At 41.7% G+C, this 144179-nt stretch overlaps 2 protein-coding genes across 3 annotated transcripts; one reads left to right on the forward strand and one right to left on the reverse strand.

Annotated features, from left to right (window-relative positions):
• The first annotated feature begins 55052 nt into the window (after window positions 1-55052).
• racgap1 (Rac GTPase activating protein 1) lies at window positions 55053-117155 on the forward strand. Of its 2 annotated transcripts, XM_072249252.1 has the most exons (18): window positions 55053-55116; window positions 59196-59284; window positions 60312-60514; window positions 74292-74431; window positions 76015-76084; window positions 77305-77358; window positions 78000-78065; window positions 82172-82289; window positions 82869-82991; window positions 83838-83974; window positions 86428-86592; window positions 87204-87299; window positions 87864-88062; window positions 91100-91205; window positions 92312-92444; window positions 92924-93050; window positions 96113-96224; window positions 115311-117155. In XM_072249252.1, exons 2-18 carry the CDS (start codon window positions 59212-59214, stop codon window positions 115384-115386), a joined length of 1998 nt encoding a protein of 665 aa, XP_072105353.1. In that variant the 5' UTR covers window positions 55053-55116; window positions 59196-59211; the 3' UTR covers window positions 115387-117155. The 2 variants fall into 2 exon arrangements, with proteins under 2 accessions (XP_072105353.1, XP_072105354.1); XM_072249253.1 differs by lacking the exon at window positions 82869-82991 and having other exon boundaries at window positions 115311-117153.
• Window positions 117156-120705: 3550 nt separating this feature from the next.
• Window positions 120706-125636, reverse strand: LOC140191526 (uncharacterized). The gene is made up of 5 exons (XM_072248975.1): window positions 125531-125636; window positions 123326-123422; window positions 122463-122569; window positions 121498-121670; window positions 120706-120981 (listed from the first exon to the last, which is right to left on the reverse strand). Exons 1-5 carry the CDS (start codon window positions 125634-125636, stop codon window positions 120706-120708), a joined length of 759 nt encoding a protein of 252 aa, XP_072105076.1.
• Between the last annotated feature and the right edge of the window lie 18543 nt (window positions 125637-144179).

The raw sequence follows: 144179 nt of genomic DNA on the forward strand, positions 1-144179 counted from the left end.
CAGCGGAGGCTTCTTCTTTGTGCATTGACTTTAGAGGGCTGAATCACATAGAATCATTACTGACTTCCACTCATTAACACCACCTACAGCGGTTCACAACAGTTTCCATTGTGGTTTCACCTAACCCAGACCTTCCTTTCATTGTGGAAGTGGACACCTCAGACATTGGAGTGGGTGCAGTGTTGTCTCAATGGACACCTTTAGACAATAATCTGCAGCCATATGCATTCTTCTCCAGGTGGCTATCCCCGGCAGAGGTGAACTATGACATCAGAAATAGAGAGCTGCTCACGGTCAAGTAGGCAGTGAAGGAATGGCAACACTGGCTTGAGGAACCAAGAACTCTTTTATTGTAAGGACAGCCCACAAAAGCCTGGCTTATATTCAGGAGGCCAAAAGACTAAATTCCAGGCAGGCCAGGTAGTCTCTCTTTTTTAACAGTTCAGTTTTGTTCTGACCTATCGACTAAGGGTCAATGAATCAAAAACCCGATGCCTTGCTTGTCGGTTCAGTGAACCTGAAAGAGAGGAGCACCCAGCCACCATTTTGTCCCAAGCCGAGGTGATAGCACCCGTTCATTGGGGAATCAATGCACTTCTTCACAAGGCCCAAGGCACAAGGGGAGATTCCTGAGAATGGCCCTCTGGATCATCTGTTCATCCCAAGTTCTGTCAGGTCTAGGGTACCTCAATGGGGACACGCATCTGGAATGACCACTCATCCAGGGGTTGTCAGAACCCTCAGGTTCGTTAAGAGAAGATACTGATGGCCTGGAATGGCTAAAGAGGTTGAACAATACAGGCAGGCATGCGAGGTGTGCACCCAGAACAGGGAGACTCACACCCAACCTTAAGGGCCCCTTTACCCTCTACCTGATCCAGACAGACCATGGGCGCACATCTCCATGGACTTTGTCACGGGTCTTCCACCTTCCAAGTGGAAGACTATCATCATGGTAATTGTAGATCTTTTTTCAAAGGCCAGAAAATTCATTGCATTGGACAAACTACCTTCAGCGGCGGAGACGTTTGAAATTGTCCTGCATCAAGTCTTCAGGTTTCACAGATTTCCGGTGGACATTGGGTTGGATCGGGGTCCACAATTCGCATCATGCTTTTGGAGGGCATTTTGTACATTGATTAGGGCTATAGTGAGCCTTTCCTCTGGGTTTCACCTGCAGTCCAATGGCCAGACAGAGCAGATGAACTAAGATATGGAGCAAACTCTGAGATGCCTGGCCTCAGAAAGACCAGACAAGTGGTACGACCATTCAATGTGGGCAGAGGTCACCCACAACACTTTACAGCATTCTGGGCATGGGATGTTCACGTTCGAATGCCAATTTGGGTATTTACTGCCACTCTTCCCTGAGCAGGAGGCCGAGGCAGGGGTTCCTGTGGCCGAAGATCTTGCTCAACACTGCAAGAGAAAATGGACTGGGGCAAGGGGGATTTTGTTGGCATCAATCTGGAAGACTGAAAATGAAGGCTAACTGCAGGTAAAGACAGTGACCAGTTTTGCAGCCTGGGTAACAGGTCTGGCTGTCCATTCAGGATTTGCCGCTGCGGTTGGAGTCCAGGAAATTGGTGCCCAATTTTATTGGACCCTTCAAGGTTCTCAAGGAAGTAAACCCAGTGGCTTACACCTTGCAGCTCCCCAAGACCCTCAAGATCAATCCCACTTTCCACATTTCCAAATTAAAACCTGTAAGCACCAGTTCTTCAGTCCCACTGCCATCAACCCCGCTACCAACCAGGTTTGTGAATGGGGGGACAGGTCTTCACCATGAAAAGAATTCTGGATTCACGAACTGTTCAGGGTGTTCGGCAGTTCCTCGTGGACTGGGAAAGATATGGACCCGAGGAACGGTGTTGGGTTCCTGAAAGGGACTTCTTGGATCCGGCTCTCATCCATAACTACCATCATCGCCCCCCTGAGTAGCCAGGACTGTCAGGAGTTGGCCGTAGGGCAGGGAGTCCTGTTACGATATGCACCCATATGTGCCAGCTTCTGGGATTTAAACGCTCTGACTCTCCAAAATATGGATAGCTGGAGTGGCTCTTTCAAAGACACAGGCCCACCCCGCTAATTGGCGGCCATGTTTTGGCACCAGGATTTTAATATTTAAAGTGCACCTGAACTGAGGGTGGTAGTAGATGTTTCCCTCTCTGACTGGAGGTCTGTGACTGGTGGAGTGCCGCAGAGATCAGTGCTGGGTCTGTTGTTGTTTGTCATCTATATCAATGATCTGGATGATAATGTGGTTAACAGGATCATCAAATTTGTGAATGGCACCAAGGTTGAGGCTGTTATGGACAGTGAGGAAGACTATCAGAGCTTGCAGTGGAATTAGGACCAGCTGGAAAAATGGGCTGAAAAATGGCAGATGGAATTTAATGCAGACAAGTGTGAGGTGCTGCAGTTCAGTAGGCCCAACCAGGGTAGGTCTCACACAGTTTACAGTTGGGCATTGAGGAGTGCTGTAGAACAAAGAGATCAGGGAATACAGGTCCATACTTCATTGAAAGTGGTGTCACAGGTAGACAGGGCCATAAAAAAAGCTTTTGGCACATTGGCCTTCATAGATCAAAATATTAAGTCAAGGAGATGGGATGCTACGTTGACATTGTATATGACAGTGAGGCCTAATTTGGAGTATTGTGTGCAGTTTTGGTCACCTACCTACAGGAAAGATGGAAGTAAGGTTGAAAGAGTACAGAGAACATTTACAAAGATGTATCCAGGTCTGGAGGACCTGAGTTATAAGGAAAGATTGAATAGGTTCGGAACTTATTCCTTAGAACGTGGAAGATTGAGGGGAGATTTGATAAAAGTATGCAACATTATGAGGGGTATAGATAGGTTAAATACAAGGTTTTTTTCAGTGAGGTTGGGTGAGTCTACAACTAGAGGTCTTTGTTTAAGGGTGAAAGGTAAAAAGCTTAAGGGGAACATGAGGGGAAACTTCTTCACTCGGAGGGTCGTGGGATTGTGGAATAAGCTGCCAGCGCAAGTGGTGCATGTGAGCTCAATTTCACTTGTTTAAGAGAAGTTTGGATAGGTACATGGATGGTAGGGGTATGGAGGGCTATGGCCCCTATGAAGGTTAATGGAAGTAGGCAGTTTAAATGGTTTCAGCATGGACTCGTTGGGCTAAAGGGCCTGGTTCAGTGATGTACTTTTCTATGACTCTAAATCCTGTGCATTAGGTTTAGATAAGTTGTTTATTTACAGATAAATTCCTGTGACCAAATACTACCTCCTTTATCTCATATGTTCCTCTTTAACAGAGCAACACACCTAAAGCTAACAACAGAGTGAAATTTTGATATTTAAAGTGTGCAATTTCAAATGGAAGATGGCTTGCTGTGTGCAAGCAAAGGCTTAGAAAGATGAAGATGACTTCAGCCCACAGTATCATTGAATAGATAAACAGGAATTCTAAATTTGAAAGATTAATATTTTTATACAGTTGACAATAGTAAATTGTTGTTGGTTTGAACTTGGAATAGAAGTGAATGCCAGGGATAATTAAACATTCATTTACTTGGAGGAAGGAGACTTGTTCAGCAGTACCAGTTACATCACTGGCATCTGAGAATCCTGTATCCTTTACAAAAAGGAAATGTTTTCCCTGACTGAAGGTATTTCCATTGCAATACCCTAATTCTCTTGCTAAGCCTCTCTGCCTAGACAACTCTCCCTCATCTTTTATTTAGTTTTGGGTGTGGATCCTGCCTTGCCAAGTATTTTCTGTTTTTGTTTAAGAATGCTGACATATGAATTATTTGCTTTATGCTTGAGGGAGGTTTTACATTTGGGAGGGAGATCTACATTTCAATTATGGTAAGTCCTCCTGGTTGTGAAAGCTAACAGTGCTCCCACATTGAAAGGGTCAGTTTTCTACATCATTATTTGAAAGACAACTGTTGACTGACAAGGATACAAATGGTTTAACCAGTATAACTGTTTGATCTCAGCTTCGTATCTTCGTATCTTCACCTCTATCAGGTCACAACATTTTCACTCAGCGCAGGCTAGAGGCACAGGTGACCCCATCATGCAAAATGATTGACTCATTGTTTGGGAGATCCGACTGACATAGATTTGGTGAGAGAATGTAGTGTTTTTTGTAAATAGTACACACTTTGCTGGTGATAGAAGGAACAAATGTTTAAGTTGATGGAAATTGTGCCTACTAGCAGGTTACTTTTTCCTGTATGGTGTTGGGCTTCTTGAGTGTTCTTGGAAATGCACTCGTCCACATAAATATTCCATCATGCTCCTGAATTGTGTCTTGAAGATGTGGAAGTCTTTAGGATGTCAGAAGGTGACTTCGTCAGAAATACCCAGTCACTTATGGCCACAGTATTTATGTGGCTGAATCATTTGAGTTTCTGGACAATGATAACCTCACCAGAGTAATAGGAAAGAATAATGTTGAGTCCCCGCGTTTTAAACATGACATTTATAAGTCTTTTTTATCTGCTCTTCTGTGAGATCACAAACTACAGCCATTTCTGTTACCGGTGAGTACAAAAGAAACGACATCAGCCATATTGCATGCATATTGTGCTTTCTTTTGCTGAAAATGGGATTGCTTCAAAAGGGAGATAAAATATAAGTCTGAAGAAAAAGGAGAAACATAGGCTGTTACCGGCGAGACAGGAATTGGCTTTCAAGCACCAGCCAGCCTCCCAGAGAAGTCAGCAATGTTGAAGGCCTCCCACAACAAGCTGCTGGCTAGATCTATCCTCTAGTCTGGTCCTTTATGCCACCATCATCTCAGTCCTCCTTCACCTTTCTCCATCATTGGCAAGTTTATGCAACTTTCCAGGTAGAGTGACAGAAAATGTTTCTTCGACAGGGGTTATGTGTCCTATGAAAATATCAGTGCACTCTCTAAGCACTCTACGGTTGCTCACTCAAAGCCCCAGTTTTTTGTGTATTTGAATAAAGACCAGGGTCCTCTTATCAGCAGTTACACATTTCATTGTCCCTTCAAACAACTGGATTACAAAACAAAAGCATCACCTTGGGTGGAGTGTGGTGAGGTGTGTGACGTATTGTATTTGCTCCTCAGATTGCAGCTCATGATGAATTCAATGTGCTTTTACTCTGATCACACAGATCTCTGGCTCCTCAGGATTCACTGCTGTTTGATGGGAACGTGGACCTTGCAGAGAAGACATTTGGTAGGGTCAGGACTGAATCTCGAGCACCTTCAAAATCTCTGAGCAGACAGAACCCAACATCTCTTCTTCCACAACTGATGAGCGTGTAGAGGTGATCAACGACAGCAAAAAAAAATACACTAAATACTCAGCATCGAGGGGAAAAGACTCCCATTGAATTACCTTCAGCAGTGCTCCTTGATGCCACATTGGGCCAAGTGGTGGATTGATATCAAGGGCACCCACTGCCACCTTACCTCTGGAATTCAGTTCTTTGGTCCATGTTTAATGAGTTCAGGAGCAGAGTGGCCCTGCTGAAACCCTAACTGGACACCGGTGAGCAGATCATTGGAGAACAGGTGCCCTGTAGATAATCATTTCCATCATTTTGCTGCTGATTGAGAGGAGAGTTTATTTAGCCATATGAGCATTGTCCTGCCTTTTGTGAACAGAATATACGTACCTAGGTAATTTTAACATTGTTGAGCGATGTGACTACTGGATCAGTTTGGCTCAAGACGTAGTTTATGCTCAAGTGCAGGTCTTCAGTATTGCGGCTGGGATGGTTTCTGGACCGAGAGCCTTTGTTGTATCCAGTGCTCTCGGCTGCTTCTTGATACCTCATGGAGTGCATAAATTGGCCGCAGACAGGCTTCTGTGGGAATCGCAGGAGGAAGCCGAGACAGATCATACACGCGACACTGACTGTATATGACTGTGAATGCTGCAGTCTCTAGTACTGACATACTAGGCCCCACCATTGCTGAGGATTGGGGTGCTTTTGGAGCCTCCTTTTTATTGGCTCTTTAGTTGTCTTTGTACAAAAATGTAATTTGTTGGTTGAGTAACAGGCATTATACACACGGAAGCTTTTCCCATTGGAGCCTGTGAGTACCCAACTCACAAAGTCCACTCTTCTTCAATAATGAGTGCCCTACATTATAAGAGGTTGCTTGCTTAAGGAGCAGCAGTTTGGGTAACATTTTGCTAGACTTATTGCAGAATCGGCAAAGTTTGTTTCCGACTGATAGTGTGTTGCAATTGGCATTCTTGAGATCATGGAATACTTGCTGTAAAGCACACTCAAGCAAGGTGTGATGTACCAAAGGACCCTTAGGGAAAGGTTACTGTGGAACTCTAGCCCCTCCAAATCTCCTTGACATGCAACCTATCCGGAGGTTGATCAATTCTTTTTTAGTCGGGGCATGAAGTGATATGGGGAGAAGGCAGGAGATTTGGGCTGAGAGGAAAAAATTGGATCAGCCATGATGAAATGGTGGAGCAGACTCAATGGGCCAAATGGCCTAATTCTGCTCCTATATCTTATTGTCTTTCCAGATTATATTTTTTCAAAAGTCCCATTGTACTACTGTATGTACAACCAAAAATTTAATTACATCTATAAATGTAAAAATGTTGTGTCTCCTTGCATGAATATGGAGTCATAGAGAGCCACAACTTGGAAACAGGCCCTTTGGCCGACTGTCTGTGCCAATCATCATCCACCCATTTGCACTTTTCCTGTACTAATCCCATTATCTCTTCTCCTCACCTTCTCATCAACTCCAAAGATATAGTAGCAAATAATTTACCAATCTGCACACCTTTGGGACGTGGGAGCGAAATGCAGCACCCAGAAGAAACCCAAATTTTATGAGAAATAGAGAATTTAATTTTAGGAACAACAAATAGATGTGAACTCCTTGCAAACTTGCACCATCGGTGCCTCGATTCTGCTCGATTCATTCTGCTACAAGAATGCATCTCCATTTTAGGTACTTAATCGTAATCTGTCTCCAGCATCCAGATGAAGTTCCAAAACAGACTGGCCGCAGGGAATTTAGATGAATGCAGGATGAAGATGTCTCTTCCTCAGACAATTATCACCCTGCTTCTATTAGTGTTTCCCTGACCACATATACATAAGGACAAATACATGCAACAACCAGTTCTAAAATAAAGTTCAAATTGAATGATTTGTAAAGTCTAAATGGCCTGGAGCAGGAGCTGTTAAGACTACAAATGGAGACTGTCGAAACTGTGGATTTAGATTCTCACTGAAGCGTGATATATTTTTATTCAACCCTAAAACTGATGCATTATTAAAAAGGCTAACAGAAACATTTTCTTCATTACAAGTTGTACACACTCTTGTAACCATTTCGGTGCCCTTTAATAATCCTGCAAACACATCAGCTGTACACTAAAGCTCTAGGCTATTGTGAGGCACTTACTCATTCAGTTACCTTTTCACATACATGCTTTCCTGCCTAGTGCTGGAAGATTGCTGGCCAAGATATTTGCTTATTGCTGCTGACGCTGAACACTTGTGTAAATATTGGCTAATGGTTGTACTGAAGAAAACAGATCGATCTGAGTGGGGCTGAGCACAAAGACTGGCCAATATCAGACACCCAGACACATATTTAGTACCAGCAACTAAATACGTATTTCACCCCTGTGCCTCCCTCTCAACTACAGGTCAGTTCAGCACACCACAGAAAAAAGTCTATTTCTTCTGGGTGCAACAAGGACAGAACCACATAAAACACTGAATACTATGAGGACCATTATGTGATAGTCACCAGATATCCAATAAGGAATTCTGAAGAACGGACGGAGGAGAGTAGTGGTGGAGGGGAACTGGTTGGGTCTGGTGTCCAGAGGGAAACAGAGAGCTTTGGGGCCACCCTGGTGGGGGGATGGAGGTGTATAGGGATTGGACATCCATAGTGAGACCCTCTCACTGCTCCTCTCCTGCGATCTCTGAAGCCCTTTGAAATCTACTCATCCTTTTTTCTCCAGTCCTGCTGAACAGCCTAGGCCTGAAGCGTCGACTGTACTCTTTTCCATTGGTGCTGCCTGGCCTGCTGAGTTCCTCCAGCTTTCTGTGTGTGTTGCTTGGACTTCCAGAATCTGCAGATTTTCTCTTGTTTGTGATAGGAATTCTGAAGAAGCGTCTTTACCCAAACATTAGAATGTGGAACACTCTCACAGGAAGTAATTTAAGAGAATAAAATTGGTGTAGAAGAGGAGAGATTTGGCACTAGTTGATTAAAATGAAGAAAGATTGGAGGAAAATCTGTCTGTGGCAATGAATTTCACAGATTCACCACCCGCTACTAAAGAAATTCCTCCTTATCTCTGTTCTAAATGAACATCCCTTTATTCTAAGTTGATGCCCTCTGGTCCTAGACTCCCCGGCTATAGGAAAAATCCTCTCCACATCCGCCCTACCTAAGCTTTTCAATGTTTGATAGGTTTCAATAAGATCACCTCCTCATTCTTCGAAACTCCAGTGAGTACAGACCCAGAGCCATTAAGTGTTCCCCATATGTTAACCCTTTCATTCTCAAATAATTTTTATGAACATCCTCTGGACCCTCTCCAATGCCAGCACATTTTTTCTTAGATAAGAGGCTCAAAACTGTTCATAGTACTGTTACATGCCCACGGTTTGATCAGGGGACAGTGGAATTATGTAATGGTCTTGTGAGTGGGATGATGTAATTGTCTCATGACTATGGGGTGATGTTATGTCACGTGATGGCATGTTCCCTACAGTACTTAAGGAAGCCCACCAAAGTGTGACGCAGTTTTTACTTTCTATTTTAAGGTGCAAACACATTGTTGCTGGCAGTTTCGCCAGTCGCTGCCAGTTTTTGTTTGTTGCACATTTGTTTTACTTTTACAGTCTAGTATTGGAGAGTGAAGACCTTACCAAAGTACGGGAACCCAAAGGATTGGGTAAGGTTAATGACGTTCAGTGTTTTGGAAGTGATCGACTGTTTGGAATCGGAATTGTCCAGGAAATTGTGGCACGCATGTTTGAGTTAAACCCCTGCAAGGTCAGGACAGTTTGTGCAGTGTCCACCCTCCCGAGGGAAAAGGTCAGTTCCTTTATTTCTTCGTGATTGCTTCGACAAGGCATCAGGTGACTGTGATCGGCAGATATGTCATTTTCTTAGGAGGAATTGTTGCTGCAGTAAAGTCTCTCCTTAAAGACTGTAAAAATCACTAGGCCTTTTCAACTGACTACTTTAAGACTGTGTTCGAATTTACCACCTTAAGACCTATTTCTAAGTCCGATTGTTTGTTCGATATAGCCGCATAATGGTTAACTTCCGGTTAAGCTAGTTTGTTTACTTTTCTATGCTTCTGAGTAGAGGTTAATAAATATTGTTGTTTGTTTATAAAACCTGACTCAATTTCATATCCGTTGTTGCTGGATATGTGACAGTACTCCAAGTGCAATCGAACCAATGCCTTATAAAACCTCAGCATTACAACCTTGCTTTTATATTCTAGTCCTCTCAAAATGAATGCTAACATTACATTTGCCTTCCTTATCACCAACTCAACCTGCAAGTTAACCTTTATGGAATTCTGCACAAGGACTCCATGTCCTTTTGCACCTCATATTTTTGAATTTCCTCCATTTAGAAAATAGTCTACACCTTTATTCCTTCTACCAAAATGCATGACTATACACTTCCCTACACTGTATTCCATCTGCCACTTCTTTACCCATTCTCCCAATTCTAAGTCCTTCTATGGACTCCTGCTTTCTCAACACTACATGCCAGTCTTCATATCATCCACAATCTTGCTCACAAAGCCATCAATTTTGTCATCCAAATCATTGATGTGTAACAGGAAAAGAAATGGTCCCAACACTGACCCTTGCAAAACATCATTCGTCAATGGCAGCCAACTAGAAAAGGCCCCCCCTTTATTCCCACTCTTTGCCTCCTGCCAATCAGCCAATGCTTTATCCATGCTAGTATCTTTCCTGTAATGCCATAGGTTCTTATCTTGTTAAGTAGCCTCATGTGTGGCACCTTGTCAAAGGCCTTCTGAAAGTATAAGTAAACAACATTCACTGACTTGCCTTTGTCTATCCTGCCTGTCATTTCCTCAAAGATTTCCAACAGATTTGTCAGGCAAGATTTCCACTTGAGGAAATCATGCTAACTTTGACCTACTTTATCATGTGCCTCCAAGTATCCCAAAACCTCACCCTAAATAATGCATTCCAATGTCTTTCCTACCACTGAAGTCAGGCTAGCCAGCTCAGAATTTCCTTTCTTCTGCCTCCCTCCCTCCTTAAAGAGTGGAGTGATTCTTGAAAAATCATTACTAATGCCTCCTCAATCTCTTCAGCTACCTCTCTTAGAACCCTGGGGTGTAGTTCATCTGGTCCAGGTGACTTACCTACTTTCAGGCCTTTCAGCTTCCCAAGCACCTTCTCCTTTGTAATAACAAGTACACTCACTTCTGCCCCTGACATTCTCGAATTACCGGCAAGCTGCTTGTGTCTTCCATAGTGAAGACTGATGTAAAATACATTTTAAGTTCATCCACCATTTCTGTGACCCCATCACTACCTCTCCAGCAGTATTTTCCAACAGTCCACTATCCACCCTTAGCTCTCTTGTATACCTGAAAACTTTTGGTATCCTCTTTTATATTATTGGCTAGCTAACTTTTGTATTACATCTTTTCTCTCCTTATGGCTTTTTTAGTTGCCTACTATGACAACTTCCCACTATTTTTTGCTATATTGTATGCCTTCTTTTTTGCTCTTATGCTGCCGTTGACTTCCCTTGTCAGCCACTGTTGCCTCGTCCGTCATTTAGAATACTTCTTCATCTTTGGGCTGTATCTGTCCTACACCTTCTGAATTGTCCCCCAGAAACTCCAGCCATTGCTGCTTTGCTGACAACCCTGCCAGTGTCCCCTTCCAATCAAGTTTGGACAGCTCCTATCTCATGCCTCCGTAATTCCCTTTAATCCACTGGAATAAAGATACACCTGACTTTATCTTCTTCCTCTCAAACTGCAGAGCGAATTCTATCATATTCTGATCACAATCACCTGAAGGTTCCTTCACCTTAAGCTCCCTAATTAAATCTGGTTCATTACACAACACCCAATCCAGAATTGCCCTTCTCCTAGTAGGTTCAACAACAGGCTGATCCAGAAAGTCATCTTGTAGCCATTCTATAAATTCCCTCTCTTGGAATCCAGCACCAGCCTGATTTTCCCAATCCACCAGCATATAGAAACCCCCCATGATTATTATAACATTACCTTTTCTATCTCCCATTGTAATTTATATCCCACATCCTGGCGACTGTTTGGAGACCTGTATATAACGCCCATCGGGGTCTTTTTACCCTTGTAGCTTCTTAACTCTACCCACAAGGATTCTACACCTTCTGATCCTATGTCACCTCTTTCTAAGGATTTTTTACTAACAGAGCCATGCCATCCCCTCTGCCTACCTGCCTGTCCTTTTAATACAATGTGTATCCATGGATGTTAAGCTCCCATCTATGATCTTCTTTCAGCCACAACTCAGAGATCCCCACATCATACCTACCAATCTTGAACTGCGTTACAAGATCATCGACCTTATTCTGTGTACTGTGTGCATTCAAATATAACATCTTCAGTCCGTATTCGTCACCCTTTTTGCAATTTTGCCTGTCCTCCAAAAACAATTAGATTATGAGAACACTCAGTCCTTGTTTATTGTCATTTAGAAATGCATGCATGCATTAAGAAATGATACAATGTTCCTCCGGAGTGATATCACAGAAAAACAGGACAGACCAAAGACTAACACTGACAGAACCACATTAATTATAACATATAGTTAGAGTAGTGCAAAGCAATACCATAATTTGATGAAGAGCAGACCATGGGCACGGTAAAAAAAATTAGTTTGTCATTTACTTGGAGAGCAGAATTCTTAACTGCCAGCTTGTTGTCCATTGCTCATTTGAGATATGAAAATATTAAAATTTACCTTAAGGAGCACTGATCCACCCCGCTTGATGCCATGACAGTTGTAGGTTTCATACCTGACTTCTGAATGTGTGGCATTTTTTTTCAATGGCAGCTTCATGGAATGGACCATTTTGAGTGTGACAGAGAAGCAAGTATATTGATCGACCACATATTTCATATCTTGATTTAGCAGAGTCTGATTAGCAGTGATAAGAAATGAGAAAGTGATCTGCAGCAATTCATCACCCACTCTCCATCAACCCCATCTTCATGGCCTGATTCCTTCCTTTATCCTTTATTTGTAGTTTGCATTTTGATCTTTCTACTTCCTAAGTAGGAATAACATGGAGAGATGTGGACATTGTGTAGGCACAAGGAATTCGTTTAGTTGGCTATTTGATGACTAATTTATTTGGTTCGGCATAACATTGTGGGCCGAAGGGCCAATTCCTGTGCTGTACTGTCCGATGATCTATGTTTTAAATGTGCCTACTCTTTGAACTTACATTAAAATATTGATATTTTTCTACTGATGTTTTTATCTTCCTTAAAAATCCAGAATACTATCACTTCATCCTGAATATATTTCTTTGCTTTTCTGTTTATCAAGTTTGGTTCATCTTTCTGTTCAGCCCCATACTCACTTCAGAGTAAAATTCATTCATTGAAATTTCATTTTTTTTTGTCACACCCATTACTTTATTGTTCAATCAAGCAGCTAGTTTGCATCGGATAAATCATCTAAACAATTTTCCATTTCACCTTCAAACCTTATTTTTATCTTAAGGTTGACAACATTGGGAAGATGGGACCTGAAGACATCCTCCATCACTCCACAGTACTCTTTTGGTGTCTTATCCATGTTTCTGTTTCCCTTTAATCTTAAATTCCTTTTCTTGACTCCATTTGCCTTTCCAAGTCAATTTAAAGAGTGAGCTCACATTTATATTACACCCTTCATGTCTTCAGGATGTCCCAAGGAAATTCATAGCCAATGAGTTATGTCTGATTGTGATCAGGTTTTTATGTCAAAATAGAGCAACCAGGACTGAAAAGGAGTGAAAAAGACATGAGGTGACAGCAGCTTACTTTATTTGTGGATGACTGACTAGATCTGTGAAGAAAAATAACTCATTTGCAATCCGCTGTCTGTGGATCAGTTAGATTCTTACCCATGCATTTTTTGCTTCAGAAGTTTAGCAAATGACATGACCTCTCGGGCTGAGTATCCTTGCTGTGGACACATGCGTAATTGCATAAACTGTCTTAAATACTAACATCTAAAAAATCTGCCAAGCATATTAGAAAGAGAGACTGTGACAATGAAAAATAAACAGGAATAACCTAAAAGAATCCAATTAATGAATGAAGGGTATCAATTAATATTTCACCTTGCAGGATTCCTGCAAATTGCTTCCCCCTCTATTACTTATTAATGTTTCCGGAGAACAGAATCCTTGTGATTAAAGCCTTTGTTTAGATTCTTGATGGTTAATGATTTTGCAAAGTAGTGAGACTTGAAGTTGCTCACTTCTTAACATTTCTAGTTGCTTTTTTTCAATAAATTACAGTGAGATCTGTAATAATACAGGGCGAGGAGGGTGAGATTGATTTGCGTCTGAAGTCAGTTGGGGTTAAGGTAACATTGAAGCAGCAATTGGATTTAGGCTGCTGCATTACTTGACATTTGCATGTGAGACAGGAATTAAGGCAAATCATGAATATGAATGACATGGAGGTGTCCCACACCCATCGCTGTTTCCTGAAAACTGTTAAATAATTAAACACTGCCTCTTTTCAACTAAGGGGGATTCAGCAAAACAAGTAAGGTATGAAATATGAAAACAACTTCATTATTGGACAATATCAAAACTTCAAAGACTGTGAAGTGGAAGCCTAGGAGCATTTGCTTGACGAATAAACTATTGCCTCTATTTTATTGTTCCTATAAATAATGTATTTGCATTAGAGTTCTGACTATAAACACAATGCTCCCAGCATAGCTGGTGGCATGAATTCCCCATCAGGAGAAATACAGACTCTCTGCACTTCTCGAGGTGCTGTGTTGTTGTTGACAAGGACAGAGGCTCAATGCCACTTCCCCAAAATCGCATCAGATCATGAAATTGTTATGGCTCTGAAGGAGGCCATTCAGACCATCAAGTTCATGTCAGCTTCCAGTTGAGCAATCCTGTCCACCCCTTTGCCCTGCTCTTTACCTTGGACCATGCAAATTACTCTCTCTTAAGAGTCTGTTCAGTTCCCTTCAAAAGCCCTGATTGATTCAGGGCTTAACAGAGTCAGTGAGTACCAGATCACTAACACTCTCTGCATTGAAGCATTTTTTTCTCACATTCCTCACTCTTCTTATATTGTCTGCTTAAAATTGGAATTGGAATTGGAAGTAGAACTGGTTTATTATTGTCACATGTACCGAGATACAGTGAACAGCTTGTCTTGTATACTGTTCGTACAGATCAAATCATTACACAGTGCAGGATAAAGTCAGACATCCCACCTCTCCCGGAAGTTCCAGGAGTCTCCCACATATGAATAGTGGCTCCCTGATGCCGGCAAATTATATACAATATCACGGAAATCAATTTTTTGAGAGTGAGCGAGCAAGAGAAAGCGAGAGAGCGCGCGAGCAACCACGAAAGAGAGAGAGCACGAGCGCGCCATGGCAGAGTGTTCCAAAAAAAAAGAAAATATAAAACATACGTCACCCCAGAATACACTAAGGTGTACCCCTGCCTAATAGGGGTCAAAAATAATGACAGTGTTGCTCACTGTCCTGTTTGCAACAGTGACTTTCCTATTGCCCATGGTGGGTTAAGAATGTAAAAGACATGTTGAGGTGAGATTAACAAGTGTCATTCATTCATTAGCATAGCTAATGTTATTTAAACTAGCTGACTAGCTGCTAAGGAGCTACTCTATTGCAGACATCCCACCTCTCCCTGAAGTTCCGGGAGTCTCCTGCAAAGTGACAGTGCTACCTTCCTGAAATGAGTTTTTGCAGGGTGGGATGTCTGTAAAGTGTTACGGTTACAGAGAAAGTGCAGTGCAGGTAAACAACAAGGTGCAAGATCATAACAAGGTAGGTTGTGAGGCCAAGGGTCCATCTCATAGTACTAGGGGACCATTCGATAGCCTTATAATGGTGGGATGGAAGCTGTCCTCAAACTGGTGACTCTACTTTCAGATTTTTGTATCTTCTGCCTGATGGAAGAGGGGAGAAGAGAAGACGAGCAGGGTGGGAAGGGGCTTTTGATTATGCTGGCTGCTTAAATGGGATAGTGAGAAGTTTAGATGGCATCCATAGAGGGAGGCTGGTTTCCTGTGATGTGCTGAACTGTGTGCACAACACTCTATAGTTCCTTGCAGTCACGTGCAGGGCAGTTGCCATACCAAAGAGTTATGCATTCAGATAGGATGCTTTCTATGGTGCTCCGCCAAAGATTGGTGAGGATCAACAGTGACATGCCAAATCTTTTTACCTCCCTGAGGAAATAGAGGTGTCGGTGAGCATATATTCTGGTCCTTGAATCATCCACTAATGGGAAGTGTTTTCCTCTATCTGACCACAGCATGATTTTAAATCTCGTCTTAAGAAGAAAGAATGAACAAATTTAAATATATTGCCCTTTTCATGACCACAGGATATTTCAAAGTTCTTTACACTCAGTAAAGTAATTTTGCAATGTGGACAACAATTAGGTTTAAAAATACTTGTACCTTTCATAAATGTTCCCTTACATAACAGCTTCTGCAAACAAAACAGACTATGTTTGCTATCCAGATACATCTCCACTTAGAATAGCAATGACTCTGCCCAAGTTTGCAAGAAATTGCAGAGTTATGAATACAGCTCTGTCTACAATGAAAATCACCATTGATTTCCATTGGCCTCAGGAAAGCAACTAACATAATCAAAGACTTCTCCTGCTCTCATCATTCTCTCTTCTCCACCCTCCCATTGGGAAGAAGATACAAATGTTTGAAAATATGCACCATCAGACTCAAAAACAGCTTCTATCCAGCTGTTATAAGACTACTGAATTGCCCTCTTGTATGATAAAGATGAAGTCCTGATCTCTTAATCTACTTTATTGAGGTCCTTGCACCTTATTCTCTACCTGCACTGCACTTTCTCTGTAACTACAGTATAACATTATATTCTGCATTCTGTCATTTCTTTTCCATTTGTACTTCCTCGATATACTTATTGTTGGAATGATCTGTCTGCATAGCAGGCAAACGAAAGCTTTTCACCGTACCTTGGTACTTTTGCAATAATAAACCAATCACCAAGTGCTTTCCGGTGCTTTGTTTGATGATAAGCACTTCATTTCATTTTAAATATCCAGAAGAATTCATACAAACAAGTAATTCATGCAAAAAGCACATTCTTACATCCAAGGTATAGTGCCATCTCATTCCTCTCTGAGGATTGTCAGCTTGTCATGATGGAAAGGCTTGCGAGTGCCCGAGATCCAGAAAGCAATGCCATCTGGAGTTTAGCCACCTGGCCCTTTTTATTCCTGGTAGGGTCACCCATGCTGGTAAGGGCAAGGGGAAGGTTCCAGATGAGGACACATCACAGTGGTAGTGAAGGTGAGGAAGGCTGTAGGAGTGAAGTGACTCTGATCCCAATCTGTCAAAGGTCGCATCAATGCAACAGCCTCCCCACATTAAACAAAGTCACGCACAGTGTTCTCCATTGAGGGAATCCACTGCAACATCCCAGATTATGTGAATCCTGGATCGGCCTCTACAGCCACCTGAGGACCCACCAATAGCCAACATCACACTCGACTCAAGTGATCGCACTATAACAATCTTATTTCACAAGCTAAGTTCTCTTCATAAGCAAAGGAAGTTCGAGTGGATGGTGTTACACAGAACTCTTCTCTCACTGGTCTCTCTGTGGATCATACTTTGCTTGAATGTGTGCTCTGTAGCATTTAATGCTGCACCGGCCTGAAGCACTCATTCATGGATAGTTCCGCTGGCAGCCCGGCAGGTTCTGCGTGGCCATACTGGAAGATCAACAACATTTCCTCCACAATCTCCATCAACGCAAGTGCACCACAAGGCTACGTGCTCAGCCCCCTGCTCTATTAGCCTTACGCGTATGACTGTCTGGCTAAGCACAGCCACAATGCCATATTCAAGTTTGCTGATGACACCACTGTCATAGATTGAATCAAAGGTGGTGATGAATCAGCATACAGGAGGGAGAGTGAAAATCTGACTGAGTGGTACCGTAACAACAACCTCTCACTCAATATCAGCAAGTCCATGGAGCTGATTATTGACTTCAGGAGAAGGAAACCAAAGGTCCATGAGCCAGTCCTTATCTGAGGATCAGCACTTTAAATTCCTTGGTGTTATGATTTCGGAGGACCTTTCCTGGGCCCAGCATGTAAGTGCAATTACGAAGAAAGCACAGCAGCACCTCTACTTCCTTTGGAATTTGCAGAGATATAGAACAACATCTAAATCTTTAAAAAAACTTCTATAGATATGTCGTGGAGAGTATGATGACTGGCTGCATTACAGCCTGGTATGGAAACACCAATGCCATTGAATGGAAAATCCTACAAAAAGTAGTGGCTAGAGTCCAGTCTATCACAAGTAAAACACTTCCCGCTATTGAGCACATCAACATGAAATACTGTCACAGGAAAGCAGCATCCATCATCAGGGATCCCACCACCCAGGACATGCTCTCTTCTCACTGCTGCCATCAGGAAGAAGGTACAGGAGAGTCAGGACCCACACCACCAGGTTCAGGAAACTACTACCTCTCAACCATCAGGTTCTTGAACCAGAAGGGATAACTTACACTCAACTTCAACTGCCCCATCATTGAAATGTTCTCATAGTAAATGGACTCATTTTCAAGGACTCTTTATCTCGTGTTCTCAACATTTATTGCTTATTTATTTATTATTATTATTATTATTATTTCTTCTTCGTTTTATGCTTGCACAGCTTGTTGCCTTCTGCATTCTGGTTAGACGCCCTAGTTGGGTGGTCTTTCATTGCTTCTGTTATAGTTATTATTCTATAGATTTATTGAGTATGCCCACAAGGGGAAGAACCTCAGGGTTGAATATGATGATATATATGTACTTTGAAAATAACTTTCCTTTGAACTTTGAACTTTATTGATGGTGTTTCTGTTATATCAATATGATTGGCCTTTATGAGGAAGGTGGCTCTGGCAGGTTCAAACGCCTCCCCTAAACACTGGCACTCTCTCCTGGTGACCATCGTGGATGATCATATTCTCAGCAGGTTTGTGTTGCAACGGTTACCAAAGGTCAACAGCCCAGTAAATGGCACCAATAGGACCCATTTACACCAACATAAAAAATGAATGCAAGGATTTATATCTTTTAGTAAAGACTTAATTCTCTCACAATATGCATGTTACATCAGAGATAATGTCACAGTGAGGAGAATGTTAAGAGTAGCTTTCCTGTCAAGATTTCCACATAAAACGTGGGTTATATGGGAGAGAGGGAATATTCTAACTTATCTTTGCGGACACGACAATTTATTACTTTTTTTTCAGTTTTCAGATATTACATCTTGCCTTTCGCAACCTTTCAATAGGAGGAAATTAAAGTTAATTGACGGCAAATTATCAGCTCTCTTGAGTTCTATTTTACAAGGTCTCTCCAGTGGACTAGTTACGTCACTCTTAATTATCTAATGAATACAGTATTTCACCTCCCAGCTCAAATTAGCATAGAAAATAAAGACTGTTTATTACCATAATTAATCTGTATTACTCCAAAATTCCAAATACCAAAGCCTTTCCTATTCATAGTTATTTCCCAAGTCATTTGGTCAGAATAAAAGGTTCTTTGTCCTACAATATCTCTATATTGCAGTGCCTCATTCAGTTTTGAATGTAACCTTGAAAACATATTTTTGAACTATGAGTCAGTCTTTTAATCCATTCCAGTCTATGAACATCTAAACCACATTTGTGGTTAATTCTGCCCAGTCTAATGTCTCTTGGTAATTTCAAACCCTCTTCAACAGCTGTGCCACATCTATACTGTAGATCATTCAGTCCCTTTCCATGTCTCTTCGCTGTCGAGAATGAGTTTGATAAAGAGCCATAGGCAGAAATTATTTGGGTAAATTTTAAAATGAAATTATCCCTCCTAACACTAAAATGCTTACCACCTGTCCCATTCCCCACTTCATACACTGGCATTTGTTCTTCCAGTATTGGATGAGGAAAGTTGGTTTTATCTGTTTTGTTTCTGTAAAATCTTAAAGTTTGGCAAACTGAGATCGCCATTGGAACTTAGCAGAAACATTTTGTGGTTGAGTTTTGTCCTTCTAGCACTTGACCTGAGGGTGTCAACAGCCCTGGCAGGAGTCTTGGCTCATTTCAAGGGCATCTGGCATCAACAGATAACAGGCAGGATACAAGTGCCCTCAGGACAGCCTGCCAATCTGTGCTGTCACGGTACTGAACAACCTGACTGGACTCCAACGTCCATGCAGAATTGATAAAACAGGTGCAGTGCAATGCCATTTCTGGGCCAAGCGATTGCCACCAGTCGGTATTACACAACCGCAAACTACAAAAGGACAGAAACACACTCTACTGTTGGTGCACAACAGGCAAATAAATTAATACTGGAAGCTGGGGATAATTGTACTATTCAATCCAACTAACCACTGATTTCTGCATAATATCCCAGTTGATACAAGGCAGTCATTTTCTGGATCACTATTACTACATTAAAAGGCCGAAAGGAACTTTGAAATACCGACTTGTAACATTTCAGCATAACAGATGCAGAGACTGCATGTCCAAGATACAGCTAAGCCTTTAACAAATCAGCCTTTGCGGATTGCTGTCATCAGTCAATCGAAGGTAAGCCATGCCAGGTCCTTCAGTTATTTTGTTGTTCCTTCAATTCATTGACCTGCATGGACTCAACGATGTAACTGCGATGCTTTTCTCATAGTGTGTCAGTGGCTCCTGTGCATCTCCTCTGTATTACAGGAGCCTTTTCTTTGAAGGTGGTGTGCAGTGATACACTGGGACTGCTGTGCTATGCTCCACATTGCTCATCCCCAGAGCCAGGGTCGACAGGTGAAGCTTTGCACATCCATTGTGAAAAGTCACTCAGGTTGATTTCGCTCCCAGCAGCTATGGATATTCTGCAGAAGGGCTGAGAAATGCAATCGCATGTCGGATCATGAACTTAAGTGATGTTGCGTAAGAACCTTCCCTAATTTACCTCTGGATCATTTTCACATGTGTATCTCATGCAAAAGTCTGTGTATTTAAGAGGTGTCATTTGCGATCTTCTTCACACTTGTACGAACAGTCACAAGTAATTTCAAGTCCATATCTTCCTCCTCAGTTGGTGAATAAGTACGGCCCAGGTCAGCTCTGCCCATATGTCACTTTTAATTTAATACTTAGTTTCTAATATTTTCGCATGGAGGCCATTTGGCTCATCAAATCAATGCTGACTCTTAGAGCATTTCACATACACACACAAAATTTATTTCCCAGTAACCTACTCTCCCCACATTCCCAACAACTTCCCCCAGATTCTACCACTTGCCAAGACTCTGAGCAATTTACAACAGCCAATTAACCATCTTTGGGATGTGGGAGGAAATTGGAGCATGCAGGAAGACACAGGGAGAACCTGCAAACTCTACATGGACAGCATCAGCGCTCTGGAAAGAACCTGGGTCACTGGAGCTGTGTACTAATCACCACCTTATTCCCAAAATTGAGGAAACACCACCAATTACGTCACTCATTCACCATCTATTTTATCAGATCACACTTATCATTGGGCACATTTCAGAATTTCTTGCCTATTTAATTGGCCAGCTACTTCATCACTCCATTACATAGAACTACGACACAATAAACAACTTGCTCCTTTGAAAGATTATCCTGCCCTTATGATGAAGCTGCTCCCACAAAGCCATTAAGTAGGCTGTTCCTTTTCACCCAGAGAGGGCCTCTGTCGGTCAAAGTTGACCATGGATATTGTGTCCTAACTGTTTAGATACGCAAGCCTGGACAGTACAATATGGAGAGCAAGCTGTTGCGCATGTAGCAAGCTCTCCCTCTCCGTGCATCTGACGAACCGAAAGGAAGAGCAGAGACCGATACAGGTTGGTACCAGCGGTGTCGCAGGAGTTGTCAGTCAGTATTGAACTCAGTGGAGGACTGCCTTCGGGTAGGTGCATTTTCCCTCGGGTTTACTTCCGAAGCTTTCCTCATGAGTGGGTATAGCCGCAAGGCAGCAGAAGTTTGAGATCAGAGTTTTCCTTCTCCAAGATAAGCTGCTACCCATGGCTGATGAGCCCCATAAACTCTTTCATCCAGTGACAGAGAGGGTAATATATCCTGGATATATAGTCAGGTCAGGATATTTGAGAGACGACATGTGATGAAATGTTACCCCGTTTGCCTATGAGGTTCAGGAAGACAATCTGAAGGCTTGAAGGCCTTCATTTACGTAACATTGTTACGTAAAAATATTTTCTGCCACCCGACCCCAACAATGCAACATTGTTAGGACAAAGCACACAAGAAATAATGGAAACTTCCTGATGGGAATGCATTGTGCATAAAGCACATGATGAGAAAGCACATGGCTTACCAGCTATCTGTACTGTCCCTGAAATTGTGGCAACTATCACACATCCACACAAGATAGATGTAACGTGCTTTTCACTAAATATCACCTTATTATAGAAAGCAGTTAGCCACTGAAATGAGCCCCGCAATAAACAACATATATAACCATGAGATCTGTCTTGAGAAACAAAGTGTGACACTGACGCCTACATCAATTAGATTAAAGGCAGAACAAAACAGAAATTGCTTTTACACATACCTGGGAAAAAATTGCTTCTGCTTTCATGTCCTTTTAACATTTCCGGTGGGTGCCAGACCACTTAATGCTATCAGCGTTCACTATCCAGATTTTTATTGAGGACAAAATCATAGATCTGGCTCATTGCATTTGCCATGCAGAACTCTGACCACAGATTTTAAAGATCCCATATTTCCATGGCTCTGTGATACCGTATAGCATGTTAGTTACTCTGAGCGGTGCCACCAACTTCATGTGCCATAAATGAAGAGCATAGAATCCTTGAGGGGAACTTTAACCCAATCTGGCCATCAGGAAGCTGACCTGATTGGCCCCTTTTCCACCCATTTTTACTCTCTGTTGAAGTATATAGTGGTGCAATCGCCCAGGATGGAGTATGATGTTCTTACTTACTGAATTACTTTGGGCCCTTAGCTCCCAGCGGGGCATAGGCCATCAATGATCTCCTGTCTCCATTGTCCTCTGAAGTCAATGGTATGGTTGGAGTTCATCAACGCTTCTGCAATCCACTGTACATGGGATTGGCCTATACAGCTGTGTGATGTTCTCCTTAGAGAATGCCTGTGCGTGACTTTGTTTAATGCTGATACACAGGCAGTCACCACACAGTTCTTGACAAATTGGGGTCAGGGTCCAGTGGCGTGGAGTCCAAGACGACTGGGGACCCTTCAGTGCTGCAGCCTTCCTCTGCCTTCATTGCCGTTGTGGCATGTCAGCATCTTCTTCCAACTCCACCGCTGAGGTCTTGGTTTGTTCACTCTTTATCTGGAACTTCCCTCTTGACCTTACTGCGATGGGTGACCCTATCAGGAGCTAAGCTCCAGACAGTGTCATTCTCGGAATATCAGGGACTCACAAACCTCTCCACCATGACAAGGCGACGATCCTTGAAGTCCATGAAGAGCAATATTAAGATATATATAATGAACAGGATGTAAAATTGGTATCCTGCCCCCATCCTGTGGGTCTCCAGCCAGGTTAGTTAGGTTAAAGTTGTCAGCCTTGTGTGGATACGTTTAATGTCTAACTGGAATGTGGATACAATTTACTTGTAGTAGGACATTGCAAGGTGCTTATTCATAGGACTTGCAGAAATTTGTTTCTCCAGATTTCTCTTATCCTCTCCAGAAGTCATTTGTCTCAGCTGATGCACAGTATACATCCAAGGCTCAGCCTTCATGAGCAATTCTTGATTGGGTATGCCTGCAGACCTCCAGTTGGTGCAGGAGATCAGAGAGCTGTCCAGTCCCATCCATGCCTAATATCTGCTTCCAGCAAAGCAGTCGGCAGCTGAAAGGTGCTTTGAATTGAACTGAATTGACTTTATTACGTACATCCTTCATATACATGAGGAGTAAAAATCTTTACATTACGTCTCTGTCTAAATATGCAATGTGCAATTTATAGTAATTTATAATAAATATTATGTACATCAGGATAGTCAATACAACATAGAAATACAGTTGTGTCAGCATGATTTAAGCAGTCCGGTGGCTTGGTGGAAGAAGCTGTCCCGGAGCCTGTTGGTCCTGGCTTTTATGCTGCGGTACCGTTTCCTGGATGGTAGCAGCTGGAACAGTTTGTGGTTGGGGTGACTCAGGTCCCCAATGATCCTTCAGGTCCTTTTTACACGCCTGTCTTTGTAAATGTCCTGAATAATGGGAAGTTCACATCTACAGATGCGCTGGGTTGTCTGCACCACTTTCTGCAGAATCCAGGCAGTGATGCAGCCAGTCAGGATGCTCTCAGTTGTACCCCTGTAGAAAGTTCTTAGGATTTGGGAGCCCATACCAAACTTCCTCAACTGTCTGAGGTGAAAGAGGTGCTGTTGTGCCTTTTTCACCACACAGCCAGTATGTACAGACCACGTGAGGTCCTCGGTGATGTGGATGCCGAGGAACTTAAAGCTGTTCACTCTCTCAACCCCAGATCCATTGATGTCAAGAGGGGTTAGCCTGTCTCCATTCCTCCTGTAGCCCACAACCAGCTCCTTTGTTTTTGCAACACTGAGGGAGAGGTTGTTTTCTTGACACCACTGTGTCAGGGTGATGACTTCTTTCCTGAAGGCCACCTCATTGTTGTTTGAGATAAGGCCAATCAATGTAGTGTTGTCAACAAATTTAATTATCAGATTGGAGCTGTGGGTGGCGACACAGTCATGGGTACACAGGGTGTAAGGGAGGGGCCTTAGCACATAGCCCTGAGGGGCACCTGTGTTGAGGGTCAGAGGGGCAGAGGTGAGGGAGCCCACTCTTACAACCTGCTGGCAATCTGACAGGAAATCCAGGATCCAGCTGCACAAGACAGGGTGAAGGCCGAGGTCTCTGAGCTTCTTGTCGAGCCTGGATGGAAATGACTGACTGTAGTGGTTACGTGCTGAGCTGAAGGCACTGTAACTAATGCAAATATACTTGGGTCAAGAATAACACGGAATGTCCAAAAGTCTAAAGCTTTCTCTGTTCCTCCACTACAATGTAGCTAAATCCAAAATTTAATCAAACAACTACCATCTTTCCTCTGCTTGCTCCAAATCTTGTGTCAAATTGATAATCCTATTTTCTACACCTCCACATGTATCCAATCTGAATAAGACTGTCCACTTGTGCTTAACTTGCAGCAATACAGTGATAGAGACTGAACACAACAGCACCAGTCGAGAGGACCAAGAAGGTCTGGTCAAGAGAGGTGGAGGGACGCTTACAGGACTGCTTTGAGTCAGTGGACTGGACAATATTCAGGGATTCATCTTTGAGTCTGAATGAATATCCCTTAGTTATCACCGACTTCATCAAGACCTGTGCGGATGAGTGTGTGCCTTCGAAAACATACTGGACATACCCAAACCAAAAGCCGTGGACAAACCAGGAGATTTATGTTTTGCTAGATCTGTGGCATTTAAGACCAGTGATCCAGAACTATACAAGAAACCCAGGTACGACCAACAGAGGGCTATTTTAAGGGCGGGAGAGCAACTCTGATTGATGTTAGATACAGAATCGGATGCACGTCAGCTCTGGCAGTGGTTGCAGGCCATTACTCCCTACAAAGTGAAACTTAACATCATGAATGGCTGTGATACTTCACTCCCAGATGAGCCCAATGCCTCTTACGCACGCTTTGAAAGGGAGAATAAAACCGCACCTGTGCAAATCCCTGCAGCATCTGGTGACCCCGTGATCTCTGTCTCAGAGGCCGATGTCAGAACTTCTTACATGACGGTGAACCCTCGCAAGGTGTCAGGCCCTGATGCTGTACCTGGTGAGATCTGAAAGCCTGTGCCAACCAAGTGGCAGGAGTGTTCAAGGACATCTTCAATCTCTCACTGCTGCGGTCGGAGGTTCCCACCTGCTTCAAAAGGATGACAATCATACCAGTGCCCAAGAAGAGCAGAGAGAACTGCCTCAATGACTATCACTCAGTGGCACTCACAACCGCTGTGATGAAGTGTCTGAGTGATTGGTCATGGCTAGAATCAGCTCCTGCCTAAGCAAGAACCTGGACCCACTGCAATTTACCTACCACTGCAACAGGTAAACAGTGGATGCGATCTTACTGGCTCTCCACTTGGCCTTGGATCACCTGGACAATAGTAATACCTATGTCAGGCAGCTGTTTAATGATTACAGCTCAGCCTTCAACACAATCATACCCTCAGTTCTAATCACCAACCTCCAACATCTGGGCCTCTGTACCTCCCTCTGCAACTGGATCCTCAGCTTCCTCACCAGGAGATTATAGTCAGTGCAGATGGGAAATAACATCTCTTCCTCAGGGATGCGTGTTTAGCCCACTGCTCTACCCTACAACACAACTATTGTTGGAAGAATTACAGATGGTGATGAGGAGACATAGAGGAGCAAGATCGATGATCTGGTTGAGTGATGTCACAGCGACAACTTTGGACCCAACATCAGTAAGACCAAGGAATCGATTGCAGACTTCAGGAAGGGGAAGTCGAGGGAACACATACCAGTCCTCAGTGAGGGATCAGTAGTGAAAAGGGTGAATGGTTTCAAATTCCTGTGTGTCAACATCTCTGAGGATCTATCCTGGGCCCAACACATTGATGCAATTACAAAGGAGGCATGACAGCGGCTATAATTCATTAGGAGTCTGAGGAGAATTGGTTTGTCACCAAAGATTCTCACAAATTTCTACAGATGTACTGTGGAGAATGTTTGAACTGGTTGCATCACCATCTGGTATGGAGGGGCCACTGCACAGGATCAGAAAAAGCTGCAGAAAGTTGTAAATTCTGCCAGCTCCATCATTGGTACTAGCTTCTCAGCACCCAGAACACCTTCAAAAGGCGATGCCTCAAAAAGGTGGTATCCATCATTAAAGACCTCCATCACCCAGGACGTGCCCTCTTCTCATTGCTGTCATCAAAGAGGAGGTACAGGAGCCTGAAGCTACACACACAATGTTTTAGGAACAGCTAATTCCCCTCTGTCATCATACTTCTGAATGGACAATGAACCCATGAACACTTCCTCACTATTTTCTCCACTTTTTCACTACTTATTGAAATTAATTTTCTTTTTTACACATATACATACATCTTATTATAATTTACAATTTGTATGATAAGACCATAAGAAAATAAGACATAGGAGTAGAATTAGGCCATTCGGCTCATCCAGTCCACTCCACCATTTCACCATGGCTGATCCAGTTCCCTCTCAACCCCGTTCTCCTGCCTTCTCCCTGTAACCTTTCACACCCTGACTGATCAATAATCCATCAAACTCCATCTTAAATACACCCGTGACTTGGCCTCCACAGCCACCCGTGGCCATGAATTCCACCAATTCACCACTCTCTGGTTAAAGAATTTCCTCCTTATCTCCATTCTAAATGGACGTCCCCCTATTCTGAGGCTGTGTCCTCTCATCCTAGACTCCCCCACCGTAGAAAACATCCTCTCCATACCCACTCTACCCAGATATTTCAACATCAAATAGGTTTCAACAAGATCCCCCGTCATTCTTCTAAATTTCAGCAAGTACAGGCCCAGAGCCATCAATTGCTCCTCATATGATAAACCTTATATACCTGAAATCATTCTCGTGAACCTCCTCTGAAGCCTCTCCAATGTCAGCACATCCTTTCTTAAATAAAGGGCCCAAAACTGCTCACAATGCTCCAAGAAAGGACTCACCAGTGCCTTATAAAGCCTCAGCATTACATCCTTGCTTTTATATTCTTGTCCTCTTCCTGCAGTCCCAGAGTCAACTCTTACAACCACCACGGAGGGGGCCCCAGAACCTGAGATGGTTTCACAGTCACAAGTCTCACCTGCCAAGCAAAGTGACCCCCCCCCCCCGCTTGTCAGGAAAGACGTTACCCCCAATAGTAAGAAATCCTCCACAGTGAATAAATCTTTAGGCCTGAATGGGACGATTTAAAAATTTACTATGCTGTGGATGTCTATATAGTACATGGTATACTGTGTATATAAGATGACTAGAGAGCAATGCGTTAAATATTTGAGCTGAGATATATTCTATATTAAGTTGTTTATAGCTAAGCAGGGAGGAGTGTAATGTATTTAATATTTCAGTAATATTTGAGAATTATTGTCAATATATTGTTTGAAAGCAAAGGTGGAGGAGTATGCTTCATGATCAACTCTTCTTGGTGCACAAACACATCATGGAGTCCCAATTCTGCTCACCAGACCTGGAATATCTAGCAATAAAGTGCTGTCCTTTTTACCTACCATGGGAGTTCTCTGGGGTCATTTTGGTAGCAGTTTACATTACACCTGTGCTCACAAAGACTTACTGCACATTCCCAAACCAAAAGCCGTGGATGAACCAGGAGCTACGTCATCTGCTGAAGGCTAGATCTGTGGCATTCAAGTCTGGTGACCCAGGCCTGTACCAGAAAACCAGGTATGATTTGCAGAGGGCTATTTCAAGGGCGAAGAGACAATTTCAAACGAGGTTGGAGGCGACATCGGATGCACGGCAACTCTGGCAGGGACTGCAAGACATTACTTCCTACAAAGTGAAACCCAATAGCATGAATGGCAGCAATGCTTCACTACCAGGTGAACTCAATGCCTTCTATGCACGCTTTGAAAGGGAGAACACATCTACAGCTGTGAAGATCCCTGCTGCACCTGATGACCCTGTGATCTCTGTCTCAGAGGCCGATGTTAGGCTGTCCTTAAAGAGTGAACCCTCGCAAGGCAGAAGGTCCTGATGGAGTACCTGGTAAGGCTCTGAAAACCTGTGCCAACCAGCTAGCAGGAGTATTCAAGGACATTTTCAACCTCTCACTGCTACGGGCGGAAGTTCCCACTTGCTTCAAAAAGGCAACAATTATACCAGTGCCTAAGAAGAATAATGTGGGCTACCTTAATGACTATCGCCCGGTAGCACTCACATCGACAGTGATGAAATGCTTTGAGAGGTTGGTTATGACTAGACTGAACTTCTGCCTCAGCAAGGACCTGGACCCATTGCAATTTGCCTATCGCCACAATAGGTCAACGGCAGACACAATCTCCATGGCTCTCCACACGGCTTTAGACCACCTGGACAACACAAACACCCATGTCAGGATGCTGTTCATCGACTATAGCTCAGCATTTAATACCATCATTCCCACAATCCTGATTGAGAAGTTGCAGAACCTGGGCCTCTGTACCTCCCTCTGCAATTGGATCCTCGACTTCCTAACCGGAAGACCACAATCTGTGTGGGTTGGTGATAACATATCCTCCTCGCTGACGATCAACACTGGCGCACCTCAGGGGTGTGTGCTTAGCCAACTGCTCTACCCTCTGTATACACATGACTGTGTGGTTAGGCAGAGCTCAATACCATCTATAAATTTGGTGACAATAAAACCATTGTTGGTAGAATCTCAGGTGGTGACGAGAGGGCATACAGGAGTGAGATATGCCAACTAGTGGAGTGGTGCCACAACAACAACCTGGCACTCAACCTCATTAAGACGAAAGAGCTGATTGTGGACTTCGGGAAGGGTAAGATGAAGGAACACATACCAATCCTCATAGAGGGATCAGAAGTGGAGAGAGTGAGCAGCTTCAAGTTCCTGTGTGTCAAGATCTCTGAGGATCTAACCTGGTCCCAACATATCGATGTAGTTATAAAGAAGGCAAGACAGCGGCTATACTTTATTAGGAGTCTGAAGCGATTTGGCATGTCAACAAATACACTCAAAAACTTCTATAGATGTACCGTGGAGAGTATTCTGACAGGCTGCATCACTGTCTGGTATGGAGGGGCTACTGCACAGGACCGAAAGAAGCTGCAGAAGGTTATAAATCTAGTCAGCTCCATATTGGGCACTAGCCTACAAAGTACCCAGGACATCTTCAGGGAGCAGTGTCTCAGAAAGGCAGCATCCATTATTAAGGACCTCCAGCACCCAGGGCATGCCCTTTTCTCACTGTTACCATCAGGTAGGAGGTACAGAAGCCTGAAGGCACACACTCAGTGATTCAGGAACAGCTTCTTCCCCTCTGCCATCTGATTCCTAAATGGACATTGAATCTTTGGACACTACCTCACTTTTTTTTAATATACAGTATTTCTGTTTTTGCATGTTTTTAAAATCTATTCAATATATGCATACTGTAATTGATTTACTTATTCATTTTTTAATTTAATTTAATTTTTTTTCTCTCTCTGCTGGATTATGTATTGCATTGAACTGCTGCTGCTAAGTTAAGAAATTTCACGTCACATGCCGGTGAAAATAAACCTGATTCTGATTAAGCATTCTTTATTCGTTTATGTAAATCATTATGGGTTATATGCAAGAAGTACATGAATGGCATACCGTATGTCATTACGTCACCACATTGTATGCTTGCGCCTTGCTAAAGAACAGGCTAAGTTGACACGCTATCCCGGCTCCTGTGTTTTTCTTTCGATTAGTTTCCGGAATTACAAAACATAACAGTTAAGAGGGAGGGGGGCAGGAGAGGTTGGTGTGGAGCACAATCCCCAGCATGGACAAAACGGGATGACTGGTCTGTTTCTGTTGCATAAATACGATGTCATTTCCTTTTGGATGTTAATTAACCTTATCTGAACTTTCTTCTCGATTCGTTTATCAGATTTGGAAATAACTGGCAAATCCAGCATTTATTACCATTTCTAATTTCCATTGAGAAGGTGGTTTGAAATGCTGCTGGGGAGGGAGTTCCAAGAGTCACACTCAGTGACAAAGAAGTAACGGTGATGCACGTCAAGGTCAGAATAGTGTGCAGCTTGGAGAAAAGAAAATCTGCAAGCACTGGTTTTCCCCGCGCCTGCTACACTTGCCCTCCTTGGAGGTAGAGGCTGAGGTTTTGGAATGAGCCAGTAGTGTAGCCCCGGCAAGTAAACCTTCTTTCCCCGCCACCACCGCCCGCCCCTCCCCAATGATTATTGGTTCTGTTAAGCTCTGTGAGACCTCTCCTGGAATATCATGTACAGGTCTGGTCTCTCCACTTGTGACTGAGGGAGTGAAATGGCCATTTACTTGATTGATTCTTGGGGTGGTCTTGAAGTGTGAAAGCAGGAAGACGTGGAGGCTCCCTGCCGATTCTATGGAAGGGACAGCTCCGAGGGATACAATTAAATATGCATTAATTTTGGTTTATTGAAGTGCTTTTATTAAATATCCTGAAAGTTTTTTTAAAGTTTCTTAATATTTTAATATTTCATATTTGATTTTTAATATTTTCCAAAACAGCAAATTTCTGGCTAACTTGCTGGGGTAGAGTGGAGTCGTGGTAAGCGTGGCCTGCTTCAATAAGATGCCAGTGCTTCTTCATCTACTTGGCAGCCAGTCCTTGCTTTGACCCCATGCATGTACCTCATTAGAGCATGCAAGACCTTGCCCCTCACACAGAACCTCACCTTAAAGAATAGAGCAGCTCGCTCCCATAAGCTCATCCTGAAGCGAACCACTTGATCAAAGGGCTGATGAATTTTTAAAAGTTGGGAATGGGAGCATCAGTGTTTTCCCACTGGCTGTGAATTCTGTCCCATTGTTTTGGTCTCAAACGTGTATAATTTGAGGAAGCTACTTCAAAGGCATTATTCAACACTTCAGCAAAAGACAAATAACCTTCCATTTTTTTTGTTCAGTAGCTGTGTTAACAATGTAACCCTTTGAGCTGAAATCTAAAATGAGTCCCACAGGATTCTGAGTACAAGAGCAAAGGCTTCTTGCTCCAATTATACAAAGCGTTGGTGAGGCTGCACCGAAAATATTACATACGTGGTCTCCCTACCTAAGGAAGGATACCATTGTGATAGAGGGAAGTTTTCCAGATTAATTCTTGGTTTGTGGGGAATGGTGGGGAGTCATTGTACAAGGAGAAGGTGCCTATACACTTGACATTTGAAGAATTTGAAGGTGGTCACATTTCAAGGTCCAAAACAAGCTGATGGACTTGGTGGCCTAGATGCAGAGTTGATGCTCCTCTTACTGATGTATCCTGACCCAGGAGCCACAGTCTCAGAGGAGAAGAAGAAATGTCTTCACCCAAAGGGTGGTAAATCCCTGGATTCTCTACCCAAGAGGACTGTAGATGATCAGTCACTGAGTTCATTCAAAAAAGGAATTAATGGCTTTCAAAGTTCAAAGTACATTTATCGTCAAAGTATGTATGCAGTATAATACCTTGAGATTTGTCTTCCCACGGACAGCCATGAAACAAAGAAACACCATGGAACCCATTCAAAGAAACCATCAAACACCCAACCTGCAAAAAAAAACACACAGAATATAAGGCATCAAACCACAGAGTCCTTGAAACAGCCTAGTTCAGCTCAGTTCAATTTAGCGCTGTGTCAGGATGTAAAAGGAAAATAAGGGAAAGTGGTGTTGAAATAAAAGACCAGCTGTGATCTTATTGAATAGCAGAGCAGGCAGAAGAGACTAAAAAGCCTTTTCCTTCTTCTGTTTCTAATGCCCAGATTCATTTATTTTATTTATCACATGTACATCGACACCTACAGTGAATGCATTGTTTGCAACCATCATACGGGAGCGATGGGGGAAGAGGGGGGTCAGTCCATAAGTTTTGCCACACATTCTGGCACCAACACAGCATGCCCACAATGTTCAGAACAACACGAGCAACAACAAGAACAGCAAAAGGAGCCTCCTTCCTCCCTCCCACTCAAGATTCCAAGATGGCATCGAGCTGCGACCTCGGTTGATTTTTTTAATTGTTTAATTTTTAACTGTTTCTTTTAGGTTCCTAAGGATGGTTTTGGGGACAGAGAGGGAGTTAGGGGTCAGCTCACGGATTAGGGACAGGGATGTGAGGGAATTGAGGAAATGTGAGGAAATGTCTAAGTCTCCACTCCATGTTTGAAAACCAGAGATGCAGATTTACGACATCCTTGGTCAGACATTGGATGTCGCATGTCAGACCGGCAGAGAGTGGACGAGGGATCGCCCCCAAACCCCGCCAGACATCAGCGAGTTGTCGGCGGGTTCCGGAGTCACAGTTCCTTGCAGGCAGGAGGAGCGCGTTCCAAAGACCCCATGAATTCGTGAATTGCTGAGACTGGAGTTCGAGGCCTACTGCTCAGTGATCGATGCCGAGGATCGAGGCCCAGGGCTTGGATCGGAAGACCAGAAGTTGAGACCCGCTGGCCAAAGCCGAGTCTGCAAATCTCTGCAAGTCCATTGGAGAGGTCGGCACCTGGTGCCTGCAGGCTCAGGTCCGTGACCACTGGAGGCAGGTGGCTTGTCCTGGGATTAGAGACTGTGTATGTGCGCAGGTGGGACGGAGGAATGGGGCTTAATGGTGCTATTGGTCTTGTTGTGTTCTATGTTGTTCTGCTGAGCATTGTGGGTATGCTATGTAGGCACTGCAATGTGTGGTGACACAGCGTACCATTGGATGCATTGATTGTTAAGGGAAACAACACATTTCATGGTATGTTTTGATGTATGTGTGACAAGTACACTTGAATCTTGAATCCACCCACTCACTCTCACACACAGGCCTCTGGGCCACCAAGACTCGCACACGTTGGGTCTCTGATGTCTAGGCTCATATCAGAGTCTGAGAAAAGACCATCTTGCCTTTCTATAATAGCCTAATTCACCTCAGGAGGCACAGTTGGCATATCTGGTAGAGACACTGCCTCACAGCACCAGAGATTTGGGTTCAATCTTGACTTCCAGGGCTGTCTATGTGGAGTTTGCATACTCTTGCTCTCATTGTGCTTATTTCCTCCTGGTGCTCCAGTTTCGTCCCACATCTCAAACGTGTGTGAGTTGGTGGGTTAGTTGGCTGCTATAAGACATACCTAGTTTGTAGATGGGTTGGTGAATTGATGGGAGTGTGGGAAGAACAAAATGGGATCAATGTGAAATGGGTGGCTGAATGTCAGCATGGATTTGGAGGGCTGAATGGCCTGATTGTGTGCTATATCACTTTATGACTGATACGGCAATCTCCTATGTATCTGGACACAGTGCTCTCCTGTGTGTGTGGACACGGTGATCTCCTGTGTGTGTGTGGACATGGTGATCTCCTGTGTGTGTGTGTGTGTGTGTGTGTGTGTGTGTGTGTGTGTGTGTGTGTGTGTGTGTGTGTGTGTCTGTGTGTGTGTGTGTGTGCATGGTGATCTCCTGTGTGTATGTGTGGACATGGTGATCCCCTGTGTGTGTGGACACGGTGATCTCCTGTGTGTGTGGACACGGTGATCCCCTGTGTGTGTGGACACGGTGATCTCCTGTGTGTGTGTGTGTGTGGACACGGTGATCTCCTGTGTGTGCGGACATGGTGATCTCCTGTGTGTGTGTAGACACAGTGATCTCCTGTGTGTGTGGACATGGTGATCTCCTGTGTGTGTGTGGACATGGTGATCTCCTGTGTGTATGTGGACACGGTGACCTCGTGTGTGTGTGGACATGGTGATCTCCTGTGTGTGTGACCATGGTGATCTCCAGTGTGTGTGGACATGGTGATCTCCTGTGTGTGTGGACATGGTGATCTCCTGTGTGTATGTGGACACGGTGACCTCGTGTGTGTGTGGACACGGTGATCTCCTGTGTGTGTGGACAAGCTGTATGACACTATGTTATTTACTGAAGTGATTCGCTATTCATTATCACATTGTTTGTGGGAGCTTGCTGTGAACAAATTGGCTGTCACATTTCCTGGATTACTGCACTTCAAATGTACAGTGTTTAGCAGTAACACACTTTGGAATAGCCTGAAAAGGATGTGGAAGACACTATAGAAATGTAAGTATTTTATAAAACCTCGCCAGCATCTTTGTTCTGTGAAATAACAATGCAGCAAATGAGAAGCTGGTCGTATGAATAGAGCTCAATGTGTTTTCTGCAACTATTATATTGTGAAGCCAGATGGAAAATCTATAAGGCTTGACCTGGTAAACACTGCTCCAGATAGCGATCAGCTTGTTATCCATAGTCAGTAAAGAGCAATAGAAATTACCACTTGTTTGAGGAAGTCCTTCAATTAATTTGGCCTGCACCTGAAGTAAATGGAGGTTTTACTTAATGCAACAACATAAGTTAAGCACTGTGTTACTGCTTACAGTTTACTTCAGTATAAATATATTTCTCACCTTAAATCCTATACTATGTGTTGAGAATATACTGTGTGTTTTTCCACCAATCGTGGAGACAGGTGGGCATCCTGTAAGAATGCATAGGGTGAATCCTTCGGTGCAACCTGCTCCCGAAAGCAATGTTCCTGCGGATTTCCAAGCTGCAGGTCCACTTGAAATTAATGATGGATGTCTCCTTCACTTATGGATGCTTTGGAATTAGACTGGGCAAACTGTAATTTTCTGCTGATCACAAATGGAGTTGGGAGAGAGCTTGGGTCGTTGATCAACGATTCTGCTTTATGCAATATAACTTCTGAATAAATGACCAAGCAGAGAGTCCAAATATAAAACTTTGTCTTGCTCATCATTTACCCCTTCATTATACAGAATTCCTGTAACAGTTTAGCCCTGACTCAAGCATAAATCATTTTAAGTTAATAATTTTCATTGCACAGCACAATAGAATCCGTCAATCTGCTGCCTAATTTTATCCAAAGGCAGGGAAATGCAGAGCAAGTCTTATCTTTTCTACATTAATAGTGTAGTAAAAGACTGCATTTTTATGAATGGCTTTTTGTCACAGCAAAGCTTTTATGGTGTTAAATCATTTTGACTGGCTAAAGAGACTTTAAACAAAAGAGAAGGAAAGAGGTTAAGAGGCCAAGTAAAATTGGCTATTTCTATGCAGAGCAGTGGAAATCCCATTCGCAACGTGACGCCTGGTTTTGCATGTATTAGATTATACCTGGATATAAAGGCCTGCTCTTTGTGCAGATAAGGAAATGAACTGTGCACTTCCCAGAAGATTCTGTTTACAGAGCTCAGGACCAAGGATTATAAGTGCAAGGTGCTCACTTAGCATATCAATTATCTGCAAGGCACGTAATTCATATGCTAAGTGTACCTTTTTCCTTCATTTCACTAACAGTCTAAATGTTCGTTTGAGCCAGACTCTGTGTCCATGAAATGCACAAGAAGCAGCCAAGGTTCAAAAATGATAGTTCAACTTGACGCATCTCTCCAGCCTTTCTGCAGCACCTTCTCAACAGATGGTGCTTTTTCGTTCACTTATGGGATTTGGACATTTTATTATCCATCTTTAACTGCCCTTGAGCAGGTGATGGTGGTGAGCTGACCTAAACCACCACAGTCCTACAGTGCTACCCAGGACAGTATTGCAGCCACTGCGATTGCACATGAGGCTTATGGTGGCTGGCGGAACCACTTCAGATGATAATTAAGAGTGCACTATATTGCATGGTAAACCACACGCTTTCATAATCACTATGCAGCCTTTGCTCCTTCGTGAATGTGGTGCTGCACGACCCTAAATGCAGTATAAACGTCAGGAGTGGGCCACCTCACAAACTGCACATCCGGCTCGTCACCACACCGGCCTCGCCTGTCACCTCAGAACTCACAGAACTGCAGTAGAAGCCAGCCACCTTCGATCCTGATGGACTGGCTCTGCTTCTGCAGCTTTTAACCTCCAATGCCGCCTAAGGAGACGAATAAAAGGCATGGGGTGTCACTGCGGAGTGTCGGGAAGCTGTAATGCTGGGCTCGCAGCGCTGGATGGCGATGTGAGCCCGCAGTGCGGTCCACGCGCGCCGCCCAGTGGCTAACAGGCCGTCATTACAGCGAGCTGCTGCATCCAGAAAACTAAAGTTGTCTTGAATGAACTGCTGGAAATGCCCTGCAAACCTCTAAGCACCTGGGATCAGAAGCAAGAGAGTCCAGGCTCTTCAGTCAACGAATAGCTGAAGGTTCCTGCATGGGTTGTGGTTATACTACTTTCTCCCCCTCAGGTAAACATGAAAGAGAAGAAACGTGTTCAGGATATCAAGCAACAAAGGAGAAATATAAGGAGCAGTTTGAAAACAACATTTCTGATCTTATTTCAGAATCCAGACATCACTGACAAGGCCAGCATTTACTGCTCATCCCTAACTGTTCCAGGAAATGGTAGGGAGCACCTGCTGTGGAGGGAGTTCTGAGACTTACACCCGGTGATAATGAAGGAATAGCAGAAGGAACTCAGCAGGTCGGGCAGCATCCGTGGAAACGATCAGTCAACGTTTCGGGCCGGAACCCTTCATCAGGACTGAAGAGGGAGGGCAGGGGCCCTATAAAGAAGGTGGGGGGAGGGTGGGAAGGAGAAGGCTGGTAGGTTCCAGGTGAAAAACCAGTCAGGGGAAAGATAAAGGGGTGGGGGAGGGGAGCAGGGAGGGGATAGGCAGGAAAGGTGAAGAAGGAATAGGGGAAAACACAATGGGTAGTAGAAGGAGGTGGAACCATGAGGGAGGTGATAGGCAGCTGGGGGAGGGGGCAGAGTGAAATAGGGATAGGGGAAGGGAGGGGGAGGGAATTACCAGAAGTTGGAAAATTCTATGTTTATAGCGGGTCTGAGTCAGGATGTGGTTGAAGAGTCGGAGAGAGGCGGAGATCACAGAGGGGGAGCAGTGAGAGGGGGCCTCACTGAACTCCCGTCAAAGAGAAGATTTAAACCTCTCAAAGCACTTTATCACCGTAGATGTAAGTGCTACTGGACGATAGTCATTAAGGTAGTTCACACTACTCTTCTTGGGCACTGGTATAACTGCTGTCCTTTTGAAGCAAGTGGTAATTTCCAACTGCAGCAGTGAGGGATTGAAAGTGTCCTTCAGCATTCCTGCCAGTTGGTTGGCACAAGTTTTCAGAGCCCTACCAGATTCTCCATCAGCGCCTAAGCAACACTCACAACACGCTGGAGGAACTCTGCCTCCTCCCTCTTCAGCCCTGACGAAGGGTTCTGGCCCGAAACATTGACTGATCTTTTCCACGGATGCTGCCCGATCTACTGAGTTCCTCCAGCGTGTTGTGAGTGTTGCCTTGACCCCAGCATCTGCAGAGTATTTTGTGAAGGAATAGCAGTGTATTTCCCAGTCAGGATGAGGTGTGACTTGGATGGGGACCTAAAGGGGTGGTGTTCCCAAGAACCTTCCTGCTTATTGCTGGGATGTTATTCAGCTCTATTGCCCTTTACTGGAGCAGGAGTTGTGAGACTCCACTATAAACCAGGGTCCTGCTCAGCTAAGGGAAGTAGTGTGGTAGCTCAGTCTTGGGGCATCCTGTAATCTAGCCTTTACCAGGGATGAAAGTAATGTAAATATTTTACTGATCTGATCATATTGCTAACATTGTCAATTTAACCCCGTTGTATCAGTGGCATTGGCAACCTTGTTTTACCTCAATGCACTGTGTAATGATTTGATTTGTATGAACCATATCCAAGCTTTTCACTGTATCTCAGCAAATGTGATAATAATAAACAAATTCCAATTCACCGATGCCAACAGTGACATCTTTCCATTCTACTCCCATTTGCCCACATGAGGTCCAAATCCTTTCCAAGACAAATACTTGTTCCAATGCCTTTTAAATATTGTATCTGTCACTTCATCTGGCGGATCCTTTCAGATACTTCCCACCCTCTATATGAATAACTTATCCCTCAGATCTCCTGCAAATTTCTCCCCTCTCAATTTAAATCTGTGCCTCTCCACATCAATCCTAAATTGGAATCTGTTCTGGACTCTCCCACCTGTGCTATCCACCCTATTTATGCCCCTCATGATTTTATGAACTTCAATAAAGTCACCCCTCAGCCTTCTACATTATGAGTATAAAGCCAAAATAATCTGCAGATGCTGGGGTCAAAGCAACACTCACAACACGCTGGAGGAACTCAGCAGGTCGGGCAGCATCCGTGGAAAAGATCGGTCGACGTTTTGGGCCAGAACCCTCCTGACGAAGGGTTCCGGCCCGAAACATCGACCGATCTTTTCCACAGCTGCTGCCCGACCTGCTGAGTTCCTCCAGCGTGTTATGAGTATAAAGCCAATCTATCCAATCACTCCTCATAACTACAGCCCTCCACTCCAAGCATCGTCCTCCTTGCAGTATGTTGACCAGAACTGTATACACTACTCCAAGTGCGGCCTGACAACCGCAATATGACATACACTCAGTGCCTCAGCCTATGACAGCAAGCATGCCAAGTGCCTTCCCCATTGCCCTATCCATCTAGGTCACCATTGTCAGGGAGCTATGGACTTACACCCAAAGATCCCTCTGTAATCAACACTCTGGAGTCTGTAATACCATTAGTTACAGGATCAGAATTAGGCCATTTGGCCCATCAAATCTGCTCCGCTATTTCATCATGGCTAATTCATTTTTCTTCAGTCCCAATCTCCTGTCTTCGCCCCATATCCCTTCATGCCCTGACTAATCAAGAATTTATTAATCTCTGCCTTAAATATACCCAACGACTTAGCCTCCACAGCCACCTGTGGCAACGAATTCCACAGATTTACTGCCATTTGCTTTATATGCCCTGTTAGTATTTGAAATCCCAAAACATAGTGCCTCACACTTGTCTGGATTGAATTCTACCTGCCACCACTCCGCTCTTCTGTATCCTTTGACAGCCTTCTTCCCTGTCCACAATTCTGCCACTTTTTGGGTCATCTGCAAACTTACTAATCAGCCACCTACATTTTCATTCAAGTTATTTACAGTATATATATATGACAAACAAGAAAAGTGCCTGCATTGATACCTATAGTACTCTGCCAGTTACAAATTTCCAGCTAGCAAATCATGACCACAACTCTCTGACTTCTATCACCAAGCCAATTTTGTATCCAGTTTGCAACACACCTTGGATCCCATGTACCGTAGCCATCTGGATCAGCTTACTCCACAGGACTTTATCATAAGCCTTGGTAGAGTCTATGTAAGCCATGTCTACTGGCCTGCATTCATCAATTTTCTTAGTTACTTAACTAAAAAGCTCAATCAAATTTATGAGACATTATCTCCCCTGCACAAAACCATGTTGAATCACCTTAATTGAACATAAAACCTGTCCTTTTGAATTTTTCCTATAATTTCCCTATTATTGATGTTGAGCTCTCCAGCCTGTAATTAGCTGGCTTATTGTTGAATAATGGAACAACGTTAGCTATCCTCCAGATATCTGTACCTCATCTATGGCTAATGAAGATGTAAACTTCTCCAGCAATCTAGCAATCTCTACACTTGCTTCCCATAGCATCCTGAAAGACACATCCAATCATTCTCCGCAATTACCACCATCTCCAAAGAGATCCTGCTACCAAACATATCTTTACCTCCCTCCCCCCCCCCACTCTCCACTTTCCACAGGGATTGCTCCGTCCATGATTCCCTTGTCCCCTCCCCACTAATCTCCCTCCCGGCACTTATCCCTGCAAGAGGCCTGAGTGCTACACCTGCCCATTCACCTCCTCCCTCGCCTCCATTCAGGGCCCCAAACAGTCCTTCCAGGTGGGGGATCACTTCACCTATGAATCTGTTGGGGTTGTCTATTGTGTCCAGTGCTCCTGATGCGGCCTCCTACATTGGTGAGGCCTGTCGTAAATTGGGGGAATCACTTATTGAGAACCTCCACTCCAGCCGCCAAAAGCGGAACTTCCCGGAGGCCAAACATTTTAATTCCAATTCGCATTCCCGTTCTCGTGTGCCAAGATTAGGCTACCCTCAGGGTGGAAGAGCAACGCCTTATATTCCGTCTGGGTATCCTCCAACCTGATGGCATGAACATTGATTTCTCCTTCTGGTAAAAGAAAATCCATCTTGTTCTATTCCCCACTCTGACCCCTCACCTGTCAACTACCTTTCCCCTGGGTTTCCTCCTCCTTCCCTTTCTCCTATGGTCCACTGTCCTCTCCTGTCAGATTTCTCCCTCTCCAGCCCTTTACCTTTCACACCCACCTGGCTTCACCTCTCACCTGCCAGCTGTCCTCCTTCCCCTTCCCCACTTTTTTATTCTGGCATCTTCCCCCTTCTTCTCCAGTCCTGAAGAAGGGTCTCAGCCAGAAACATCGACTGTTTATTCGTTTCCATAGATGCTGAGTTCCTCCAGCATTTTGTGTGTGTCATTTCAATAGCCCTGACTATGTTTCTTTATCAAATTCTCTTTTGAAAAGCGGGTTAGGAACGAGAGGAGACACATAGTGAAGACAATTGGAGACAGAAGTGGGAATGAGCTGAGGATAGTTTGTTCTTACACAGCACATTCTCACAAGCTGAAGAAAATAGAAATAGATTCAACAGGAACTTTCAGTGGGGATTTGGGCAAAGGACTTATCTGAAGGCCTAAATTGGTCATGAGATGCTAGAGATTGGGACTGATTGGAGAGTTCTTTCAGAGATCCCAGCACAAATAAGAAGGGTCAAATGGCCACTGCCCATTGAAACATTTTATGAAGCCTGATGACATCTCTTTGCATGCAAGTGTACCAAAACCCCAGGGCACTTTTCAAAACATCCATGCTGCAGATTGTAAATCTGTCCACGTGTATCAGCAGGCGATAGCTGCCAGTCATCAGCGTACTTGAGCATACAGCTGACACTGCGCGTCTTTCATCTGCTGTTCCCTTCTTCACTGTGGCTGTACCCTTCAGCAGCTTTCTGAATAAATTAACAGAACAGGTGTACAGGACTAATTATAGCCCATTATTCCTGAATCATTACTGCTGCTGAGACCTTCACAAAATTAATTTGACATTTGGTTTTAAACCATAACACCACAAGACACATGTTATGAGGTTTCAGTCAGTTTAAAATAACGCAACGGGCTTCATTCACTTCTGATGGGAATTCTTAATGAGAATTGTTAAGAAGGTAAGCCGTAATAAGATAGTGTGAAGCCAAACACATGGTATAACCCCCACCCTGTACACACCCACCATTGGTAGGGATTGCTTTCCCGTGCACTCCTGGTTAGCTTGCTTCATTCCATCTAAGCCTTTGCTTCTTCTGGGCTTGAAAATTGCAGCGTTCTCCTGGCTGGCCCCCCTCACTCTCCCCTCCATATAGCTCCTGCCAGTGTCCTAACTCAGACTCACTTCCGTTCTCTCACCACTGCTGTGCTTGTTGCGCTCAAGATTCACTGGTCCTTCCTTGAACAACCTCCCCATTGTTCGAGCAAGGGCCATAGCATCATTCCCTGCATGTGGACTATTTTAAGTTTAAGGTCAGTTGTTCCAGTCCTCCTACCATCCCAGATAACTCAGAACAGACCAGGAATCCACTTGGCAATCTGGCTGATCTGCATACCTACCAGGATGTTCCTCTACTCACTGAGAACTTGCCAATGGGTAACACTGCTGTGTTAATGTCGCAACGTGATACCATGAAAAATTGTGGCTCTTCATCCTGAAGATTTAGCACATTGCCGGTTACAATATCACCCATACCAAAGGCCAAACAGTTGGGCCCTACTAATTCAACCAGGAATCGGGAAGCTGCAGTCCTTAAACATAGCGTAGGAACAGCCTCCAAAGGGTACAGCTTCCCTTTGCTTCCACTTTAATGTAGTTACCTAACTTCTTGAATGCATCTGTTCCATCTGAGCAAGAGTCACATCCTTTCAATCTTTCCTGGTAGCTCCACGAACAGCCCTGTGAATCTTTCTTTTTGCCTCAATCACAAGTGCCTCAAAATCATTTGGACTTCACAGAGGCAAGAACTGTGCCCAGATGTATTGGTTGGGTCACACTTGGCAATATTTCCAGCAACTAAAAACTGTCTCAATTTACCATTTAGGTGAGTTTTGCATTGGACTTTATCTGAGCCAGGTTGAATTATGACCAAAGAAAGTTGAGTCTCAACAGCTTTATTCTGACAAATGCTTCAGAATTCAGATTATCTAGAATGCTGTCACCTCTCACCTCTCCCCCACTGCATGCATTGTACTCAAGCGTGATGCTGGAACTAACCAAAGTGAAAAGCTTGAAATAGACTTTCAAACACAGTTTATAATGCAGTTTGAATGTCAATCATTTTAAGAAGTCTATTATTATAAAAGAAGAGTTAAGAATTTTGCCTAAAAATGATCATACCTGGCCACAAAATGAAAAATGTAATATTTCTTCATCACTGTGGACTCAGAGCTTTTTATGGCCAATACTAAAGAAAGAGAAGGAGAAAGCAAAGAAGAGGAGAAAGGAAGAGAGGGAAGAGGAGCGCATGAGGGAGATGTAGATACTGACAGGCAGAAAGGTTTCGATAGAGAAGGAGACAGAGAAACAAAGGGGCAAGGGATGAGCAAATCTAAGCACCACCATGGGACATAAATTCATGTAACAAAGGACAAGTTGCAGCACCATAGCGAAGGACCTTTCATCAGGACCAGTCTCGGACTGAAACGTTGACTCTTTATTCCTTTCCATAGATGTTGCCTGACCTGCTGAGTTCCTCCAGCATCTTGTGTGTGTGTTCCTCAGGATTTCCAGCAGCTGCAGAATCTCTTGTGCTTTTAAAGATTAAAAAAAGATTGGCTTTACTTCTCACACGTACATTGAGACATCAAAACATACAGTGAAATGTGTTATTTGCGTCAACAAACAAAATAAAAGATAACCGCTTAAAGTGTTGCCCTCGTCTCTTTTTGAGTCTCCCACTCATTCCTTGTTCCTCCTTCTCTCTTCTGTCCTATCCTCAGATTTAACCCTACAGACACGCTCACTCTGTTCTGCTCTGCAAGGTTGGACGTCCACAATGTTTTCAACAGGACACTTCATAAGTCTCCATCAAAGAGGCTGTGGCTTTTGTAATCAGTGGCTTGTAGGTTATCCCCTTTGCTGCTCTATCAGAAGCTTGTGGGTTCAAATCCCACTCTGGAGACTTCATATTGCAATGTAGCTGGCAATGACAACATCAGATGTTGAACCAAGGTCCTTTCTGTTCTGTCAGGCGGATGGAAAAGAACCCACAGCCCTATTTCTGAGAAAAAAAGCCACATAGTTCTCCCTGAGGTCTTGGCCAACATTTATCTATCAATGAACACTTTTAAAGATAGGTTAATATTTCATTGCTGTTTGTGGGAGCCTTCTGTGCACAAATTGGCTGGAATATTTTCTACATAACAATAGTGACTGTGCTACATTGGTTGTAAAGTACTTTAACTTGTCATGAAAAACACTGTAGAAATGCAATTTTATTAAAACTATCTATTTGAAAGAAAAATCATGTCACTTTTAAAGATTTTGCTTTGCTCATTGCTGACAGTATAATGTAAAAGTCACCAACTTGTAAATTGCTAAAATAAAATTCACTGTCTCACTACATGTGGTGTGCAACTGATTTGTGTGACCTACCTACCACCTACTGGCCAACAGAGATATTGCAAGTGGATTCTTTGTTTACAAGACCAAATTGCTTTTCCAGCATCCTCACTATAAGCCATGAAGCCATTTTGTTTCAGACAACTAAGTGCCATTTTAAAGAACTAAGCAAATGTTCAAGACCTGGGTCACAATGTGCTGGGACAAACACAAGAAAATCTGCAGATGCTGGAAATCCAAGTGACACACACAAAATGCTGGATGAACTCAGCAGGCCAGGCAACATCTATGGAAAAAAAATACAGTCAACGTTTTAGGCCGAGACCCTTCGGCAGAACTGGAGCAAAAGATGAGAAGTCAGAGTAAGAAAGTTGGGGGAGGGGAGGAAAAAGTACAAGGTGGTAGGTGATATGTGAAACCGGGAGGGGGAAGGGGTGAAGTTAAGAGCTGGGAAGTCGATAGGTGAAAGAGATAAGGGGCTGGAGAAGTGGGATTCTGAGAGGAGAGGACAGAATACCAAGGAAGAAAGGGAAGGGGGAGGAGCACCAGAGGGAGGTGATGAGCAGGTAAGGAGATAAGGTGAGAGAGGGAATTGGGAATGGGAATGGTAAAGGAGAAGCAGGGACAATTACTGGAAATTTGAGAAATCAGTGTTCATGCCATCAGGTTGGAGGCTACCTAGATGGAATATAAGGTGTTGCTCCCCCAACCTGAGTGTGGCCCTCATTGCGACAGTAGAGGAGGCCATGGACTGATACGTTGGAATGGGAATGGGAAGTTGAAATGGGTGGCCACCGGGAGATCCCACTTTTTCAGGTGGATGGAGCGTAGGTGCTCGGCAAAACAGTCTCCCAATCTACGTTGGGTCTCACTGATATACAGGAAGCCACACTGGGAGCACCAGATGCAGTAGACGACCCCAACAAACTCACAGGTGAAGGACTTTTTGATAGTGAGGGAAGAGATGTAGGGGTAGGAATGGCAATAGTTTCACTTGCAAGGATAAGTACCAGGAGGGAGATCAGTGGGGAGGGATAAATGGAGAAGGGTGTTGCTTAGGAAGCAATCCCTGCAGAGAGCGGAATGTGAGGGGGTGCAAGGGAAAGATGTGCTTGATGATGGGATCTCGTTGGAGATGGTGGAAGTTACAGAGAATTACCTGCTGGACGCAGAGGCTGGTGGGGTGGTTGGTGAGGACAAGAGGAATCCTATCCCTGGTAGGGTGGCAGGATGACGGGGTGAGGGCAGACATGCGTGAAATAAAAGAGATGTGGGTGAGGGCAGCGTTGATGGTGGAGGAAGGAAAGCCCCTTTTTTTGACGAAGGAGGACATCTCATTAGTTCTGGAATGAAAAGCCTCATCCTGAGAGCAGATGCGGCGGAGACGGAGGAATTGCGAGAAGGGGACGGCATTTTTGCAAGTGACAGGGTGGGAAGAGGTATAGTCCAGGTAGCTATAAGAATCAATGGGTTTATAAAAGATATCAGTAGATAAACTGTAGCATAGGAAAAGTTGGGGAGTGATACCAGTGTAGGCTTGGAACATAAGACTGCTCCATGTAGCTGACAGAAAGGCAGGCATAGCCATGCCCATGGCTACACATTTGGTTTTAAGGAAGAGAGAGGAGCCGAAGGAGAAATTATTGAGAGTGAGGACCAGTTCTTTGATGTCCAATCCCTATACACCTCCATCCCCCCATCGGGAGGTCCTTAATGCTCTCTGCTTCTTTCTAGGCAACGGACCCAACCTGTTCCCCTCCACCACCGCTCTCTCTCTCTGAACTGATCCTCACTCTCAATAATTTCTCCTGCAGCTCCTCCCACTTCCTTCAAACCAAAGGTGTAGTCATGGGCACTCACATAGGTCCTAGCTACGACTGCCTTTTGTCAGCACTGGTCCTGCCTTTTTGCAGAGATCAGTGTGCACAACATCACCATGCTGCTTCTAGAGGGGTTTTGCCCAATGTTACGTATTGCTGTTAGTGATCCCAGTGGGTGTGAGTGTCACAGGCAGCAGGTGTTCACCAATGGGGTGAAGACCAATTTGTTGGCATGACTGAGGAAGTTTCCTCAGCTTCTATGGGACAGAACAGCATGAATTCAGCAGCATTCAACAATTTTTCCCAAATTTCAAAGGAATAAATGTATAGTCCTTGAGTATTCGTTCTTCTGCTTAGTTATACAATTGTCACCATGAAACACAGGGTTAGATAGAAAATTACAATTATTTGAGTTTTAAACTGCTCATTACATGTCACCGCTAATTGCAATAACTAAAAGCCTGAGCATTTCAGGGGGCAGTTACAATTTAGCTACCTGGAGTCTAGAGTCATATGTAAGCTCCTGCGAGGTCCTTTCCTACACAATATTCATGAGACAGAAGGTCTCCTAATGACACTTTTGTGGCTTCACAGTCTTAATTCCTGATGGTAAGATATTATATAGGTCGCTTAAAATTTATTAATTTAAATTCCTCAGTTGTTGTGCTGGGACACAGAAACCCAGAAGCATCTGGACATCTTCACTCAACCATGGAACATCAGCACAGCAAAGATGCATACATCAGGATGCTCTTTATCATCTATAGCTCGGCATTCAATACCATTATCCTCTCAGAACTAACCAATACGCATCAAGTTCTTGAGTTCAATGCCTCTTTGTGCAATTGAATCCTCGATTTCCTCACTTGCAGATCCCAGTCAATTCAGATTGGCAACATCATCTCATCCCCCACGATCTCCATCAGCACAGGTGCACCACAAGACCGTGTGCTTAGCCCCCTGCTCTACTCACTCTATACTGTACTATGACTGTGAGGCCAAGCACAGCTCCAATGCCATATTTATGTTTGCTGACGACACCACTGTCATAGGCTGAACCAAAGTGGTGATGAATCAGTACATGTGAGGGAGATTAAAAATCTGGCTGAATGGTGCCACAACAGCAACCTCTCACTCAATGTCAGCAAGACCAAGGAACTGATTATTGACTTCAGGAAGTTTATTGAAATCGGAGGTCATTGAGCCAGCCCTCATCAGGGGATCAGAGGTGGAGAGGGTCAGCAACATTAACTTCCTTGGTGTTATCATTTCAGAGGACCTGTCCTGGGCCCAGCACACAAGTGCAATTATGAAGAAAGCATGGCAGTGCATTTGCTTCCTTAGGAGTTTGCGAAGATTCGGCGTGACAGCTAAAACTTTGACAAACTTCTAAAGATGTGTGATAGAGAGTATATTGACTGGTCGCATCACGACCTGCTATGAAAACACTAATGTCCTTGAAGGGAAAATTCTACAAAAAATAGTGAATACAGCCCAGTCCATCACAGGTAAAGCTCCCCTCACCATCGAGCACATCTACAAGGAGCACTGTCACAGGAAAGCAGCATCCATCATCAAGGGCCCCCACCACCCAGGCCATGCTCTCTTCTCGCTGCTGCCATCAGGAAGAAGGTATAAGAGCTTCAGGACCCATACCACCAGGTTCATGAACAGTTATTACCCCTCAACCATCAGGCTCTTGAGCCAGTGGGCATAACTTCACTCAACTTCACTCACCCCATTACTGAACAGTTCCAACAACTTATGGACTCACTTTCAAGAGCTCTTCATCTCATGTTTTCGATATTTATTGCTCATTTATTATTATTATCATTATTATTTCTTTTTTCCTTTATGTATTTGCACAGTTTGTTGTCTTTTGCACACTGGTTGTTCGTCCGTCATGTTGGGTGTGATCTTTCATTTATTTAATTATGTTTCGTGGACTTACTGTATATGCCCGTGTAGCCCCCCTGGCCAGCCTCAGGGTCGCTCGGCTCGCTGTCGTCTAGGGAAACGGCTCTTGGCCCCGCCAAACTGGGTAATTAGTTTGTGTGGATGCTGTGTGATGTACCCCACCCCGCCCAAATAACAGACAATACACCAGATACGATCAAATGATTTACAGTTTATAGATATTACTGGAACTATATAATTAATAGAAAATAAAATATAAAAGGAAAATAAAAGGCGCCACACTTATCAAAGTTCAATCTCTTCGTGCACAAACAGTTGGAGCTCAGGACCCCCCTTCTTCACCCTGCGACCCCTCGGACCACCTTGACCGGCCGCCTGGGACCAACAACGGTGGTCGACCAGACACTCCACACGAGTCCGTCTCCGTCTCCTCTCCTCGCCGAACACCCTGCTCGGGGTCCAACCCCGTTAGCGGACTCACAGCACCTGGCCCATCATGTCTCTCTCTCTTGCCTTCTCCCCCAAAACCCCGCACATACAATATCTTCAAATACACCAAAAACATAACAACTATCCCAATTGGTACATAACATATTCTTATCACACTCTAACCCAAAACAAGCTGCTAGCGCAAGAACTTTCTCAGCGTTTAACATAACAAAGAAGCATTCCCAAGTATAACATAACAAAAAAGCCATTTTAGCCTATGCAGTAACATAAAAGACGAAACCCCCGCCAAACAAAGTCATGTCCTCATGACTTCTAAATAATTCGCCAACCAGTCCTGCAGACACATAACACACACATACACAGATACACACAGTGACAGTGCTCCCCAAACAGAGGACCTTACGCCCGTCCCACAGGCATTACATAGGCCAACCTATCTGAGAGCTTCCTAATCCACTGAGATCTCTGTACCCCCTCAGCTAAACCCAAAAGGCTCAGACACTACTAGGGATACCATGGGCCTGCCTGCCAACTCCTCTCTCACTCAGGCCACCATTACAACTCAGAGCCCCCGTCCCGTGCCCGGGGCCCCGCTTCTTTTCCTTCCTGATTCTGCCGTAACCCAGACTGCCCACAGCTAACCCTCCCCACTACACCTGACTCAGTGGGAGAAGGGCCAAAGGTCTCTTCCTCAATCACGGGGAAGTTAGCGAAAGGCAGCATGTACCACATGTCCAGCACATCATCCTTCAAATCCGTATTCTTCCTCATTCCCTCAATCGGTAGCCGCTGTTTAAGTTTCTCCAAACTGAAACATTTAGCCGGGGCTACCCCTTCAGCCTCCTGCAGTCGAGACGTCAGCTTCTTCGGGGACTTCTTCAACTCTCCCCACAGCCTCAGCAGTTCTGAATCAGGGTTCTTGGCCATCTCAATCTGGGATGCAGTTACCCCACCAGCTTCTTCCACCCTGACCTGAAAAGCAGCAGTTAAAGGATGTTCAGCCTCCAGTTTTTTCTTCCTGATGATGTCTTCCAGGTCAACTTTCAGTTTTTTCACTTCATTTAAACTGTCGATAGTCACCTTCAGGTTCCTTTCAAGTGTCTGCCTCCCTTTTCTGAGATTTGTCCTCCATTTCTTCACCTCCTCGGGAGTGTAGTCAAACTCCCCTCCCTGGGCTCTCGGTTTTCTGTCGGCCTTAGTCAGAACACTTCCTTGATCTTCCCCAACTTGTAAGTCTTCCAATCTTTTCTGAATCGACGTCTTGAGTTTCTGCTGATCCCTTCGAAGGTGGGTCATTGTTTCTTCTCGCTGGATTAATTCATCAGTACATGACCACAGTGTTGGCTCGGAATTCCGTTGCTCCTTCTCCACGTTGACGAGCGTGAATTCCAAGTCTGCAATGGTCGTCCCACAAGCATGGCACTCAGTCTCCAACCGGCATTTCTGAGCACTCAGTTCAGCGGTGCAAATCCCCTCTCTCCCCTGTGTCTCATTCAGATTGACGACCTGGGTTTCCATCGCCCGGTCCACCACCGTCTGTCCCAACACCAGGAAGTTCAACTGGTATGTCGGGTCAATTTTCTCACATTGCACCAGACTCCTCCGGCCAAAAACTCCTCCACATGTGACACTTCGCTTCGGTCGCCCGGGCTCAGCCACTGGCCTCGCCTCATAGTCCCCCCAGCCCCCAGGCGAATCCAAGCTCTAGGCGGTCATCCACATACGCCGAAACTCCACACACCTTCACTTCTCCCATAGTCTTCCTCATGCCCCGCAGGAAAGATGCAGGGGCTCCGGATATGCCCTTGGGCATCTTTTCGGATCGGAAGAATCCTAGGGAACTAGTAACGGCCGTCTTCGGCTCAACAGCCGCACTCCTCAGGATCTGGCAACATCCACTCCTCAGATCCAGCACACTGAACCACATCGCATAATCCACACACACGCTGCCTTCATCTTCCACGGCGCCAGGATCCAGTTGCCGTGACCTCTCTCTCACTGAGGTGTCTTCAGCGGTCAACTCCCCTCCCTCGTGGTAGTTCGGAGCATCTACTAAGAGGGTCTCACCCTCAGCTACTTCCCCAGGCCGTACCACCGCTGGGTCTCATTTAAATTCGGTACCGCCTCAAGGCTGCTACACACGTCCTCAGAAGCAACTCGACACGCTGGGTGCCCAGACAATGCCCCCATGAACTCCAGGGTCATTAACCAATCATCGTCTTCTGGATAACTACTGCCACTAGTACCCAAAGTCTCCAGTGCCCTTGCAGTTGTTAAGGGTAAATGCTTCAGACACCGTTTGTAAAATGAACTGTACAACCTGACCTGCGCCCCAGGGTCGAGGATGGCTTTAGCATCGCTTCCCTCTATCCGTAACGACACCCTGGGGCATGATCCCTCTAAGCCTTCAGGAATAGGGTCTTTTCCTTTCGGAAGTTCATTGTTACATTGCTGGGAACGTGCTTCCCCAGAGACCCCAAGCCGTTCCCCCACTGGGCCTCCACTAAGTTTCCCGACACCTCTCTGATTAGCTGAACAACTGAAGGAGGGGCTGATCCTCTGAAATGATCCCCTTGGCACTGCAAGCAATTCAGCCACCCTCCTAGCCAGAGAAGACACACTGAAAACTTTCCCTCGTCTTTCAAATAACTGACAGCTGTCACTACGGTGTAAGTGAACCTGACAGCTTTAACACCGTCACCAGCCTGCCTACTTAAACTTTTAACCAATCCCTGTCGCTCTCACTCAACCGAGCACTGCCACTCATCTAACAACTGAGAGATCCGCTCCACCCACGTCTCGCACGCCTCTGCCTCTCTTGGGGTGGACACGATCCCAAACGCCAGGCAGAGCCTGCCATTGCTAGAACATTTATTCCCACACACTACCTCCAAATCAGACCACTCTTTCCTCTCTCTCCCAACAGCATGGACAGCCCCGAATTCCACCTCCAACTCGTCAATGCTAGCCTGAACTCGAACAAAGACCTCACCCACCACGCATGCAGCAATAACCAGCAAATAACCCACAGAGACACACATTACTGATTTAAACAGGGCCACCACACAGCATACCAGTAGATTCAATCCTGGACAAAAGCCCACACAATGTAGCCCCCCTGGCCACCCTCAGGGTCGCTTGGCTCACTGTCATCTAGGGAAACAGTCCTCGGCCCCGCCAAACTGGGTAATTCGTTTGTGTAGATGCTGTGTGAGGTACCCCACCCCGCCCAAATAACAGACAATACACCAGATGCAATTAAATGATTTACAGTTTATAGATATTACTGGAACTATATAATTAATAGAGAATAAAATATAAAAGGAAAATAAAAGGCGCCACACTTATCAAAGTTCAGTCTCTTCATGCACAAACAGTTGGAGTTCAGGACCTTTCTTCTTCACCCTGCGACCCCTCGGACCACCTCGACCGGCCGCCTGGGACCAACAACGGTGGTCGACCAGACACTCCACACGAGTCCGTCTCCGTCTCCTCTCCTCGCCGAACACCCTGCTCGGGGTCCGATCCCGTTAGCAGACATCACAGCACCTGGTCCATCCTCTGTCCCTCTCTCCCGCCTTCTCCCCCAAAACCCCGCACATACAATATCTTCAAATACACCAAAAACATAACAGCTATCCCAATTGGCACATAACATATTCTTATCACACTCTAACCCAAAACAAGCTGCTAGCGCAAGAACTTTCTCAGCGTTTAACATAACAAAGAAGCCATTTTAATTAGCCTACGCAGTAACATAAAAGACGAAACCCCCTTACACCCGCAATGAAATGAATCCCAGGGGTTGTATATGGTGATGTATATGTATTTTGATAATAAATTTACTTTGAATTTTGGGATATGAACTTACCTCCTCAGACCTCCAGTGTAGGCTTCTGGTCACAAGTACAGGAAGTTAACCATTTTAATCATGTTCCTTAAAAGGAAGCCATTGATGTTACAATACTGTATCTCCTCCGTTCACTCATTATGTGCTGTGTCATAAGACATGGGCGATCATGGTCTTTTCATGATCATGATTGCTCTTGGCAAATTTCCAACAGAAGTGGTTTGGCATTGCCTTTTCTGGGCAGTGTCTTTACAAAACGAGTGACTCCGGTCATTATCAATACTCCTCAGAGATTGTCTGCTTGGCGTCAGTGGTCGCATAACTAGGACTTGTGATATGCATCAGCTCCCATGGTTTTACATGACCCTGATCGGGGGGCTAAGCAGGTACGATACCTTGCCCAAGGATGACCTGCAGGCTGGCGGGGTAAAGGATTGGCTTACACCTCCTTTGGTAGCAATGTATCTCCACCCCACCACCCATCTATCATGTTACCTATTGTAAAAACAGAAAATGTTAGAAGTACTCAGCGGGTCAGGCAGCATCAGAGTTGATGTTTTGGATCATCATGAGATGCCGACCCTTGATGCTGTCTGACCCACTGAGCATTTCCCGCATTTTGTTTTTATTTTGGAATTCCAGCAGCTGCAGCATTTGGCTTTATCTTTATCCTGACAGATTTAGCAAAAGACAGATCTGGAAAATTTACAGTTGGCCTTATAAATTCTATTAAGGGAAATGTAAAAAACTACAGGATTTTCCTGGTTTCTGTACAGTGTCAATATATGGATGGGAACGTCCAACCCAGAGGAGCCAAATTAAAAGGTTAAGTTATTTTGTGATGAGCTGTTACAAGCTGCTCAACTGTTTACGGTGTTTCATTTGGGAGAACTTGTTTGTGATATATATGTACAAATGACTTGGATAGAAATATAGATGGATTAATAAGTTTGCAAATGACGCAGAAATCGGTGGAGTTGCAGATAGTGAAGAGGGTCATCGAAGGATAAGGTGGAAATAGGCCAGTTACAGTTACGGATGAAGAAGTGGTAGATGGAGTTTAATTGGAGCAAGTGTGAGGTGTTGCACTTTGGGAGGTCAAAAGTAAGAGGAGAGTATACAGTTAGTGGCAATCCCTTTGCAGCATTGATATGCAGAGGGATTTTGGGGCCTCAGGTCCATACCTCCCTGAAAGTGGTAATGCAAGTAGATAAAATATTAAAGAAGGCATATGGCATGCTTGCTCTCATTGCTAGGAGTCTAGAGTATCAGAGTCAGGAAGTCATGTATAAAACTAGGGTTAGGCTACACTTTGAGTTTTGCTGCTTGCCCCAATACAGGAAGGTTTGGAGGCTTTGGAGAGGATTCAGAAGGGGTTTACCAGGATGCTGCTGGATTAGCTATAAGAAGGGGTTGGACAAACTTGGATTATTTTCCCTGGAGCATCAGAGGCGGAGGGGAGACCTGATACAAGTTTGTAACATTACGAGAGGCATAGATTGGATAGATAGCTAAAATCCTTTTCCTAGGGTAGAAATGTCAAATACTGGAGCGCATAGCTTCAAGGTAAGAAGAGAAAAGTTGAAAGGGGATACATGGGACAAGTTTTTAAACACAGAGAGTGGTAGGTAACTGGAATGCATTGCCAGGGGTGGTGGGGGAAGCAGATACAATAGTGGCATTTAAGAGGCTGTTAGACAGACACATCAATAGGCAGGGAATGGGGGCAGATGGGTTATGTACAGACAGAAGAGATTAGTTTAATTTGGCAACATGCCCAGCAGACATCATGGGATGAAGGGCCTGTACCTGTGCTCTACTGTTATATGTTCTATCAATAATCTCACCCAAAGTCAGACATATTGCCCAGAACCTGCCACCCACTGCCATTTGAAATTGTATCCTGGTATTGTTTGATCAAGGTGAATTCTGGATGTACTATAATAAGGAATTGAAATGTAACAGAGGTCATGCTCCACACACTTCAGCACAAAGATCTTTGGCTGACACCACTGCAGTTTTGAGAGAGGGCCATAATGTCAGAGGTGCTGCTGTTTGGATCACAGAACTGTAATGACACAGGAGGAGTCCATTTTGATATTCAAATCCATCGGTCCTATTCACCTGCTCTCTCCATATAAACCAAGACAGTATCTCTGCTTTTTCAGGTGGATCTAAATCCCAGTTTTACTTTATACAGGAGTAGGAAGTTATCCTCAATGTCCTGGCCAAAGTTTCTGCCTCAATTTACATTCCTAAAGTAGGTGATCAAGTTATTGTCACATTGAGATCTTGAGTGTAAATTGGAAGCTGTATTTCAATAATGCACTGATTTGTTATGTCAGTGACATTCCCCCTGCCCTTTCGCTATCATTCTGCAAATTATCCTCTCAGATGCCTATGCATTTTTGTTGAGGACAATGATTGAGTCTGCTTGCACCACCTTTTCACACGGTGAATTCCAGATCATAACCAGTCCGATCACGTATCTTTTAGCCAGTATTTTAAATTTGTCCCCCCTAGTCTTTGAACCAGTGGGAACATTTCCCTCTCTTTTACCCTTTTCAGCATCAATTCCGGATGGGTAATAAATGAAGGTGTTGCTAGGAACATTAACACCCAATGAATTTAAAAAAAGCCTTGTAAAATTCCCCCTCAACTTTCCTTGCTCCAAGAACAAACCCAGCAGCCAAAGTAGTATATAATTTCTGCACCCCCCCCCCAAAGTCCTTTACATCCTTGCAAAGGTGTGGCAACCAGAAGTGGATATAATATTGTGCTCTAACATCCAGGATTATGCTGCAGATATACAAACCCATATCCCTTTTCTTGTTGCTCTGTTGCCCCAATGTGTTTGGGGATGAGGCTGGTGGTGGGGCTGGGTGGGGGGGGGGTGCTGGAGAGCAGCAGATAATGGCATGGCATAATGTTTACAGAGAAAGGCCATTTGCCCATCAAGTTGCCTCCAGCACTGTGTAAGACCCAGTTAGTCCCACTCACCCTCCTTCTCCCCATATCCCTGAATACTTTTCTTTCAGATACTTATCCAGCTTCCTTTTGAATCCCCTTCCATTAATATCTCAGCAGTGCACTTAGAGCCTGACCATTTGTTTTGTGAATAAGTTTTTCTTCTTGCTGCTTTTGGTTCTTTTATTTTGGTCACTTTTACTTCACATTCCCTCCACCAACGGAAGCAATTTAGCTCTCTTTCCATAACCTTAATTAATTTAAATAGCTGCCAGAATATTTTATCCACAAAACTAAAATCGCTCACCCCATCGCAGCCAATTTCGCGCCCTCTAGCGGACGTCGCCTGGGAAGTGTGCGATTACGTCATGCACTGCGCAAAGGAACAACATCGCCCTGATTGGCCATTGGAGAGATTTCAAATCGTGCCGCGAAAAAATATTGGCGGTGCATTAGAAGTGAGTGGACGGAGAGTAGCAGGCGGCGGAGTCCGAGACGGGTCGTGAGTATGGAAGGAAATTGTGTTATCTCTTCGTTAGATCGGGTGCAAAGAGGGAAAAAAAATCCTTTTATAAATTATCCGATTGCTGCTAGTCTTCCGGCGGTACCTTGTCCCTCTACTGGGGCTGTTGTCCCAAGGCGGGAGATGTAGCTGGTATATTGGCCTTTTACTTTCTCGGTTGGTGATTGCTTTCACACCACCGGCAAGGCCAACAGGTCCGCGGTCTTCGCCAGGCTCCCCGTTCCCTCCCTTCCATCATCCCGTTGTAGCGATAACTTGGCGGCTCCTCGTTATCGACCGTTGTTAAGCCACACCAGCGCGACTGCAGGGTTAGTCCTCTCTGCTAGCTAAATCCAGCATAATTTACCTTCTTAACCTGGTTGACAGATAGGTCTTTGATTCGGGCTCGAGTTATTGTGAATATCAGGTGGCAGGGCTTGTTGTTTGAGGGGGGGGACAGAGGAAGGAAGGTGGGTAAGGTGGTGAAAAGATATACCATCAAAGTGATCGTAAATTGGCAATTTCTTGCTGTCGCGTTGGGGAAATTTCAGTTTATACTTATTTTTAGTTTTGATACAAACGTATCCCACTGGATGCAGTACTTAATACTTTTTTGGATTTGCTGACCACTTTAGTTTCTGTGTCCGTTGCAGACTTGAATCTTTCTTCCACGTGACGTATTCAGTAAGGGACACCAGTTCTTAGTTTCTCATCAGTTAGCAATTTAATTTGGGCATCAGTCCAAATGTCTTTCAGCGCCGTTGTATATTTGAGCAGTTGACAGTTGCTTCATACAGTTTGAAAGTTTTGGCAGCATTTTTTTTTATTAAACTAGAGTTGTCTGTTAAGAAATGTAAGATGCTATTTTTTAAAAACAAATTAATCATACACTGAGCACATTATTTTGTGCTGCTGGTAGAGTTGTAACCGATCCAGTTCATATGGAGTTTTTGTTACTTTTGGGAGTTATTTCTCAAAGCTTGATTATTTATAATCATGCAAAAGTTTATCTTAACGTATTTGTTACGATCTCGTCAAATTTGTGTTATCTAGTTGTTTGCTGAAATTGTGCGGGAAATAACCTGAAATAACTTTTTTACAAAAAACTGTCATGTTCTTGTCATTCCTGCCCCTCAGCTTGATTTCCTGCATCTGAGGATGTTGATGTTGAACAGCTGTGATCTTCAACTTTTAGAAGTCAGCCATATTACAATATTTTTTCCGGGGAAGATCTGCAGTTATTTTATTCAGTTAAAAATATATTTACAGACTATCTTGAGTTTGTGATTTCTAGCTAATTGTTGATTTCCAGCAGATGAGGGAGGTAGCAGGAAGCAAGAATTTCATTTTATTGACGGTTTTGTATAATTGTTTGAAAATGAATTCTTTTGAAGAATAGAGATTAGGTACAGCAGCAAGCACTTTAACACTGCCCCACCATTGACTGGTCTGGTTGTAATCTTAACTCTGCATTTCCACTTAACTGTGGTAAACTTTCAATCCTTGTCAAGTATCTAGGTATTTACACCTGCTATAAAAATATTCAAAACTTTCCTTGCACTGACCTTTTAAAGAAGAGTTAAAAGACACTATCTGAAAGAAAAAGGTCTTAAATCGAAGCCACATCTGTACATAGTACTCCAGCAATGGCCTCATCAATATTCTTTCCAATTAAAGCCTAACACCTGGTGTGCAATTCCCCTCTCAAACATTCTTTCAGCTTTCCCGCTTTACCTGCATTCTTGCATGAGAACACACTGATCCCTCTGCAGTCTGTCACCATTTCTTATTTTTTTCCCTACCAAGCTGGGCATTCTACAGTTTCCCACATTAGCCCTTCATGTGCAAGATTTTTGCCCACTTATTTAACCTAACTATGAAAATGGATATGGGAAAGCCAGTGGATGTAGTGTACCTGGACTTCCAGAAAGCCTTTGATAAAGTCCCACATAGGAGATTAGTGGGCAAAATTAGAGCACATGGTATTGGGGGTAGGGTACTGACATGGATAGAAAATTGGTTGGCAGACAGGAAATGGTAGTGATTAACGGGTCCCTTTCAGAATGGCAGGCAGTGACTAGTGGGGTACCGCAAGGCTCAGTGCTGGGACCGCAGCTATTTACAATATACATTAATGATTTAGATGAGGATGCAGTTTAGTGTGGATAAATGTGAGGTTATCCACTTTGGTGGCAAGAACAGGAAGGCAGATTACTATCTGAATGGTGTCAAGTTAGGAAAAGGGGAAGTACAATGAGATCTGGGTGTCCTTGTTCGTCAGTCACTGAAAGTAAGCATACAGGTACAGCAGGCAGTGAAGAAAGCTAATGGCATATTGGCCTTTATAACAAGGGGAGTTGAGTATAGGAGCAAAGAGGTCCTTCTGCAGTTGTACAAGGCCCTGGTGAGACCACACCTGGAGTATTGTGTGCAGTTTTGGTCTCCAAATTTGAGGAAGGACATTCTAGCTATTGAGGGAGTGCAGCGTAGGTTCACGAGGTTCATTCCTAGGATGGCGGGACTGTCATATGTTGAAAGATTGGAGCGACTGGGCTTGTATACACTGGAATTTAGAAGGATGAGAGGGGATCTGATTGAAACATATAAGATTATTAAAGGATTGGACACGCTAGAGGCAGGAAACATGTTCCCGATGTTGGGGGAGTCCAGAACCAGAGGCCACAGTTTAAGAATAAGGGGTAGGCCATTTAGAACGGAGTTGAGGAAAAACTTTTTCACCCAGGGAGTTGTGGATCTGTGGAATGCTCTGCCTCAGAAGGCAGAGGAGGCTAATTCTCTGGATGCTTTCAAGAAAGAGTTAAAGATAGCGGGGTCAAGGGATATGGGGAGAAGGCAGGAACGGGGTACTGATTGTGGATGATCAGCCATGATCACAGTGAATGGCGGTGCTGGCTCAAAGGGCTGAATGGCCTACTCCTGCAACTATTGTCTAATCTTGCCCTCTGAAGCCCCTATGTCTTCACAGCTTGCATTGTGGGCTATCCTAATGTTAGTGGGAGGGAAATGATGGAATAACAGTACTGAGTGGAGTTGGTATCCATTTACAGCAAAATAAATTGAAATCCTGTTATGATCTACTGGAGTTCTTTGAGGATGTAGAATAAATAAAACTAATGGATGTAGTATTTTTGCATTTTCGATTGGCCAACCTCCTGTGGAGCAGTCAAGTTGAATAATATAGTGATGGGCTGAAAATCAGTTATCAGAGAAGAAAACAATCATTCCTTGGACTTTAACTAGTGGGATACTGCCAGGATAATTGGTTGGGCCTCAGCTATTCACAATCTATATTAATTCAGCTGTGGGAACCAAATGCCATATTTCTGAGTTTGTAGTCAATGCAAAACTAGGTGAGGTTATTAGTAAATGTAATGAGAGGCAACCTCATTGAATCTTGTAAAATTCCTACAGACTGGACATAGGGAGAATGTTTCCTTTGGCTGAGGTCTAAAATGCAGTGTCAGCCCACTTAGGGCTAAGATGAGAAATTTATTTTTGCAGATACTAGTGAACCTGTAGGATTCTCGATCCAGAGTGTTATTCAGTTAATTCAACATGGGCTGATAGGTTTCTGGGTGTTAAGGGAATTCAGAGATATACTGTGAATGATGGAGACTTGACCTACTCTTCCTTTTTATATAAAAAAATTGTCATATTCTATTGTGTCATCAGAAAGTTTAGCAGCCATGCCTTATATAAATCGTAAAATTTGAGGCCCCAGCATTTATCCCACCCACTCATTGTAGCTTGCCGATCAAAAAAAGAAATGCCATTTGTTTCCAGTTTGCCAGCCAATCTTCTATGCATGTCATTGTCTCCAACACTGAGAATTACAAAGAATGTTTTGTAATTCTTTGTGGCACCTTATCAAATGCCTTCTGGGAAACTTAAATATATTGCATCCACTTCCCCATTAACCACAGTAAATATTATTTCTAAGACCTGACCCTTTGTTTGCTTTCCTTATGATCCTAATATGTGTGTGAAGGTATTTCATAGTGAAAGCTGCATCATTGTTGTGGTTGTATTGCTTTGTAACGTGAATGTTTTAATTTCAGGATAATCGAATCCACAATGGTGACTCTGCGTGACATATTCGAACAGATGCTCAGACAGGTGGAAGTATTAAATGAAGGAATTGAACCCCGTAAGCATGTTTTCCTTTGGTCATAATGAAATATGGTAGTGACCAGTGTAATTGTGTATCTTTAAGTGGAAAATATGTTGTGTCATTCAGTGAGATGGATTCCATTCTGGTTTAGTGCACTGTGAAACCCTGTAATCCCTTTAAGATATAGTAATTTGTTATTTTGAAAATGTAATTGTTAATATTTCTCATGTCTCGTCTCATTGTTTTTGTTCATGGCAGGTAAATATGTTTGCAACGTCTATTAAATTGTTTATCAATATATCAGTAACTTTCTCGTGTCTGAAGAACAGAAGCAGTATGACCAAAAATAAGCTGTAAGGTTCCTTGAGAATGACTGCCTTCAGCAAATTCATGGCTGATTCTCTGTCTGACATACACATTCCTGCTTGATTCAGAGATTTCTCTTCTACTTGGTCCTTCATGTCTGATCAACAGTGGAATGCAGTTAATAAACACACATTTCTCTGACTATTGCTGGACTTCGCATTTGTCTAAACTAAATGACTCCCATTGTTCCAGTGTGCTTGTGTAGTGCTCCGACTTGATGTGCTCGCATTCATCAATGTATTGGTTTTCAAGCCAGCTATAAATTTTGTTTCAATAATCATTCCCCAGCCCACCTGAAAAAAACTTTTTTCTACTGTGTACATGGCAGGGTTTCTCCTCGAAATTTTTGGACCCTGGTGACTTGAATATATCAGTTCATGGCTCTACTCACTTTGGATCTGTGAACTGGAACGACCCCACGTGTAGACCTTTTTGAGTAGCTAGGTTTGAAAAGTTCAAGGAATAGAATTGGCGTTATAAACTTGAGTCAAATGCAGAAAGACAAAGGATGATTTGTACAGTATACCATCCAAGTGATGTATGTACGGTTAGATTTCAGATGGCTTTGATGCCAGATTTCCATCAACACATCATTGTACTAAGTTTCTTATTTATAGAAGGTAATTTTGAATTTGGCAAAACCTTTTTCTTTTTTCAAAAAAAGATAACAGTTATATCTGTGGTTGTTTCCTTGCAGAATTCATTCAGTTAGCTAAAAGCTTTGAAGAGTGTCGACGACTGTGGCAAAAGTCTCAGCTGGAACTGTCATGTGCTACAGAGCGCCTAACGAAATCTGAAACAGAGCGGAGTGCCCTTGATGTCAAGCTGAAGCATGCTCGTAACCAGGTTGACACGGAGATGAAACGTCGTCAGAAGGCAGAAACAGAGTGTGAGCGGCTGGTATGCGCGATTATAAATTTTGTTTTTAAACTATCAGTTCAAACGGCTATGGGCTTCTTCCTTTGTACACAATTAGCAATTAGATGCATAGGCGCGTGTAACATTGAAGCAGCTTTGCACTTAGTGTTTTACTGTGACGATTTGAGATTTTTAAAAATTTGCTCTTACCTTTGTCCACCACCTTGCACCAAAACGCTTACACTCAGTGGCCACTTTATTAGGTACACCAGTACACCTGCTCGTTAATGCAATAATCTAATCAATCATGTGGCAGCAACTCAATGCACAACTGCATGCAGACATGATCAAGAGGTTCATTTGTTCAGACGAAATATCAGAATGGGGAAGAAATGTGATCTAAGTGACTGACCATGGAATGACTGTTGGTGCCAGACAGGGTGGTTTGAGTATCTCAGAAATTGCTGATTTCCTGGGATATTCACATACAGCAGTCTCTAGAGTTTACAGAGAATGGTGTGAAAACAAAAAGCAAGCCCAGTGAACAGTGAAAAACTTGTTAATGAGAGAGATCAGAAGAGAATAGCCAGGCTGGTTTAAGCCGAAAGGAAGCTGGCAGTAACTCAAATAACCACACACTACAACAATGTTGTGCAGAAGAACACATCATACCTTGAAGTGTATGGGTAACTGCAGCAGAAGACCATGAACATACACTGAGTGTATACCTTCGTGAGAGGTAGGTGTAATTGGCAAGGTCAGCATTGATGTCCATACTGCATTGCCTTTGAATTTAGTGGTGAGCTTATACCACTGTAATTCCTTGACGGTTGCTTCCATTGTGTTTTTGAGAATGGAGTTCTAAGATGTAGACCCAGCTATGAACAAGGATCAGCAATATACTTCCAGTTCCGGGTGGTATGTGTCATGGAGCTGGCAGAATTCTCGTGCTTCTTCTATCCTTGTCTTTGGTATTAGAAGTCGCAATTTTGGAATGCAGCATTGAAGAAACCTTGGCAAGTCGCTGCAGTGCATCTTCTAGATACTGTTGGGAGGGTGGATGTGGTTTCACTGAAGTAGGCTGCTTTATCCTGGGTGGTAATGGACTGGCACTTATCCAGTAAAGTGGTGTGGATTCCATTAGATTCCTATTGTGCCTTGTGGATGGTGAAAAGACTGAGGTTTCAGGACATTTACTGTGGAACGTCCAACTTCTTTCTCCCATTAAAGTTGCACACAATAAAACCACATGGTCAATATGTCCACAGTAACATTACTGGACCCAAGTCTAATTGTAGACTATGGAGTATGAATGAGCTTCACAAAGTGTTAATATATTCTGCAGTATGTCAGCAAGTCACATTTTGCTGGATTCTTTGCGTGCACAGTCTGGTTATCTAGCACATACCTCTTGAATGTTTGTGCATGGATAATGCAAGTTTCAATTTGCTCAAAGGCCAAAAGTCTTGCATCATGGGCCTTGTTTTGTCACATGTTAGTGTAATTCTATCTGGCTGAGGTTTTAAGCATTGGAGCAGCATTCTTTGCATAGTTCCCTGACCCATTTCACAACTTCTACACACTTGACTTGCTTGATAACACTCCAACCTGATTGAAACGGAAGCCTTGATATTGGATGGCACTGCAATGCAGTACTGCGTACTAAGCATAACTTTGTTTCCCTTAAGTAAAACGTGAATATGCTTGTTCAGCTTTCATTGTATTGTTCAAAGACCAAGGAACCATAGGTAGTACAGTACTGACGTGGTTAACGTGCTGCTGTTAAAGTGGCAGTGACCCGGGTTCATTTCCGCCGCTGTAAGGAGTTTGTACATTTTTCCAATAAGCACATGGGCTTCCTCTGTGTTCTCCAGTTTCTTCTGGTATTCCAGATATATACAGGTTGGTAGGTTAATTGGTCACGTGGGTATAATTGACCAGCGTGGGTTCGTTTGGGCCAGAAGGACCTGTTACCATGCTGTATCTCCAAAATAAATAAGTTCTAACATCCAGACTATATTCAACGTTCATTCAATGATTGCTTCGCATTGACAATTGCATTTGCTGAATGCAAATGGCTCTTGTATTTACCAAAGCAATATTGCTTTGACCACTTTAAGATGGCCTGAAGACATGATGATTGTTAAAATGAATGCAATTTCTATCTTAATTTTCCCATTAACTTCATAATTGGAGAGACGAAGGCTGTTATTGCTACATGCTGTTGCTATTGTCACCTCACTTTGTCTGCCTCAGAAAAATTGAAAGGAAACACAACCTACAATTACTGGAAATAAAACTTAAAAAGTCAACTTCTCTAACTATTAAGCAGTCAACAGCAATCATGCTGATGATTGTAAAGTTAGTGTTTTGGATTTGAATTTTTTGTATTTGGCTATTGACAGCAAATTAGACCTTCTGTCCTTTCTACAGATGATTTCTGTTGAGATTTATGTAGCTATACTTGCACAAACAATTTTAAAAAATCAAAATGTTTTAATGCTATTGACATCCCTTCTGCTTCCCTGTACACAAAATTGATGCTTTACAGTGTGAATATAGATAGATGCTTCTACTCTAATAGACACCATTTCCCTGTGATATATTTGCTAGGAAATTTCCATTACTGTTCTGGAGATGTATCTTAATGGGTTACAGAAAGAGAAATCACTAAGTAATGATGTAGGTTAATAAAGTCTCACTTTTTTAAAATAAACTATTTAGGTGCAGTGTGGTGTGGGTTCTATGGAACTAATCTGGAGCTGAGTATCACCTTGGATGTGGTGTCAAGTAAGCACAGCTATTTATTCCAGTAGTCTGATCAGTATTAAAGCTGTAAGTATCATAGAATAGATGAGCACATGATGTGCTTTCTTTAGTTAATGGCAAAGTACCAACCCCAAAAGCTGCATTTTCCTTGAAAGTGAATAGGCATCACATAAAGCTCTAGGTTTATGTTCCTTGATGTTTGAAATATTTATTTCCACCTTAAATCTGTCTGGTATGGTATGCCTCTATTGCCCCTGGGAGATCAGAAAATTCTGGGAATTCACCACTCACTCTGAAGCTCCTTCAGTAATTCCAAAAGACTGAAGTAGGGTAAATAGTGAAAGGCTTTTATTCGCAGTAAGACGTGACCTCCATGCTGAGTGTCTGCCCCTGGTCTGAGGGGGAGGAGCAGGGTGAAATCACCGGGAGGAGCCACAGGGGTAGTCAGCAGAGGGGTGTGTCCAGACAGGTAATCCAGTTACTATATATATATATATAGTTTACCACACACTCAAGAGAAAATTTCAATGCTCCTCACTTTTAAATGACTGGCCTCTTTTTTTTCTCACTTATGCCCCTCTAATGCTACTATTTTTTTTAAGCCAAGGGGAACATTTAGTGCATGATATTCCAAGTATGGCTTCACCAGCACTCCAGAAAATGGTAACAAAACCTCCCCCATTGTTAAACTCCAATCCCTTTGCATTAAAGGCCAACATATTGTTTGTTGCCCTGACTTTTTGTGATTCATGCACTTGAGCATTAGATCCATCCGAACTTATTTACAATCTCTCTCTATTTAGATGGTAACCTGGCCTTTGATTCCTCTTATCCATGTGCATGCCTTCACATTTCCACATATTCAAGTTAATTTGCCAGCTTTTACCCAGTCACTCAATCTATCTCTATGCCTTTGTGATCCTGCAAATGTCCTCATTTCCCTCCTCTGGGTCATTAATTAGCCAAGGACCAATCCCTGGGATACTCTACTAGTTAAATCCCTCAAGGTTGAACAGGACACATTTATTCTTAAACTGTTTTTCTGTATAACAGCCAGTTTTCAATCCATGCTAATACATTTTCTCTAATACCTTGGCTTTTAATGAATGCACCAGCCTCCTATATAGCACCTTGTCAAATGTCTTTTGGAAATCTAAATCTACTGCATCTGCAAGTTCCCCTCTCAACTGTCCCTGTTACATCCTCAAAAGAGTTTGAGCAAATTTGTCAAAAGAAGTTTACCTTTCATAATACCCTAGCTTTGATTATATTCAGTTTTCCTAAATGTTTCCTCTTGAATATTTAACTCTTGCCTCGTGCCAACAATAGATGTTAAACAAACTAACCTCTAGTTGCTTGTCTTCTGTCTTCCTTACTTTTTAAAGCAAGAAAGTCACATTGCCTGTTTTCAATCTTCTGGTGCTTTCCTAGAATTTAGTTTTGAAAATTTCAAACAATGGGTCTGCAGGCATTTATGTTTTCCCTTGGGATTTTTGCAAGTTTTTGATTGTTATTTGATATTTAAGGAATATCTGCAGTGGGAGAAAGTTTGTAGAGCATAAATATCAGCATGTTTCTGTTGGGTCAAGTGTATTATGAAAACTATGTGAACTTCTCAAATGATAAAAAAAAATATTTTTAGAGCTCTAGTCTGAAAGTCAGATTTTGTTTAATATAAGTGAAATGCTTTTCTTTACAGTGGAATATCTAATGAAAGATACTCTGAAGTGCTACATTTTTTTAAGCTGGCTGCAGCAAGAATCCAGTCTAAATAATGCCAAGGTTTATTGGACCCAGGGTGTTCTTTGACTACATAGGTGGCACTTAGAAAATATTGCAACAGTGCATGCAAAACTTGAGGTACAATGTTGATGCTGGGCCTTGCCCAATTTTATAATACAGCTTGCTTTCTCTCTTTCTCTTTCAATCTTACTTTATTGATTTAAAAGAATAAGGATAAATACAAACCAAAGGAGAGGTTATCTCAAATATATATTTCAATAATAGTACAAACAAAGAAAGGAATACACACTGTCAAAATCATATATAGTATTAAGCTAATATAAAGAGAGAAAAGAACCACTTCTCCTCTTAACAGTTCATAGAAAAAAAAGGCTTAAGATTTCCTGTTACTGAGGGGGAAGAAAAACCACTAAACTAACCTAAAACCAAAAAAAAAAGGGGGGGGGACTAGGCAGTCCATTTTGAGGATACAGTTTTTAAAAAAGGGAAAATCCTTCTGATCAAATCGAAAACTTCATGGAGAAAAAAAAAATTAACTGGAAAAGTAAGAAGAATTAAATCATATGAAAATATTGAATAAAAGGTCGCCAAATTTGCTCAAGTTTAAAAGATGTATCAAACATCCGACTCCTTATTTTCTCCAAACTTAAACAAGACATAACGGAGGAGAGCCAAAAAAAACAGTAGATGGATTGGGATCTTTCCAGTACAATAGAATAGCTCTTCTAGCCAATAAAGTTGAGAAAGCTATCATACGTTGAGCAGAAGCAGGAATGTTTCCTGCTTCAGTTGGAATAATCCCAAAGATTGCCGTAAGATAAACCTATGACTTCTGATAACGTTCTAAAAACATCTCTCCGAAAATTATTTAACTTTATGCAGGACCAAAACATGTGAGTTAAAGTGGCCACCTCAGTGTTGCATCTATCACAAGCAGGATTTGTATTAGAAAAAATATGCGCTAGTTTATCTTTTGACATTTGTGCCCTGTGCACTACCTTGAACTGAATCAAGGAGTGACGGGCACAAATAGGTGAATTATTAACTAAATGACAAATTTTATTCTATTGATTATCTGAAAGTGACTCTTAAGTTCCAATTACCAAGCACATTTAACCTTATCATTAGACATCATTTGTAAATTCAATAGCCGTTTATATATGATGGCTATCAATCCTTTTTGAAATGGTTTAAGCTGAAAGATAACATCTATCATATTTGGTAAATGAGCAAATGGGTAATTCGGTAACAAATCGCGTTTTTAAAAAAAAAAAAATCCCTAACTTGTAAATATCTAAAAAATTGTGCATTAGATAAATCATATTTGTCCACTAGCTGAGAAAAAGACATTAAACAATCCTCTAAAAACAATAATTCCCTTAGTATTCCATGTTAAAAAGGCCTTATCTAAAATTGATGGTTTAAAAAAAAGTTAACATGGATATTAATAGAAAGAACAAAGTTATTTAAGTCAAAAGATCTGCGAAACTGAAACTAAATTTTTAATATATATGTCTAATAATGGGACTAAGATCCTGTCTACCCATCTTGGAAAACAAAAAGGGAAGAGGAGCTCCCAGTAAAGAAGCCAAAGAGAACCCCTTTACTGAGTTCTCCTCCAAGTCCAACCATGAAGGACAGTCCTGGTTATCTATACAGTAAATCCAAAAAGTAATATAATGAATATTAATTGCCCGGTAACAGAATCTAAAGTTTGGTAAAGCCAAGCTACCATCTTTTTTTAAATCTTTACAGTAAAGGCTTACTCAATCTAGAGCTTTTATTATTCCAGATATATGATAAGATTATAGAATCTATCAAAAAACGTTTTCGGGACAAAGGATGGAACAGCTTGAAACGTGTATAAAAATTTCGGTAGAATTGTCATTTTTATAGCATTTATTCGACCAATTAATGACATCGTCATAGACGACCATTTGGAAAGCGTTTGTTGTGTATATTCAATTAAAGGAAGAAAATTATATTTATGAGTCTTTAAAATTTTTAGTAATTTTAATACCAAGATAGGTAAAATAATTTGATATTAAAAGGTATTTGATCATATTGATCTGAATAATTATTAATAGGAAATAATTCACTTTTATGTAAATTTAACTTGTATCCAGAGAAAGTACTAAATTCAGTAAATATGGATAACATAGAAGGAATAGATTTCCTGGGGTCTGAAATGTGAGCTAATAAGTCATCTGCATACAATGAAACCTTATGTACTTTATCCCCTTTCTTAATACCCTGAACAAAGTTGGAATCCCTAAGAGCGATAGCAAGTGGTTCTAAAGCCAAATTAAATAATAAAGGACTAAGAGGGCAACCCTAATGGGTTCCTCTACATAGTCTAAAATAAGGAGATTTTTGATTGTTAGTTATAACCGCAGCCTTCGGGGCTTGATAGATCAGTTTGATCCAGGAAATAAATCCCGGACCAAAATTAAATCTCTCCAAAACCTGCAATAAATAAGGCCATTCCACCCTATCAAAGGCTTTCTCTGCATCAAGAGAGACAATACATTCAGATTCTTCAAACGAGGGAGAATAAATGATATTTAACAATCTTCGAATATTAAAATGTGAATACCTATTTTTAATAAATCCAGTTTGATCATTTGAAATAACAGTAGGCAAAATATTCTCAAGCCTATTAGCAGAAACTTAGAGAGAATTTTAAAGTCCCACATTCAGTAAGGAAATCAGTCGGTAGGAGACGCATTCAGATAGATCTTTTCCTTTTTTTAGGAATCAATGAGATTGATGCCTCAAGAAGTTTTCGGGAGATTCCCAGAGGATATAGAATCAGTGAAAGTTTGACATAGATGTGATGTAAGCATTTCAGTAAAAGTCTTATAAAGTTCCACTGTATATCCATCTGGTCCCGGAGCTTTCCCTAGTTGCATAGAGGATACAGCCCTAGCTATTTCCTCTTGTTTAATAGGCACATCTAATGTGTTAATATCTTGAATAGAAATTTTAGGTATATTTAATTTTTGCAAAAATCTATTCATAAAGATATTATCAGAAAATTCAGATTTATAAAGATTAGAATAGAAATCCATAAATATCTTATTAACTTCATGAGGATCTAATGTTTCAGTTCTACCCGGTCTACGTATTTTCAAAATCTGTGTTCTGACCATATTTGCCTTCAACTGACCAGCCAGCAATTTACCTGATTTATCGCCACATATATAAAATTGACTTTTGGATTTAAAAAGTTGCTGCTCAATGGGGAAGGTCAAAACCAGATCATGCTGTGTTTGGAGTTCATCCCGTTCCTTATATAGATCTTCACTAGGTCTTACTGAATACGCTTTATCTATCTCTTTAATTTTATTAGTAATCACTAAAAGTTCCGCTTTGGTTTTCCTTCTTAAGCCTGCTGAATATGAAATTATCTGTCCCCTAAGAAAGGATTTAATGTATTAAATTCAAAAAATGAAGAAATTTGCTCCTTGATAAAACTAACAAAAGTTGGATCTTGTAACAATATGGGATTCAGTCTCCACTGTGACATTTTCAAAATATTATCAGAAAGCCTCAAAGTTAATTTCAAAGGTGTGTGATCGACAGCGCAGTGACATTGTATGCACTATCAGCAACGGAAGACAGCAATCGTGTATCGAGGGGAAAAAATCAATTCTTGAATATTTATGATATACATGTGGGGGGGGAGGGAAGAAAAATCTTTATCATTAAGGTGCTTATATCTCCAAATGTCAACCAAACCATATTCTAATAGAAAAGAATTAATGCAAGTCACCGCTTTATTAGGAAGCAACGGATTGGTTGACGACCTGTCAATCAACGGGTTAAGACAACAGTTAAAGTCACCGCCCATAATCAACTTATATTCATTTAGATTCGGGAGTGCGGAAAATAGCTTCTTAAAAAATTCAGGACTGTCTAGATTAGGTGCATAGACACACACCAAAGCCACCTTTTGACCACATAGCAAACCAGTGACAATTAAATATCTTCCAGTCAAATCAGTAACATGTACAAAAGGGATTTTAGAGTTAACAAAAATAGTTACCCCTCTAATTTTATTTATTGATAAAGAATGATATAAAGGTCTCTTCCAGGATTTAAAAAAGCAGTTTTCATCCTGTCTCCGTACGAGTTTCTTGCGTGAAAATAATATCCGCATGAAGTGTTTTTAATTTCTTAAAAATCTTTTTACACTTAATGGGATGATTCATGCCGTTCAAATTCCAAGAAATTATATTAATTTATTAGCATCCACATTTAAGGTTTAATTTAAAATTTTATAAAGAAAGCTATTGTGCAAGCGCAAACTAGATCCAAAGGAAAAAACAGCACTGACTTGACCAGAAGAGACGACATGATTGATACAAGGTGTAACCTCTCAGAACTGCCCAGTCGAGGAAAAAAAACTATTCTAATGGTCCCACCACTCTTCCCCCAAAGACCGAAAAGCCATCCAATAGAAGGATAGCATGCTAACCTGTGACCCTAACCCCAATCTCCAGTTTGCAGCTATATTAACAAAGTTATATGTTTACACCACTGATTGTAGACATAATAAAAGGGATGAACAAATTTCAAATATTGTAATGTTATGTCTAACAATAGTTAAAATGTAGTTGGCGACGGCCATCTTAAATTCATCTAAAGTACATTAATCATATATTCAGAAAAGGATAAATCCAAGCAAATAATATTATAACTGAAGTTTTTAAAAAAAACTTGCAAATCATAGGGAAAAAAGTAAAAAAAAAAGTGTGTGTGTGTGTATATATATCTCAAGCCCAGAGCTATATTAATATTAAGGCAAGTAAGAAAAAAATTAAATCAACCAGGTCCTGTGCAGACATCCATAAAATGTGGAACAGACTTTCTTCAAAGCAACTATAGATATATATTAACTATTAACAAATTAAAAAAAATTAAATCAAGCAAGTCCTGTACGGACATTCATAAAACGTAGAACAGACTTTCCTCAAAGCATCTATAAACATCTCCCAGCTCGGGATTGCCTATTCAAGTTGCATTCAACATAGACTTAAACCCCTTAATAAATTCCCAACCTTCATCTGAAGAGTTAATCTTTTGTGGCTGAGAGTCAGGCGAAGAAGTTATCAAACGTGCCGGATAACGGAGCGACAGGTCACATTTTATTTTATATAATTCAACCATCACTTCCCGGTATTTCCTTCTTTCGGCAAAAATCTCAGGAGCAAAGTCCTCCACTGCATGAATTTCTGTTGCATTGTAGATTAGCTTACCCCTTTTTCTTGCCTCTCAGAGTGTAGCTTCTTTGGTTGTAAAATAGTGTAGGCATAATATCAGTGGTCGTGGACGTAGTTCGGGTGAGGGCTCAGATCGTGGGATTCAATGAACTCTATCAAGTACAGGGTTCACTTCAAGAATCTAGCTAAAAAGTGAATATAGCATTTCTGAAAAGAACTTTAACAAGTCACCAGTTTCAGTATTTTCAGGCAAGCCCAATATACGTAAATTCCTCCTGCACATTCTGTTATCTAAATCAATCGTTTTTTTCTTCGTTCTTGATAATTCCAAAGTAACTTCATTAATTTTCTTTTCCATAGATGACATCTTCAATTCTTGCTCATTAATAGTTTGCCTGAATAACTCCTGTTCCCTCTCAATTCGATGAGTAGTCTGCTTGAGCGTCTAAAATTGAAATTCCAAATTCTTCAAAGATTCTTAAACAGTAGAGATAGATTTTTCAAGCTTTCCGTTAGCATCCATCAGTTTATCAATCTTAGTGTTAAGCGAACTGAATTCCAGTTTCATATCTTTTATTGAAGAGAGTATTCTTTCTAAAGCAGAAAGTTCCTCCGATTTGTTTGTTCCATTTCGGGAAGGATCTTGCCACCTCTCAACTCAATACCGGATTGACTTCCTGCCATTGTAGTTAAGTCATATCCTTCAACAAAAATAGTGAATTTTCAAACTTAAAACGGATCTATCAGTGGAATGTAAGATATAAAAAGTAGAGCCGTGGTGAAAAATGTGTCTCACTCCATTCGCTGCAAAATGGAGTCTTCTATTTCTTTTTCAACATCCAACTTGATGAGGCTGTACACAGAGGAAAGGCTTTCTTAGTGAGAGTGACCTACAGAATATATAGTTATTGTTCAATCGAATGGACTGCTTGCTGAAAATGTAGAGGTGGTGAATGGGGAGATGGGGAATGTAATTACTTTCTACAGAGTTAGGAGACTTGCCAAAGTGTCCTGAATTGTACAGCAAATGTCAAGTGTCAATATGGAGGGATTTCCTTTGGCTTCCTTGTATCTGGAGACCAAATTAAATAGGATTATGCCGTCACAAAGGCGGTAAACATGGTCACTTTTTCCAACATCTGACAAACTTCATCTTGGGCTTGCTATGTATCCTTTAGCAGGTTTTATTGGAAGAACTCTGCAATTCCATTGAGATTTTGCAAGTGTTATATTTGAGCTGTTTGCCTCACTACTAGGTGCCGAAGACAGGTGAATTGTGCCTCTGCTGTCAAACATTTCTTCTATATACCCAGCAACAATGGTTCTGGAGGGTAGACCTGTTACATCATCCACCCAGTTTCCGATAAAGAAACACCGTGGAGTGAGGCATAACAAGGTGACCTCTTCATGAGTAACAGTCACTGCTGTGATGTGTATGCTCAACGGCCACCTGCCAATTGTGACCAAGGCCTTGCTATTCATTGAATGTCATGGTGCTAATACACTGGGAACCCTGCCATTTCATGGAAACTATGCAGTTAATATTTCTTTTCTGCAGAAATGCTAAAAATGTTACCCCTTTCAAAAATGACAGTGACAAGGAGACATGCAAGAGTAAGATATACCAGCCAGTTGAGTGGTGTTGCAGCAACAACCTTGCACTGAACATCAGTAAGACCAAAAAGATAATTGTGGGCTTCAGAAAGGGTGAGATGAGGGAACACAAACCAATCCTCGTAGAGGGATCAGAAGTGGAGAGTGAGCAATTTCAAGTTCCTGGGTGTCAATATATCTGAGGATCTAACCTGGTCCCAACCTATCGATGCAGCTATAAAGAAGGCAAGTCAGCAGCTATATTTCATCAAGAGGCAGAGGAGGTTTGGTTTGTCATCTAAGATACTCAAACTTCTTCAGATGTACTGTGGAGAGCATTCTGAGATGCTGTATCACCGTCTGGTATGGGGGGGTGGGGCCAGGGTCAAAGGAAACTGCAGAGTTATAAAATTAGTCAGCTCCATCATGAGTAGTAGCCTCTGCAGTAAGATATCTTCAAGGAGTGGTGCCTCAGAAAAGCGGCTCTCATCATCGAGGATGCTGACGCCACCACCACCCAGGACATGTTGCCTTTTCGTTGTTACTGTAAGGAAGGAGGAACAGAAGCCTGAAGGCACACATCACACTCAGTCATTCAGGAAGAGCTTCTTCCCCTTTGCAATCAGATTAATAAATGGGCATTGAACCCATGAACACTACCTCACAATTTTCTGTATTTTCTTCTGTTTTTGCACTACTTGTCTTAATTTGTGTGTGTGTATATGTGTGTGTGTGTGTATGTGTGTATGTATATATATATATATATATATACAGTGTATATATATTATACACATTAATTCAGTTCTTTTCTGTATTTATCATGTATTGCATTGTACTGCTGCTACAAAGTTAACAAATTTCACAACATATGCTGGTGATATTAAACCCAGGGGTGGCCAACCTTTTACGTTCCATGCGTCAATTTTTTCACACAGGAGTTCAGATGTGCCATACAACTCTTGTACCCCCATTCAATTCTTGTAAAAATATGTTAACATAGACATATTTAGCATTTTTACGTTTTATATTGATTTAATATAAAAACAAAATAAACATTACTTACCTTAATGAGACTTTTAACAAAAATAGTCTTCTTTTGATTTCTTCCTTTTTCTTAATCACATATGCTTTCCATAACTCAGACCCAAGCACTAGCTTCAGTTTTCCTTCTATTTCAGTCTGATGTTGTGTTTTATAGTGTCTATTAAGATCACGTCTTCTATTATGTGAGAAAGTGTGATGGACCTGCTATAAATAAGAACTCATTTTCCCACTGTTCATTGAACTCACGCTTACTATCACTTTCTGCTTTTCTTTTGCACTGTGATGGGTAACTGAATGTAAAAACGAGGCTTAATTTTCGAAAAAAGTACAAAACTGCAAATGTTCACAAAAGGCGAACAAAGCACAACTCCATAGCACACGAGTGTCAATTGTAATCTGATGGGCAAAATCCTGCGACGCACCGCTGGTGCAGATGCCTGGCGCCTCAGGATCAAACAAGGATCAAACACGTATTGAACAGTTATGGAACGACTGCAGAACAAAAGTCCTTTCCTTGTTTGAGTCATTGGGCATTTTTTAAATTGAAAACAGATTAATGTGAAAGAAGATAACTTTCGCCAAAAGATGTGCACGAAATAGTAAAATCGCTAAACATAATTGCTAAGTTTTAGATTTATTCTCGGTAAAACCCATTTCTAGCTCTGAGCTACTTGAATTCCTATTATAGATTTTTTCTACAGATCGGTTTTTGGTTAATACTTTTTGCATGAGTAGGCTTACTTTTTTATTATTATCACTGGGGTGCAATGTGCCACTTCTAATCATCCAATGCGCCACAGGTTGCCCATCCCTGTATTAAACCTGATTCTGATGTGATGTCACAAAAGGGGGCACTGAAGCACAAATGTCTTGATTGAAACTTAGCTTTGCGATTTGGATGAGCAGGTGAGCTCTCCAGCCTTAGCAAGCCTTTCACCATGGGCAATACTTGTTATTTTTTTTAATGAATTTGGGAACAGAAGTGTTTCACATACTGTTGTCACAGGCTGATTTACTATTCTACTTGTAGAATTAGACATCTTTTTCTTGGTGTTAGCTTAGAACTTGAATTTTGTTATCTGCTGCCTGCATATCTTACTTGGGATGCTATGAATTGAAGCTACGATATTATCTTCGGTCCAAGGGCAATTAGGGGTAGTGATCGAATTCGAATGCTGAGCATGTTTCAAGTGGCTGAATTTCTATAAAAGATCTTTGTATAGTTTAAAACAAAATCTTAAAATCAAAACCATGGTGGTCATTTTCAAGTATTTCTCTCCCCATTTAGTCTCCCGTTTCTCCAATATAATTGTTTCCCAGTATCATGCAATGTTGTCCTCACCAGCCTTTGTGAATGAATGATTATGATCTGTGACCTCATTGACAGTTAATTTAATAAGCCAGTGCCTCTTTCCATTTGTAGTAATTGCTTTCTTTCATTTAAGGAACGACAGATTCAGCTAATTCGAGAGCTCCTCATAACAGAAGGCTCGACCAGCATTCAGTTAAATGAAGAACAGAAGTCTGCTCTTGCTTTTCTCAACCCCAAATGCTCAAATTCTAATGGATATACATCCAACAGACGGTAGTACTCTTAAGTCACCCAACAGTTGTTTGCTCTGTTGGTTTTAGGATAAATCATCTAAATGGGGAAAGTAATGGTGCAATGCTTCAGTGTTCTAAACAAGCATCCTTGCGTAAAATTTTCCGAAAGAACATTAAATTTTCTGAATGACCACTCTCCTTTCTCTCCCTGCTTTTCTTTAGCTGCTTCAGCTACAATTATGAAAAGCAAAGGCTGCCCAATCCTGCATTCCAGTCTCCCTCTACCCTGTACTTGATAAAACTAGAGGCACCATTTAAGGCCATCTTAAATGGAAGTTGTCCACTCCCAGGAAGCCATGAAATGGGACAGATAAATTTCTGTCTGTTTTTGAGATTAATCCTTCAGAGCAGTGCTCCTGCTTGGCTTGAAGTTTTATCTCAACTGTGTCAGACTTGGATCCTTGTTACAGTGATATTGGTCACAGCAACCCTGTCAAGGTAGAGACTTTGTTCCAATATCTTAATAAAGATAATTTATCTGAACGCATTCTTTCTTTTAGAAAGACATGCTCAAAAGACTATTCCCCCTTCCCCTCCCTCTTCTACTGACCTCTCCCTCAAGTTTTGCTTTTTCTTCAATGGTTCATGGAACATTAAGTGTTGAGTTAGTTTTCAGTACTTTTTGAGTTCACTAGCTTAATGGGTTTTGATGTTAAGTTGGAAATCCTCAAGATGTATTGGTGGGCTTCCTCAGATTACTTAGTGTTTGTGCTAAAGACATTAGTAATAATATGTATCTGCAAGGTTTTTTTTGCTTGCTGTATGAATGGTTCCAAGGCAAATTTAGTGTTCTAAATAAGGCACTCGCAACCCAGAATTGAGTAAAGCATGATCAGTAAATTTTGCAAATTGGTGTTAAAGGACCTAAAGTGTGGATTTTATTTACTATTGCCCATGATGCATATTTTGTGTGAACATGTTTAACCCCCATTCCGGATCTTCAGCATGTACCCAGGTTGATAGAATTCTGAGGGAGTGCTGCAGTATTCAAGATGCAAGCTTTAAAATGAAGCTCTTTGCTTCTTGCACTGGATATTGAACATCCCTTGGCTCTGTTCAGCGGGGAGACTCTGTCAAAGCAATATTTCTTCAACCAGAACAAATTGACTGATTATTCGTCTCATCTTTCATTTGGGACTTTGCTGCGCGCAAATTAACTGCGGCAATTATCTTTCAACTAACTGTGGTGATTTAAAATGTCCAGTGCTTTCCTGTCATTTGGCATAACTTGTCTCCTGGCTATGAGTTGCCACACCCTTTTGCAGTTAACTTCAATCCTAAGGCTTGAAGTGAAAGCGCAAATAAGTAAGAGATTTTCTGTACTAGTCTGTAAAAAGTGCCATTTACTTTCAGTGCAGAATGAGACCAAATAATCAAGTCTACCTGCTTTGCTTTTAATCGTTCTATGTGGGACAAAGGGGTGGTGTTTTGGATACTTTGGGGAGATGAGCATATGTAGTTTTGGATGTATTGCCAGTGTAGAAGCTTGGAACTAGGTAAAACAATAAGTCAAACGTTTAGTGAAAGTTGATTGTTACTACATATCTTTCCTCTTTTTAATAGACTGTCTACAATTGATGAGTCTGGATCATTTCACTCCGACATTAGTTACGACAAGACTGATGACTCAATGGTAATCTCTTTTTATCAGTTGTTTCTTTTTAAAGTAATCTTGGGACCACGTTAGTGGGATTTGATTGAAGAATATGTAACACAGGTGAATCTGAAGTGATTTGATACCTTGTTCAGTTCTTATTTGCATTGCAAAATTATGAATGATTCAGCAAAGCAAATTGTAAATGTATGAAATGGCTTAGGAAAAAAATAGTCCTGTTAAAAATGTGATTGCCAAGTGACTTGGATTAATAGATTTTGCATTTAGAAGCAGTTGAATAATGGGCTCTTGTATCGTCTGGGGGAGGGTGCTAATGCTGATGTTGGATAACCTTGCAAAATACTCATCCAAAAGCATTGGTGGCCAGAATTTTGTTGTCTGTTCAAAAGCATAAATGGCTTAAAGTTCTGCAGGAAATTGTTTTTAAATAAGCTGGTGACTGGTTTCATTGGAGCATCACACTTTTTAAGTGGAAGCTTGTTCTTTTCTGATTATTTCTACTGTGGAGATTTCTTTTTGCATGCTTCTGAACATTAATCCTTTCGTTTTTAGATGATATTCTGCACATAGTGTTGAATAGATATTATTAAAATCATGATTAAATTGCTGCTTTGAATCTAAATATTGAAACAAGCTGCGGAATTTATTGAGGGCTGTCATTAGTACCAATAAAAGATGGTGCCATGACCTGATTAATGTGCTTGCAGTATGCTAACGTTGCTTGTGTCATAACTCATAATAAAGACATGGCATGTCAGAGATCTAACGTGCACTGCTGCAGGCTGGTAGAATACGAAATCTGGCTGAATTTCCACATTGAATTATTCTCCAGTGTTGGTAGGCAGCAAATTTATGCTTATCACTGTCCACCAAGAAAGTAGGAAAATCAGAACAATCTGACTTGGCTTAACAATCATCAGCTGGCTTAATACATCAGGGTATGTAGCATGGGCGGCCTATATTTAAAGAGGATATGAATGTCTAATATAACTGGGTTTGAGTCCATTCTGAGGTAAAGGGCACTTACACTTGACCTTGTGTGAACATTGTTCTGGTGCTCTTATGCCAATCATGCAATCTGTGATGCATGATTGGCATTGAAGCATGAGAACTAATTTACTAGCTTGGTATTTGTATTTTGTTTTGAAAAACATAATTGGCAAGCCTTTCATAAATGTGTTAAGATGGATTTTTTTTCAGCTTTTTGACGAGATAAAATTATTTTCTTTTTAATGCAGGACTGGGATTCCTCCATTGTTAAGACTGTCAAGTTAAAGAAAAGAGAGAAAAGAGTAAGCTTCACACTTTCTTTCACCTTGTTATGCTCAGCTCTGTAGAATTAGTAATCGTCTATAAACAATGGGTACAGAGGCATCAACAGAAGAATATCAGTCTAATTAAATTTAAGTTAAAAGTATGGTAAGTCCTCTCATGCATTCCTTCTGTTTAAATAAATTAAAGACTTCACCTTACACATCATGTAATTGTTTAAATGCTGCACATTTCTTTAGAAATTAGTATCATAAGCACATCAGTTTAAAAATAATATGAACTCATAACTTGTGAAGTTCTTGATTGAGGCTCTTCAGAGTCGTGTTATCTGTCATGTTGAATCTAATGAATTTCACTTTCATTCCATTCTTTTGCATTTTCTCTGTGATATTTTGTTATAAGCTGGTTTTGCCTTAGGTAATGGATTTCTGGTTAACACTAAATTGAGACTTTGTTTATATCTGAATTAAAAACTAATCTGGCATTTACGTTCACTCAAAGCTGTAAAACATTATGCCATTTTAATTTATCTGAAAAGGCTTCTTCATATTATGCTAAAGTAAAGCAGTGTTGCAGTGTACCAGGTTATTTACTGGTTAATCAATCAAGTGTGGCTATGTATAAAGAACATTGTACCTGCTTACCATTGTATTCTTTCCAGCGTTCTTCCAGAGTTCTTGTTGATGGCCAGCCAGGACCAGCTAAACGGTCACGATCAACTGAAAAGGTGGGCGTTAATGACCAAGACGATATGTGACAATTGTCAATATCAAAATAGAAGTTATCCAACTGCTTGATTGAAAGGAGGGAGGGGATTAATAATGGAGTTTGACAGAGAAAGGTGTCAAATTTGTAAGGATACAAGGATTGATTTTCATTGTTGCTTGTCAGTAACAAAAGCAGCATGAAAAACATGACGAAAGGATAATATTTATTAGAGAAATCAATTTGGAAATCTTGGGTTTTAGCCTGGACATTTATAATTGCATTCACTGCAGATGGAGTCTTAGAGCAATACAGCATGGATACAATGAATCCATGTTGACCTCAGTGATAACCCAGCTCGTCCCATATCAGCCCATATTCTTCTAAGCCTCACCACTCCATGCACCTGTCCAGGTTTTCTGAATGATAATATCAACCACTTCCTCTGACAGCACTTTTCATAAGTCATCACCCTCTGCAATGAAAAAGTTGCACCTCAGGTCCCTTTTTAAATCTTGCCTCGGTCACCCTAAATCAATGCCCCATCATTTTGTACTCGTTGACCCTGGGGAAAAGACTTTCCATCCACCTTATCTGTACCCCTCATAATTTTATAAACATCTCTATAAGATTGTCCATCATTCTCCTACATTCTAAGGGAGAAAGACTTAGCCAGGCCAATCTCTCCCTATAACTCAAGCCCTCTAGTCCTAGCAACATCCTTGTAAATCTTTTCTGCACTCTTTCCAATTTAACTGCATCTTTCCTATAACAAGTTGACCAAAACTACACAATACTCCAAGTGCATCCTCGCCAATGACTTGTACAACTGAAACATAATGTCCCAATTTCTATACTCAATACTGACTGAAGTCCGGTGTGCTACATGTTTCTCACTGCTGTCTACCTGTGACACTGCTTTCAACAAACTAAACTTGTATACCTATGTTCCTCTGTTCCATTACACTCCCTAGTGTATTCATGGTATTACTTCTACTCTGGTTTAATTTTGCAAAGTGCATCACCTCTCACTTATCTCTATTGCAATCCATTTGCCCCTCTTTAGCCCACTTTACAAACTGATCTAGATCCCCCTGTAATTTACAATAACCACCTTCACTATCAATAGCATCTCCTATATTCATGTCATCTGGAAGCTTGCTGATCAAGACTTGTATCCAAATCATTTATATTAATGATTACTGTGGGTCCAAACACTGCACACCACTAGTCACTGGCCTCCATTCAGAGAAATAGCCTTCAACCATCAGCCTCTGCTTCCTGCCTTTAAGCCAATTTTGAATTCACCTAACCAGCTCTCCTGAGTTCCATGCGACCTTGCTTTCCTGACCAGCCAATCGTATGGGAACTTGTCTAAGGCCTTGCTAAAGTCCAAATAGAAAACATCCACAGCTTTGCGCTCTTCTATCATTATTGTTACTTCCTTAAAGATCCTCAAGTTGGATAAGTCGCTGGGACTGTGCGAGATGTACCCCAGGCTACTGTGGGAGGTGAGGGGAGGAGATTGCTGAACATCTGGTGATGATCTTTGCATCATCAATGGGGACGGGAAAGGTTTTGGAGGATTAGAGGGTTGCAGATATTGTTCCCTTATTCAAGAATGGGAGTAGAGATAGCCCAGGAAATTATAGACCAGTGAGTCTTACTTCAGTGGTCGGTAAGTTGATGGAGAAGATCCTGAGAGGCAGGATTTATGAACATTTGGGGAGGCACAATATGATTAAGAATAATCAGCATGGCTTTGTCAAAGGCAGGCAGTGCCTTACAAGCCTGATTGAATTTTTTGAAGATGTGAGTAAACACATTGGTGAAGGTAGAGCAGTAGATGTAGTGTATATGGATTTCAGCAAGGCATTTGACAAGGTACCCCATGCAAGGCTTATTGAAAAAATAAGGAGGCATGGGATCTAAGGGGACATTGCTTTGTTTTTCCAGAATTGGCTGGCCCACAGAAGGCAAAGATTGGTTGTAGACAGGTCATATTCTGCATGGAGGTCAGTGACCAGTGGTGTGCTTCAGGGATCTGTTCTAGGACCCCCTGCTCTTCGTGATTTTTATAAATGACCTGGATGAGGAAGTGGAGGGATGGGTTAGTAAGTTTGCTGATGACACAAAGGTTGGGGGTGTTGTGGATAGTGTGGAGGGCTGAAGTTACAGTGGGACATTGATAGGATGCAAAACTGGGCTAAGAGGTGGCAGATGGAGCTCAACCCAGATAACTGTGAGGTGGTTTGTTTTGGTAGGTCAAGTATGATGGCAGAATATAGTATTAATGGTAAGACTCTTGGCAGTGTGGAGGATCAGAGGGATCTTGGGGTACGAGTCCATAGGACACTCAAAGCTGCTGCACAGATTGACTCTGGTTAAGAAAGCATACAGTGCATTGACCTTCATCAATCATGGGATTGAGTTTAGGAGCCGAGAGGTAATGTTGCAGCTATATAGGACCGTGGCCAGACCCCACTTGGAGTACTGTGCTCAGTTCTGGTCGCCTCACTATAGGAAGGATGTGGAAACCATAGAAAGGGTGCAGAGGAGATTTACAAGGATGTTGCCTGGATTGGGGAGCATGCCTTATGAGGATAGGTTGAGTGAACTCAGCCTTTTCTCCTTGGAGCGACGGAGGATGAGAGGTGACCTGATAGAGGTGTATAAGATGATGAGAGGCATTAATTGTGTGGATAGTCAGAGGCTTTTTCCCAGGGCTGGAGTGGTTAGCACGAGAGGGCACAGTTTTAAGGTGCTTGGCAGTAGGTACAGAGGAGATGTCAGGGGTAAGTTTTTTACATAGAGAGTAGTGAGTGCATGGAATGGACTGCCGGCAATGGTGGTGGAGGCGAATACGATAGGGTCTTTTAAGAGACTCCTGGACCGGTACATGAAGCTCAGAAAAATAGAGGGCTATGGGTAACTGTAGGTAATTTCTAAGGTAAGGGCATGTTTGGCACAGCTTTGTAGGCCAAAGGGCCTGTATCGTACTGTAGGTTTTCTATGTTTCTATGAACTCTACAACTTTTGTCAAGCATGACTTCCCATGCACAAAGCAATGCTGACTCCTTTGAATCAGACAAAGTCTAGTTAAATTATTTTAGTTATCATTGATTAATGTGGGCCCTGTTTTAAAAGCTTGCTTGACCGTAACTGAAGGATTATGCAAATTCAACTCTTATGTTCACTTAAGGCAATATATTGATTTCCATCAGTTGTCCAGAAAGCATAAATGTAGAGCATCACCTTAAATTTTTGTAATAAGCTAAGTTAAATGTTGCTAACAATCACTTTAAAAGATTAATTATACAGTCTATTATTAGTTTTGCTGAATAAATTGGGTGTTCAATTTTCCTGTCACTGAAGTGGTTTCATCACTGACTGGTCAATGGTTGTTCATTTTCACTTGGATGATTGGCCATCAGAATTGATTTTGGTCTATGGGCAAGACAGATGTTCACCATAACCTTGTGCAGTCTACATTAAAAAAAAAAAAGTTCCAGACTCCATAAATTACCACACTTGGGACTTGTTTCAGTGCTTTAACCTACTGTTGAGAAGTCTGTCCAGCTCCCTGCACCACCAAGTTCTAAGTTTTTTTAAATCTGAGCATTGCATTGTTCTGAACTGCAAATAAACTTTGGTGAAAAATTTTGTTTTCATTTTCACAACTTGCATTTTTATTGCTGTTCCTTTTACTGTAAAATGATTGTTTTTCTGCAATTGGGTTTTTGAAAGAAAAATTGAAAAGAGAGATTATTTTTCACATAATATCCCACCCTACCCCCAATGGGCATGTCATCTTGAAGCTGCAGTTTAAATTTTTTATTCTTTTGCATGCCAATGAGAACTTGGCCATTTCTGTTTCTAGCTAACTGTAAGGATTCGAATGAATGACTGCCCTAACAAGTTTAATTAAATCTAAACCTCAGAATCAAGTTCTTGAAACACTGTTTGTTTAAAAAATGGAGTGAATCCCAAAAGCTTACTAAAGTAAAGTGCTTTGCTGTTTCCAAAATGGGTAATGTGGGTAGGAAGAGGACCGAGGATAAAGAAAGATGATATTTTTGTAGGTAAAAATATCTGTCAAGAAGGTGATTGGTTTGGTGATCTTTTCAGGCAAACGATTCTATTGTGGCTAGAACAACCCTGACATTGCCTAATAATGGCGGACCAATTGAGGCAGTTTCCACAATTGAGACTGTGCCATACTGGACGAGAAGTAGACGTCGAACAGGTAAATCCCATTAACAAAATGCTTGAGGCACAGCTTTATGCTTACAACTGGAAAACTATGTTCCTGAGAACAATTTTTAGTTGTGAGGGTGTGAAGTGTTTCATAGTTTTATTTCTTGCAGGTATTTTGGGAGCTTAGCATTGTTGGATAAGCTGGATGCTTTCTATAATTGTGTCTTGGCCTTTTCTGATTTCATATTACTATTAGAAACCCTGTTCTCCACCTTCTAAGCATGATATGGATATGGCTTGAACTGGATTTAACCAGGTGGCTGCTTTTCTTTTTAGAATAACCTTGGATAGGGCAAGATCACAATGAAAATAAGAAAGCATTGTTTTTGCCCAATTCTCCTGAAGTGTGTACCCTCCCAATTGTAAGTGATGGTTGAGGCATGGTGGTCAGTAGGTTGGTGCAATGTACATCAGAAAAGGGAATAATAGACACTTTTTACCCCTTAATTTAGGATATGTGCTGCTTCGGACAATCGGAACCATTGCTTTGTCCCAATGAACCCAGCAAACTCTGCACAGGCCAGTTGTTAGATTTGAGTGTTTTCACTACCTTTGAATCAAATTACAGGTCGACCTTCACTGATTCGGCACCATTGGGACCTGAGGAGTGCCGGATTAGTGAAAATGCCGAATTACAGAAGGATCACATCAAGCATAATCGGTGCTGGATTATTGAAGGACCAGATTACAGGTAGTCAGATTAATGAAGGTCGACCTGTACCACATTTTTAATCGGTTGAACTTTTGGGGAAGCCGAAATCCTTGGTTTTAGTCGTGGATTGATTTTTTTTTTACATTACAAGTAATTTTAAAAAGTGGTTCAATAAATCTGGTCAGAATTGTCCTTTAATTGAAAGGTTGCCATGTAAATTGATAAAATTAATCCCATTCAGTAGGTTTCAGTTTAATTTGATGGAGCCAGTCGAACATGGGAGTGCATCAGCTGTGTTGGATCTGCTTGCTGCTCGCTTGCACAAAACACTCATTTCCTTTCTGTTGCATTCCATTTTCATGTGAGTTTGACACACCTAGAAATATTCCACTGATGTGAATTGTCATACTTGAGAAAGATCAGTGTTTCCCGTTTGCTGTTTTTCAGTATGCCTTTATATAGGTTTGGTAATTGTACCACGCTTACCTATTATTTCTCTTCTTGCCACACTCCCCAAAGCTCTGCACAATAACAGATAATTTTGCCATGTTGCTGCTTACTGTTATGTTTGTAGGAACAACTGAATACTGGAACAATGACATGTTCTTGCTCCCAGCTGGGAATTTGTTAGAATGACTTCTTGATGACATAGGGTAATTAATATTAGAGTCAAAATTGGCATTGTGTGTGTTATGATTTTGCGGAACTTTATTAGTTGCTTAAAATTGAATTATCAAGTGGTCTATAAAATCACCTGGAAATTTTGATATCTGTAGGTAGGTATTAGAATCTTAATAGGGTATGATTGTAAGCTTTAGTTCTACTCCTTTTCCAGATGTACAGTGATGGTGAATTTGCATTACCTGTCCAATTTCTTTCCCACAGCAAATCTGAAGGGACAGGAACTTGATGCCATTTCAGACACTCCTTCTACCACGCCATCAACTACCAGCGGATATGATCAGTGTGGTACACCTCAGACTAATGGAGGAACAAGAACTCATGAGTTTGTTTCCAAGACGGTATTTCTAATTTCTACTTCATTTTTATGTATTGACATTTTTGGTTAATTTTCTTTGCTGTGCAGGAACTGTTGACTTCAGTTTATTTTTTTACACAAGGATGTTTTTATTGAGATCTTAAAATTATAGATACTTTATTGATCACAAAGGAGATTAGTGTCACAGTAGCATTACAAGTGCACAGATATACAAATATTAGAAGAGAAGTAAGAAAGAATAAAAAAAAATAAATTACCACAAACAGCCTAACAGGAGGGGGTCATCACTTTCCCAGCTATAGCTTGACTCATTATAGAGCTGCTCTTTTCACCCAAGGTGGCATGCAGAGGGTGAGAAACATTGTCCAGAATTGCCAGGATTTTCCGTAGGGTCCTTTGTTGTACCACAGCCTCCAGTGTCTCTAGTTTGACTCTGATAACAGAGCAAGCCTTTCTGATCAGTTTATTGAGCCTGTTGGCATCACCCGTGTTGATGCCATTGCCCCAACACACCACCACATAGAAGATTGTACTGGTGACGACAGGCTGGTAGAACATGTGAAGGAGAAGCCTGCATACTCTAAAGGACCTCAGTCTCCTCATGAAATAGAGGTGACTGGCCCTTGTACACAGCCTCTGTGTTGGTGCTCCACTCAAATTCGTCATCCAGGTGCATCCCCGGGTACTTGTAGGTCCTCACCATCAACAGTTACAGGGAACATTGCAGGCTTAGTCTTCCTAAAGTCCATCACCATCTCCTTTGTCTTACTGATGTTGAGCTGCAGATGATTCAGCTTGTACCATTTGACAAAGTCCTCCACCAGGACCCTGTATTCAACCTCCCATCCTCCCTTTATGTACCCGACTGTTGCTGAGTCATCAGAGAATTTCTGCAGATGAACTGACTCAGTGTTGTACCTAAAATCTGAGGTATACAGAGTAAAAAAGAACGGAGCCAATGCAGTCTCTTGTTGCCCAGTGCTGTTTATAGCTATGTCTGACACAGAGCTCTGAAGCCACACATACTGTGGTCTGCCAGTTAGTTAGTCCATTATCCAGGATACAATGGAAGTGTCAATCTGTATTGAACAGAGACAATGGAAATGCCAATCTATATTGAACAGAGCTTTTCCCCCAACAATGAGGGCTGTATGGTATTGAAGGCACTTTAGAAATTAAAAAAACATAATCCTCACAGTACTTCCCTGCTTATCCAAATGGAAGTAGGTACTGTTCAGCTGGTAGATGACAGCATAGTAGACTCCAATGTGCTCCTGTTTGGCAAACTGTAAGGGATCGAGGGCTGATCTGACCAGGGGTCAGAGGTGAGCCAGGGCCAGCGCCTCTATGGTCTTCATGATGTGTGAGGTCAGGGCCACTGGACTGTGGTCATTCAAGACTTTTGGTTGGCCCTTCTTGGGTACTGGGACCACGCATGATTTCCACACAGTCGGGACCCTTTCCAGACTGAGCTTCAGATTGAAGGTGTGCTGGAGAACTCCAAACAACTGCTCAGCACACTCCTTTAGGACCTTTGGGTTCACACCAACCGGTCCCAATGCTTTGCCACGTCTGAATTTCTCCAGAGCCCTTCTCACCTGCTCAGTAGTGAAGGAGAGTCCATGATGACTGGGAAGCTGATGGGAGGTGAAGATCAGGGTGATAGCAGTTCGTATGTGCAGGGCAAGGAAGGGATGTAGACAGTGGTAGCCTGTTTTGTTCATTCATATGTTGAATTGGAGGGGAGAGGAGGGGTGGCATTGGTGCTGGGGGAGCACTGAGTACCTCTGCATCTGGACTGGTGTGCTGAAGGGAGTACGAACAGGAGGGCAATTGTCAAACCTATTGAAGAATTGGTTTAACTCACTAGCCCATTCACAGCTGCATTCTGAGGCTCTACAGCTGGGCTGATTGAAGCTAGTGATGTTCTTCATGCCTCACCACACCTCCCGTGTGCTACTCTGCCCAAGCTTGTCCTCCAGCTCTCTCCTGTATTCCTCTCTAGCCACCTTGATCTTCTCCTTTAGCTCCTGCACACTTTTCAGTTCCTCCCTGTCTCCTGATCTAAAGGCTATTTTTGTGGTTGAGAAGAGCCTTTAGATCACTGGTGACCCATGGTGTGTTGTTCGGGAAGCAGTGAAAAGTCCTTGATGGTGTTACAGTGTCCACACAAGTTGAAGAAAGTATCTATCCTTAAGTAACTTCCTAGATGAGAGCAGTGTTTCCATTTCCAATCTCTTTAAGCCTCATTTAAAGTAGCACAGGTTCTTCATTATCACAGGCCTTTACCCATGTTTCTTTGGCGAGGTCACTGGGAGGCATTTGTGCTCAGTCTGGGTTAAGTCTCCCATGATATAGCAATACAGATGAAAATGGGCATGCACTTATGTGGTACAGTGACCTTAAATATAGTGTCCCATGCCCTTTCCAGCACTGCAGTGTTCTAAGTACCAACCTGTTTCTCTATTTCTGTAGGTGATCAAGCCTGAGTCGTGTGTTCCTTGTGGAAAAAGGGTCAAGTTTGGGAAGTTGGCCCTGAAATGTCGAGACTGCAGAGTTGTATCTCACCCAGAGTGCAGAGATCGCTGTCCACTCCCCTGCATCCCAACCATGTCAGGAACACCTGTAAGAATTGGAGAGGTGAGATTTATGATAATCTAGGTTTCAACCAAAATGCACAATTTGAAGTCAAAATGTCCAATAGGATAAAGTTGTATAGAACCCATTTTGTCCAACTTAGTCTCAATACAAAGGTGAACAGCAATTTGCAATATAGTGGTCTAATTAACAATTAAGTGTACTCCAACATCACTGGTGCTTTAATTGACGGTTGTAAATTACTCCGTGTTGACAAACAGGTGAGTTGGTGGTCACATGAGGGAAGTGGTGTGTAAAAGAATGGAGGATGGGGCTGATGGGATTGCTCTGCTGGGAACCACTCGATGAGCTGAATGGCCTTATTTTTGCATCACGGTAACATGGTTAGTGCGACGCTATCACAGGTCAGGGCGTTGGAGTTCAATTCCGGCACTACCTGTAAGGAGGTTGTATGTTCTCTCTGTGACTGCATGTGTTTCTTTTGGGTGCTCTGGTCTCCTCCTGTGTCCAAAGACGTACTAGATAGTGGAACAATTAAGTGTTCCGTTCTGTTTCAATTATGGTAAATGTGGCTCAATAGTACAAATAACCTAGCTTATCTAAATTTTCAGGCCATTTTGAAAGATTATGCATTGAATTTGTGTTGCTTTTAGGGAGTGTTGGCTGATTACATCTCTCAAACATCACCTATGATCCCTTCTATTGTGGTACTTTGTGTCAATGAAATTGAGCAGAGAGGCTTGTCTGAGGTAAGATTACTTTTTATCTGCAAAGATTTCTGTATTTCTCTAGCTTAATTTTATTACACAGGTATTAAATTTCCAAAGCACTTGTGTGCAAGACTTGTTTATAAGATTGAAGAATTCAAGCTCTGAGTGATGTACAAATCAGAGCAGCAAAAGACCAGGTTATTTTGTTAGGTCTGGAGAAGCTCTTCTGCTACTTGAGCCCTTTCAGCAAATTGTCTCACGTCTTGCATTGATCGGACTTTGGAAATTGGGTTAAGCTGCAAGCCAAACCCATGGACACCATGTTGTAATGGGTTGCCACCTTGAAGGGGCATACTGCTTGACTAATGAGCAGTTGGCACTTTTCAAAACTACATTGCCTGCATCACAGGCTTGTAGGATGCCAGGGCTCCTCACTCCATTTGAGACTATTGACAATCTGTTACATCTGACTGTTAGTTGGGCCATATGTCAGATCATTACATCATTTGAAAGGTGTGTTAATGACTTCCAAGAAATATTTAGTTTGAAATTATGATGCATTAAGTTTCAATACAAAGTACGTCTAATTGTTGTCTCCTTCAGACTGGTCTATACAGAATCTCTGGGTGTGATCGCACAGTGAAAGAGCTGAAGGAGAAGTTCCTGAGAGGGAAGAATTTGCCCCTACTCAGTAAAGTGGATGACATTCATGCTGTCTGTGGGCTTCTGAAGGACTTTCTAAGGAATTTGAAGGAGCCCCTTATCACTTTCAAACTGTATTCGGCATTTGTGAAGGCAGCAGGTTAGTAGATCTTTAGTTATATTGTTGAGAATTGAACAGCCTTGTGTTGAATACTGTATAGATTTACCTCGGTATAGATAGTGAACAATCCGACTATTGTGAATTTCAAAGATGTGTACTGGATGTTCCAATAGAAGCTTTTTCTTGTTATCGCTGTTAGTGAGGTCTGGCCCCTTATTGGTTCCTTAATAATTATAGTTATATAAACTGAGGGAAACAAATCAGTAAATCCAAAGAAATGAGACTTCTGTTCCAAACAACTTCCTGGGTTGGAAGTCAGGTCGATAGTGTCAAATCTTGCTTATGGTAACTTGCATGGCTCAAATTAGTCTTGACCCTTTTGGATTAACATAGGGATACCAACCAGTTGAGTTCCTGATGTTGCTGCGAAGCATCTCTATGTGTGGTGCCTTCTGTGTGTCAGATGGCTAGATCATGTTTTGTCATGGGGGAGAGGTGTGTTGAACAGCCTTTTATCAGGCTACCCAAAGTTTAGCTTCCGCTTCTGAGATCACACTCCAGAAGAGGAGATAAGACATAACTGACAGTGATGACTGATTGGAGTGGGATGGATGAGAGAATGAATGTAAAACTTCCATTTCTAGTTTTTAAAAAGTCAAATTAGGTTTCTGTTTAGTTGAAATCATGCCAATAAAACAACACCTTTTGTGATTTAACATTGGGTATGAGAATGTTAGATTAGAAAGTAGTTGATCATTTTCTTGAAGCTCATCTCTGACACTTTTTCCTGCTATCTAGGCATTTGTTTCAAATATCTTCAAGTACGCTTTTAAAGCAACCTTGCTCATTATATTCAGGGAAACACATGATTATTAGGTTGAGTCAATGTAGTGTGTCCTCTGAATGCATGGCCTTTATATACTTTTCAATCAGCTGATTGGTTGTCATTTCAGAAACTCAGTTGTGATGTGGGGAGGAAATGTCATTGCTGGTTGGCTGTGTGGTGAACTGTGTGCGCTGTCATCTGGACTTTTCAGAATCAGGTTTATTATCACTGGCATGTGACGTGAAATTTATTAACTTAGCAGCAGCAGTTCAATGCAATGTGTAATCTAGCAGAGAATAAATAAATAATAAGTAAATCAATTACGTATATTGAATAGATTATTATAAAATGTGCAAAACCAGAAATACTGTATATTTTTTTTAAAAAGTGAGGTAGTGTCCAAAGCTTCAATGTCCATTTAGGAATCGGATGGCAGAGGAGAAGAAGCTGTTCCTGAATCGCTGAGTGTGTGCCTTCAGGCTTCTGTACCTCTTACCTGATGGTAACAGTGTGAAAAGGGCATGACCTGGGTGCTGGAGGTCCTTAATAATGGACGCTGCCTTTCTGAGACACCACTCCCTAAAGATGTCCTGGGTACTTTGTAGGCTACTACCCACAATAGAGCTGACTAGATTTACAACCTTCTGCAGCTTCTTTCGGTCCTGTGCAGTAGCCCTCCATACCAGACAGTGATGCAGCCTGTCAGAATGCTCTCCACGGTACATCTATAGGAAGTTTTTGAGTGTATTTGTTGACATGCCAAACCGCTTCAAACTCCTAATAAAGTATAGCCGCTGTCTTGCCTTCTTTATAACTACATTGATATGTTGGGACCAGGTTAGATCCTCAGAGATCTTGATACCCAGGAACTTGAAGCTGCTCGCTCTCTCCACTTCTGATCCCTCAATGAGGATTGGTATCTGTTCCTTCGTCTTACCCTTCCTGAAATCCACAATCAGCTCTTATGTCTCACTGATGTTGAATGCCAGGTTGTTGCTGCGGCACCATTCCACTAGTTGTCATATCTCACTCCTGTACACCCTCTCGTCACCATTGGCTTTTGCCCGCATTGGCTCATAAATAGGATTGAGGTTTATGTGTTTACAGAATTGTTCGTGGAAATGTGGAAGTCGAATCTGGATAAAGTCACTCAGAGACCATATAAGTACAAACTCTTTATTCAAAACCTCCGGGGCACTTCAGTTAGTCGCTCAAACAGGAACAGTTAGTGACTGTTCCTGCTCGGTCCACCAACTAACTGCCAGTTCCTCTTACAGAATAGATATAGTCATTCAGATACCCCCACCCCCCCACCCCCACAAAACAGGCTGGAGCCAGACTTACCTATGTGCATGACAGTACCAAGAAACAAATTACAGAATAGGTAGAATGGCTCACATACACAGAACAGGCTGGAGCGGTCTTATCTATGTGCATGACTGCACAAGGAGACAGGGACTTTGAAACACTGTCTAACTCCAAGAAGAAATATGGCTCAGCATGGCTTAGCACATCTGTTGATCGTCAGCAGTTTCTTACAGGAAAAACAGGCTGCTATCGTTCAACTGACCGTGTTAACCTTTTACATATTTTATCAGAAAACCACACTTCCAGGAATTATCTTTGCATGCTGCGTGTTCACTTGCATCATAACTTTCACTGATACCCAGTCAAATTTGTGCCCCTCTTGATCTTCGTGGGTAGAGACTAGGGAGAGTTGGTCCTGCCGCTTTACATCCAGTTGATGTTCATGGATCCTTGTGGATAGTTTTCTTACAGTTTGGCCGGTGTAATAGTTGCTGCAGTCCCTGCATTGGATTTTGTAGACCACATTGGACTTGTTTAATATAGTAGTGTATTAAGAACACATTCAGAGGATACACTACATTCAACAGTGCACTAATGGTGTCTCCTCACATAGTGATGAAACATTTGCAAGTAAATTGCTAAGATCGTAGAACAACTCAATGCAACTAACAGCCACCTGAGTTACACGTTTTCTGAACTATTTCCAAATACGTGATTATTTGGCCCACCTAAAATTGAACATTTTATCCTAAATGGTGATGTACATCATTGCGCTTCTCTTCTTTTGAAGGGGTGATGGGTTGAAATTATGCAATACAGATTGAAACTGCATGTGTTCTGTCTTGGGAGTTGTAAATGTAATTCATTTTTCTAACCGAAGTTTGATAGCTTTGACTGACCTATGCCCAAAAGTTATTTCACGAATGTTATCTCATCCTACAGAAATCCCTGATGAAGATAATAGCATTGCCGCAATGTACCAGACAATTAGTGAGCTGCCACAGCCCAACAGGGATACTTTGGCATTTCTGATAATCCACCTGCAAAGGTATGTTTGGGCTTTAGGTCTGTTCAGGATATTGACTCTGGCTTTTTGCCTTAGCCTGCCAGTGAGTGGGTGGATTACTAAAGTGTTGTAGGTCAGAATCCTGATCAGCTGTGTCTAATTCTCATTTTGGCTATATATATTTTTTCCTCTTTGTTCCTGTTTTGCTGTGGTAAATGGTGCCATCTGTTTGGGAGCAAGTCTAGTTTCCAAGTGTTCTGGTTTCTTGCTTTCATGGACTTGAAGTTAAGTGCATAGCCAATCTGCTTTTAGTATTAAGTAAACAAGAGCTAGCCAAGCTCACTTAAATGTAGCCAGCACTTATAATCTAAAATCCACAAAGTAAATCAATTGAACTCCTGGTGTCCTTTTTCAGTTGGGTATTGTGATTCTGGATGGAGGTAGGTAGTTATAAACCTACTTGTTTCATAGTTCTGGGCAACTTGTCCAAGTAGTTTGTAATTTTGATTTTTTTTTTGCATATTAGAACTTCAGTTGTGCTTGTTTAGATTAAGATTTGCATTTCTTTATCATATATACATTGAAACGTAGTGAAAGGCATCATTTGCATTAACAATCAACACACCTAAGGATGTGCTGGGAGCAGCCCACAAGTGTTACCCCACATTCTGATGCCAACATAGCATGCCCACAATGTTGGGCAGAACAACACAGAACACAACAGCCATCAAAACAAGTCCCTTTCCTCTTTCTCATCTTCCTCCCATCCACACACATGGGCAGGCCTCTGGGCCTCCTGGCTTCAGTCATGGGGCTATGACTTCAACTACCAATGGGGCTTCAATCTTCGGTATCAACCCCCAGACCAGCCAACGGACTGGCCCTCATGCCTCCTCCTCACAGACATGCACTGATCTTAGACAGCCCGACAACTACAGAGAGCTTCAAAGTGCTTTGAATTGTGGGTTTGATGTATTTTTAAAGCACTTTATAACTTTTTCTTTAATGGCTACTTAATTTTAAGGTGGTTTCATTTTTTTAAAAAAAGGCTGAATTTCATTAGATCATAATTAGCTAAGCGTTTCTAGAAAGTAGCCAAACTTTAAGTTCACGCATGATTGAAGACCCAATCTCTTTTTCTCTTTTAGAGTAGCTCATAGTCCAAACTGCAAGATGGACATAGCCAACCTTGCCAAGGTCTTTGGCCCAACAATTGTTGGTTTCTCGACACCTGATCCATCTCCTATGTCAATGCTGCAAGAAACCAAGCAACAACCAAAGGTACCGTAAATTGTCACGAATTTTAACAAAAGTTGAGAAAGAGTGAAATAAATGGGTTATTTCGTCTTTGAACTTGGTTCTTGCCCAAAGCTGCTTGTGAGCTGAATTTGAAATTCTTTCTGTCTACTGCAATCTCTCCAATACCTTATAACTTAATCACCGAAAGCACAGACTGTAAGGGATTCTGGTTCTTCCTGTTGGAAATCTATTTGACATTGCCACTTTGTATATTGTGTTACACGCAACATTTTTGGGAGTAATACTGATCTTTATCACCCTTGTTGGGAACGTTAGCCATTTTGCAGTGGGCTAATTGAGTATTACTCAAACTCAATCTTTTGACCAGGATGCAGTTTTATGTTAATGATAATTATTCATTGCCACAAAGTTTGCAAGTAAAATTATACCAAGCAGACGCTGTTGTGCGTCTTTTTAAGAACTTGGCTAATCAAAAACATTTTCTTTTCCCCCATGGTTAGGTGGTTGAGCGTTTGCTATCTTTGCCAATGGAGTACTGGAGCCAGTTTACAATGGTGGAACAGGGGAATGTGCATCCAAATCACATAATTGAAAATTCCAATGCTTATAGCACCCCTGAAGTGAAAGGTACCACTTAATGTTTACTTTGATTGATAGAATGGTTTTCTACTCTGTCTGTGTATCTTATGGTTGAAATTATTTACTGAATATTTAACTGGATATAAATGATCTGGCGTAATTCAAAGAACATACCATGGCCAATGTAGTTTGAAGATGTTGTTACACTCTCAAAAATGAACTGGGCTGTTCACCAATATTGGGGACTTACAAAGTGACAAGTCTGACAAGCTTAACATGTTGCCATGTTAACCTGAGGTTTTCCTGTTATGATTGGCATCTGGCAGCAAGTTACAAGTCAAAATCTTTTAAATGCATTTTTGTTTACTGTCAATTAAGTGATCATTAGTTACTTGGTAAATTGATTTCTTCAGTATTAAAGAAAAATCTATAGATTTTGCATTGCTTCTCTTTTAAAGATAAGGTCCAGAGATGCACTGGTTTATTTTAATAATTAGAAGAGCCAAGACATCTCTGGGGACAAACTATCTACTGATATTGTTTATAAACCTACTGACTCAGTTATCTTAACTATATCTCTCCTCACCCTGTCATTGTAAAACTGCTATTTGTTTTTTTTCTCTGTTTGTCCATTTCCACTGTATCCGTTCTCAGGATAAGGCTTTCCATTCTGGAACATCTGAGGTGTTCTCCTTCAAAGATCGGGGTTTCCCTTTCATCACCATCAATGCTGCCCTCACCCACATCTCTTCCACTTCCCGCTTCTCTGCCCTCGTCCCATCCTCCTCCTGCCATAACAAGGATGGGATGAGGGCAGATATGCGGGAAACGGAAGATATGTGGGTGAGGGCCTTATCTACCACCCCACAAGCTTCCGTAACCAGCATATCGTTCACTGTAACTTCTGTTCACTGTAACTTCTGCCATCTCCAACAGGATTCTGCCACTAAACACGTTTTTCCCTTCTCCCTCCTCCCCATTTTCACTTTCTGTAAAAGAGCACTGTGACTCACTTGTCCACTCATCCTTCCCCACTGATCTCCCTCCTGACACTTATCCCTGTAAGCATGACAGGTGATACTCTTTCCTCTCTTTCTCCTCTCTCCTCCCCCCCCCCCCCCCCCACTTCACCACCATTCAGGGCCCCAAACAATCCTTCCAGGTGAGGCAACACTTCAACAGGTTCATTTACTGATTTACTGTATCTTGTGCAGCTTGCTCTACATTGGTGAGACCTGACATAGATTGAGGGACTGCCTCGTCAAGCACTTTCGCTCTGTCTGCCGCAAAAGGTGGGATTTCCTGGCAGCCACCCATTTCAATTTGACCTGCCACTCCTATTCTGACATGTTGGTTCATGGCCTCCTCCACTGCCATGATGAATCCGCACTCAGGTTGGAAGAGCGACACTTCATATTCTGTCTGGGTAGCCTCTAACATGATGGCATGAACAACAATTTCTCTAACTTTCAACATTCATCCTTCCTTCTTATTCCATTACCCATTCTGGTTTCCTCTTAATCCTACTCCTCTCTTCACCTGCTGATCACCTCCTGTTGGTGCCCCTCCCCCTTCCCTTTCTAACATAGTCCAACGTCCTCTCCTATCAGATTCCTTCTATTGCCCTTATCTCTTCCACTTATCTCTCTCAGCTTAATTCATCTTCCTTTGCCCTCACTTGGTCTCCCCTATCACCTGCCATCTTGTAGTCCTTCCCCTCCCCCTGCCACCTTCTTCTGACTTCTGCCCACTGTCTTTCCAGTCTTTATGAAGGGTCTTGACCTTGAATGTCAACTGTTTATTCCTCTTCATTATGCTGCCTGACCTGCTGAGTTCCACCAGCTTCTGCAGAATCTTCTGTGTTTATAAAGTGGAAAACTTTGGCAGAAAAAACAAGGAGCGCTACTGAAGAGTATGTTGGGACAGCAGGGGTATGTGTACATAAATCCTTCAAAGTACAAGATCCAGTTAAGGAAGTGATTAGTAAAGCAAATAGAATTGTTGGATTTGTAAATGAAAGCTTTTGGAGTGGTTTATGGTCTGGTATTCACTACCTGGGATCCTGAGGAGAATGGTGTAATGGAATGGACAGGATAGATTGACCAGTAGCATAGACACAATATGTGTATGTTTTTATGCTGTATTTAATATGGATACTTTTATTTTGTGATAGGATTGTAAATACATTGTGGGGTGTATCATATTCTAATTTGTATGTAATCTTAAGTTAATTGTGTTGGTAATTAAAGATGGTATGTCCTAGTGCCGAGTAAAAAGGAGCTCATTGCCATCATTGAGGGAGAGATGGGGGCTGTCAGGAATTCACGCTGGATGAGAATAAGTACAGAGATAATGTTTACTTGTAGATATTTTGAGTAGCTGTGAATTCTTAACTACGAGAGGCCACTGCAGAATTTTAACATGGAGAACAAGTCTTGGTTATCACTCCTAAATTTTGCCCTCTGCCTACTTCAGTTGAACTATTCTGGCTCATTTTGTCATATAAAGTCAATAGTTACATGGGTAAATGAACTAATGAAACCATCGCAATAGATGTAAAGATACAAGTTGGCAAGCACTTTAACATCAGAATCAAGTTTGTTATAACTGTCTTATGTGAAATTTGTTTTCTGGCAGCAGTATATTGCAAAGACATAAATTATAAATTCCAAAATAGTGCAAGAAAAAAGGAATAACAGTCATGGACTATTCAGAAATCTGATGATGGAGAGGAAGAAGCTGTTCCTAAATCATTTTGGATCTTCAGGCTCTTGTACTACCTCCCCAATGATAATAACTAGAAATGGGCATGTCCAGTGATGAAGCTAGCTTAGTCTGTAGTGTTACGTACCCCATAACAGGTTAAAGAACCAGCAGAAATAGAACATACCTGGAGTCTGGTTTTGCTGTTAACTAATTTTATTTATAAAGGGTATAAAGGTTACTTCTGAGCAGATCTTGGTTTTAATGAAACCCAAGATGATCAAAATTCCAAGGAAAGGTAATTTAACAAAAAAAACTCCTAAATTCAATTCAAGCTTCTGCTGACAGTTATCACATTGGGGTGTCATTTTTGCTTGAATCTCCTAATTTAGATTTTTCTTCCTTAGTAAGCATGCTTGGACCACTAACCACCCCCGAGCACCAAATGATTGGCAAGACTCCTTCATCCAGCTCTTTATCAGCACGAGTCAAATCCAGTCTGACCAAGACCACTCCCAAGTAAGTACATTCTACACTCCTACATTTTGGAATCCACTGTGAGAAGTGATAATTGGAATATGCTATTTTTTTTTATGTGCCAGCTTTTATTTCGGTCACTTCTGGGATTGTCGTTGACTTACAATCAAGTATCAGTGCATCCTAATGATTTGCAATGCCCTGATATAGCATGTTCTTCCTTGAGTGCTTGGCATGTATTTGCACATGAGCTTCTCCCTTGAACTATTTTCCACTGCTTCTCATCTGATCTTCTGAGTGACATTTGGTTACACTTGGTGAACTGAAATTGGGAATATTGTGAGCACAAAACTGCCCCTTTCTCTTTATGAAGAATATAATATGCATCTGCAGAACACCATTCATAGGTCAAACATGGCACATTCTGAATGGTAGACTAATTAAAATTTAGTTGATTGGTTCATGCAAGTACCTAACAATGCATGTCTTGCCATAAGTAAAGTGGTGCAATCTTGTGCTTCAGTTTCTCAAATTACAATGATGGTTGTTTTTCTGGTATCTCCTATTAAACAGCGACAATTTTGTTCACTACCCCAACCCAAAAAGTGTGACAGGATAGGTGACTAGTTCTGGCAAACTGGCAGGATGTGATCAACCTTCATAATTTATCCATTTCTTCCCCCTCCCCCTCACCTTTTGGATAAAGTTCCTTACTCTGCAAGCGAGTCTGTCTTCTCAATTAGTACAGCAAATTCAAGCATTGCTCCAGAAATTTATCTGCTAAAAGCAAAAGATGAGTAAAGGATCCTGATAAGTCATAACATTTTTTTAGAAGAATGTTAAAAATTAATTCCATGTTCTGAATTGCTGACTTAGAGCATCTACAGGCGGTCCCCAGGTTACAGAACGATTCTGTTCCTGAGAAATGTCCATAAGCCGATTTCTTTAAAATCAGATACATCTATATTGCTATCCATATTGTATAGCGCTACATATGCTTGCAATAATTTCATTTTGTTGAATAACCACTGGCCATAATGAACAAGTACTGGACCCAGTTATTATATCACTAGTTTGAAGATAAGGAAATCTGAATTTATATACACTTTAAAACATAAGTAGGCGAGCCCTGTTGGCAGCTGGTGGAGTAACATCGTTTTAGATTGCTCCTACCCTATTTACTTTATTGTCTCCTACCAGTTTTTTTGTGTTTTTTTTTTTTTTTTTTTTTTTTGAAACCTTATTATAATACTTTAATACTGCCCTACTATGGGTGGGGGGAAAGCTTCTGCAAAAGAAAGGGCAACAGAAGATGAATCCTCAATCACTTAGGGTTCAATCAGTGACTTCCTTAGACGGCAAAAATCGGAATTTTCTGAGGAGTTTCAACGACTTAATGGCAAATTGGATACAATCCAACAAACTGAGCATGAGAATCGAATTCAGGAAAATACTGCAAAGCTCTTGACACTTGAAGAGGATGTTGAAGATACAATTAAACTCTGCAAGGAGTTATCTTTATCCAATGAAAAATTGATGAAAAGGATTATCAATCTAGAAAATAGTAACAGGAGAAATAATTTGCGAATTCTGGGCCTTGAAGAATCAATTGAAGGTGCTGACCCTACGAAGTTCTTTGCAAACTTTCTGAAGCAGCAACTCCCTGTTTTATTCACTTCTGAGCCTAAGCTTGGTCGAGCATATCACTCACCGACTTCAAAGCCACTGCAAAGTACTCGATCCTGAAATGAGACGTATTGAAACCAAAACTAAATATGATCTTTTAACGTATCCAATTGAAAGCCAGCTTTTAAAAGATAGATGTCAATTTTATATTCACGGAGATAAAACTGGTAAGCTACTGGCTATTCAATTGAAGCCATTTATAGCCAAGCGGCAAATTAAAGAAATATGTAAAATTAATGGGGGCATGACAACTGACCACTTTGAAATTAATGACACTTTTAGCGAATTTTATTCCAAATTGTATAGCTCTGACTCTTAATGATAATATTGCAATGAATGATTTTTTTAGATCAATTAAGTATTAATAATCTTTCGATGGATGATCATAGGCAACTGGATTAACCTATTTCCCAGGAGGAAATGGCTCAGGCTATTCGAGAATTGCATTCTGGGAAATCCCCAGGACCTGATGGATTCTCTGGAGTAGGGGTCACCAACCGGTTGATCTTTGAGACTTTCCCAGTAAATCCCAAAGAAAAATCAAAAATAAATACACAAATACTGTTGTAATGTGAGCATTATAAAAGTAAGTAATACTAATTAGGATAATGGTAATATAGCAATATTTTCGCTAAAAAGCTGTTTGTAAAGAGAGATTGTTTCCGGGTTGCGGAGGTTTAGTTCCATTCTTTCTGCCCAGTGCGTATGTGTGTAGTTCCCCCGCCATGCACCGAATTTTCAGCGTAGCCTGTGCTGCATCAAAGTGACGAATCAGATTAGATAAGAGTACAGACTGTCGCAAACATCAATATACAGCAGTGGTCCCCAACCTCCGGGCCGCGAAGCGTGTAGTGGTGCAGCGGTAGTCAGGATGCACACAGCACATCTTTAAGAGAAAAGGCCGAAATAAACAAGCTAATTAATTAGGTGCCGCCTGGCACGTAAATGTTGGCTCAGATCAGAGGTGACGCAATCGCTCATGATAGCATAGCGGAGGCTCCACGAAAGAAGGTGAAAACATACAAGTTCCATCCAGAATGGGAAGAGGAATTTCTATTTACCTTAGTGAAAGATAACTGTGTATGTATAGTCATAGTCATACTTTATTAATCCCGGGGGAAATTGGTTTTCATTACAGTTGCTCATAAATAATAAATAGTAATAGAACCATAAATAGTTAAATAGTAATATGTAAATTATGCCAGTAAATAATGAAATAAGTCCAGGATCAGTCTATTGGCTCAGGGTGTCTGACCCTCCAAGGGAGGAGTTGTAAAGTTTGATGGCCACAGGCAGGAATGACTTCCTATGACGCTCTGTGTTGCATCTCGGTGGAATGAGTCTCTGGCTGAATGTACTCCTGTGCCCACCCAGTACATTATGTAGTGGATGGGCGACATTGACCAAGATGGCATGCAACTTAGACAGCATCCTCTTTTCAGACACCACAGTGAGAGAGTCCAGTTTCGTCCCCACAACATCACTGGACTTACGAATGAGTTTGTTGATTCTGTTGGTGTCTGTCTGTATGTTGTGCCACCAAACACAAGCACTGACTAAAAGAGGGAATCTGGAGCGGCACCGCAACACCAACCACCAGGAATTTAAAGACACCTACCCCGCAAAGAGCGCAATTCGTGCCTGGAAAGTTGAGCTGAAATCAGGGTGAAAGGCCCAGCAATCGTTTTCCACAAAACATGCTGCTCAAAATAAGGCTGCTATTGAAGCATCATTTCGTGTAAGTCACCGTTTGGCTGAACACAAGAAGCCTTTTACAGATGGCGATTTATTCAAGGAAGCAATAGCCATTACCGCAGAGACTGTTTTAATGACTTTAAAAACAAAAACGGCATCACAACCGCAATACGTAATGTACTGCTTGGCCCTGCAACAGTGACAAGGAAGGTAGAGTCACAGTCAGAGGAGATGAATATTTTTCACTACAGTTCGATGAATCCCTGGATGTAATGCAAACAGCTCAGCTTGTTGTATTTGTCAGAATGGCTTTCCGAGATTTTACAACAAAGGAGGACTTCCTCACTCTTTTTGCAATTAAAGGAAAGAACGAGAGGTGAGGATATTTACAATGAGTTTTTAAAAAATGTCCGTGAAAATGCCATCCCCATTCATAAACTGGTGGCAATTACTACTGATGGGGCCGAGCAATGCACGGTGTGCGCTTGTTTTTATACCACTAAAAGTCAGTGCCTACTTTGGGTCAACTTATCTATGTGGAATTGCATTTTCACAGATGAAAATTATTAAATCTAAGTACAGGAGCTGACTTACTGACAGACACCTCACTAGGATTGCCAACTTTCTCACTCCAAAATAACAGACAAAAGTGGCAGTCAAATCCTGGGACATTTGTGTTTACCCTGAGAAGGACGACCATGACCATGAAGTCTTGCGCAGGCACCTGTATGCACGTACGTGCTGATTTTTTTTTTTTTTTTTTTTTTTTTTTAAACCCCACAAATCGGTTTTGGCTTAATTTTCATTATTTCTACTTTATATAGGCTGTGTATTTATCATATCATTCCTGTTTTTACTATATGTTAAGTGTTATTTTAGGTTTTATGTGTTATTTGGTAGGTTATTTTTTTTGGGTCTGGGAACACTCAAAATTTTTTTCCATATAAATTAATGGTAATTGCTTCGGCGTAAAGCATTTCGGCACGAACGGTTTCATAGGAACGTTCTACCTTAGCGGGGGGAATACGGGATAGTTGGCAACCCTGTACCTCACAGACTGTCTCAGACTGGCTGTCTGTAGTTCTGAGCCAAATTTCAGGGAACTAGCAGAAAGTATTCAGCCCCAGTCATCACACTGAGTGCAACAGTCAATTTTTATTCATTTATTTTTCATATCCTGGCAGGGAGATTTGCAAGGGCGACTGAGGTGACTTTAAACTAGAATGGTTGGGGGGGTGGGAATCAAATTAAAGAGACTAGGAGAGAGGAGATTAGTTCACAACAGGGGGATGGGAACAAGTGCAGAGAGACAGAGGGGTATAAAATGAGGGTAGAAGCAAGAAGTAGTAAGGTGAAAAGTAAAAGTGGCAGGCCGGCAAATCCAGGGCAAAAATCAAAAAGGGCCACTTTTCAACATAATTGTATAAGGGCTAAGAGTGTTGTAAAAGCGAGCCTGAAGGCTTTGTGTGTCAATGCAAGGAGCATTCGTAACAAGGTGGATGAATTAAAAGTGCAGATTGTTATTAATGAATATGATATAGTTGGGATCACAGAGACATGGCTCCAGGATGACCAAGGATGGGAGCTCAATATTCAGGGATATTCAATATTCAGGAGGGATAGACATGAAAGAAAAGGAGGTGGGGTAGCATTGCTGGTTAGAGAGGAGATTAACGCAATAGAAAGGAAGGACATTAGCCGGGAGGATGTAGAATCAATATGGGTAGAGCTGCATAACACTGAAGGGCAGAAAAACACTAAAGGGCTGGTGGGAGTTGTGTACAGGCCACCTAACAGTAGTGGTGAGGTTGGGGATGGTATTAAACAGGAAATTAGAAATGCGTGCGATAAAGGAACAGCAGTTATAATGGGTGACTTCAATCTACATATAGATTGGGTGAACCAAATTGGTAAAGGTGCTGAGGAAGAGGATTTCTTGGAATGTATGCGGGATAGTTTTCTGAACAAACATGTCGAAGAACCAACTAGAGAGCAGGCTATTCTAGACTGGGTATTGAGCAATGAGGAAGGGTTAATTAGCAATCTTGTCGTGAGAGGCCCCTTGGGTAAGAGTGACCATAATATGGTGGAATTCTTCATTAAGATGGAGAGTGATATAGTTAATTCAGTAACAAAGGTTCTGAACTTAAAGAGGGGTAACTTTGAAGGTATGAGACGTGAATTAGCTGAGATAGACTGGCAAATGACACTTAAAGGGTTGACGGTGGATATACAATAGCAAGCATTTAAAGATCGCATGGATGAACTGCAACAATTGTTCACCCCAGTTTGGCAAAAGAATAAATCAGGGAAGGTAGTGCACCTGTGGCTGACAAGAGAAATTAGGGATCGTATCAATTCCAAAGAAGAAGCATACAAATTAGCCAGAAAAAGTGGCTCACCTAAGGACTAGGAGAAATTCAGAGTCCAGCAGAGGAGGACAAAGGGCTTAATTAGGAAAAGGAACATAAAAACTGACTGTAAAAGCTTTTATAGATATGTGAAAAGAAAAAGATTGGTTAAGACAAATGTAGGTCCCCTACAGACAGAAACAGATGAATTGATTATGGGGACCAAGGACATGGCAGACCAATTGAATAATTACTTTGATTCTGTCTTCACTAAGGAGGATATAAATAATCTTCCAGAAATAGTAGGGGACAGAGGGTCCAGTGAAATGGAGGAACTGAGGGAAATACATGTTAGCAGGGAAGTGGTGTTAGATAAATTGAAGAGGTTAAAGGCAGATAAATCCCCGGGGCCAGATGGTCTGCATCCCAGAGTGCTTAAGGAAGTAGCCCAAGAAATAGTGGATGCATTAGTGATAATTTTTCAAAACTCTTTAGATTCTGGACTAATTCCTGAGGATTGGAGGGTGGCTAATGTAACCCCACTTTTTAAAAAAAGGAGGGAGAGAGAAACTGGGGAATTATAGACCGGTGAGTCTAACATCGGTGGTAGGGAAAATGCTTGAGTCAGTTATCAAAGATGTGATAACAGCACAATTTGGAAAGTGGTGAAATCATCGGACAAAGTCAACATGGATTTGTGAAAGGAGAATCATGTCTGATGAATCTCATAGAATTTTTTGAGGATGTAACTAGTAGAGTGGATAGGGGAGAACCAGTGGATGTGGTATATTTGGATTTTTTTTTAATTTTATTTTTATTTGGATAAGGAATTCACAAATGTACTTTTTTCACACACACAACCTTTTTCATTTTTTATATGTATAAAACTACAATTATTTATACGTTCTTAAGTACACATTGAGATGATATAAAAGGAAAATAAACATTTAAATAGATAATTATGTACTGTGGTAAATCTAACCTATTAGGCTAAGTAATGAAATTAGTTGTTAAGAAAAATGGTAATAATAGTTTCCATATAACCCTTCTGGACCATTTCCACTGGTCCAAAATGTTGTATATAAGCCTATGTATCAACCATTGTAGGTGTTTATATCCTAATTTGTTCATGCTTGCTCCTGCCCGCAGACATAATTATCCAATCCCTATGTACTTATTTACTTAATTTTTTCTTTTTTTTTATCCCTTTCCCAAATCTTTCCCTTTACTTGTGTTAATTCTCTATTTTCCAAAAGAAAACAAAAAAAACAAACATTTAGACTAGGGGTGCTTACGTTAGCAATATTACTGTGTTGATGAGAAGAGCAGTATAAATCATTAGGAGAGTCATCTAAAGTCTGCTCGCATTGGGGTTATATATTCAATCCATTTATTCCAGATTTGATAAAATTTTTCTTTTTGAGTTCTCAGGGAGTAAGTCAACTTTTCCATTTTAAATATTTCCAAGATAATTTCGTACCAATCTTCTAATGTAGGTGGTATTGGATTTAGCCATTTTCTAGTGATTGATTTCTTACTTGCCGCTAAGAGGGCCTGCAGCAACTTTATATCTTCCTTCTGTTCAAGAAACAATACATGCCCCAAATAGAGCGTCTCAAAGTTCAGAGGTATCTGGGACCTAAGTACCTTAACTAATGTTCTATGAATACCTTCCCAAAATAGACTTAATTTAGGGCAATCCCAAAAAATATGAAAATGATTTGCCTCCTTGGAGCCGCACCTTCTCCAACACATCACATTTGTATCTTTATATTTTTCCTGATATGGGGTCTTGAAGTATCTTATAATGTTTTTCCAACAATGTTCTCTCCAAGTCAAAGAATTAGTCGAGGACCATTGAAAGCTGCAGATTTTCTCCCAAGCCTCCTCTGAAAGTACCAACCCCGCTTCTTTCTCCCACTTCTCTTTAATATACAGTGTATTTACATTTTTAGCATGGGAGTGTGCATTATATAATCGAGAACTGATTTACTAGGTATTGAACTGCAAGCCGAATTCAGAATCTTGAAAAATTCTAATTCTACTGTTGATAGGTCTGTATATCTACAACTCTGGTTAACATAGTTTCATACTTGAAGGTACCTAAAAAAGTCATTATGTTCTAGGCCATGTTTGTCCTGCAGGATTTGGAAACTTTGTAATACTCTTTTATCTATAAATGAGAGGTAGGTTGTAAGACCTTTCTTTATCCATAGCTCAAATCTTTTATCTCCTCTGTTGGGAAGGAATTCGGTATCATATGCACACCATCTAAAGAGTCTTAACATGTTATTAATTCCACATGAATTAACCACCTTCTGCCGTACTTTTAATGTAAGATTTATCCAAGCGTTTTTAAATTTTTCCAACTGGGCCATTAATCCTTTGTCAGCTATTGAGGCCTGAAGAGGAAAACTGTCAACTAATCCAAATTCTATTTCCTTCCATCTAGCCTTATATTTCCTATTACACCAATATAACAGAGGGGTTATCTGTGAGGCATAAAAATAATTTCTCAGGCAAGGAAGAACCATACCTCCTCCTTCCTTCCCTAACTGTAAGGTGTTATATCGAATTCTAGGTTTCTTTCCTTGCTAAATGAAGCAGGAAATCCATTTGTCCCATTCCCTGAATTGATTATCATCCACCTCCACCGGTAAAGTACGGAAAAGATACAATAACCGAGGAAGAATATTCATTTTTATAGTATTTATCCTTGAATTTAAACTTAAAAAGGGGATAAGATTCCATCCATGCATATCTGCTTTTATCTCTGAGATTAATGGCCGATAATTTACCTGTGACAGTGTTGAAAGATCCTTCGGCAGGGTTATTCCTAAATATTTTAATGATTTAGCTTCCCACTTAAGATCATATGTATCCTGCAATTTTTTGGATGGTGTATAATTTAGGGACATAACCTGCGTTTTCTTTACATTTATTTTATAACCTGATATTTTCCCAAAGTCATCCAACAGTGTAAACAATCCTATAAATGATTTTTCTGGTTCACTCAGATAGACCAAAACATCATCTGCGAATAATGCCACTTTCTGTTCAATCCCTGCCACCTTGATAACTTTTACGATTTCGCTCTGTCTTATTAGTTGGGCAAGCGGTTCAATATATAGCGCAAAAAGGAGAGGAGAAATTGGGCATCCCTGTCTAGTGCCTCTCTCTAAGATGAAGGAGTCAGAGAGGTCCCCATTTATCTTAATTCGGGCTGTAGGGCTGTCATATAGAGTCTGAATTACTTTAATAAAATTTTCTTGAAAGCTGAATCTTCCTAACACTCGGTATAGGAATGCCCAACTAACCGAATCAAAAGCTTTCTCAGCGTCCTATCCTACTACCATTGTCTCTGTCTCGTTCTTATTAACCTGTTCTAATATGTGCAGAGTTCTCCTTATGTTGTCCTGTGTTTGTCTTTGTTGAATAAATCCAGTCTGGTCTAAGTGGATTAGGCCAGGTAAAAGCTTTTCCAATCTGCGCACTAATATAGATGTAAATAGTTTGTAATCTAAGTTAAGAACACTAATTGGCTGATAATTGCCACATTCTAGTTTACCTTTACCCTCTTTAGGAATAACTGAAATAATCGCTTCTCTCCAGGAAGGTGGAGTTTCTCCTCTCTGCAAGATCCAATTAAAGGTGTTAAGTAGTAATGGGGCTAACTGTGTCTTCAGGGACTTGTACCACTCTGAGGTAAACCCATTAGAACCCGGGGACTTTCCAGCCTTTAACCTAGAGATGGCCACGTTCAGTTCTTTGACAGTTACTGGTTCTAATAAACTTTCATTTTGTAAATCTGTAAGTTTAGGTAGATCTAAAAAATTCAATACACTGTCTATATAGGGCTCATTGGGGGCCCGGGGTTGGGAGTACAGCTCTCGATAATATGTTTCAAAACTCTCTTGAATTTTCCCTATTGTACTCTCCACAAGCTTTGTCTTTGGATTCTTTATTTTATGAATTGTATTGTCTGCTTGTTGTTTTCGTAATTTATATGCTAATAATCTAGCTGATTTACCTCCTACTTCATAATTGTTTTGTCTCAGGTAAAGAAAATTTCTTTGAGTTTCCAACGTATAAATATTGTCAATTTCACTTTGCAATTTCCTAATTTCCTGTTTTCGATTTGAATTACTTTTGTTGCTATCTACAACTTGAAGTTGTTTTAATTTTCCTTGAAGGTCTGCTAATTTTTGTGCATTGATTTTTTTCATGTGAATGGTAATGGAAATAATTTTCCCTCTCAGTACAGCTTTCAATGTATCCCATAAGATCACTGGTGATGTTTCTCCCGTGTCATTAAGGTCTAGATATTCCTTGATTTCTCCCCTTAATCTCTCCATTACTTTAGGGTTATTGAGTATATGTGAGTTTAGCCTCCATAGTGTTTTCCTCATTTTCCTTTCCAGGATTAGAGACATAGAGACTGGGCTATGATCCGACAGATCAATTGTTGCAATATTACAGTTTTTTATCCTGAGTCTATCTGTATTAAAGATAAAGAAATAGTCTATCCTTGAATAGGCTGAATGAGGGAAAGAGTAATATGTATAATCTTTACTAGTAGGGTGTAATTCCCTCCAGACAGCTATAATTCCCAACTCCTTCATCAATGAATTCACTTTCTGAGTCAGAGGTTTATTCTGAGTAACTATTCTTGAAGAATCTAATATAGGATTTAATCTAATATTAAAATCCCCTCCACAAATTACTACCCCTTGAGAACTGACCATTAGGTCAAAAATGTGTCTATAAAATGACCATTCACAACCTGGAGGAGCATAAACATTCAGCAATGTTATTTCTGTACCTTCTATTCTTCCTGTGATTTTTACGAACCGTCCTTCTTTGCCTCTAGTCTCTGAAATATGTTCATAATTAAGAGTACTTGATATTAAAGTAGCTACCCCTCTTTTGTGACTCAGTTTATATGATGAATAAAATACATGCTTAAAGCCCATTCTTTTTAATTTTCCATGTTCAGATTGGCTCATATGTGTTTCCTGGAGGAAAGCTATTTGTGCCCTCTCTTTTTTCAATTTAGACATAATCTTATTTCTTTTAATTGGATTCAAAACCCCATTAACATTATAGGAAATTATTTTTACCAATTCAGTTTGCATTTTTCTCTAGTAGAAAAAAAAACACTCCTTTTCGAACCAAACAGTAAGCAATCCCTTCTCAACAGTAAACCAAGACATATAACCACACCCAAGACATTTTTGAACGTGCAACATTTGAAAATTTTTCCCGACTTCCCACAGTGAGGCCTGAGCACCGACCCGCCTCAGTTCAGAGGGATAACCTCTATCTTCACCCTGTGTTAGAGGGCCCTCAGCAGATTAAATAATCATAGAGAATTTTCTCCTATTTATGTCTCGACCATATTGCTATCATTCAAGTTATTCCGTCTAGTTTATTTTCAGTTACCAGTTTTCATTTTACCTTTAAGTCCGATTTACTCTTTTCAGTCATTTCTCATAATTAATCTGTGTTCTCTGTACATTCGCGTCTGAATATTTGCAGCTTTTCCTTGTAGTTTGACACTCTGGTTCGTGTGGAGCGTCCTCGCTGCACTAACTGCCACGACTTCTGCCGAATCCTCTCCAGTAGCGACTCCGGTTGGGTGATAACTTTAATAGGTAGTCCCCGGTCCGCCAGGTCCAATGTTGCCTCCTCCACCGTAGCGTAAGTTTTTGTCCCTTCGTCGTAAAAGACTCTCAGCCGAGCTGGATACAGGGTCTGAAATCTGATGTTGGTTTCCTTCAGGACTCTCCGTGTTTCCGTATATTCCTTCCGTCTGGCAAGAATCCTCGGTGCGTAGTCGTGGTCTAAACTGATTTTACAGTTGTTCCACATGAAACCTTTCTTTTGCCATGCCCTTTTAAGCACCTCTTCCTTCGTTCTGTAACTGAGAAATCTGACCAGAATCGATCTGAGCTGGGCGCCTGCTGGAGGCTGTGGTGCCAATGCGCGGTGAGCTCTTTCTATCTGTAGGTCTTTTGCGGCCGGTATATCAAGGTTCTCTCTATGTAGCTTCTCCACGAAGGAAATCATCAATCCGGGTTTACCTTCAGTTCCTTCGGGAACTCCGTAAATCCTCACATTTTCCCTTCTCGAACGGCCTTCTTGATCTATTAGTTTCCACTGGAGCTGGTCTTGCAGCTTCAGCATTTCTGCTATCACCTCCTCTGCGTTTTGTAGCTTCTCTTCAATTCCAACAATCCTCGCTTCGGCTTCATCTATCCGCGAGTTAGTTTTTACAATTTCTCCTTTAATATCTTCCAGCTGTTTGCTGTTATCTTGTCGGAACTCGCGAATCTCTCCGAGAATTAAGGACAGAGTCACCGATTCCCCCTCATTATCTCCGTCCTGGCTTGCCGTGGGGGAGCTAGGCCTGTCGCCTTGCTGCGTCTCTTTATGTTTATCAGCCTTCGGAGCTGACTTTTTAATCTTGTTCTTAGACATCATGCTTGCCCCTTTTATTAATATAGTTATGCAATATTAAGTATTTGTCTAAATTCGATTATGGGGCAGTTTACCTTTTTTGTTGAGAGACCTTTTCCTTACGCCGCCATTCCCTTGATGACCCGGAAGTCCCCCGGTATATTTGGATTTTCAAAAGGCTTTTGACAAGGTCCCACACAGGAGATTAGTGTGCAAACTTAAAGCACATGGTATTGGGGGTAAGGTATTGTTGTGGATAGAGAATTGGTTGGCAGACAGGAAGCAAAGAGTGGGAATAAACGGGACCTTTTCAGAATGGCAGGCGGTGACTAGTGGGGTACCGCAAGGCTCAGTGCTGGGACCCCAGTTGTTTACAATATATATTAATGACTTGGATGAGGGAATTAAATGCAGCATCTCCAAGTTTGCGGATGACACGAAGCTGGGCGGCAGTGTTAGCTGTGAGGAGGATGCTAAGAGGATGCAGGGTGACTTGGATGGGTTAGGTGAGTGGGCAAATTCATGGCAGATGCAATTTAATGTGGATAAATGTGAGGTTATCCACTTTGGTGGCAAAACAGGAAAACAGATTATTATCTGAATGGTGGCCGATTAGGAAAAGGGGAGGTGCAACGAGACCTGGGTGTCATTGTACACCAGTCATTGAAAGTGGGCATGCAGGTACAGCAGGCGGTGAAAAAGGCAAATGGTATGCTGGCATTCATAGCAAGAGGATTCGAGTACAGGAGCAGGGAGTTACTACTGCAGTTGTACAAGGCCTTGGTGAGACCACACCTGGAGTATTGTGTGTGCAGTTTTGGTCCCCTAATCTGAGGAAAGACATCCTTGCCATAGAGGGAGTACAAAGAAGGTTCACCAGATTGATTCCTGGGATGGCAGGACTTTCATATGATGAAAGACTGGATCAACTAGGCTTATACTCGTTGGAATTTAGAAGATTGAGGGGGGATCTTATTGAAACGTATAAAATCCTAAAGGGATTGGACAGGCTAGATGCAGGAAGATTGTTCCCAATGTTGGGGAAGTCCAGAACAAGGGGTCACAGTTTGAGGATAAAGGGGAAGCCTTTTAGGACTGAGATGAGGAAAAACTTCTTCACACAGAGAGTGGTGAATCTGTGGAATTCTCTGCCACAGGAAACAGTTGAGGCCAGTTCATTGGCTATATTTAAGAGGGAGTTAGATATGGCCCTTGTGGCTAAAGGGATCAGGGGGTATGGAGGGAAGGCTGGTACAGGGTTCTGAGTTGGATGATCAGCCATGATCATACTGAATGGCGGTGCAGGCTCGAACAGCCGAATGGTCTACTCCTGCGCCTATTTTCTATGTTTCTATGTTGAAATAAAATTAAATAAGGAAACAGAATTAAAGGTGTGCAGTATTGTAATATTCTTAAAGAAAGACAGCTATGGTCTGTTTGATATGCTAGTTACAGTGTTTACTTGTTTGAATTAATTTGAAAGTTTGACAAAAGTATTTTGTATAATTCAAATACAATTCGCCCAAATAAAAGGCCTCAAATTGGAAGTACAATCTGAGCTGTTTTTTCTCTGAAGGATTTAGTAGGTAGATCTTGCCTTTCACTGAGGTCAAGGTTGGGGATCTTGGGCTTAAAAAGGTTGGTGACCACTACTCTGGAGAGTTTTATAAGGCTTTTACCTTCTTGCTTATACCACACTTCTGTTCTACCCTTACTGATTCCTTTAAGGTAGGAAGGTTACTGCAGTCTTTTTACGAAGCTTCCATTTCGCTCATTCTTAAAAAGAATAAGAATCCTACTGAATGTTCTTCGAATAGACCCATCTCTTTACTTAATTTTAATACTAAAATTTTATCTGAAGTGTTGGCTCGCAAACTTGAAAATATTATATCTTCTATAGTTTCGGATGTTCAGATAAGATTTATTAAAAATCGATATTCCCATTTTAATATACAGCGTTTGTTAAATGTTATGCATTCTCCATCTAAGGAAATATCAATGTGTGATATCTTTGGATGCGGAGAAGGCCTTTGACAGAGTTGAATGGAATTATCTTTTTACATCCTTAGAAAAATTTAAATTTGGACCGAATTTTATTCATTGGATTAAATTACTTTATTTCCCTCTGCTCAGGTTCTTACTAATCTTCAGAATTCTAAACCCTTTAAACTCCAACATGGGACTAGACAAGGTTGTCCTTTGAGCCCTCTGCTTTTTGATTTGGTATTAGAACCCTTAGCAATTGCTTTACGAGAGTCTAAAGAGATTACTGGTATCCTAAGGAGAGGTACTATCCATAGAGTGTCCCTTTATGCTGATGACTTATTGCTTTTTATATCTAATGTTACAACCTCTTTACCATCTGTGTTCCATTTGTTGACTGACTTTAGTCAGTTCTCAGCATATAAATTAAATTTACATAAGAGTGAACTGTTTCCTTTCAACAATTTAATACCAACTGATAATAACCTTCCTTTTAAAATTTTAAGAAAACAATTTAAGTATTTAGGAGTAACAATTACTAAGAATTATAAAGATTTATTTAAGGAAATTTTTTTAACTTCAATGAATTATGTTAAAGAACACTTTAATTGGCCACCTAACGCAAACACGAGGAATTCTGCAGATGCTGGAAATTCAAGCAACACACATCAAAGTTGCTGGTGAACGCAGCAGGCCAGGCAGCATCTCTAGGAAGAGGTGCAGTCGACGTTTCAGGCCGAGACCCTTCGTCAGGACTAACTGAAGGAAGAGTTAGTAAGAGATTTGAAAGTTGGAGGGGGAGGGGGAGATCCAAAATGATAGGAGAAGACAGGAGGGGGAGGGATGGAGCCAAGAGCTGGACAGGTGATTGGCAAAGGGGATACGAGAGGATCATGGGACAGGAGGTCCGGGAAGAAAGACGGGTGGGGGGGTTCCCACAGGATGGGCAAGGGGTATAGTCAGAGGGACAGAGGGAGAGAGAGAATGTGTGTATATAAATAAATAATGGATAGGGTACGAGGGGGAGGTGGGGCATTAGCGGAAGTTAGAGAAGTCAATGTTCATGCCATCAGGTTGGAGGTGCCTTCCTCCTTTTTCCCCTGTCTTCTCCTATCATTTTGGATCTCCCCCTCCAACTTTCAAATCCCTTACTAACTCTTCCTTCAGTTAGTCCTGACGAAGGGTCTCAGCCTGAAACGTCAACTGCACCTCTTCCTCGAGATGCTGCCTGGCCTGCTGCATTCACCAGCAACTTTGATGTGTGTTGCTTAATTGGTCACCTCTCTCTTTACCACTGATTAGCCGGATTAATTCTATTAAAATGAATATCTTACCTAAATTTATATACCTTTTTCAGGCTGTGCCTGTTTTTATTCCTAAATCTTTTTTTGACTCTTTGGATTCAATTCTTTTTTCCTATAGGTGGAAGAATAAAAAACATCATATAAATAAAGCTGACCTTCAAAAAAAACAAACAATGGAGGCTTTGCCTTACCCAATTTTATGTTATATTATTGGGCAGTTAACATATGAAATATTACGTTCTGGATATATTACATTAACCATGAGAATTGTCCTATATGGGTCTCTTTGGAAGTCAACTCTTATGAAATTTTCCATTATTTCTTTACTTGGATCCTTGCTTCCTTTATCTTTAAATAAGCTAACTGACAATGTGGTGGTCAAACATACTTTGAGGATTTGGTTACAGTTTAGAAAACATTTTGGTTTATTGAGATTCTCCCTCTCGAGTCCCATTTTTTTCTAATTGTTTTTTTAAACCATCTATAATTGACTTTTAGAGAATGGGATAGATTGGGTATTAAACGATTTCAGGATTTGTTTGATGGAGGGAATCTCTCTTCTTTTGTACAACTTTCAATGAAATTTAACCTTTCCAATACTCTTTTCATTACTTACAGATTAGAGATTTTTTAAGATCTCAATTATGTACATTTCCTACAAGTCCAGATAAGAATATAGTAGATACAATTTTTAATCTGAAACCCTTTGACAACAGTTCAATATCTTACATTTACAGTCTGCTGTTGGGACTGAAAAAGGCTTCTTTAGATAAAATTAAAGGAGACTGGGAAAAGGATTTACAGATTTTCATATCTGAAGAGAGCTGGAAGATTATTTTAAAATTGGTTAACTCTTCATCATTATGTGCTCGTTATTCTTTATTACAATTCAAAGTGGTACATAGAGTTCATAAGTCTAAAGACAAGCTCTCTCGTTTCTACGCAGGTATTTCCCCTTACTGTGATTGATGTACTAATGGAGTGGCCACATTAATTCATATGTTTTGGACATGTCTGAGCCTTGAAAAATTCTGGAAAGATGTATTTCAAACCTTGTCTATACTTTTCAATGTTAGTTTTAAGCCCAATCCCTTGACTGCCATGTTTGGTATTATTGAGGATAGTGCTACAATACTGAAGCCATCTAATTTGCGGGTGCAGGTTTCCTCCGCCATCCGAAGGTAGAGCGTTCCTATGAAACAGTTCGTAAGCCGGAATGTCGTAAAGTGAAGAAGAAATTACCATTTATTTATATGGGAAAAATTTGTGAGCGTTCGCAGACCCAAAAATAACCTACCAAATCATACCAAATAACACATAAAACCTAAAATAACAGTAATATATAGTAAAAGCAGGAATGATATGATAAATACACAGCCTATATAAAGTAGAAGTGCTTTTCCACAATGATTGCCGCACTGTTCTCCGTAGCGAAAATCTCACACAAGCGCTCTTGGCAGAAATACTATCTCCAGTAACCTTTTAGCTATGAAGCTGCCAAATCATACCAAATAACACAAAAATACACAGCCTATATAAAGTAGAAATAATGTATGTACAGTGTAGTATCACTTACCAGAATCAGGAAGACAGCGCCGAGCACACTGATGATGGTGTGTTAGGCTGAGTCGTCGCAGGTTGGGGTGGTGCAGTGGTCTCCAACCTCCGGGTAGCAAACTGTGATACTGATTCGTGGAGAATGCAGCGGTAGCCGGGACGCACCCAGCACATCTTTAAGAAAAAAGCCAAAATTACAAGCTAATTAATTAGGTGCCGCCTGGCACATAAATGTTGGCCCAGATCAGAGGCGACGCAGTCGGGAATTGCCTCTGATCTGGGCCGACACTTACGTGCTGGGTGGCACCTAATTAATTAGCTTGTTTATTTCGGCTTTTTTCTTAAAGATGTGCTGGGTGCATCCCAGCTACCGCTGCATTCTTCGCTGCAATGTATCGGTCCGTGGCCCAGGGTTTGGGGTGTCATCTCATTGTCGTCTGTTTCCATCAGGGCAGGCAGGTCGTCATCTTCTATGTCTGCCTGTCTCGATGTCGAAGGTCGAGGTTCGTTGTTTGCTGTGGCTGATGTGGAAGGCTTGAAAAACGACAATATGCTTCACTGCTAGCATCACACATTTTTCTATCATCTCACGCAGTTGCTTCACGTTCAGTTCCCGGACGACTTCACCTTCGGTCCGTTCGCTACTGCATTCGGTTTCGATTGTTATCCTTTCCTCTTCCAATTGCATCAGCTCTTTGTCTATCAGTTCTTGGTCATGGGATGGCAAAACCTCTTCAACATCATCTTCGTTAACTTCCACGAGCCAAACTCACTTTGTCCTTACTTCGTTCACCACAATCGAAACGCTTAATTATGTCTAGTTTTACGCTAAGTGTATCACCTTTACGAGCTCTTTTAGACTTTTCCAATACCTTAGAACTCATCTTGCTAACGGCTGCTCACAGGCACGTGTTTAAGCAATGCCGGCTAGAATGCAGTTCTTGGGATGGAGCTTGGCTGCTCGGGGCGTGCGCTGCCTTTTTTCATAACAGTGAAGACACCTTCTGTTAGCGAAAACAGGAAATTAGTGTAGGTCTTTCGTAACAGCAAGGTTTTGTAAAGCAAACGTTCGAAAAGCAGGGGACACTTGTATTGGCCCTTATGTCTATTATGGCCAGGAGGATGATCTTGCTCAAGTGGAAGGAGGCCGCCCCTCCCACTCATGCTCAATGGCTACCTGATGTTATGTTATGGCTATATCTAGAGAAGATTCGTTGTTCGATTTCAGATTCTAAACATGATTTTCAATTGATTTTTTTGCGTGTGCGTCTGTGACGATGTCTTTTTCATGGCTTTTGCAAGGGATGGAACGAGAGAGAGACTGTGTGGCGCACCACTCCTCACACAGACATTTTCGCAGTATTTTTTCCTTTATTTTACGAGGTTGAGTTGCAATCTCGACACACAACCTGGCACGGATGGAAAGCATACTCGGGAGTGGACCCGACTGGTTTCGAACCCAGGAACTTCTGCTCCCAGGTCTGGCACCGATGTCATTGCGCCACCAGCCAGCCCTAAACATGATTTTCGAATGTTATGGGGACCCTTTCTGAGTTATTTTCATAATCTTTGAACTGTTACTGAAGTATGGATCTGAGCTATTATTATAATATTATATGGTACGGTTTTTTTTTAACCAACCAGCTCATTTTGGTAGTGGGGGTATATTTTTTTAATAAAATTTATTTTATTTCATTTCATAATTAAATTCTTTTTTTACGTGATTGATTTGGAATATGGGATACTGTGATTTAAATGTAATGTAATTTGTATTGTATCCTTATGAATTTTGTATTTGTATTCATGCAATTTATATTAATATAATAAAAATATTGAACCATAAAAACATAAGTAATATCATTCATAACCATGTAATTAAGGCTGATCTGGAATTCTGAACATGACCAATGATTTTGTATGTGTGCTTAGTAAAGTACTGCAAGTCTTGATGTTCCTTTAAGGGAATTAAAAGCTCTGATCCACAAAGCTGTTATCAGATTTCATTTTATATATTTTTTTTTTTACTTGCAAAACAGTTGTATAGTTGCCAGAAAAGTTCCCTTCCCAGATTAATATTTTTCTATTTCTTGCAGGTTTGGAAGCAAAAGCAAATCAGCTATAAACTTCAATCGAACTGGAACCTTTTTTGCATCTCCGATGTTAAAATAATTGAAAATTATTTAAGATATCTCAATCAAGTTCCTAGGACCATCACATTAACCAGTTCTGTGCTAACTGCTGTTTTTATTATCAGCTATATAATACAACTATTCTAATATGATAGAATGTACTTTCCATATGACTTTAAATATAGTTGATGTAGTTAATGGTGGTACTTTGTTTAAAAAAATGCTGAGATTATTTTTAAATGGCTACAATCTTTGTAAAACCATTGCTAACCAATATTGTGTGGGTAGAAACTAACACTAATAGGTGAGAAAAAAAGTTTGTTTCTCAGTCCAAGGCTTTGAGAGCTGTTAAATGTAGGATGGGGGATATTTACAGCTAAATCAAAAGATTAATCCAGGAGATAATGCTGCCGCCTCTATATTTGTCTTGGTCTGCTGGAATTTTATTTCTATAATTGCCTGTTTCTGGAGTTAATAATTAGGACAATAATACAAATAAAACATACTGCCTGTAGCCCTGAGATTGGGCCTACAATGATGCAGACAAAATATTATCTATTAAGTGCTTGCATTTTTCGATAGCAGCTCTGAAAATTAGTCATTTTCATGTAATCTGTGTGCAGTTTCATACCGTTAGCAGCTCCTGGACTTCGACTTGATTCCATGCCTTTGTACTTTAATAGGAGTCTACCATAAAGCAAGCTGCCATTGAGTTGATTTTATCCTTGCAGGCTTTCAATCCGTTGCAGGCAGCTGCCAATTTTTAACCCAATTAATCCCATTGGCAGCAGTTTTTAATCCAGTTATAAAGTAATCTTTGTTTTTAAACCTATTGGTTTTGCTATAGAACTAGCTTTAACATCAACAGTTGACAAGCCAATTGAATCACCATTGCCTGCAGGCATATGAGGTGCTCAATCTGTGCACAATGGTGTATTTTTTTTTGAATTGTCAGTGCAAAGAAAATTATCTCCAAAATGCACTTTTTACACCATTCGGAGTACTGAACTCCAAAATCTTAAAATGTCAGGTTATCATACAGTTTAAGAGTAGTTGCATTGCATTTTGTGATTTGTTTGCAGCAAATTTAAATCTGTTTGCTCCAGATGCTTTCTAAGCCATTTAACCAGAGACTGATTTTCATGAGAACGATGTTTTGTCTTTATGCATGGATCCTCTTTATTTTGTGAACATTGTGACTTCTCTATTTTGAAGTGCCAAATATGTGCACAGAATGATGCTAATCTTTGATTTGAAATGTACTGTACATTAATGTACTTAAATGGTATGTTAATATACTTCTGTGATACGTAGTAATATGCTTCTATAATGTGGTAGTAATATTGTGCTGAATTATTGAATACATTCAATGCCTAAGTAGAATATTTTGACCAAAAGTTAAAGCACATTGTCCCTGAATTGCGCAGACATGATTCTAAACTAGATTATGGTGTAATATTTATCAAGATTTTATACAGCATGTAAATACGTTTTCCTTGAAATTGTTTTTTTTTGGTTATTTGAATTATGGTAATTATAAAATGGCCTGCATCAAAGATTTCCTGTCCTCTTGAAATTTGCCTTACCAGTACCGTAACATTGTCATCAAGCATATTTGTTGAGCTGTGGTAAAACATCTGTTGGAAACTTTAAGAGCCAATCATGTTAACTAATGAAAATTAAAAGTCTGAAGTGCTCATAACCAACTGAGAATGTCTGTGGAAGATCATTGCTGATTCATTGATCAATGGTAAAAATTGAATGCATTCTTAAATGGTAAAGTGTGCTTTATGTAGTTTTCACTGTCATGTCATGCCCCAATATTTCAGAAGTTTCAGTTTTAATAACAGCAGTGAAGAACTCTTGTGCATCTATTGTGGAATCATTTCATTCTAACTGTGAAATTTATTTTCTACTCATCCTCAAGTAATTGAACTAAATTGTCTGAAGTTGCTTTATTTTGATAAATTGTGAAATAGAGCAATGCACTTTCACAATGCTATCATGTGCCATTCTGAAGTATTTGTGTGTAGAATACAAGTGCTTACAGGGAATTGTTGATAAATCAACATTGAGTTGTGTGCCCAAATCCACTTAATTGAGCATTGGTCCGTCCTTCAGAAGACTTTACGTTATTCTGCAAAACTCTTCCAAAAGCTGTTAATGCTCCGTGCCATCCGCTTCTCATCATTGGCTAACCCTGTCAACATAACCTATTTCTTTCTCCATCGATACTCATCTGGCTGACCCTTAAAAGCATCTGATTTCCCTCAGCCATTCCTGCAATCCTGTGGGAGAAGTATCGTCCTGACATGCATATTTCCAGTATTTTGTGTGTGTTTTTTTCAACTCTTGTGTTAAGTAGTATTTGGCAATATGTCTTTTATTGTGGAACTTCCCCACTAGTGGAAGTAGTTACCCCATGAAGCTGCTTTGTGATTTTAAAGACTCCCATCAGATATTCGCACAAACCTCAAACCAGCATCCTTTTCTAGTGAAGGGCTCCATGTTCTGCCTTTCCTGCTAGTTAAAACCACTTTGTTCTGGTATCCTTGTGCAATGCACACACCTGATGAACGGTCTCTGCTCAAAATACAGTTTATTCCCGTCCATTGATGCTGCCTGACCTGCTGTGCGCTTCCAGCGTCTGCAGTACCTCCTGTGTCTCTGGTATCCTTGTACTATTTTGTAACTTTCCTAGTCTCATTGGGACATTTGGACATTCCATATAGACAATTTTCATGTGGCTTACCCAAGATAGTGCCCCTCAGAAATAAATACTTTGTTGCATTCCTTCTTAATTAATGAGTTACTCTTGACTTGGAAACCAACAAAAGATCTGTTGATCTCTGCTTTTTTTTTCTCCGTCCTTCAGTATATTGGAGTAGATAAACACTTCAATATTTTGTGAAACAATTTTTTAAAAATTGAATGCTTTGTTGTCTTTTTAGCATCTGGGGGCGGTGGGGGGGCAGTCTCTCAAGATAGATAAATTTCTATTGATCCTTTCCCAGGTTTTATTTTTATCTGATCTGAACATTGGGTATGTGTTGAACCTTGCATTCCCATAATTCATCCAGTTGCAAAAATCACTCTGAACCTGTAGGTAGTGAAATAACAATGCTTAAAATGGTAAAGTATCACTTGGCAAAAATGTAGTTCATTGGGGAAAGCAAATGTATTAACTGGATACAAGGAAGTGTGCTGTAAATGTTCTGATTTACAATGGTATTGCAATGATACAGATCAGATCACATTATTGCAAACCATTTTAGTGGTACAATAAATGACCTTAGAGTTAATTTTTGTAACATCAATTAGGAGAACTGGAGTCATAAAAGGTAACATCTTGGTTGGTGCTCTGGTCCAGCTTGGGGAAAATTTAAATGCTGTCTGATCATTCTGTGATCATTGTAAAGGCAAGCATGGACAATTAATACTTGGGGTGCTGAGTGTGGAATCTTATCCAAGAATCCACTATTGCTCCTCTAGTGTTAGCAACTGGTTACTCCACTATTTTATGGATCTTTATGCAAAGATTTCTGCCATGTTGAAGCCCTCCAACTTGTATTAGAACATTTCATTCTTAAACATTTGGTCATTGAACAGAATTGAAAATAATTCCTGTCTTGAATTGGTAATGCAATTACAGTAGTTCCGCTAACTTAAGTCTTGTAACTTAAGTAAAACTGAACAAAATGTGTAATTTTAAACTAAATGCTGATTTATTTCGTTAGTGTTAAAAATTCGTAACAACAGCCTTTTAAAGTCAACCTGGTGACTGAACATTTGAATTGGAAGTTCTGATTTAATCATGGAATTAAACGGCCTTCATCTTGGGTGTAATATAGAAAAAGATGATAATTTATCAAAGTGGCTGAAAGGCCATTTTCATTGATTATAAGTTCTATGCTAGATGGGTAATTGCACAATACAAAAGTAAGGGGATCAATTAGTATTGACTGATACAAATTATTTTAACAATAAGGGCATTAGGGGACAAAACTTTGACTTTCTTGTTTCACTGTATTACAGTGAAACTTGAGCCTGGATTTCATCTTCTGAGAGGTTGCTGTTTCAGCTGGAGAGCTCTGATGTGATCATGCACTAATTTTAGAGAACATACTGATTTATGGATACTTTCCTTGTGTGCAATCCCTGTGACCATTAGCACAAGATAAAATTTGTGTCCCTGGTACTAGAATGCAGACTTGTACACTGCAAGGTGCAGACTCAAGACAACTATGCTACTGCCACTCATTATTGTTTAAGCCTCATGATCTTGTCTTCAACCTATTTAGTTCCTCTTTTTGCTAAGTTTTGCCTTCAATGAACTACTGTGTGTCACCTCCCCTATGGCAAGTTCCAACTCAACCCACTAAGTTGATGAAGCTGCTGCATGTTCAGAAATTCCGTTGGTTCAGCATTCGGCTTCTCACTGGGTGCTGATTCTTGGGGTCCCTTTTGCAAACCAAGCCTCTGTTTCATGTTTTACTGGAAAAATTTATTATGTAACTGAAATGTGGAACACTTGAAAAAATGAATAAATGAGTAGAATAACATTGAGAGCCCTATACCACAAGTCCTGAGGATGCCAGAATGTTTCTATTGAACTAATTGTAGTAATTAAATTACACATATTTAAGACTCCCAATCAATGAACACAACCTTTTGCAATGAGGATAAATTTTAAGTGCAGAAAACCAAATATTATTTTCCTGAGTATTTGAAGAACTTCAAACAATGGCATTGGACAATCTGCAGGACCTGTTCCAGAGCTCTCTTTGTCACTCATACTGCAGGGCAAGAATAACAAGGCAGTATTTCACCAAGTCATTTGTGAATTTTATTTTTAAATTTCAACTTCAAGAAACAATTTACAAACCTTGCTAATGCCTCCCTAAGAATGAACAAGTGGGAGTTTTTGTACTCACTACTATCACCTCTTCCCCCACCCCCCTGCCCCAGTAATGGTAACTGCAAGAAGGAATAAATGTTATCACCAAGGGTGAGAAATTGTACACAACTATTGCAAAAAAAAAACCCTGCTGCGTTAATGTTTTTCTTTCAGTAAATGACATTGAACAATTAACTTCAAGTAACTTTTGGTTCCAAAACTGTTTTCAAACAGAAGTACTGCTGCTTTTCACCAGCCCACTGTAATCTCAAGTACAACAGTGCTCCTCCCCTCAGGAGTATAAAACAATGCAATAATAAACAAAATCTTAAGGCATGGGAGTAATCAGTTGGTATGTTCCAGATCTCCCTTTGCTTTGAAAAATCAGTCCAATAACAAATTTACTCTAGAAATTGAGAGTGGGGGGGGGGTGGTAGTGAGGCTTAATGAATGGAATTTGTATTAAAATCTGAATGGCCAGACAGATGGTGTACGTTTGACATATTCGAGGTAAGCAGGATCATGTCCCCACTTTTTCATGGCTTCCTTTTCCAGAAGGGGAATTCCACTTGTGTGGGCGTGAAAGACCCACATCATTACGAGTGAGAAGACACTGATGTACTCCAATTCCTTCATTGCAGTAGAAGCAGAGATGAACAGGCCAATCCACTGAAGCAATTCACCCAAGTAGTTTGGATGCTGACTATAAGCCCAGAGCCCATGGCAAATGAATTTGTCCTGCTGAGAGAAAAGAATTGCAATGCTGTGAATCCTTGCAAGAACATAGCCTTAGGTTTGCCCCCTACCCAACAAAAGATAAGTCGGAAGAACTAAATATGTAACTATTCTATCAGCTCAGCATCAGTTCCCTTAAAACTTAACCTATTATTTTCAGCCTGGAATATACATGACTTTATAACTTGCTGCAGAAGAATCATTTGTCTCTGTCTGAAATGGCCAATTCATTGCATGGAGCTACTCCGCTGTTCTATTTTCTCTAGTGCAGGGGGAATCACATTTCCATTATTCAACAACATCAAAACTTTTAATAACTGCTTCAAATAAGATTAATTTCTAAAATTGAAGGGATCTATTCCCTACCTATGTAATCTCTTGGATCAGTCCTGCTACACCTATCCCAGGAACTGTCCACGCGTGTAATATCCTTTTTGAGTAAAGACCATACAATAATAAACCACTGACTTATTGCTTACCATATCTGAGTGAGGTACAATTCCATGCAGGAGTACTTACAGCATTTATAGAATTAGTTTTGAAATTCCACCTCTGATGATCTGCAATTGCCTCTACCATTAAGCCGGAAGCCCAGATCGTCCATCCTGTGAAGTTTTGGATATAGAGATGTGTATCCTCTTTCTGAAGGTTTAAAATGAGCGCTAGGAGGAGTGTAATGAAGATCCAGACACCTGAAAATCAGAAGCATTGGGAACAAGAGCTGGAGACACAAGAGACCACAGATTCTGGAATCTAGAGCAAAAATCTGCTGGAGGAACCCAGGGTGTTGAGCAACATCTGTGAGAGGAAAGGATAGCTGATGTTTTGTGTTGAAACCCTCCGTCATGTCCTTAAGTGCCAACTATTCTTTTCCCTACAGATGCCGTTCAATCAGTTACATTCATCCAGCAGATTGTTAGGAACAGGAGCTGACCAGCAATACCCTTTACCATTAAATAGCAGTATAGCTGATAGGAGCCAAACAACATTAATTCCTTTTAAATTCTCCCCACAGCATGTAGACAATGCTTATATTTGTTATCCATTCCCAACAACATCTTCAACTGAGCAGGGGTAAATGGGACAGTGCAGCAGACTTTTAGACAACCTCAGGTAAACAAAGAACAGAATTGGGAGTGCACTGGCATAACTTTCTCCGACAATATAATAAAATAAAAAATTGTTAAACGGGTTTTCAAAAGCATATTTATGAGATATGGGCATTCCTGACAAGGCCAGCATTTATTACCCATCCCCAAACTTCCTTGAACTATGTGTGAGTTTCTGATGGACTGATACTGTGTGGGATCTATATATATTTCCCACACACCCTTTGCTGCACTCACTATTCACAGTTCTTGGCTCCATCTTTTATCTGAACCAGTGGCGATCACCCTGCCAGATAGAGGAACGGAGTTCAAAACATTTGAATGTGAAAAGCAGACAATTAGATTTAGGAAACTTAATGTGCAAAGGAAGCTCACCTTGAATAGTCCAGTAAGGAAGGAAGCCCCTACGGTTGTTTTGAACTTGAGTGAAGTATCGATACTGACCTTCTTTTATCAATCTCATGAACAGGAACACTCTCACACTGGAATTAAACAAAATAGTACTCAGACATTGCGCTGGAGTGGGCTTCACAGTTCCGTTCCTCGCTGAGCCACTGCATAAGTTATCATAGGTGTAATTGTTGTGGACAGGAGTGCTCCTCTCCCCGTTATTGGCCAAGGGATCATAATGTCATAGAGATACAGCACAATATCCTGGTCAATATTAGAGTAGAATTAGTCTGATTTCCTAGCTATTGATAAAGGCATTGTGTTGGAGAACTGATAATTTATTGATGATTCATGCCTTTGTTTATTTTTAAGATTTCAAAAGCATCCCAACAATAATGGAGCAAGAAAATGGTGCATAGTGCTCAGCAGATCTGACAGGCTGTGGACCAAGAAAGTGTTACAATTTCAGTGCTATGGCTTTCTGACAAAAGACCAACAGCTTTGAAACATTAACGCTGTTACTTTCTGCACAGGGACAGGATGTCAGAAATGATTCTGGTACCTTATGGAAGATGCACAATTGTGGGCAGAACTGGGTTTAATTATGATGCACAATACCGTTAAGCAGCCAGCCAACCAAAAATACTAAGTTTTTGAACAAGTATAGGGATACGAGGAAAGGGGAGTGGGGCAAGCACACAATGAATCAAATGGCCTCCTTTTTGAGGTGCACTATTCTTTTGATTTCATGACATCAAGCCAATTTGCTTTGGATATTTGCAGCCATTACCATTTCAGGCTGGAGACTTGGTTCAGATATACATTCTCAATCTGTTCTGCACTCTTACCTCAAACCCCATGTGGTTATCAAAGGTATTTTCTGTCCCAAGGAAATAGTGTCATTCCACCTAGAACTCAAGAGAGTCGATAGGAAAGTCCCTGGTCCTGTAAACAAGTGAACTATATGTAAATTGACGTGAAGAATTTGAAAGATATTTGTCAGCAGCATAGAGATAAAACTGTCGAACCTGAGAAAGAGAAACAGCTATCATAGCCTTTACAGCTGAAGTCAGAAGTTTACATACACCTTAGCCAAATACATTTAAACTCCGTTTTTCACAATTCCTGACATTTAATCCGAGAAAACATTCTCTGTCTTAGGTCAGTTAGGATCACGACTTTATTTTAAGAATGTGAAACGTCGGAATAATAGTAGAGAGAGTGATTTATTTCAGCTTTTATTTCTTTCATCACTTTCCCAGTGGGTCAGATGTTTACATACACTTTGTTAGCATTTGGTAGCATTGCCTTTAAATTGTTTAACTTGGGTCAAACGTTTTGGGTCGCCTTCCACAAGCTTCTCACAGTAAGTTGCTGGAATTTTGTTCCATTCCTCCAGACAGAACTGGTGTAACTGAGTCAGGTTTGTAGGCCTCCTTGCTCGCACATGCTTTTTTAGTTCTGCCCACAAATTTTCCATTGGATTGAGGTCAGGGCTTTGTGATGCCCACTCCAATACCTTGACTTTGTTGTTCTTACGCAATTTTGCCACAACTTTGGAGGTACGCTTGGGGTCATTGTCCATTTGGAAGACCCGTTTGTGACCGAGCTTTAACTTCCTGGCTGATGTCTTGAGACGTTGCTTCAATATATCCACATAATTTTCCTTCCTCATGATGCCATCTATTTTGTGAAGTGCACCAGTCTCTCCTGCAGCAAAGCACCCCCATGCTTCACGGTTGGGATGGTGTTCTTCGGCTTGCAAGCCTCACCCTTTTTCTTCCAAACATAACAATGGTCATTATGGCCAAACAGTTCAATTTATCGACTTATCGACCTTCAGACCTTCCAAGAACCTTCTCTCTAGTTATGGTAACTTCATTCACTTCTGCCCTGACACTTTTGAACTTCCACCATACTGCTAGTGTCTTCCAGTGAGAGCAGATCCAAAATACTTCTTCAGTTCATCTGCCGTTTCCTTGTCCCCATTACTACCTCTCCAGTCCAATATCCACTCTCACCCCTCTTTTATACATTATGTATCAGAAGTAATGGTAATTTCACACACTTCCTGACCCCAGACACCTGGAACTTCTACCATACCACTAGTGTCTTCCACAGTGAAGACGGATGCAAAATACTTATTCAGTTCATCCTCTATTTTCTTGTCCCTTTACTTCCTCTCCAGCATCGTCTTCCAGCTGTCCGATATCCACGCTCGCTTCTTTCACACTTTATGTATCTGAAGAAACTTTTGGTTTCCTCTTTAATATTATTGGCTAGCTTTCTTTCATATTCCATCTTTACCTTCTTAATGACTTTTTAGTTGCCTTCTGTTTGTTCGAAACGCTTCCCAATCCTCTAACTTCCCACTAATTTTTGCTCTATCATATAGCCTTCCTTTGGCCTTGACTTCTAGTGTTAGCCACTGGTTGTGCCATCTTTCTTTTCGAATACTTCTTCCTTCATTATACTGTATTAAAACAACTGCAGCTAAATCATGACAGAACTAGAGTACAGGGTAGCTTATCAATCCACCATGCCTCAGCAGTTTCTTTGAAGATTTCATTTTGTCCCACTCTTGTCCCCAAGCCATCAAGCTTCCCCCTTTCCAAATACTCATCGAATTCTTTTGTTGTTTGTTAATTTAGGATCTGCTCTCCCTGCCCTTCAAGGAAGTGAATGAATGAAAAATTCTCATCTCTTTCCTCCAATAACCAACTGATGTGATATTTTACCACTGTTCGCCATCTAAATCTTGTTCGACGCCTGATTCTTGGATTCCTCTCCTGTCAAGAAGATCAAACGGTCTCAACTATTTGAATCTTTTTGAACACAACGTCAAACGATCGAAGCAAGCCCACTTGAAGTCCTTCAAAATATTTAGCGTAGAAAGAGTATTATTAGTATTGACAAAGGTGGGGGGGAGTTAATTCAAAATTCTGGTCAATTGCCCCAACTTGTGCGAGGGAAACCGCCTAAACATTTAATATTAAATTTCTTGTCAGTTGCCAGCACCTGACGGTACCGTCGCGCGCCATCGCAGCACCAACCTGCCAAATCATAAAACGAATCAGTTTGCAAAACGCTTGCCACATTCCAGATGACCCACTGAATAGCCAGATCTGTCGCCGCGCATTTAATTAGGATTTGCTCCATGTTTCTGACGAGCCTTTGTCAATCGACAGCCCGTTGTCGAGAGAGCACAATAAAGCCTCAAATGCGACGTGAAGCGGTTGTTTTTTTCCTCAAATGGCGCGCATTTTTGTCCGCACCGGGTGTTGTAGAAAAAGTGCACTGTACAATGTCGTTCCTAGTAACTAACATTTAGTGATATAGAACAGGAAATCAGCACCTGTTTCCTGGAGAATCATGGCTATAATGCAGAAATGTGAAATTTCTACTATATAATGCAGTTCCCGGTAACTAACTGTGTCACAGAGAACTCGGTAGACGCACTCTTTACACACGCGCATTCACTCTCTCTCTCTCTCTCTCTCACTCTCTCACTCTATCACACACACACACACACACAAACATTGCTTTAACGTCTAACCCCGGTATAGTCTCACAATTAACCTATTGTTTTCCCTCCACATTCAGAGTAAGACATCAAAGTTTAGCTTAATTTCATTCTAAGTGTGCGAATGTGTGGGGTCCTAAATCGGCCAAAGCTTTACGGTGCCTTTCCCGCCATACACGGCGGAATATTCCAGTTCTTTAGTAATGGGGATATGCAAACGTGTATATGGTGTTTGTAAACTCTGTTTAAGGTAAATAGTTCTCTTTGTTTTGTAAATACATTGTGGAGTAGATAATATTCTAATTCACGTGTAGTCTGAAGTTAATTGTGTTGGTAATTAAAGATGGTATGTCCTAGTGCCGAATAAAAAAGCTTATTGCTCGTCGGTGACGGAGAAATAGGGGTTGTCAGGAATTTACGCTCGACGCGCAATAAGCACGGAGATAATACTATATTTACTTGTAGATGTAGGTTTGTAAATAGTGGTATTTTTCTTTAAAGTATTTTCATTGATTTTGGACGCACCCCTGCCAAGTGACTCCAGCCATTTTTTCCATTGCTCAAAACCCATGAATCTAACATAGGATGACACTACCTGGCAGACCCACTATTCCTTTGGCTATTACCATACCCAGGCCAGCCTCTCGAACGTGGGGAGATGGTTCACAATATCGTCACCTTATTGATAATAAGGCATCATGGGACCCTTCTGCAGGCTTTGGAGTTCCTTCCTGAAAGCATCATTTCTCCTCTGCTGGGCATTCAAAAAGTCTCTGAACAGATTTTCGAGGGAGGGTTCAGAGATGGTTCCGTTTGAAGGCCCTTCTAAGATTGGCCCTGGACTGAAGTTCTTTCTCCTCAGTTTCCCTTCATTTTTCGCCTCAGTGTTTTTCCTGAGCTGGGGCCACAATCCCACTTTCCCCTAAGTTGAATGCACCCTTTTGCGACTGGCCATCCCACCACTGCCACCACATGTGGATTCTGACCAAAGAAAAAAATGTCTGGAGTCGCTTAGCACTTCAGTCCAAGGGTGTTTGCGTCAAAAATCAAGAAATCAGCATGAAGTTCGGTTTGGGAATCATGGCTGTAATGCAGAAATGTAAAATTTTCTACTATATAATTGCAACAAAATAAAAACAATGATGCATGAACATAACACTAAATATATGATTTAACAATGCAACCCAAATTAGTAAAATAAAGAAAAACAATCAATGAAGTTGTGTCGTGTTGCACAACTTAGATAACAGAGGGTCTATTTTTGCATAGCAATATTCTTAACTTGTCAAAATCCCACTGGCTCAATTTGTCTATTATAAACCCACTGACTCTGACAGCTACATGGACTATACCTTTTCACACCCTGTTACTTGCAAAAATGCCATCCCCTTCTCTCAATTCCTCTGTCTCTGCCACATCTGCTCTCAGGATGAGGCTTTTTTATTACAGAACGAAGGACATGTCATCCTTCGTCAAAGGAAGGGGCTTTCCTTCCTCCACCGTCAACGCTGCCCTCAACTGCATCCCTTCAATTTCACGCACATCTGCTCTCACTCCATCCTCCCACTACCCTCCCAGAGATAGGGTTCTTCTTGTTCTCACCTACCACCCCACCAGCCTCTGCATCCATTACATAATTCTCTGAAACTTCTGCCATCTCCAGTGGGATCCCACTACCAAGCACATCTTTCCCTCACCCATCCCCCCCCCCCCCAGTTTCTGCTTTCCGCAGGGATCGGTCCCTACGCGACTCCCTTGTCCATTCATCCCTCCCCACTGATCTCCGTCCTGGCACTTATCCTTGCAAGCAGAACAAGTGCTACACCTGCCCCTACACCTCCTTCCTCACTACCATTCAGGGCCCTAAAAAGTCCTTCCGAGTGAGGTGACACTTTACCCGTGAGTCTGTTGGGATTGTATACTGTGTCTGGTGTTCCTGGTGTGGTTTCCTGTATATCGGTGAGACTTGACATAGGTTGGGAGACTGCTTTGCTGAGTACCTATGCTCCGTCCTCCAGAGAAGTGGGATCTCCCAGTACGACCCATTTTAATTCCACTTCCCGTTCCCATTCCAATATGTCAATCCATGGCCTCTTCTACTGGTGTAATGAGGCCACACTCAAGTTGGAGGAACAAAACCTTATATTCCATTTGGGTAGCCTCCAACCTGATGGCATGAGCATCAATTTCTCAACTTTCTGGTAATAACCCCCCACTTTCATCATTCCCCATCCCCTTTTCCCTCTCTCACCTTATCTCCTCACCTGCCCATCACCTCCTTCTGATGCACCTACCCACTTTTCTTTCTTCCATGGCCTTCTGTCTTATCCTATTAGATTTCCCCTCCTCCAGCCCTGTATCACTTTCACCAATCAACTTCTCAACTCCTTACTTCATCCCTCCTCACCCCGATTTCACCTCTCACCTTGTGCTTCTCTCTCCCCTCCCCCCTCCGATTTTAACTCTACTCCTCATCTTTTTATCTCCAGTCCTGCCGAAGGGTCTCAGCCTGAAACGTCGACTGTATTTTTTACCATAGATGATGCCTGGCCATAAGACTATAAGACCATAAGACAAAGGAGCAGAAGTAGGCCATTCGGCCCATCGAGTCTGCTCCGCCATTTTATCATGAGCTGATCCATTTTATCCTATTTAGTCCCACTGCCCCACCTTCTCACCATAACCTTTGATGCCCTGGCTACTCAGATACCTATCAATCTCTGCCTTAAATACGCCCAATGACTTGGCCTCCACCGCTGCCCGTGGCAACAAATTCCATAGATTCACCACCCTCTGACTAAAAAAATTTCTTCGCATTTCTGTTCTGAAAGGGCGCCCTTCAATCCTGAAGTCATGCCCTCTCGTACTAGACTCCCCCATCATGGGAAACAACTTTGCCACATCCACTCTGTCCATGCCTTTTAACATTTGAAATGTTTCTATGAGGTCTCCCCTCATTCTTCTAAACTCCAAGGAATACAGTCCAAGAGCGGACAAACGTTCCTCATGTTAACCCTCTCATTCCCGGAATCATTCTAGTGAATCTTCTCTGTACCCTCTCCAACGTCAGCACATCCTTTCTTAAATAAGGAGACCAAAACTGCCCACAGTACTCCAAGTGAGGTCTCACCAGCGCCTTATAGAGCCTCAACATCACATCCCTGCTCCTATACTCTATTCCTCTAGAAATGAGTGCCAACATTGCATTCACCTTCTTCACTACTGACTCAACCTGGAGGTTAACTTTAAGGGAATCCTGTACGAGGACTCCCAAGTCCCGTTGCATCTCAGAACTTTGAATTCTTTCCCCATTTAAATAATAGTCTGCCCATTTATTTTTTCTGCCAAAGTGCATAACCATACACTTTCCAACATTGTACTTCATTTGCCACTTCTCTGCCCGTTCTTCCAATCTATCCAAGTCTCTCTGCAGACTCTCCATTTCCTCAGCACTACCGGCCCCTCCACCTATCTTCGTATCGTCAGCAAACTTAGCCACAAAGCCCTCTATTCCATAATCCAAATCATTGATGTTCAATGTAAAAAGAAGCGGCCCCAACACTGACCCCTGTGGAACACCACTGGTAACCGGCAGCCAACCAGAATAGGATCCCTTTATTCCCACTCTCTGTTTCCCGCCAATCAGCCAACGCTCTATCCACGTATGTAACTTTCCCGTAATTCCATGGGCTCTTATCTTGTTAAGTAGCCTCATGTGTGGCACCTTGTCAAATGCCTTCTGAAAATCCAAATATACAACATCCACTGCATCTCCCTTGTTTAGCCTACTGGTAATTTCCTCAAAAAATTGTAATAGGTTTGTCAGGCAGGATTTTCCTTTAAGGAATCCATGCTGAGTTCTGCCTATCTTGTCATATGCCTCCAGGTACTCTGTAACCTCATCCTTGACAATCGACTCCAACAACTTCCCAACCACCGACGTCAAGCTAACAGGTCTATAATTTCCTTTTTGCTTCCTTGCCCCCTTCTTAAATAGCGGAGTGACATTTGCAATCTTCTAGTCTTCCGGAACCATGCCAGAATCTATCAACTTTTGAAAGATCATTGCTAATGCCTCCGCAATCTCCACAGCTACTTCCTTCAGAACACGAGGGTGCATTCCATCTGGTCCAGGAGATTTATCTACCTTTAGCCTATTCAGCTTCCTGAGTACTTTCTCTGTTGTAATTGTGACTGCGCACACTTCTCTTCCCTGCCACCCTTGAGTGTCCGGTATCCTGCTGTCTTCCTCAGTGAAGACTGATGCAAAATACTTGTTCAGTTCCTCTGCCATCTCCTCATCTCCCATTACAATTTCTCCAGTATCATTTTCTATCGGCCCTATATCTACTCTCACCTGTCTTTTACTCTTTATATACTTGAAAAAGCTTTTAGTATCCTCTTCGATATTATTTGCTAGTTTCCTTTCATAGTTAATCTTTTCTCTCTTAATGACCTTCTTGGTTTCCTTTTGTAAGGTTTTAAAAACTTCCCAATCCTCTGTCTTCCCACTAATTTTTGCTTCCTTGTATGCCCTCTCCTTTGCTTTAACTTTGGCTTTGACTTTTCTTGTCAACCACGGTTGCATCCTTTTTCCACTCGAAAATTTCTTCTTTTTTGGAATATACCTGTCTTGCACATTCCTCATTTTTCGCATAAACTCCAGTTACTGCTGCTCTGCCGTCTTTCCCGACAGTGTCTCTTTCCAGTCAACTTTGGCCAGTTCCTCTCTCATGCCACTGTAGTTTCCTTTACTCCACTGAAACACCGACACATCAGATTTCGGCTTCTCTTTTTCTAATTTCACAGTGAACTCAATCATGTTATGATCACTGCCTCCTAAGGGTTCCTTCACCTCAATCTCTGCAATCACCTCCGGTTCATTACACAATACCCAATCCAGTACAGCCGATCCCCTAGTGGGCTCAACAACAAGCTGTTCTAAAAAGCCATCTCGCAGACATTCTACAAATTCTCTCTCTTGAGATCCAGTGCCGACCTGATTTTTCCAATCTACTCGCATGTTAAAATCCCCCACAATTATCATAACACTGCCCTTCTGACAAGCCTTTTCTATTTCCAGTTGTAATTTGTAGTCCACATCCCTGCAGCTGTTTGGAGGCCCATAAATAACTGCCATCAGGGTCTCTTTGCCCTTGCTATTCCTTAGCTCAACCCATAAAGATCCTGCACCTTCCGATCCTATATCACTTCTTTCTAATGATTTAATATCATTTCTTACCAATAAAGCCATGCCTCCCCCCTGCCTACCTTCCTATCCTTCCGATACACCGTGTATCCTTGGACGTTCAGCTCCCAGAGACATGCATCCTTTAGCCAGGTCTCAGTGATGGCCACAATATCATACCTGCTGAGTTCCTCCAGCATTTTGTGTGTGTTAATTGCATCTATGAAATCAGCACTGAAGAAGGTTTATTTGTCAGGAAAAGGTATACTTTACTGAGCATAAACGAGAGTATAGCAAGCGTGGATCCCAGAGTGACTAGACGAGGGTACCATTACCTTGCACAAATCCAATAAACAGTTACAGTAGAAGATCAAAATTGCAGTATGTCGAAGTACTTACCACTGGGCAAGAAACTGTCTGCACACCACTAGTCACAGGCCTTCAGTCAAAGAAGCAACCATCTACTACCACTCTCTGGTTTCTCAATGTCTCAATGAAGTCAATGTCTAATCCAATTTACTACCTCATCTTGAATGCCCACTACTGATGTCAGTCTCACCAGCATGTAATTTCCTGGCTTACCCTTAGAGCCTTTCTTAAACAGCAGAATAACATTTGCTATCAACCAATCCTCTGGCACCTCACCCATGGCTCAGGATGTTTCAGATCCCTGCTAGGGTCCCCGCAATTTCTGCACTAGCCTCCCACAGGGTCCAAGGGAACACCTCGTCAGGCCCTGGGGATTTATTTATCTTGATTTGCCTCAAAAGAGCAAACACCTCCTCCTCTGTAATCTGTATATGTTCCACGACCTCACTGCTATGTTGCCTCACTTCTATAGACTCTGTGTCCGTCTCTCAAGTAAATACAGGTGTAAAAAATCCATTTAAGATGTCCGTCAGCTCTTTTGGCACCATGTCTGGATGACTACTCTGATCTTCCAGAGGACCAATTTTGTCCCTTGCAATCCTTTTGCTCTTAATATATCTGTAGAAGCCCTTATTATTCTCCTTCACCTTATCTACTAGAGCAACCTCATGTTTTCTTTTGACCCCTCTGATTTCCTTTGTAAATATTCTCTTGCATTTCTTATACTCCTCAAGTACCTCATTTGTTCCTACCTGCTATGCACCTCCTTCTTCTTCTTAACCAGGGCCTCACTATCTCTCGAAAACCAGGATTCCCTGAACCTGTTATCCTTATCTTTTATTCTGACAGGAACATGCAAACTCTGTGCTGGAAAACAGCCTGTCCCGATCCACACTTGCCAGATCCTTTCTGATACCATCAGAATTGGCCTTTCTCCAATTTAGAACCTCAACCCAAGGATCTATCCTTTTCCATAATTACCTTGAAGCTAATGGCATTATGATCACTAGGTGCAAACTGTTCCCCTGCACAAACTTCTGTCACTGGCACTGTCTCATTCCCTAAAAGGAGATTAAGTACTGCACACTCTCTCATTGGGACATTCTACATACTGATTAAGGAACCTTTCCTGAATACATCTAACAAACTCCTTTCCCATCCAGCCCTTTTATAGTATGGGGGTCCCAGTCAAAGTGCAGAAAGTTAAATCACCTACTATCACAACCAATGAGGTTTCTTACAACAGTCTGATCTCTCCACAAATTTGCTCCTCTGTCCCATGGACTGTTAGGTGGTCTATAATATAATCCCACTAACTTTGTGATACCTAGTTTACTCCTCAGTTCTATCCATAAAGCCACACTAGACGAGCTCTCCAGTCTGTCCTGTCTGAGCACCGCTGTGACATTTTTCCTGACTACTAATGCCACCCCTCCCCCTTTAATCCCTCCTGCTCTGTCACGATTAAAACATCGGAACCCTGGAAATTCGAGCTGCCAGTCCTGCCCCTCCAGCAACCAAGTCTCACTATGGCTACAATATCATAATTCCACGTGCTGACCTGTGCCCTGAGTTCACCTAACTTTCTTACAGCACTCTTTGCCTTGAAATATTTGCAGCTCCGAACATTAGACCCAGCATGCTCAACCCTTTGATTGCTGACTTTGTATGTTGGCTTAACAACATGTCTCCACAACCTCTCCACTGTCTGTTCTGGCGCTCTGCTTCCCATCCCCCTGCAAATCTAGTATAAACCTCCCTGCAATCATTGTGGCTCATTGCATAAATACTCCTTTTTAAATGCTTCCCTCTGCGAGGAAGTCTTTAGAAAGCATTATTGGTCCTTAGCTTTCAACTCTCCCTCTCTTAAAATTGATGTACTGCCGTGTCATTAACTTGCCTCAAGGCCACCCATGTGTTTTAACTTCCATCTCATGTGTTTCAAATTCATTTTCTCTATGGACTGTGAATCAGTGCCTTGGTGATTTAAATAATTATCTCTCTCTCTCCCAAACAAGAGAAAATCTGCAGATGCTGGAAATCCGAGCAACACACACAAAATGCTGGAGGAACTCAGCTGGCCAGGCAGCTTCTGCGGAAAAAAGTACAGTCGATGTTTCGGGCTGAGACCCTTCGACAGGACAGGTTCCTTCTCTCTTTCTTTCTCATTAACCACTTCACAAGCAATGGTGCGAGTCTGGCAACTGTTCTTCAGTGCCAATTTACCATGCTTGTTTGCTGACTTGCAACCAAACGCGTCTGTGCACTCACTGCTGTATCCCACTGTCACGCCACATGCAATATCTCTTGTAAATCAAACTTTGGCTTTCCGGAGATCTTCATGAGACAACACAAAGAGCCTGGGTCTCTCTGTGTTTGTCTCTCCATGCTTCAGGCAGTGGTCAGCAGTTCTCTTAAAATATTCACAGACAGCAACACAAATTTCCCCAAGAGAAAGTACCTGTTCATTACAACATCCTTCTTAACTTAAACTTTGAAACCAAACTATTATCGACACACATATCATTTATCCTTTCAGAACAATATTGAAAAAAAAGTTCAATTTCAAAGTTTAAAGTAAATTTATTAGCAAAGTACATATATGCAACCATGGAGCAGTGATAGACAGGAGCTACAAGGAGGTAGACACCCCAAGGCTACAGGAGACATAAATGGGTTACTGTCAGGAGAGGGCAGGGAAAGCATCAGATAGTGGAGAGCATCCCTGTGATCATCCCTCTCAACAATAACTACTCCATTTTGAGTACCTTTGGTAGGGAACGAGCTACCTGGGGGAAGCAACAGTGGCCATGCCTCTGGCACTGAGTCTGGCCCTGTAGCTCAGAAGGGTAGGGAACTGAACAGGATGGCAGTAGTAATAGGGGACAGACAGGTAATTCTGTGGATACGAAAAGGGAAGTTTGCCTCCCAGGTCCAGGGTCCGTGATGTTTCTGAACACCATCCTGAAAAGGGAGGGTAAGCAGCCAAAAGTCATGGTACATATTGGTACCAATGACATGGGTAGGAAAAAGAGAGGAGGTCCTGAAGAAAGAATACAGGGAATTAGGAAGGAAGCTGAGAAGCAGGACCTCAAGGGTAGTAATCTCAGGATTGCTGCCTGTGCCATTGACAGTGAGGATAGGAATAGAATGAGGCTGCAGATAAATGTGTGGCTGAAGAATTGGAGCAGGAGGCAGGGATTCAGATTCTGGATAATTGGGATCTCATTTGGGGCATGTGGTACCTGTATAAAAGGGACAGGTTGGATTTGAATCCAAGGGTACCAATATACTTGCGGGCAGGTTTGCTAGAGCTGTTGAGGATGGTTTAAACTGATATGGCAGGAGGATGTGAACCAATATGACAGAGCTGAGGATGAGCTAGCAGGTTTACAAGTAAATGATGGATGTAACATGAATGTAAGGAAGGACAAGCCAATGATTGGGTACAAATGCAGACAGAGCAAAGAGTTAAATTGTACCACAGAGGCACAATTCAAAAGGGCAAAAAATGCAGGACTGAAACTGCTGTCTTTAAATGCACGTAGTGTTTGGAATAAGGTGGACGACCTCATGGCACAATTAGAGGTTGGTTGTTATGACATTGTGAGCATCACTGAGTCATGGCTGAAAGAAAGGCATAGTTGGGAGCTTAACATCAAAGGATTGCAAAGGGATTGGGAAAATCAAGTTGTTGTCGGTTTGCAAGAGAGGGAATTTGTTGAATGCCTACAAGATGGCTTTTTAGAGCAAATTGTCCTTAAGCCTACTCAGGAAAAGATGATCTTAGAATGGGTGTTGTGTAATAACCCTGATCTTATCAGGGAGCTTAATGTAAAGGAACCCTTAAGAGGCAGTGATCATAATATGATTGAATTCATACTGCAATTGAGAGGGAAAAGCATAAATCACATGAATCAGTATCACAGTGGAATAAGGGGAATTACAGAGGCATGAGAGAGGAGCTTGCCCAGTGGATTGGAGGAGGATACTGGTGAGTATGACAGCATAGCAGAGATGGCTGAACTTTCTGGGAATAGTTCACAAGGCACAGAACAGATAGGTCCCACCGAAGAATAAGTTCTCAAATGGCAGGGGTAAGCAACTGTGGCTGATAAGGGAAGTTAAGGACTGCATTAGCCAAAGAAAGGACTTGTCATCATCATCATCAGGTGCCATGCCCAGTTTGAGCTTTGACTGCCATGGCCCACACACTCCTGTTTTGGGTCAAGTGGATCAGTTCATTGGTATTCATTTCCAATTCTCTGGCTGCTGTCTTCATCATCATTTGTCTTTGTCTTCCTCTTGCTTTCTTCCCTTCAATCTTTCCCATAATTACTGTGCATTCTAACTCCTCTTTCCTAATCACATGTCCAATGAAGATACATTGCCTTTTCATGATCTCATACATTATTTCTCTTTTTGTGTTTGCTCTGTTCATGACATCCTCATTAGACATTCGTTTCGTCCATGATATTCTTTGCATCCTCCTCAAAAACCACATCTCTGCTGCTACAATTCGTTTCCTCATGTTACCAGATATTGTCCAACATTCTGAGCCATATAACTTAACTGGATAAACGTAACATTTCAGTACTCTGAGGCAGGTTGTCATGCCTAGTTTAGTATTGGTCAGTGTCTGCTGGCGTGTCAGCCAGACCTGTGCTGTCTACAGCAGACACGCCAAACAGCTCAACCACTTTCACCTGAGCTGTCTCCGCAGACTCCTCCACATCAGGTGGCAGGACAAAGTCCCCGACACGAAAATCCTGGAACGAGCTGGGCTCTGCAGCGTCTACACCCTCCTGCTGAAAGCCCAAGCCAGGTGGGCTGGACATGTGGTCAGAATGTCAGGCAGCCGATTGCCTAAGCAGCTGCTGTACGGAGAACTGTGTCACGGCAAGCGCTCAGTCGGGGGGCAGGAGAAACGTTACAAAGACTGCCTCAAAGCGTCCCTCAAAGGCCTGGGTGTCAACATCAACACGTGGGAGACGCTTGCCCTCGACCGTCCAGCTTGGCGCAGCAAGATCACCACAGGAGCCCATGCAGCTGAAGTCAGGCGCATCATCGAGGCGCAACGAAAGCGTGCTGTGCGCAAGGCCTGAGCAGCATCCACTGCCACGACAGCACCCACCCACTTGTGTCCCACATGTGGGCGAGCCTTCAGGGCCCGGATTGGCCTCATCAGTCACCTCCGGACCCACAGCCACCAATCTCCCATTTGACTTTGAAGCCATGGCCATCTTCGACTACGAAGGACCAACAACAACAACAACATTGGTCAGCATACTCTTCATTCTCGTAAAGGTGTCTTTTGCCATCCCTATTCTTCTTTTGATGTCCAAGTCACACCTGCCATCTGATGTCACCCAGCTTCCTTAAGTAGCAAAAGTTCTTTACTTGTTTTATATCTTCCCCATTTATTCTCAGCCTGCAGATAGGATTCTCCTTCTTTTTGGGTATCACCATACATTCTGTCTTTTTGCAATTGATAGATAAACCCATTTTTACACTTTCTTCAACAATTATATCAATTAAGTTTTGTAGTTCTTCCTCCGTATTTGCAATTAACACAGTATCATCCGCATATCTGAAATTATTGATGTTTTCACCGCCAACTTTGATTCCCAAGATGTTCTTTATTTTTTGTAATATTGTTTCACTGTACATATTAAATAAGTCAGGAGAGAAAACACACCCTTGTCTAACGCCTCTCTTGATTTTCGTAAACTGACTCACTTCTCCATCTATTCTTACAGCAGCAGTTTGTTCCCAGTACAGATTCTGATTAGGCGGAGGTCTTTCGAATCTAGATCTAGAGTTTTCTGTAATATTTCAAATAACTTATTGTGCTTCACTTTATCAAATGCTTTTGTGTAGTCGATAAAACAAACAAATCTTTTTGCACTTGAATAGCTTGTTCTAATAGTATCCTTAACATCAATATTGCGTTTCTTGTACCTTTGTCTTTCACAAAACCACATTGTTCTTTGCTTATTTCAGCTTGTATCTTACTTTTAGCTCTTGTCATCAAAATTCTTAGAAGTATCTTGGTGATATGATTCATTAAACTTATGGTCCTATTGTTACGTACCCCGTAACTGGGTTGCCAAACCAGCAGAAATGGATCACTCAGTTGGAGTCTGGATTACTAGAACTAAGAAAGTCTTATTAAAGAAACAAGCAACACGGTACTCTAATCAAAAGGATAATAAATGCAACAGTTCAGCAATGATAAACACACATGTACACAGAATTAAGATAACAGGATCAATCAAGCTCTATCGTTGTCTAGGGGTAAATGACCAGTTTCAAAGTGACGCAAAGTTCAGTTCAATTTAGTTCAGTTCAGTTTGCAGTAATCGTTGCCGTGGGAGATGGACAGTGGGGGGAAGGAGAGAGAGAGCAAAACAAATGAATATTCAAGGCTTCCACACAGACCTTCGCAGTCAGCTTTCGTGCGAGCCCTTTGTGATGTCATCTGAGGTCACCGACCGTGACCCCTCCGTTTCCAGATACGATCGTTTCTCTGCAGTGAACCCAGCACCCAGGCAAGGGTGGACACACACCAGGTTCCCGCCGATCGTGCCTTTCCACCCTGTGCGTCTATGGCCTGGTCCCGCAACCGGCCTTCCAAAACTTCCCACCGACTTGTGAGAGACGCACCGCTTCCAGGGTCTCGTTACCTCGGGTGTCGTGTGTGTCCTGCCTTAGCGAACCTGTCCCTTTTTATCCCCCTGCTGGGGTATCGCCTGTCCATCACTTCAAACAGTTCAGGGTTCAAAGGGGGAGCCGATCTTGACAGCTCTCCTTCCGTTACTCTCTCCCGTCCCTTCATTAACATCTCCAAATGCTGCTCCATTGTTTTCCTTATCTCTCTTTCTCCTGAAGACAGGTGGCAGACCAACTGCTGATCCCACTGGTGCCAGCACAGGACAGCTAACATCTTAATCTATGTGTATTCTTGTCACACTATGTAATTCACATTCTGTTGCTCCAGCTTTCTTAGGAAGAGTGATAAATACTGATTTTTTCATCTCTTCTGGTATTATTCCAGTCTCATAAATGTCATTGATTAAATCAGTAAGTTTTTCAAAGGACTTATAAGGTAGCAAAATGGAGTGGGAAGTTGGATGATTGGGAAGCTTTTAAAATCCAACAAAAGGCAACTAAAAAAAGCTATTAGAAGGGAAAAGATGAAATATGAGGGCAAACTAGCCAAAAATATAAAGCAGGATACCAAAAGTTTTTTCAGTTATATAAAGGGTAAAAGGGAGGTTAAAGTTAGTATTGGACCACTGGAAAATGAAGCTGGTGAGGTAGTAATGGGAAACAAAGAAATGGCAGATGAACTTAATGGGTACTTTGCATCTGGCTTCACTGTGGAAGACACTAGGTCTGTGAAGTTCAGGGAGCAGGAGTGAGTGCCATTGGTATTACAAAAGAAAAAGTCCGAGGCAAACTCAAAGGACTTAAGGTGATTAACATACCTGGACCAGATCGAACACATCCCAGAATCCTGAGAGAGGTTGCTGAAGAGATCGCGGATGCCTTGGTCATGATCTTTCAAGAATCACTTGATTCTGGCATGGTCCCAGAGGACTGGAAGATTGCAAATGTCACTCCGCTCTTTAAAAAGGGAGGAAGGCAAAAGAAAGGAAATTATAGGCCAGTTAGTCTAACCTCAGTGGTTGGTAAAGTGTTGGAGTCTATTACTAAGGACGAGAGTTTGGGGTACCTGGAGACTAATGATAAAATAAGTCAAAGTCAGCATGGTTTCTGTAAAGGAAAATCTTGCCTGACAAATCTGTTAAGAGTTATTCAAGGAAGTAACAAGCAGAGTGGGCAAAGGACAAGAAGTGGATGTCATTTACTTGGATTTTCAGAAAGCTTTTGATAAGGTGCCACGCATGTGGCTGCTTAACAAGATAAAATCCTATGGCATTACGGGAAAGATACTGGCATGGATAGAGGAATGGATGATAGGCAGGAGGCAGCAAGTGGGAATAAAGGGGGCCTTTTCTGGTTGGCTGCCAGTGACTAGTGGTGTTCCTCAGGGGTCAGTATTGGGACCACTACTTTTCACATTGTTTATTAATGATTTGGATAATGGAATTAATGGCTTTGTGGCAAAGTTTGCAGATGATACAAAGATAGGTGGAGGGGTAGGTAGTGCCGAGGAAGGAATGCGGTTGCAGCAGGACTTAGACAAATTGGAAGAATGGGCAAAAAAGTGGCAGATGGAATACAGTGTTCGGAAACGTATGATAATGCATTTTGGTAAGAGGAACAATAGTGTAGACTATTATATAAATGGGGAGAAGGTTCAAACATCAGTGGTGCAGAGGGACTTAGGAGTCCTTGTGCAAGGCTCCCAGAAGGTTAATTTACAGGTTGAGTCTGTGGTAAAGAATGCAAATGCAATGTTGGCATTCATTTCAAGGGGAATAGAATATAAAAGCAAGGAGATAATGCTGAGCCTTTATAAGACACTAGACATGCTGCACGGAGTACTGTCAACAGTTTTGGGCCCCATATCTCAGAAAAGATGTGTTGTCATTGGAGAGAGTCCAGAGGAGGCTCACAAGGATGATTCCAGGAATGGAGGGGTTAACAGATGAGGAGTGATAGGCAGCCTTGGGCCTGTACTCACTGGAATTTAGAACCATGTGGGGTGGGGGGGGGGAGAATCTCATTGAAATGTTGAAAGGACTAGATAGGGTGGATGTGGAGAGGATGTTTCCTATGGTGTGTGTATCCAGAACTAGAGGGCACAGCCTCAAAATTAAGGAACAGCCTTTTAGAAAAGAGGTCAGGAGGATTTTTTCTTTAGCCAGAGAACAAGGAATCTGTTGAATGCTCAGCCACAGAATGGGGTTCAGGCAAAGTCCATGGGTATATCTAAGGCGGAAGTTGATTGTTTCCTAGTGGGTCAAGTCATCAAAGGATATGGAGAGAAGGCAGGTGTATGGGGTTGAGTGAGATTCAGGATTGGCCATGATGGAATGGCAGAGCAGACTTGATGGGCTGAATGGTCTTAAATCTGTGGGGCTGGGATGTCTCAGCCAACCAGACCCAGGTTTGTGTGAATGCTGTGTGGTTTACTGCCTCTACAGTAGCCCGTTGGCATGAAATAACATTGCACATTGCAGACAATTATAAAGAAATGTATTTATGAATGTTAACCAAAGAGTTAGTAAAGAAAAGAAAGAAAAAAACAAAAAGGGCCCATTCCAATGAGTATGGTCAAACGTGCACAGGAAGGAGCTCAGATCTTCTGAAAGTCATATTCACTGATTCTTGGTAGACCTCCACACCTTGGCTCCATCGACTTGCGTTTTCCCACCGGATCGAATCCTTCAACCAGTTCTCTCCAGCGTTTTATCTCTCTGTCTCCTGCTGAACAAAAGACCAAGACCAACCTTAGTGTCCCTCACAAAATCTCTCCCACCCAGCATTCTCTAGAACCTTCTCCCAGTTCTACCATCCTAATTGGATGACACACATTCCTCAGCATCCCTTATCTTCAATAAACCAAACAGGCTGAAAGCAGAACAGATTGCTCTTACAGAACTGTTAAAATTAAATACCTACAGCACAGCAGTAAATATGTAAACCAGGGTGTTACATACACAATTGAAATTTTGTCTTATTCAGCAACTTTGGAAAACTTTAAATCCCAGAAATGTCCTGCTATGTCCTGATTGGATTGTGCCTTTGTTCTTTCACATTTATTTTGTACAGGGCAATGCTTGTTGATGCATGTACAGTACATTGAACAGTTCAGGGCTGGTACTCCAGATCTCAATTCATGTGGATTGAATTTGTGTGGGCTAGCATCTAACCTGGGAAATCGATTGTCATCTGACTGCAATGGCCGTATCAACACCAATCTCTGCAGAATTGATTGAGTATTGCAAGTGTACCCTGTCTGACATCCCAGTGAATCCCAACCCTCCTCAAGAGAACAGATCACCAGGATAATCTTACACTACCTGTTGCTGACAGACACACATTTAGCAAGATGGCTGCATGACTAGTCACAACAACTTCTACAGGGTCAACAAAAGGTGTGACCGTTCTACTTAAATGTACCTCTAATGATCGCAAGATCCTGCTACATGTTAAGAACTCAAAGTACTGCAGGTCTACACCATCAGCAAGTTGCTCGCTGGTGGAGATAATGAAGCAGCTGTGCAACGTGCTGCTGCCTGAGTCGACGGAGGCTTACAGTCATGGTCGCTTTATTGTGATTGCAAGACCCCTTTGCACATTGTTAATCTGGTACACCGCAAGTTCGATTCACTGATTTATTGGATGAGAGCAGGGGCAGATAGTGGAGAGCTGCCCGGCCTCGGTCACAGTGACGGCTAGGCCTGAAGCCATGGTGTCGCCTGTTTGCAGTCACCAGAGTGAGAAGACGAAGCTGTTGTGCTTCACTGGTGGTGAGCAACTTGCTGATGGCCCAGAATGGAGTTGGCGGTGCCTCCCACGGTTTCACTTGGCAGAAGACAAGCTCCATTGTGGCCAACTGCAGATTTTTTGGTGGTACTCAATGGACTTGGGCCTCAAGCTACTGGGTCAGAGTCATCATGCTCCACTGGGGGCAGCAAAGCGCAATTGTGGCCAACAGATTTCAATTGGAATGAGGGATCTGGACTATACACATAAATAGAGTGTAACTGTTGGTAATGTGTTTTAGCACCTTGACCCCATATTAACGCTGCCTCTTTTGGATGTATTTATGTATGGGTGAATGTCAATTAAACTTGAATTGAAATTGAATTTTGAGTGAAGGACAGAGTAATTCAGAACAATCACTTTTCTTAATATGACAGACTCCCTAAATGTTTCAGAGTCAGGACCAGGATTATTCTCACTGACACATGTTGTGAGACTTGTTGTTTTGTGGCAGCAGTACAGTGCATGATATAAAAAATACTATAAGTTACAAAACATAAATAAGGAATAAGAGGAATATTGAGGTATTGTTCATGGACCGTTTAGAAATCTGATGGCAGTGTGCAAGATGCTGTTCTTAAAACATTGAGTGTGTGTCTTCAGGCACTTGTATCTCTTCTTTGATGGTAGTAACAAGAAGAGGGCATGTCTCAGATGTTGAGGGTTCTTAGTGACCCACCTTCTTGAGGCACCACATCTTGCAGATGTCCTTATTGGTGGGGAAAGTTGTGCCTGTGATGTAGCTGGCACACCTTACAGCCTCCTTTGATCCTGCACCCTGGTCGTAGTAGGATACCTCAAAGCCTTGGAGAGACCCCACCAACACCATCTCCACAACATCCTCCAAATCCACAGGAAGGACAAGTGAACCAACATCAGTGTCCTCTCCCAAGCACTCAACGTCCTGGTTACACTTAGTCAGTCAGACTGGGTAGGACAACACTTAGAATACTGAGCTCTGTGCAAATCAGCACAAGATAATTAAGATCAGAGCGCTAAATCTGTGGCTCAAAGTGGGTTTGAATTCATGGAACCTTGAAACCGGTATTGGGGAAGGAGGGAGCTGTTCTGATGGGAAGGGCTGCACCTGAACTATACTGGGACCAGGGCCCTGGTGAATCGAAGAACAAGGGTTTAATCTAAATGGCAGGGGGTGGGTTCTACAGCTTGGAAAAATAAGGATAAGATAAAAGGGAAGGAAAGTACATGAGAGGTTACAGAAATCTCCAGAATAAAAAAAGAATAAAGTTAGAAAGGGATAAAGATGATGAATACAGGACAAAGGTGTGATATTTGAATGCATGCAGTGTACAGAATAAGGTAGATGATTTTGCAGCACAGCTAGAAAAGAGCAGATATGACATTGTGGGTATCACTGAGTCGTGGCTAGAAGACTACAGTTGAGTGCTTACTATCCAAGGATGCACATTGTATTGAAAGGACAGGCAGGGAGATAGGCAGAGTGGGTGGGGAGGCTCTGTTGGTAAAAAAAAATGAAATCAAACCCAGAGAAGATTTACTAGAACGTTACCTGGGTTTCATCATCTAAGTTACAGAGAAAGGTTGAACAAGTTGGGTCTTTATTCTTTGGAGCGTAGATGGTTGAGAGGGGGACTTGATAGAGGTATTTAAAATTATGAGGGGGATAGATAGAGTTGACATGGATAGGCTTTTTCCATTGAGAGTGGGGGAGATTCAAACAAGGGGACATGAGTTGAGAGTTAAAGGGCAAAAGTTTAGGGGTAACATGAGGGGGAACTTCTTTACTCAGAGAGTGGTAGCTGTGTGGAACGAGCTTCCTGCAGAAGTGGTTGAGGTAGGTTCCATGTTGTCATTTAAAGTAAAATTGGATAGCTATATGGACAGGAAAGGAATAGAGGGTTATGGGCTGAGTGTAGGTCGGTGGGACTAGGTGAGAGTCAGAGTTTCGCATGGACTAGAAGGGCTGAGATGGCCTGTTTCCGTGCTGTAATTATTATATGGTTATATAGTGGATGCTATAGAGAGAGTGCAGAGGAGATTTACAAGGATATTGCTGGATTGGAGAGCATGCCTTATGAGAATAGGCTGAGTGGACTTAGCCTTTTCTCCTTGGAGTGATGGAGGATGAGAAGTGACCTGATAGAGGTGTATAGGATGATGAGAGGCATTGATCATGTGG

Source organism: Mobula birostris, chromosome X (assembly GCF_030028105.1).
Source record: "Mobula birostris isolate sMobBir1 chromosome X, sMobBir1.hap1, whole genome shotgun sequence".
Taxonomy (NCBI): domain Eukaryota; kingdom Metazoa; phylum Chordata; class Chondrichthyes; order Myliobatiformes; family Myliobatidae; genus Mobula; species Mobula birostris.

Bases quoted from the DNA above. Each gene is read 5' to 3' on its own strand.
- racgap1 (XM_072249252.1), top strand. From the start codon at position 59,212: ATGGTGACTCTGCGTGACATATTCGAACAGATGCTCAGACAGGTGGAA. The intron at 77,359-77,999 runs GTAAGCTTCACA...TATTCTTTCCAG, and splicing joins TAAAGAAAAGAGAGAAAAGA to CGTTCTTCCAGAGTTCTTGT. The intron at 82,290-82,868 runs GTAAATCCCATT...ATCAAATTACAG, and splicing joins GAGAAGTAGACGTCGAACAG to GTCGACCTTCACTGATTCGG.
- LOC140191526 (XM_072248975.1), bottom strand. From the start codon at position 125,636: ATGGAGCAAATCCTAATTAAATGCGCGGCGACAGATCTGGCTATTCAG. The intron at 123,423-125,530 runs GTTGGTGCTGCG...ACTTGTTTACAG, and splicing joins TTCGTTTTATGATTTGGCAG to GACCAGGGACTTTCCTATCG. The intron at 122,570-123,325 runs GTAAGAGTGCAG...GTTTAATTCCAG, and splicing joins ATAACCACATGGGGTTTGAG to TGTGAGAGTGTTCCTGTTCA.